The sequence below is a fragment of the Oryzias latipes genome, chromosome 10 (assembly GCF_002234675.1).
Source record: "Oryzias latipes chromosome 10, ASM223467v1".
Taxonomy (NCBI): Eukaryota; Metazoa; Chordata; class Actinopteri; order Beloniformes; family Adrianichthyidae; genus Oryzias; species Oryzias latipes.
Genome location: NC_019868.2, coordinates 16,224,998 through 16,336,350, shown reverse-complemented (window position 1 = coordinate 16,336,350; position 111,353 = coordinate 16,224,998). Strand labels below are relative to the sequence as shown.

Below are 111,353 nucleotides of genomic sequence, written 5' to 3'. Positions count from 1 at the left end.
AGGTAAGAACATGCAGTGACTGGACCATCTACAATAACTGAATCAGTTGGTGATGCCTGTCCTGGGGACCATGTTGACCTCTGCGTATCATTCACCTCGCCTTCTCCAGCAACACTGATGACCTGTGCAAGGTGAGCTGATGCTCATCAGAGAACAACATCTGACTGCCTTATACCAACCCGAAGGCACGCTTTGGCCAGGTGGCGCTGCTTGTCTGTTAAGCGACGTCATGTATTTATGGCTGTTTGAATGATGAACTTGAATGACTTACTGGCAAAATCTTTTTGTTTTTTTATTGATGCAACATTAAAAAGGATTTAATAAGTAATAAATAGTAAGTAAGGCATGCTGTACACGGTGAGAAAACCACAAAGTGAGGTGTGTCTATCAACACAAAACCATTACCTCCCTATCCCAAAATTGAATAAAGTGAAACAAAACATTTGTGTACATGGCATCCATTGCATTTATCACAATTTCCCTAACTTGTTGCTAGTGTACTTCTCCCCACATATCAACTGCTGGGCGCTTCCTTTATTTATCCTATTAGGGAAACTAAACTGTCATCAGTTGGTGTCAACCTATTATTGTGTGTTTTAGTGCAACTTTCTCCAAACAGGACAGAAGTTTTGAACATTTTCTTTGTTTTGTATTGAGCTAATTTTAACCATAAACCTTCTCATTGCACTTTATTTTGACAGATGAACTCATGGTGTACTCATTTTAACACACTTAAACCAAATTTAGTCCTCAAAAAATACTTTTGAAATCAGTTTCACAGATGGGTGGGAGTAATTTGGATGATCTGACTTTAATCTGTTGTAAATCCAGCCAAATGAGAACTGCTGTGTTGGAAGTAGCTATGTCATTTCTTAAGGTTTCAATTGAGAGTTAACTCTCTGCCCTTTTTACACTCTTGTGTAATATTCAAAAAATATGTGTCTGTGTAAGTGTAAGTGCACCAGCAGTGTCAGTGAACCAGCAGTAGCACTTTGTCAGTGCAGATTTCTAGAACCTTCCTCTAGTCTGACAAAAAAAGTGCTTTCACTTCACACAGTAACTTTCCATCTTAAAAAAAGGGAAAGTATGTTAAGAGATTGTAAGAAAAAAAAAATATTTTGGGCTAAATAATATTATTTCTTTATATATTTTGTATTATTGTTTTATGGTCACTCTGAGAAGCACTTTTAGTTAACCCTCCTGTTGTGCTCTGGGTAAACTGACCCGCTCTATAAATCTTTAAAAAAATAAAATAAAACTTGACAAAAATACTTTCTACTCTAAAATCTTGTACCTATTTAGTGTAATCAACATACATAATTGCTTAACTTCTGTTCTTGTATTCAAGCAGAGACAATCAGGATGGTTAAACTTATCCAGGGCCAAACAATAGAAAGTGCAAATAATTATTCACTAAAATAAAATAAATTATAATTTAAAAAATAAATAAATATAAGAAGCAAACCAAAAACACTGAACATTTCATCCCTCTGGTTGTCTGCCTCTATCAACAGATGACAACATCGACGCACCAATCAGAGCTCTCCTCGCTGCCTTCAGGAAATCCTTTTTGTTTTTTTAAGAGGTACTTTTTTCTGTCCTCTACAACCTGATTGGTTCTTGATTCTCATTCTGAAGAGAATTTATGTAAGAGAGCTTCATAGTTCTCCCAGATTTATAGTTAGAAGAAGAAGAAGCAGAGAGGCGCTGAAGATGGCCAACACTGCAGAAGATGCTTCCCTGGCAGCAGAGGATGTGTCCGGCAGCGAGGAGAACCTCATCCACCGTGTGGTGCACAGAGGGTGAGGAGAACAACTGAAAACATACACTTGAAGTGAAGTACTTAAGCTAAGAAGGCGAAAAAAAAACTGCTAGTGTACGATGCTTATCTCATTATATACTTATTTACATTAGAAATAGAACTAACTTGTACGAATAATTTTTGTCCTAAGTTTAAGTTGCATCCTTTTTTCTTTATTATAAAAAAATTCTAAGAAACTTTTTTTCTAAATTGTAACGTTTTGGAAAGTAAAGTTATTATTTCATTATTTTTTTACAATGTTATAATGTTAATATTTATGTTTTATTGTTTCATGTGTGTCTCAAATGGACTTTAAGTTGGTACTTCCCTGTTTCTGGAAGAAGACGTCTGCCTAGCAACTAGTGACGCTCCCTTGCTATTGGCTGTAACGCTTGGTTTTGTTTTGTAGACACACATTGAACTAATGTGATTAAAATTCGAAGTAGTAATGGTTTTAGTTATACATAATTTAGTCACATGATTATTTTAGGGGTCAATTGTGACACAACAGGAAAATAATATTTAAATCAGTGGATTTAAATCAACTGGAAACTGTGTTATGGTCTAGGAAAAGTTAAAAAAAAAGACTTCTGCATGACAGTTTTAATAAAAAAAAATGATCTAATTTTTTTAAATTCAATTTTGTTGCTTTTGTTTTGTTTTTATTTATTTTCAAATTTTTAGTACACATGTATTTTTGGAGATCTCAAAACAGAAATTTGTGGTTTATACCAGTGCAGTGGAAAAGAAAACACTTACTAAACGACCTTGAGAGAAAAAAATTCCTACAGAATTGCTTTAAAAATGAGACATATCTGCCTTATTTCAACTTTCTATTGCATCATTCTTTATAATTATCTCTGAAAGTCACTTCAGTTAAAGAAATGAGTGAAAAGGCAATATCCTTGGTTTTATAATGAAGCGGTTTCCTTATTCCTGTTGCTGCGTCTACGTTTTTGGTTAGAATTACAGTCTCTTTTCTGTTATTTGATGCTTTGTAAGTGACTTTTCTTTTGTTTTCCTGCAGGGGCTCCAACAGCCGTGCCTTCAAGATTGCCGGCCTGACCACATTGGCATGTCTGCTGCTGGCCAGCCAGGTTTTCACTGCCTACATGGTGTTCAACCAGAAGCAGCAGATCCACACCCTTCAGAAGAGCTCTGAGAGAATGGGGAAACAACTCACACGAGCATCCCAGGGTAAAAAAGGGGGCTGCTTTCTATAGAACTATATGTTGCATTTTTAATAAGAATGTGTCCTTGTTATCATTTGTCGTAAAAGTGAAACATGTAGAGGGAAGTGAAAGCTAGTTCTAAAGAAATGTTCCTTGTGGTCAGACCAAGAAATGAAAAGTCCTCTTTTGGTTTATCAAGAAATTCCCGTTTATTGTTTTTTTTATTTTTGATATTGAAATGAAAACAGGATACATTTTTTTTTATAACTTTGCAGATTGAACACTTACAAGGACAGCCAAGTATCAAATAAACTCAATGTATTGCTTTTTTTAAATAAATTATTTCAATTAACTATATAGCAACCATTATATATAGATTTCTTATAAAAAACAGTTTTTATTTAAGTTTTATTTTGATATCTAAAAAAACAAGCTGAACCACTTCCTATACCTGGATAGAAAAAACACATTTTTGTTCAACAAGACTAGAAGAATAAAAAAGCAAAGATCAAATAAAAAAATTGTTCATGTTTTTTATTTTTTGGTTTAGATTAAAAAAAGAAAATCTCGAAATCTCAAGCTTTTACACCTGGAATATTACAAACATATGGAAGAACGTCCCACACTCAATGCTGTTTGCTGGCATTAATCAAACTAGATGCAGCAAGAGAATTATTTTTCACTCAGATCCTTGTCAAATATAATGTAAAAATGCAATATTCATTAGACTTCTAAAGCCCTCGTTTTTTTTTTTTTTTGCTACTTTGTCATACTTTTAATGCAACAACGGATTAAAACATCTGTTGACTTTTGTGAAATTATCAAGTATTTTGCGTGTTATTAAATGTTTTAACTGCTGTTTTTAATTTTTTTCTGTTGCCTTTTTCGGATTGCTTTGTTGCTTTGCAGCCGTTGCTCCAGCGAGGATGGCCATGCCAATGAACAGCCTGCCTCTGGTGTCAGACTTCAGTGAAGACGCCAAGACTCCTTTGACTGTGAGCTTATTCCCAAACCTCTGACTGTGTCGTTATGTACAAATATTGATTTATCGAATGACTAAAAATAATGATTTTCCTCGTCCTCCAGAAATTGCAGAACACAGCTGTGGTCAGCGTGGAGAAGCAGCTGATGGATCTCATGCAGGTGAGTGTCACTTAACCACTTCTTGATGTGTTGCTTTGAGTTGTTCTTGGAGCTAAAGCCTTGCTATTCACCTGGCAGGATTTCAGTCTGCCAAAGTTCAATGAGACCTTCCAGGCCAACCTGGAGACCCTGAGGCAGCAGGTCAATGAGAGCGAGTGGCAGGTAAAGCTTCCTAATCCTTCATAGGCAGACAAAAAACTATGTAGGAGTCAAAAATGAAACATTGTTATGTTGTTTTTTTTTGCGTTTTCCCCCCGCAGACTTTTGAGACTTGGATGCGCTATTGGCTGATCTTCCAGATGGCCCAGAAGCAGCCTCCTGCTCCAACTCCTCAGCCAGGTTACTCCAGGATTTACCTCCTTTTGTTATCCATCTGGTTCTCTTGTACTGTGAGAATGTAACAATATGCAGACATCAAGATTTGAACCAGCTGATTGCATGTCCCAAACGTCCTGAATTATGTACTATGGAGCAGATTTCAGCATTAACACACTGACAGGAAGCTCCAATGTTTTAACAGCATCTATGATCAAGACCAAATGCCAGCTGGAGGCAGCACCGGACACCATCAGCAAGATCGGCACATACAAGCCTCAGTGTGATGAGCAGGGCAAATACAAGGCCATGCAGTGCTGGCACGCCACTGGATACTGCTGGTGTGTGGACGAGTCTGGCAACCCCATCGAGGGAACCACCATGCGCGGACGCCCTGACTGTCGCCGAGGTAATAAGAAGGGCTTCAACTGTTGAGATAGGCTGACAGGAAGTCAAATCAATGACTCAATATTTTTATCTTTTATATGATTCTAGGCTTGGCTCCTTATCGCATGATGGTTCAACCCAGACTGATGCAGAGGACCTTTCTTGATGATGAGAAAAAGGGTATTTGTTTGTGTGTATGGATTATCTTGCATTTGCAAAAACCCATAATTGTAATTCATGACGTTTTGTCTTTTTGCAGATAAGTAAATGAAGCAGAGCCGAGCCGAAGTGAGGAGTTTCTTCTTCTTCTTATCCAGTCTTTGCAGAACTTTATACTCTGTTATTGTAAATCTGATGCAGATCTGACAACTTTGCAGTTCAAATCACCTGTAAGCCACCTGTCCATCTTATCACCTGATTTTAAAGTTTGCTGTCTGCTTCGAATCAAATCATTGCAAGCCTGAAACGCCTCGGTTCTTTTTACGTCTTCTGTCACTTTTAAAAGGCTTTTTCCTGGTGTGTCCATTTAATTTACATTAAAAAAAAAGAAAAAGGCTTTTGAGTGTAATTGATTTCTTTTAAAACATATTAAAATTGGGTTTTTGTGCTTAAAATGGCTTTCAGGACTTTAACTAGTCCCACTCAAACATAAGAGAAGAGGAAGTGTGATGAACTTGATCTAAAAGCCCCACATTCAAAGTACAGACTTAATAATTTGATTAACTTTTCTTTAAAGGTGTTAAAATAAAGATGGTCATAGTGTGATTGTTTATGATAAAAAAGCTCCCGTAAAGGTTTTATTTCAAGTTATTTAGCAAAAATAAAAGAAATGTACATGCTAATCATGACATAGTATACAAAGAAAACAAAACATAAAATTAGACATGCGTTTACTTAAATAACAAGCTGATGTGCAGGGAAGTGGAAGAAGCCTAAAGGCTTTTAAGAAGACTGTCAGAAGTCTGAGCTGTGTCCCCCTCTGGTCACCATCGGTACCCATCTTCCGTGTTCTTAATACACTACATCTCCCAGCAACCCCAGCGCACACTTCCTGGATGCAGCACATCTTTGTTTTTTTTCCAATAAACTTTATTGTACATTTTTCAATTTACAGAAATTCACAGTCACTTGCACAATAAACAATTATTAATATCAAACACACATACAAGACCGAAAAAACAAAAAACAGTAATACTTTTAATAATGTGTGTGCCTCTTTTTTTATTATTATTTTTTTTATTTATTCTTTTTATAAAAGCTCACATACAAACCAAGTTAGGGTGAACAAACGTTATAAATGCAGCACACCTGACCTTCAATCTGATTCATTCAATCAACCACAGCATGCTTAACCCTTGTGCTATTTTAGATGACCCCACCCCTACATTGACATGTTCTCCCTACCATGACAAAGGTGGATAAAGGTGGAAAGATTTCATGTAATCCATGGACACCAGTGAAGATCACAAATCATTGACAAAAAAAGGTTCAGCGCACTGTCTAGTGGGTCTAGATGACCCAATGTTACTCTCCTGAAAGGAGAAAGAAGGAAAACGAGACGAGCTGTTTCCTCATTGAGAGCATTTACTCGAATGAATTATATTTTCAAGCACTTTAAAATATTAAACATAGCTTACAAGTAAACATGGCTAAACATTTTAACTTCTGTGTCGCTGCATTCAAAATGGCAGGTGCACGCTATTCAGCCGCGTGCTTGAAAACTGAGCAAGCAAACGTATCTTTCTCCACTCAAACATCAACTAACCAAAAAAGCATGTTAAGCATTTCTGTGACGCTTTCAAAAACAAACTGACAGTTTATATTCAAGACATATTCTAAACAAATTAATAATTACCTGAAAGGAGAAAGAAGGAAAACGAGACGAGCTGTTTCCTCATTGAGAGCATTTACTCGAATGAGTGAAACAAGCCGCGTTCGCCCCCTACTGGTCGTTCTATGCATAAACAATCAATAACTGAATAGTAAGAGGATTAAAGACAGAAAACATTCATAGGCAAGTGGAGTGATTCTTCCCGTGATATTAACCTAATAGGTACCACACACTCCCACACAAAGAAAATGTTGTCCTCAACATTAATTCAATGTACACAAAACAGTTTCTTAAAAACCATTCAAATCTACTTAGAAAAAAAACACAGTCAAAAACACTTCTCATTGAGAACTATTTTTCATGTAATAGCCATTTTAGTATTCTCAATCAAGAAAACCATACAGTAATAGTACCCAATGCCGAGACATTGTCTATTGCTCAACAACAGTGTAAAATACAGTCATAGTAACGTAACATGGAACTCTTTTTTTTTTTTTTTTTTTTTTTTTTTTTTTTTACTTGCAGTTTTTAACATTTAGTTTAATGTGCATAGTCCTTCTTGACTCTTTAGTATCCATAGGGAGTAAGCTGATAATATGTGGGAACAGTGTTCAATTGAGGCATATTCCAGCTCATCCAGGAACATGAATGTGTCCCTATTTTGTGGCATGCTGGAGTACCAAGAGTGTCATACGTGAAAACTTTCGGCCGTCTGTGAGATCGCTGAGGTCTTTGATGTCTTTCCTCACCACAATCAATCAAAGCAGGGGGTGAAGAAATACTATCTTCTGTGTCTGAGCAGTGTTGGGTTCCACCAGCCCTTTCCGGTTCCTCCTCAAGTACAGGCAGTGTGTTCCCCGTTTGGTGTATGTGTTCTGAGTTCTCAGGTGTAGGATCACAAACTTCAGGTGTGAGCTCAGATTGATCACAGTAAGTTTCACCTGGCTCAAGAGGTGCTGGGTAGTAGTTCTCCTCATCCTCAGAATCATCCTCACTTGACGCCTTGTTGTCCTCACGTTTCTGCACATTTCTTCTCTTTGGGTGTGATAGAACAGGAAAATCTGCTGGTAAAGAGTCACAAGGCAAAAGAAGGTTTCTGTGTAAGATTCTTGACTTCTTTGGACCTTTTTCAGGTTTGAGTTCATATACAGGAACATCCTCATTTATTTGCCGGACAACTGTATGGACAATGTCTTCCCAATAATTTCTCAACTTGCCTGGACCACCACGAGGTGTTAGGTTTCTGATCAAAACTCGATCACCTGGTCGAAGTGTTGGGATCTTAATGTTACTCTTGTAGTTGCGCTTACTTTTTGAGGCAGCTTTCTGGGCACTGTCTCTGGCAATCTCACATGCCTCTTCCATACCTTGTTTCCATTTTTTCACATAGCAATGGCGGTCACTGTCACCTTGTTTGGGATTCAAACCAAAGAGTGCATCTATGGGGAGGCGCGGAGAGCGTCCATACAACAAGTAAAAGGGGGAGAAACCCGTCACCTCGCTTCGAGTACAGTTGTAAGCAAAGATCAATTTGTTCAGAGACTCTTTCCAATTACTTTTTTGCTTGTCTGTGAGTGTTCTCAACATCTGAAGTAAAGTTCGATTAAACCTCTCAACCTGGCCATTCCCCTGAGGGTGGTAGGGAGTAGTTCGTGAACCTGTAACACCACAGTACTTGTTTAGTTGTGAGAATAGCTGATTCTCAAATTCACCACCTTGGTCATGGTGAATTCTGGTGGGAAATCCAAATCGCAGTGCATAATCATTGAACAATTTATCTGCAGCTGTTTTGCCTGATTTTGAAGTTGTGGCATAAGCCTGGGCAAAGCGAGTAAAATGATCAATAATTATGAGAATGTACTCATAACCACCTGAGCATTTATCAAGGTGCAAGAAATCAAGTGAGACCAACTCAAAAGGGTGAGTGGTTACAATGTTTGTGATTGGTGCTTTTGTCTCATGTTGGGGTTTCTTCTGTTTAAGGCACACACATTTCCTCATGACATAGTCTTCAATGTCCTTTTGCATGTGAGGCCAGTAGAATCTGTCTCTGACTAGAGAAGTGGTCCTGTCCACACCCTGATGACCCATTTCATTATGAAGTTCCTGTAAAACTTTGTTTTTGTGTTTTTCTGGTAACACCAGCTGTTTCCTGTTCAGTGTTTTCCGATACAAAACTCCAGTCTCATCAATGTGAAGTTTATCCCATTCTCTCAGGAGGCACGTAACTTTTGGGCTGAGTCCTTTTAACTGTGAACTTGTTGGTTTTTGTCCTGCCAGTTTATGGTGAATTATGACTCCAATGATTTGATCTTTTCTCTGATCTGCGTTAATTTGATCAATGGTCAGTTGGGTGATAGACTTGTCCGTAGGTGTTGTTGTTGTGGAGCTAAGTCCCATAGACCATACTGCACTGCAAATGTCCTGATTTTCCACTGCTTCAGTAGTAGCTCCAATAACATCGTAAAGCATTTCTTGTGAGCATTCTTCCATGAAGACTTCCATGTCCAAGGGCATTCGGGATAAACTGTCAGCGTCTATGTTTTCTTTTCCAGGACGGTATTTAACTGTAAAATGGAAATCTGCAAGTTCTGCGACCCATCTGCATCCTGTTGCATTTAGTTTGGCAGTGGACAGAACATAAGTAAGGGGATTGTTGTCACTGTAGACTGTGAAGCTTGGAGCGTAATACAAATAGTCTCTAAATTTTTCAGTGACTGCCCATTTTAATGCTAAAAATTCTAATTTCCCTGAATGTAGATGGTAATTCTTTTCTGCTGCAGTCAAGGTGCGTGAGCCATATGCAATCACGCGTAGCTTTCCATCCTGTCTTTGATACAGGACAGCCCCCAGTCCTTTATTTGATGCATCTGTATGTAAGATGAAAGGCTGAGAAAAGTCTGGGAAGCCTAGAACAGGGGGTGTTGTCAAACAGTCTATCAGTTGTTCGAGGACTGACTGATGTGCTGAAGTCCAGTCAATGGGTGTGTTAGATGGGATTGTCTTGTTTTGTTTTGTTCGCCATTTGTCTTTGTTCCTCGGCTGCACAGCCGTTTCTGTAGGTGCTTTTAGCAGGTCATACAAAGAGCTGGCAATTCGTGAGAAGTTTTTGATGTATTGCCTGTAATAGCTCAGTAGTCCTAACATAGCTCTTAACTCACCAACATTATGGGGTTTCTTGTGTTTTAATGCTCTTACTGCAGCTGTGTCAGCAGGGTCCATTTTGTTTCCTTCAGCTGATACAATCCGTCCCAAGTAGCGCACCTCAGCTTTGAACAAGTCACACTTCTTGGGTTTCAGTTTTATCCCATGTTCTCTCAGTCTCTGCAGGACCTGCCTGACATGATCAACGTGATCCTCAAATGTCCTGCTGAATACAAGAATGTCATCAAGATAGGGCACACATATTTCATCCCTGAGGCCTTCTAAACATTCTTCCATGCAGCGTTGAAATGCAGCAGGGGCGTTCATTAGTCCAAATGGAATCCGTACCCATTCATAAAGGCCCCAAGGTGTTACAAAAGCTGTTAGGTGCCGACTATCCCGTTCAACAAAGCCTTGGTGGTAAGCTTTACCTTGATCAAGTAGTGAGAACAGTCTATTGCCTCCTAAATTGTCCATCATGTCCTGTACTCTTGGTATAGGGTGGCGATCTGGGTGAGTTTTCCTATTGAGCTCCCTATAATCAATGCACAGGCGTAGTGTGCCATCCTTTTTCCTCACACACACAACTGGGGAAGAATAAGGAGATGAGGACTTTTCAACCCAGCCTTGTGCAATTAAGTCCTCCAGGTAGTCTTTCATTTCTTTGTACAAGGGTTTTGGAACTGAGAGATACATTTTTGACACTGGCTCTGCATCCTTAAGGGAAATTTTCATTTGAAGACTAGGTATACATCCAATGTCATCATCTGTTTTAGAAAATGACTCTGACTCCTCTCTCAACATTTGACAAACAACCTGCCTCTGTTGATCATTCAAGTGAGTTAGATTAACTGGTGGGTCCCATTGTTCTTGTGAAGGGGTGGCTTTCTCAGATATTTCAGTTTGAATATGATGAACAGTGACTGCGGGTGTGTGCTGCTGATTAAATATGTCAACTGGGTAAACTGACTGTACTGACTGTACTACCCCGACGGAAGTTTTGCCAGGCAATATAATGTCATGACCTGTGGGGTTTTGTACACTGATGACAATTTTTGGAGTAGACCCGGCCTTCAACAAAACCACTGTATCACAAAACTCTAACCCTTCTGGCCACTGCGGGTTGTCATGGGGCTCAAAAACCAAAATGTGTTCTTCCCTAACCGGGGGAATCCGTACTCTACACTCAACTTCCACTGAGCTGCATTTTGGGACAGTAATCCTCTCTTTTACTGTCCTCACAGAATATTCACATGTCTGTCCTACTTTTACTGCATCAATAAATGCTTGTGCCTTTTTGTTTCTGAGGTGAGGAAATGCAAATCTAACTGACTTAACCAGCTTTTCCTTCTCATTAGAAAGGGCATCCTCTGCTTGACTGTGCTGCACAAAGTGTTCAATGACATTAAAACCAATAATAGGATGCTGTTGTTGTCTACCCCTCAATACCAATATAGGAATCAACAGCTCACTATCGTCTGCAGTAAGCTTAAAAGATACTTCCACCCAGCCAATAAATGGCATATCTGTTCCATTAGCTGCTTCAAGATGCAAAGATTGAAGCGGATCAAGTAACTCTAATACATCCCTCAAATCTAGGTCAGGTAAGTGATTTTCCTTCCATCCTTCATCTATGGCACAAACCTGTGAGCCTGTGTCCCAAAGAGCCTGGGTCATCTGATCATTTAAGAAACACCTAATAAGACATTTCTTGCCAACCAGTTCCTTCACTGACTTTGTGTTTTTTACCTCTGTTTTTCCTTTGCATTCAAGCTTCTCACAGAACCTGGTTGCAGTTTTCTTAACATCTGGACACATGTAGGGCTTACAGTTTTTCTTGTGTGTGTCCCAATGAGCTGTCTGACATGTTTTTGAACAATAAACAACAGACCGACACACTGAACGACATTTAAATAAGTTTCTGTCTTTAGCTTCACAACTGGCACAAATCTGGGACATATTTAAGATGGTGGTCGCTCGGTGTCCCACAGGAGCAACCTTCCTCAGTTTAAAGAACCCTGATTAGGTGGTTTTGACATCATTCTTGCTTTACAACCTGCCCTGAAATGTTCAGCACTTCCACATCGAAAACAGTGTTGACAAAATTCCTCTCCTGTCTGTTCACAACCATAACATTTGCGTCTGGCTCGAGATGTTGAATAAAACTGTTGTGGGGCAAACCGTTGCTGAAACTGAGCTGTGCCTCGCATCCTCCCAGAGCTAAAGGTGGGTCTGTAGTTCTGTATAGTTGCAGGTGTCTGCAATTGGTGAAATTGAGTGGGATTTGCTTCTGTCCCATATTGTGGAGTCTGCATCACTGAGCATGAGAGTGGTGTGTTAGAACTTTCTGTGTTTTGGGTTGGGTGCAGTGGGGCTACATTCTTTTGAATGGTTTCCATAATTTTAGAAACCTCTGCCTTTAGATCTTTCAGCAGGACCATTTCAGAGCGTATTTCTTTTATTTCAGAAGCTAAACTTGGTGGAATGGTGTTGAAATTCTGGGGGATTTGTTTCCTTTCCAAAGAAGTTTCACAGGACTGCACAGTACTGACACTTGCTGCTCGTGGGGAAAAGTGCTTCTTTTTTTCCTGCCTTTCTTTTTCATTGGCACATGCTAAGTTAAGTTTCTCTAGCAGAGTCTCATCTGATGTATCAGTGTTTGAGAGGTACGGCTGTAGGTCACTTTTGATGTTATCACTTAAGAGTCCAGTTAACACGGTGTGCATGAACAAACTCTGGACGAGGACTGGGTCATACTTTAAGCCTGATTCAGCCTCTTGAGAAGCAAACAGTATCTTTTGCCTCAAGTCCATTGCTCTGATCAAGAAGTTCTGTGGAGTTTCCTTGCTGTTCTGCGACTCTGATGTTAATTGTTTGTACAGATCTGTAGCTCCTCTCTCTTGGTAGTGGGATCTAAGGATCCTGCGAAGGGCTGGGAGGCTTAGGTTTTCTTTACCCTCTAAATAGCTTCTTAATTGCATGCCTGGAGAGATGGCACGAATGACAGCATCAATAATATCTGTTTCCGAGTACCCTTTAGTAAGCCCGTTTTCAATCTGTCTTGCCAGACTAGAGAATGTCAGTCGATCTTTTTGCCCTGGCTCGCCAATTTGGCCTGATATTTTAAAGTCTTTACGCCATGTGAGGCCATCAGCTGATATTTGCATGGTGGATTTCATGGGAGGTTTAGTATAGGCTGGGGAAGTGGTGTTGGTACTTAAACTCTGGATTGCTTTTTCCTTTTCTTTTAATGTCAACTTGAGTGCCTCTAGCTCTCTTTGGAGTTTCTCCCGCTCAGCATTGTTAAGGGAGTCATCCTCTTTGGTTTCTTGACCCATTTGTACTGTTTCTATGATGTCTTTTACATGGAGTAAATCTGACATGCCCTCATCTTCCAGTTTGGACAACTCAATAATATCAAGGTGTTTTATAACATGGTAGATTAGTTGAGTACGAGTTCTGTCAGCAACATGTTCCTTTGTAGGCCCAGAAATCTGAAGTTCTTCACATACTTTGACCAACTGCTCCACACTCAATTGATATAGTGCCCCTATGATTTCCAAATGCAGTTTTTCCAGTTCAGATTCCATCTTATTTCTGATCTTTTTGTAGTAAAGGACTTAACTGGCATCTGTTACTCCAAGTGGTTGCTGTCTGACGTCCTTTAAGCCTTCGACTGGGTAGTTTTTCGGGATGATTAGCAAAAGAGCTCCACACACGGTCGGGGGAAAACCCTCGCGCTGCACATCCCAGCGGTGCCTCCAAAATGTTACTCTCCTGAAAGGAGAAAGAAGGAAAACGAGACGAGCTGTTTCCTCATTGAGAGCATTTACTCGAATGAATTATATTTTCAAGCACTTTAAAATATTAAACATAGCTTACAAGTAAACATGGCTAAACATTTTAACTTCTGTGTCGCTGCATTCAAAATGGCAGGTGCACGCTATTCAGCCGCGTGCTTGAAAACTGAGCAAGCAAACGTATCTTTCTCCACTCAAACATCAACTAACCAAAAAAGCATGTTAAGCATTTCTGTGACGCTTTCAAAAACAAACTGACAGTTTATATTCAAGACATATTCTAAACAAATTAATAATTACCTGAAAGGAGAAAGAAGGAAAACGAGACGAGCTGTTTCCTCATTGAGAGCATTTACTCGAATGAGTGAAACAAGCCGCGTTCGCCCCCTACTGGTCGTTCTATGCATAAACAATCAATAACTGAATAGTAAGAGGATTAAAGACAGAAAACATTCATAGGCAAGTGGAGTGATTCTTCCCGTGATATTAACCTAATAGGTACCACACCAACTCCCAATGTTAAAGTGCCTAGGATGGCACAAGGGTTAAGCACTACACTTAGTGAGGCTTAGTGTGAAGTATTGTTTGTGTCACTCCACTGGCATTACATTAGTGGTGCATTTGGACCTTATCTTCTGTTTCCTGACTTCCCTGATTTAGCTTTGTGGACTTTTAGCTGAGCTAATGAACCTGCTGCAATTGGAACCAGCCGCCTGTTCTTGTGACAAAGACCACCTCCACATAAACATAAAGAATAATAAAAAAAAGAGATGTAATACGATCAAAACAATAGAGCAGCAATTTAAAATATTTTTTATTTATTTATTCTGCCTGTTACATAGGTCCATGTGACATATACTTTGTTCTGCAAACAACAAGTGTTGGTAACAGAAGTAAGACTGCATAAACTCCAACTTGATCATCAACAATGATAATCAAAATCTAAAATTGGGGTGTTTGTTTAATGAGCAAGCTTTTCATGACTTGAAATGTCATATTTTATAAAACCAGTACTTTAAATTCAACAACTGTATTAATAGTAAATAGATTTAGAGGAGTTCATACCATGAAACTGATAATTGAAAACACATATTTTATTTGTTGTAATGTTGGAATTAAAGAAACATCTCTTGCAGTGTACCCAAAACAAAACCAGCATAACATTTAAGCAAATCCTGTTGGATCAGTTTACCTCTGTTTAACGTTTTCTGCAGAAAAAAGGGGCATTAAGCATGTATTACCCGTGAATTTTTGATCATTTTAAAGATGTAATTTGATCCACTGTAGCAGTGAAAGTAGATTCCAGCTCATTAATATTTGACCGGAAAGAAATCCAGCAGTGGCAGGAATTACACAGATGACAGCCGCCATGAACACAAACGCTGCAGTGAGTATGTGTTTTCTAAGAGTATTGTTTGGAGCTTCTTGTGCAAACAGTGGGAATATGGAGTCATGGCAGGTTTGTGTGAGAATGTGATAATGACCTCCTCTGTCTAACAGATAGACGAGGGAGCTCAGAGCGTGAAAGTGGAAGTTGTACTCACTGCAAGTTCAGGTAAAATGAATGTAAAAATATACAAATTCACTGGTTTTGTTGTAAATTAAATGTGGTAATTTTTTTAGAGAGTTTAATTATAAGTGAGGACGGCTGTGGAGTTGAGTACAAGCCAACTAAAGCTGAGGTAAAACACAGAAACTTCCTGCAGATGAGTTTCTTTTTCTTTTTGTCAAGCTCCTAAACATTTCGGTTTCCCATCAGGACAGAAAGTCCTTCACGTTTGATAAGGCGGTAACTGCTGAGAACATTGAGGTAAAAGCAGTTTCTGTCTGCCCTCTGATGAAAACATTCACTTGGAGTTCAAAGCTTGCACATTTTTTGGAAAGTGACAACATTTTGTTGGGCTTCAAAAGTTCAAATGTGACCCCTGATCTGCAGCTCCTCCACTCTGCACTCCTGCAGACTCTAAGTGAGTCCATGCTGAGTGGGTTTAATGCGTCGCTGCTGGCATGTGGAGCTTCCACAGAGATGGTCCAGGCTCTAAACAACAACAGTCTTCTGAGAAAGGTGAAACTAAAAACCAGCTTGTACTGTTCTTTAAAAACATGTCCATTTCCTTGTAATTTTCTTTCCAATCCTGATTGTTTCAGATTCTGACAAACCTGTTTAGCTGTATGACATCACACATGACAGATGACTTTTTTGTGTCTGTGTCATTTCTTCAGGTAAATCATTCTGTAATTGCACGGCCACAAATAGTCTCAGTAGTCTTTATAACATAGGAGACTTTTTTTTCCCCAATTCCAGTTTTTTCCAGATGGCAGTACAGTTGATCTCTTCAACCACAACAACCAGACTTTGCAGCCTCTGACACACCCGGTCCTTGGAAGGTTAAGAAAGCTAATGTTTAGGATCATACAGTAAATTAAATGATGCATGTTTCTCCTTTTCCCTAGTTTTGTGGGAGGTTTAAGTGAGGTGAGCGTGTGTTCTGCAGAAGAGGCATATGCTCTGTATGAAACATGCATGGAGGCAATGAAAACCAACTCTGGTGCTGTTTCCAACCGGTAGGTTAAAAAAAAATGGTTGTGATCATGTTAAGTAACCACAAGGGGGTACAATCCAACATTTCTGTGTGCTGTTCTGAATCCAGGTTTGTCAGGAAGAGCCTTCAGCACAAAAAAAAAAAGCAAGGGCTATGTATTGAGACCAGGGCTCAAGATGTTCTAATGATGGAAAGAAGACAATGTTGTGGAGGTGAAGAGGGTGTCAGAGAGGTGCTCCTCAGGACACACTCTTGTCTGTTTACAATGCTATCCTGCTTAAACACATCTGCTTCTGCTCATCATTTCTTTTTGCAAAGACCCTACTATGGCATTCATTAAAGCCAGGTGGGTTTAGGCAGCGTAGAATTAAAAACAGAGATGGTGACGAGTCTGAAGTTAAACGTTCAAAGTGTAATGCTGAATGTTGGGAGGGGTTATGCTCCCCAAGTGGGATGTGAGGTAGATGGATGAAGAGATCCAGGATCCGTTGTGGAGCAGGTAGTAGCAAAGACCAGAAAGGGTGAGGCGAAGAAGATATTGAAGAGGACGAAGAGTGGAAAAGCCCTTGGTCCTGACAACATACCTGGGAAAAAGGGGTAGCACAGTTTCTGACTGAGTGTTTAACAAGAATATGAAGAGTGAGACGATGCCTGAGGAATAGACATGTGTTCTGGTGCCCCTTTTTAAGAACAAGAGTTGTGGAAACTACAAAGCCGATGAATCAAATGAAGAAGTTATGGGAAATAGTCCGAGCTATGGTAGGGTTTCATTCCAAGGTAAAATAACAGATACAACATTTGATTTGAGGATTGCCGCTGGGGGAGAACAGAGAAGATGGGTGCTACACCGTGTCCTGTGGATCTAGAGATACAGAGATACAGAGAGAGGAGCTGTGGTTTGTATGATAATGTCTGGAGTATCAGCGAGGTATGCTAGAGCTGCTCAGGACATGAATGAGAGCTGGAAGACAGTGGTGAGATTTGCTGCAGGGGTGACAGAGAAGTTCATGATGAAGTTAGGATTGCACCAGGGATCAGCTTTAAGCTTCTTTTTGTTTACTGTTGTGATGGGCATAATGACAGGTGAGGTTAGACAGGAATCTCTGTGGATCAGGATGTTTGCAGATGACATTGTAATATGTAGTGAGAACAGGAGGAGAAACATCTAGACAGATGCAAGTTTGCTCCAGGAAGGAGAGGAATGAAGGTCAAGAGCAGCAAGAGGGAGCTTTTATGTGTAAATGAAAGGAACTCGAGTTGAATGGTGAGGTTACAGGGTACAAAGGTGAAGAAGATGAAGAACTTAAGGTACTTGGGGTCAACAGTCCAGAAATATAAAGTATGTGGGAAAGAATTGAAGAGGCATGTAGAAGCATTGAAACAGGTGGAGGAAGGTAGGGAAACTTTTGGTAAAAGGAGGATGAGCTTGGAGGTACTAGGAAGGAGGACTTAAGGAAGACCAACAATGGGGTTCATGGACGTAATGGAGGAGGACACGAAGGTAGTTGTATTGCGTGAGGAGGATGCAGAGGATATAGTTAGTTAGAGGGAGTCATTAGTAGTTGAGACCCTTGATTAAAGGGAGCAGCCGAAAGAAGAAGAAGCCGGGGCCAGATTTTGAGGAAGTCTGTTTTTCAAACTTTCAATTAAATTGTCACGTCAGCTTTTTTTGCTTCATTTCTCTTTGTCCTTTGTCAGCTGCAGCGCCCTGTTCTCAGTGCTCCTGGAACGGAAACTCCATCCGGAGCAGGAGGAGTCAGAGGAGTCGGATGTCTGCCGCAGCCGGCTGCAGCTGTTCCACCTGGCAGGAGGAGCCAGCAGGACTGACCTCAGAGGGTCAGTGACAGGAGCCAAAGGACCTCAGAATGACAAACGCCACCAGTGTCCGCCAAATCATCAGTTGTTTTCCTCTGCTCAGAGCGCAGTTGACCTTTTAACATTTCCTAATGCATTCATTGCATTCAAGCACAGTTATATATCAGGATTGTGTTAAAGGAGCGCAAGGTATCAATTTGGAGTCAGATATATCTTATTAGAAGCTGATTGAACTACAGACAAGTCATTAAAGTCTTTTTAGGACAGGTCACAGGTTTGAACAGGATATGTGAGCTGGGTCTCTCCCTTTCCCCTTAAGTAGAATTTCAATTAATTTCTGAATAAGAGAATCAAAGTGGGACCTGATAAAAATCAGCTTACGAAACGGGTCAGAGGACAGAGAGGGCAGCAAGAATCCTTCAGTGAAATGAGTTTGCACCAGAAGAGACCCTCAGGAATGAGGCAGCTACATCAGCAGGAATTACTCATGCAGATTTCCTCTGAAATAGATTTTTTTGATTGTTCCAAAAAAAACAACCACAGTTTGAAGAAGAAAAAAAAAAGATTTTCAATTATACAGTAAGAAAGTTTTGAATTAAGGGTGAGTAATTATTTGTTTATATATTGAAAGCAAAATGGAGTTCTTCTGGGAGGGAGAGGTCTGCTCAACATTTGCTTTCTGGAATGTGAGTGTTTGATCACTGGGCCACTGTCTGTGGAAAACATATGGGCTATTGTGCTGACAAATGATGACAAAGTAAGCGTCATAAATCAAGATAATGTTCATGCAGCATGACTTTAATGGTGAATGAACCACCAGGCCTGTCTCCCACAAAGACCCACCATACTCTTCCTCAGATTTTCAGGAAGGCATGGACTGCGGATGCTTATGAAAATTACACAGCTATTGGCGGACATGGAGGGGAAGCAAATCACTGTTTTATCGAATGTGATATAAATATACATATTTGCGTAACTCTCAGGGAATTTTCTTCTCACAAGCATAAATATTTGGAAAATGAAACATCAATCAAGTCTCCCCCAGCCCTGGTTTCAAATATTCTCCAAAGGATTTTTGTTTCTACCAAAAATCAGTTGTATTTTCTAAGTGAAGGATTAGGTTATTGCAAATATTGATTAGTTTTGAATAGATTAAATGTCAATCTCTGTTTTTCCAGGTTAAACCCACTAGTGAAGACTATGGACCAAATCCATTCTGCAGATGCAGTCAACGATAACCTCCTACTTTTCCTCCTCAAAGAGGCTTTAACGGGAAATAACCGAACGTTTCTAATTTACTGCATTAATCCAGCAGGTAAATTCTCCAAAGAAATGAATGAAGGTGTTGAATATAGGGTAAATATGACATCAGATGTTTTCCTGGTAGGTCTTCTGGATGATGAAACCCCCGCTGCTTTGGATTTGGCGCAGAAAACCAGCAGACTGGTAACTAAAAGCTCCACAGGATGCTGGAGTCCTAAAGCAGCTGAGCGGGAGATCCGTGAGCAGATCCTTGATCTTCAAAACACCATTTTGTCACGGAGAGAGGGAGAAGTTTCCAACATTTACAAGCTGGCTGAGCTGACCCAAATCCTACAGGTCCCTCATTTTGATGAGCTAAAAGGCAGATTAGCGTAACATGAAGTCTTTCTTAAATTAAAACCTGAAAACGGCTTTGTGATCTTTGCAACAGGCTGTTAAAAATCAATCCTGGGGAAAAAGGAAAGAGGAATCTGAGAGGATAAAAATCCAATTCAAGGTTTTGATTGTTCAAGGGTTCTCCCTCATTTTGATATTTCAAATCTGAAGGGCATTTTTTTCCCCAGATTGTTTGTGTTCATTATTTCAGCAGTGCTACAACCCCTCAAAAATGAATCAGCTGTTGTCTAGAGGTCATCCCACTGACCACACAGAGATCACACAAACAGTGAAACGCCTTCAGGACCAACTGAGACAGGAAATGGAGGAACATATTAAAGGTAAAAACCCAGATGTTCACAAGTTTAGATTTGCCCTAAAAGCTTACCCAGAAAGCTGTATGTTTCTGATGCTCTCAGATGGGAAAGGAAGTATAGAGAAAATCCAGGAGAGAGTGATGAGAATGAAGCAGCTGAAGGAGATTCTCAGAGAAGAGACGCTGAGGAAGGAAGCCGTAGGAGCACAAAATCAGCTTCCTCCACAAGTAAAGAACATCATCTGGAAATTCACTTTTGCTTTTTGGAGTTAAGATTCATCTGAAAACATTATAATCCATTGTTTTACAGACTATATTGTAGATTTTGACCAACATGTGTCTCCTTTCCCCCTCAAAAACACCATCATTAAAATTAAATTGAATTTTTTCTTTTTAGTTTTCTTTCTTATAAGCTTGTCTAACTTGACTTTTTTAAATCTTCTTTCTCTTTCGGCTTTTCCCATCAGGGGTCGCCACAGCGAATCATCCTTTTCCACCTCACTCTATCATGAACATCTTCTACCCTAACATTAGCCAACTTCATGTCCTCTGTTAAGACATCCAAATATCTCCTCTTTGGTCGTCCTCTTGCCCTCCGGCCAGGCAGCTCCATCTCCAACATCCTTCTACCAATATATCCACTATCCCTCCTCTGAACATGTCCAAACCATCTCAGTCTGGCTTCTCTGACTTTGTCGCTAACACAGGCAACATGAGCCGTCCCTCTGATGTACTCGTTCCTTATCCTGTCTAACCTGGTCACTCCTAAGGAGAACCTCAACATCTTCATCTCCGCTACCTCCATATCAGCCTTTTGTCTCTGTCTCACTGCTACCGTCTCTAACCCATAGAGCAGAGCTGGTCTCACCACTGTCTTGTACACCTTTCCTTTGAGTCTTGCTGGCACTCTTCTGTCACACAACACTCCTGACACTTTCCTCCAACCGCTCCAACCTGCCTGCACTCGCCTCTTCACCTCTTTTCCACAATCCCCATCACACTGAACTGTTGACCCCAAGTACTTCAACTCCTGCACCTTCTTCACCTCAGTCCCCTGTAACCTAACGCTTCTACCTTGATCCCTCTCGTTCAGACACATGTATTCTGTCTTACTACGACTGACCTTCATACCTCTTCTTTCCAGAGCAAACCTCCACCTCTCTAGCTGTTCCTCCACCTGCTCTCTACTCTCACTGCAAATTACAATGTCATCCGCAAACATCATTGTCCAGGGAGATTCCTGTCTTACCTCGTCTGTCAGCCTGTCCATCAGCATAGCAAACAAAAAAGGACTCAAAGCTGATCCTTGGTGTAGTCCCACCTCCACCTTGAACTCCTCTGTCTGACCTACAGCACATCTCACCACCGTCATACTTCTCTCATACATGTCCTGAACTACTCTGACATACTTCTCTGCCACTCCAGACGACCTCATACAGTACCACAGCTCCTCCCTCGGCACCCTGTCATACGCCTTCTCTAAATCTACGAACACACAATGCAGCTCCTTCTGACCATCTCTGTACTTTTCCATCAACATTCTCAAAGCAAAAATGGCATCAGTGGTGCTCTTACGGGGCATGAAACCATACTTGACTTTTTTAAATAAACCTCCAAAATGCCAAAGTCATTTTACTTTATAATATTAGCTGTGGAGCAAATGATATTAAATGCCATACATCTAAGTGTTGTGACAAATAGATGAGAGGATCAAGTTATTTTCTCTTCTGAAAGTCCTTTTGAAATATTCTTGAGGGTCTGGTGCTGTGCGATCATGATCTTCAACAATTCTATTTCCCGCACTTCAATTATCTGAAAATGCTACAATTTCTGCTCCTGGAGCAACTTTTTTGTAGGCAGCATAACGTGTGGGTTGGGGTTTGATGAACTCAAAAAGCTGACTCGACACTCATTTCAGTATCAAAATAGGATTTCGGAATGGAAGAGTGGGCAACGCGCACTAAGACGTTTATTCTGCCAATTTAATGATTAGTCTCAGTTGGAACACAACGAAGCGCAGCAGCGGAGGAGGCAACTTAAGGAGGATCATGGAAGATTAATTCAGGAGGAGGTGGAGAAGATGGAAAGAGACTTGGCACTAGAGCAACTACCGGTGAGAGTGAGATGCACCACTGTTCAACAATCTGCTTGATCTCTGTCTCAGCTGAGGATGCTGAGTTCGTTTAAACTAGCCCGAGGCTTGGTTTAGAGTGACAAGTGAAAGCCATGTTATTTTCCATCACAAATCTTCTTTTTTTTTTGTATTTTATGGCTTAATTGTGGCAGCAGGAGAGTCCTATGAGAGAGCTGCAGGTTCTGAGCAGGGAGAGGCAGGTTCTGGTGCTGCAGATAGAGGCCCTGCGTGCTGAGGCCCAGCAGGCTGAGAGAGACCTGGAGGATCAACATGACCGACACCAAACAGAGCTGCAGTGTCTGAAGGAGGAGAGCCTGCAGGTGGGGGCTTTTGGTGCTGTGAGGAAATATTGTTGCACATTTAATATGTTTCCACAGGATATTGGGATATTTTTCATTCTTGCTGACCAACTCACACAGCAGCTTTTAACCCCCCCCAAAAAAGACTGGTAAATCTAGAGTAGAAACACCCCAAATGGGTTTTTTGTCACTTTGTTTTCAATAATTATGAAGAAAATCAACTGCCATGTGTGAATAAACCTTAAAGATTTTGTATAGATTGTGAAATTTTTCAAACGTATGTTATCCTCATCCCTTTAAAGTCCCACTCCAATCGAATGTTGGTCTATTGCAAAAGTGTTCCCAGTGGTCTTTATATTATGATTATGCCGTTTTTAGCCAAAATCCAAAAACTTGTGTCGTTTTTTGTAGGACTTAGTTTCTGCAGACCGGCAGGATTTCATCAGAAATTCTTCTCTGAATTGTGGGTGGGACTGTTGGCCAGGTGTAAGACCTGCCACTACTTTCCGAAATCCATCTAAATGCTCTCCAGCTAGCTCACAGCCCCTCACAACTCCGACCTAACATTACGGGTGTGTAACATAAACGGTGAGCAATATTGGAGCTATCCAGCCGTACAGGTTTGAGTCAGATCTAGTATTCTAGAAGTGGATGCATCAGAACCGGGAGGAGCAGAGAGTTTGTGGCTCGTTGTAGTAGTTTCTACGTAACAACTAGAAGCTTTTTCCAACTACATTTTTTTGTCTGCTCCGGATTCAAAACAATTTGAATAAAGAAATACCCTGAAATGCAATTTTCAGGTTAATTTTCTATATACCGCTATACATATCCTCAAAAACGCAATTTTCATTGGAGATGTTCATTAAGTTTTATTTCAGTGTCATTTACATTGAATACTCAAGTTTAATATGTATTTGTCGCATGCAAAAGGCTCAGATAAACAGGCCAAAATATATTTCTAAAGTTTTCCCACATAACAAATTGCATGAAAGACACTGATAGAAATTTAGAACCTTCAATTTTCAATAAAGATTTAAAATCTTAAAGAGATTTTGTTTCTAAACGATGTCATGCAAAACAAGAATATTTTGCTGGTTGGATGCAGTTTAGGTGGTCAGAAAGTCTAAAAATAGAAACAAATAAGTGAAATAAAGAAGTTATTCTTCACTTTGATGACATTTTACAACATTTTTCAGGATGTAAGAATGAATGTCTTAAGTTGATTTTGTGCTCTCTAGGTGTTTCGGATGTTTCGTCAGGTGTGTGAGGAGCAGAGGAAGCTTTCAGAGAGCAGGTACAGAGGCGTGCTGCTGGAAGCTGTGCACGATGCTGTTTATTTGTCTGCTCAAAACCAGCAGCTGCAAGCTGACAACCAACACCTTCGTAAAGGTCAGCGTGTGCTTCTTATGGACATGTGGCTCTAACAGAAGAGAACGTTTACCCCCTTTTTTTATTGTTCTTTTCCCAGCACTAGGAGAGATAAAAGATGCTCTAGCAGCAAGAGGGGATCCTATAATTCATGTAACTTCCCAGCAGCAATGACTAATCTGCTGTTTGATGTTGCTGAATAAATACACTGTTGACAATTTATTGGTCAAGTATTTTTATTTTATGACACATGGCCTTGCAGAGTTTTTAATTACAAAAAGAATAAACACTCTGAACATCTGTAACTCACAGAATATTCATTTATATCACACATTTGTTGCAATATTATCATAAAGTTTTTAATACTTGAATCAAAACATGATCAGTCATCAACTAAAAGACAAAACATCCTTTGATAGATTCAAAAAGTTCAACACTTGATAAAAAAAAAAAAAGGCAGAAACTTTATTTTGAAAGTCTGTCAAAAACAATGAAGCAGGTCAGAAATGTTCTGAGTGGGTGGAGCCTTATCCTTGAACTTTCACATGCTATCTGTAGTATAGATAAGCTGCCAATCCAATCAGAGAGACAGGCAGCAGGAAAGATGTGGAAAGCTGCAAACCTAACACGGCCCACGACAGCAGAGCGTTCACGAGCATGGAGGAGGCGATGACGAACAGCCTGGTGATCCCGCTGCCGTGCTTGAGTACCACAGACATCAGGAGCCCGTTAGCTGCTTGCCCCGCTACGATGACCCAAACCTTCCCCGAGAAACCCTCCAGGAAGCTTTTGTCGCTTGTTGAAGACGAGAAAGACGACAGCCCGTTGATGCTCACCCCGAACACATAGAGGTAGAAATTCTGCAGGCTAAGGGGCAACCTTTGGCTCTTCAGGACCCTTTCGGTGTAAACAGCTGCCAATCCTGACACACAGCAGTAAACAAACACAAGAAAAAGGCCCCAAGCTGTGATATGAAGCCTGGAACTCTCCTCAGCCTCGGCCCCTTCAGGGTCCACCAGATCCAGGGTGTTGTAACTGTGAGATACCCCTGCAGCCACAAGGAGCCCCAGGCCTAACCACTGAACAGGCCGCAGTCGCTTTCTCAGACAGAGGGAGTACAGCAGCGCTGTTGAGGCTATTTTAAGGTTGGAGAGTATCTGGAATGAGCTGGGATCCATGTAGGCCTGCATTAAAACAACCAAATTGTTGTTTAGGGCATAAAGTGCAGCTGGGACGGCATAGGGAGCCACAGTGAGAAGATCCGGAGGTCCAAGCAGGGCAGATGTACCTCCAGCCAGCAAAAGACTAAGCAGAGAGATGAAGAGCTTCACCAACTCAATCATGAGGACGCAGGAGGAGGCACTGAAGGGGACGCGACCGTCTACCTTGGTGAGGGTGATGAGTGGTGCGTGGGAGCCATAAATAAGGACCATGAGCCCCAAGAGGACCCCCCACTTTATCCTGTTCAACCGCGGCGCTTTAATACGTGCTGGGGAACTGACCCCCACGTTCTGGATCACAATCATCCTCAACACAGCAGCACATCAGTGTTAAACATGAACTTTTTGTGTTTTTAATCCTTGAAAATATTATTAAACCCAACTTTAACTAAGAGAGAAATACACATATGATGGCACAGAACTCTGACTTCAAATAGCTGCTCTGGTAAAGTCTAAAAAACCTAGAGAAATGTTGTAGGCACAATGCTTTGAACAGTGTGTTGATAATGGAAATGTCAAAAAAAAGGTAACAACATTCAACTGAAACCAAGTACAAAAAAGTAAATTTGAGTCCTAAGAGAAATTCCAGTAAAAGTTTGTAACTATAATCCAACCAAAGATCAAAATCTTGAATGGAGTCTTGTCTCAAGCCAGCAGGAACGACAACATGTCCTCGTGTCAGATTAAGGCCAGTCAAAAATTTTTTAAAAAAAATGAATAAAACATACGTCAATCCCAATTATTTGGGTCCTTTTTTCAGGCTGTTCATGTACTCTCTGATGGTCATTTCAATGTTGGGCACCTGATAGTTCTGAGCTGCATAAACGCCGGTGAGCGTTCCCAGCAGTAGTCCTAGGATGGCAGAGGAGCGCAGCTTGGCCACCACATAGCCAGCGACGAAGCCCTTCAGCAGAGGAGATCCAACCACAGAGCCTCCCTTCAAGAGTCAGAGAATACACCTTCAGTTACCATAGCAACGCACTGCCTGACAGCTGCAGAAAGTGTTTTAAAAGAACAAGCTTTGATGGAGGACCTGCATGAACTTACCTGGGGTATTCCAGCAGAGACCTCCTGCTCTACTCGCTTCTGGATTTCCTCCAACTGACTCTTGAGCTGTGTTAGATCTTTTAACTGTTTCAGAGGATCCTACAATGAAAGCACTTTGTTAAATGGACAACAAACTAAGGGGCGGAGAAGATGGTGGTACTAACATGAAGAGCATCTGATGTATAAAAACCCATCCGGCTCAGCCTTTTGGATAATTACGACAGTTCCAAATGTTTTTGCGATAGTTACCGAAATTAATTATAAGTCAGGCCGGACAGAATCTAGAAAGAAACCCTTTAGATTCTTCTTCTGGAGCTAATCTATGCTAACTCTATACCGTTGTGTTTTTTTTTCTTTTTTACCACTTCTAGCTACTTTTGCTAGCGGAGGAAACAGATCCGATACGCCCAATAAACCCCATGGCTGTGAAAAAGAACTTTAAACAGACAGAATAGCCGACACTCACCTTGTCATTCGCCATGTTTGCCAGAGTTCTCTGATCGGTATTCGATTAACAAGGCTGTTCGGTTGTTCAGCGCGATTAGTTTGGTCTGATTTAAAAAAAAAAAGAAAGAAAAAAATTAGAATAAACACAATTTTAATAATTGATTGTATTTTAGGGCTGATAGACAGGAAACTACACAAAAAATGTATATGTGTTTGTCATTTTCGGAGAACCCAAGAACTATTTTATTTTGGGCTTTAAAGGTAATTTGACTTTTTGTTTTTGTTTACAAACAAAAAATGTACAAGTACATTTTGGGAGGCAGTATTTATAGAGGCCAAATAAATGAATTGATAAATAAATTAAATGTAAAAAATAACTACATAAAAAGAAAAATAGAAAAACAATTTAAAAATTTAATTTACAAAAAACAGTGCCCTAATTTGACCCCGTGGGTTTTTCAGGGTTAAAACAAAACGTGTTATTTTATTTAGTGTTTTAAAGTGTTTTATCCACCTCTCTCCTTTTTCCTCTAAAATTACCACAAACGGGATGGATAGTCAACAAACACATAGAAACATATATTATTCATGAGAAAATATTAAAAATATAAATTTTCAGGTATGGCCTATAATCATGCCAGGAATATGAAATGAAGACAGCAAAAGCTGATTAAGTAATGGAGAGTGAAACTCAGCAGGGAAGCTGCAGCTTTAACAGTGCATTGGACAAATGACAGTATACATTCATACCTTTGTGAGACTGCAGTGTCTGTCTTTAAAATATAGTAATAATGAAGTAACCTAAGAAAAAACAAACTGATCACAAATGTACAAATACCTTTTGCAGTCTTTTTTTTTTACAGCTATTAGTGTGTCACGACAGTGTGACTTAGTTGAACCTGCAGGAGCAGTTACCGGTAGTTACAAAGTATTGGTAAGGCAGACACATTAAACATTTCCTGTGGAAATCATAAACAATTTATTGTTGCAGTTGTAACAGACTCATAACTTAGCCTATGCATTGTTATATTTTCAATAGATACTATTTAGATGTTTTATTTATCATTTTAGCTTCATGTAATGTAATTTTTTTTAACTCAGGGAAAAATCAAATGTAACAAAGGGGTGATGTTCATGAGATTGTTTTCTTCATTCTGCTCTTTTTTTCTATTGATTTATCTCTCTTTACCTTTTAACACAAAAACCTTTTAAGTTAAAAGAAACAAAAACCAGAAAATATGCTTGTTGGATTTTTTTTTAAGGTTCTTGAATTTACTTCTACTTCATTGAAATTCTGGATATCTTTTTTTATTTGCTTTAATAATTTAAAGCACGTTTAATTAATAATTTGTCATCAGTTGTTGTAAAAAAAAGTTCAAAGGATAACACTTGAGTCTAGTCTGTTTCTAGCTGCTCTTGTGATTCAAAATCCACATTTTCTGTCCAAGTTTTCATTTTTACAAAAACCAAAAGAGGATTTGAAAAAGGGGAAACTACGCCACCATGTGGCCAGAAATAGACGAGCACACGAACAGCACTCACGAGACACCATAGCGGCTTCACGTGGCAAAAACGTCGTCCGTGATTCGTCAGTTCTCATCCATCACGACATGTGATTGGTTGAAGAACATGACAACAATCCGCCATATTCTGATTGGCACTTGACGGAAAGAAAGGGTTCAGTTTCCGCTAAATACATTGATACAGACGAGTTTTTACGTTTTTCAATAGAAACAAAGACAATATAAGGCGTTATTTACATTGGACTGAATATCCGATCTTTTCGTCGTGTTTCAGTGTTTGTTACGAGCCGTTTCTCGAGCCTCGGGCCATGGTAGGTAAGTCGCCAATAAGAAAGAATTTCATTGGATACCTGTCGGTCGTAAGCAGTATAAAAACACGCCATTAAACGTTTAGGTATAACCTCGAAGTAGACGAAAACATTAAGAGGCAGTCCGTTTGGTGTAATTTCCCCTCTAAGCCCTAGACTAAACAAGATGGCAGCTGCATTTTCTGTCATATTATTTCCAACTTTTTTCTGTTCAAGGTTCAGATCGTCCAGTTTTAATTTAAATATTTGGTTTTATTTGTGTCTTCTAACTTAAGATATCTGGCTGCTCTACTTACATTGCACTATTTCTAATAACAATCTTTTTAATATATTTACTATACATACTATACATCATTTAGTGATTCTTGCACACCATGAAGTAATATCCTATAATTTTAATAAACTGCTGTTATTATTAGGCTTTTCTTTATAGGGTGATGGAGTTTTTTGTGAGACAAGTTAGTTTGTGGAAGTTCTGTATTACATCTCATTTTATGCTGATTCAGGAAGCCATGGACAAAATGGAAGTGTCAGAAGTTGTGGAAGTGACTGAGGAAGTCACTTCCACTCAAACAAAGGGGACCACTCCAAAGAAGAGGACTAGCACACACCAAGAAGTCAATGTTGAGAAACCAAAGAAACCAAGGTCAGTTATGGACAATTACTGTTTGAAGCTAAAATACAGCTATTATAAAGGAAAAATACATGTTTCTTGTGGTAATAGTCGATGTTAAATGTGTTATCTGGTCCAGGTCTGCCTACCTGCTCTACTACTTTGACATTCATCAAATTATGCAGCTTGAATCTCCAAACCTGCCACAATCGGAGGTCAACAAGCGGATTAGCGAAGGCTGGAAAAGACTCAGTGTGTCGGAGAGAAGTTATTATCTTGAGAAAGCCAAGATGGAGAAGGACGGCGTTGAATCGGTGCGCTGCATCCACACCCTTTTACATGAATCCATCAGTGTCATTTCAGTGAAAATTGAATAGAAATATTTCTTGACCCTTCAGTGGTCTAGGAAGTCACCAACACATTGGCTGTTAACAATGATGTAGTAATGACACCGACTCCCCCATTGAAAGTTTTCATTCCAAATGGACGTGGAGGTTTCAAAAAGTCTTTAGCATTGACATTTTTGGTTTAAAACAAACAATATAAGAGTTATAACACATAATTGTGATACTCGTTAGAATAAATCCCTGGAACGTTTTTTCTGGTTTTTAGACATTTTTTACATTGTCTTTGCTTTGTTTGTGGTTCTATCCATTTTTTTATATTTCTCTGCATGGTTGATCTTGTGTTATCAAACATTAGATCAAAGGTGTTTGATCTAATTTTTACAGTATAAAACGACCAAATCTACCACTCAGATGTGAGATGTTATGACAGTTTCAGGTTCATTGTGGAATTGTTGTGTACTCTAATGAAAAATATCTGTAAAAAAAAGAAGCTTGGATTGTACTAAAAAGATTTCTATCAAGCATTGCCTCAAAAAACCGTTTTAAAGATAATTTCACAGAGCAAATTATAAAAGAGAACTACACAAGATTAAAAGTACTACTCATGACTAAAAGTATATTATGCAACATGAAAGTTAAAATAATTGCAAAACCTTTGTCTTTTCCATTCAGTTTAGATTTAAAGCCAATAATGGTGTTATTTTTCTGACTCAAGTGGACAACAAATGAACATAAATCAATTTCCTTTTTAATTTTTAAATCGTCTTTTAAGCACACACATGTTCAAAGCGTAAACTAATAGTTTCAGACAAATCTGCCCATTGAAATGTCGTCATCTTGGTATTTGGCAAACATAATAAAAAGAGAGCTCAGAGAGAGAAGCAGGGCTGCATTCCAAAAATGTCAGCGTGAGATGCAGAAAGATGACTCCAAGGAAAAACCTTTGGTATTATTCATGTAAATGTTACTAAGTACATTAACTTGTTGTTTTCCAACCCTGAAAACAAACATTGAACTTGTGTCTTCATGTCATTTTCTAAAAATACAAGTTTAATTGTGTATGATTTGAAGCACTGTAGGGACAAATTCTTTTATTTCTTTAAATAGTTTAGATTTTTATGAGACTGCTCAGATTAAACAATATTGATTCTAGTAACCCTTAGATTAATTCAAATACATGAATCCACTCTTCTGATGTTAGCATATGTAAGAAAAGCTCATCTTTAGCCAAAGTCATTTTGTCCTCAGTTGTTCTGAGAGTTCTTTGATACAGTTTGCTGTTTATTTCAGAGACCTTGTTGAAATAATGCTTTGCTGACTAGTTTATCTGAAAAAAGGGCAATATTGTTTCAGTGACACTGGTTGAACATAGTCGCTACATGTAGGTTGAAATATTTTAGTTAGGCTTATAAATGATCAAATCTTCACATTTAGAATCTCAAAAAGTTCAAATATCCCACTGGATCAATAAAAACATGTTTCTCAGCATTAGCGTCAGACTTCTAAAAACCCATTTCTATGCTCTCAACACTTCCTTTTGCTGGATTCATGCATCAATGTGCCTTAGGAGATCAGCTTGTGCCACTTTTTTATGTTGGAGTCATCAGTTTCATGAATATAGGAGGAAGCCATGGACAGTTTGAACATTTTTTTTGTTTTTATTCCCTACAGTTATCTCAGAGTTCCTGTAAACATCTACCAGGCTTTCGCAAAATCCTACCCAGAGCCACTTGCTTTCTGTTACCCAACGGCAATTCCTTAACTCATCAGCCAGGAGGCGGTCTGTCAGTTAAATCGGAGAATGTTCCTGAAGCCTGCTCGCCCTCCACCTCTGTCACCTCAGAGGTCCAGTTTCTATCTCCGGAGGTGGAACTAACTGAGCATCACATTGTCACTGAAGAGGCTACAGAGGAAACCGCTGCAGTACCTTACTTCACCTTCCTTTTACGAGATTCTTCTTCTTTTCAATCCGAACTACTTCACCGACAGACATCTATGTCTCATAGGGCTTTGCTGACTTCACAGTGGGTGGAGTGGCCCTCAAAGGAAATGAGGCCCAGCTTATGGACAGCTGCTACAACCAGGGGGAAGCTACACAGGTGGTCACAGTCCTACCCACACAGGTAAGGCCTTTCTGCCAGATGGGATCAAATGTTTTTAGGTGGTAAATCTGGGCTTACAGTCAACTAATTTCTTCCTTTTTTTATTCTTTTTTTTAAGAAACTCCTGGAGCCCAAGTGTTTAGAAGATGCTGGTTCTGTGCATCCAGTGATGATGATCTCAGTAGGAACCAAATCAGAGCAGACAGTCAAGCCAATAGAGTCGATGGTAGACACTTTTTGAGAAAAAGAAAATTATGTACTTTTGTCCCGATAGAAGCTGAATCTGTATTTGTTTTTTTCTGTTCTGCAGTCTGTGAAGACATACACCAGGAGAGGTCGAGGGAGGTGTCCAAACCCGGGCTGCTCGTTCGTGTACGTCACCCGTCACAAGCCTTCCGCGTGTCCTGAATGTGGGAGCTTTTTAGGTGGAAAGTGGACGCCTGCTGTAAGTGTCCAATGATTATCTATTTAAGTGCATTTGTGTGTCTCATTGTTCTTTCTGACAAAGAGGACAGGAAACAAAGAGGCTGCTGTGCTGCAGGTGGGTCGTGCAGGTGAACATCAGCCCGAGAAGAGCAGCAAAGGAGCGGATCAGGAAGGGAGCGCTTATGCCGGCAGAACCAAAACCAGCGGGAACAGTGAGGAAAGCAAAAGTCAGCGGAGCTCCAAAAAACAACCCTCAACCGAATCGCCACCAGGGGGCAGCAGCACTGAGCTCCAGACTCAAATGCAGTAAATCTTTCAGCTTTTTCATTAGTGTAGAGATTCATTTATGATCAAGCTGACTGTGCATTTGGAAATTTGTCAGATCATTACTCAATATAAAAGTATAGAAAAAACTTCAGCTACCTTTTTCATTTCTTCTTTTAAAAGTCCAAATGATAATACGTTGCTTCTTGTTGTTCTACAGAAAAGTGAAAGCCAGGCCCAAAGTCCCGATTCCTCCCAGACAGAACAGGAGCTCCTCTATTGTGCAGAAGCGACCAGTCAGACCCATCCTCCCCGCTCCTTATAACACAGGTGAAACTATACAAAAAGAGTCCAGAAAACATTTGTTTCAGTTAACCCCTAACAAGAATGAGCTGTAAATTGCTTTGTGTTTTAGGTGGGACTCTGATTCAGATCTTTACTGTTCCCGCAGACAAAGGAAAGTTTCACGATAAATCGTCACTTGGTACCACTGACTTTTGACTCTATCTTTTCTTTTTTTGCCATCTTTTTAGCAGTAAAGCATGTTTGTTGGGTTACTGATAGGCCACATGCAGAATGCTTTAAAAAAATTAAAAAGATGAGATGTTTCTGAGGTTTTGGTCCTCTGGTGTGATGTGGTTCACCTTTTTAGCAACAGCTCCTCAAGATAACCTCTCGGGCCTCAAACCCAGCACTCTGAAGCAGCTCGGCCAGCCAGTTCCACCAACCACAGCTAACCAGGTTAACCTTTGCCCACTCACAGATAAAAACATAGAAGTTGACGTTTAATCTCACTTTTTACTTACTTGGACGTCTGTCCTTTAGAACTCAGCAGGCAAAAGGCAGCTTGTGTCTTCGCTGAAGGACGGAGGACTGAACATCTTGTCCGTCGTGCCTTTGGAACCACGCACAGTTTCAAGCTTCGTTAGTAAACCTTCCACTTATTCTGCTTTCTCTTTACCATCACATCGTTCTGACTTTAATGTTCTTCCCCTCCTGTCTTTTCACTCAGGACCTGGGTCTGTCCACAGCTCGAGGCAGAGGTCGCTGTAGGAATCCAGCGTGTGATTATATGTATAAGAACAGACACAAACCTGCAAAGTGTCCAAAGTGTGACTGTGAGCTGACACAGAAGAAAAGCAAAGCGAAAAAGGTGAAGGACACCTTTAAGCACACGGCCTCACAAATTCAGAGAGTTTGGGATTTTTTTTTTTTTTTTCAAAGCTCCACCCCAAATGTCTATATGTTACGATTTTCAGATTTTTTTTCCAAGCCAGAATAATCTGCTGTTCTGCTGTTATTTTGTATTTTTCTTTCTCTCACCACATTAAAGAGTTTTTGTGGTCAGAATTTGGCTAATTTCTTTTACTAAAAGTCCCAATTGTTGTATATTTTTATTTGGGTGATGATCAGTTGATTGTAAGACATTTGTGTGATTTTTTTTTTTTGGTCTAAATTTCACTTATTAATTCTTCTTCTTTTTTTTTTGCCTCCTCTCAGTCTGAGACTTTGCTGGACCCATATAAGCCCCTGACCCCTGGCCAGATAGAAATCCAGCGACAAAATACCGTGCAGCTCCTGCGTACCTCCCTTCAAATTCCTGAGAGTGACTCTGACCTTCAGGAAACACTTTCCCTCATTGAGGAGCTGAATGATCTGAAGGTTATCTTGCTAGAAAGGGGTAACGGGGAGGATGGTACAGACACTAAAACCCTGCTGGAGTCCGGCTGGCCTCAAATGTATGAGTCAGCAGCGACTCACTGTGGTCTGTGTAACTACCCCCTTTTCAAAGGAGGAAAGAGGTGAGCTTCCCTTGCTCCTGCATTCTGTTTCGCCCGTTCTTGGTGTCATTCTGTTTATTTTTTCTTAAACTCCCTCTCTGATCATCTTTTGATCTATTTTATAAGTGTTCCTATGTTTTTTTATTTTGTTATTATTATGATTATGCTGCTTTTTGCCCAGGATGTAGTTTCTACTGGGTGGCAGTAGTTCATTAGAAATTTGCCTCTAAGTTGTGGGCAGGACTGTTGGTATGGAGCAACCCCGCCCCCCCTTCCCCTCCCAGTTGTGGAGCAGGGATCTTGTGGTCTGTCCGGCATATTTTCTGCCTCACAAATAATCTTTTTCCATCAACGGTTTTTCGTCTGCTCCTGATTCACCATGATTTGGATAAAAAGAAATACTCAGAAATGCAAATTTGTTCTCAATGTTCTTTCTATATGCCCTCCTTCATCAGAGAAATGCCACAAGAACATGTAAAAAACACAGTTTTCATGGTGGTGGGTCTTTAACGTGTGCTGTTGTTATGGGCGGTCTGTGTGGGTTTCAGAACCATCGCAGAGTCGGAGGACTGCTGGCTGCTCACGGATAAACTGCTGCAGGCCGTCACTCTGCACGTCAAAGTGTGTCTCAACCCGCAGTGTTTGGCCCTGCACAGCTTCACAGACCTGCATCCCGGTAAAAACTCTCAGAGGTTTGCTGACATTCAGCAATCATGTTAGCTCAGCATCTTCTCCTTACATTAAAATATCAGGGGGGGGTTTACTTTATTTCGTTGAATCATTTGCAGGTTTTAAATGAAGAATCAACCGTTTCTTTACAATTTTAACAAATCAATGTGTTGTTGCTGTATGACAGGTTTATTTAACGTTGGAAACAGACTACTTGTAAGTATAAACCTGTTCCTGAAGATTAGGAATAGCCTGAAGCAGGGCCAGTCCCCCTCTCAGGCGGCTGCAACAGCATTGGACCACAACCCAAATCATACCAGTAAGAACTGACTCACACTCTGTAAAAACATCTTTTTTATTACATTTGTTTTAGTCTGCAGCTCTTTTGCTGGCTTAGTTTTATTTTCTTCCTACTGTCTTGTTTCTTTGTCTCAGTTCACAACTTGTGCCTGGAAGACTCTTCTCAAATTCAAGAGCTTCTCCTGAGTGGATACTGGGCCTTTGAGAGTCTCACAGTACGAGATTACAACGACATGATCTGCGGCGTTTGTGGAGTCGCTCCGAAGATTGAGATTTCTCAGAGGGATACGAGCAACGTCCTGGAGCTCAAGAGTGTGGAGGTGATGGATCTTTGGTGGAACTAAACAATCCCACTGAGGTGAAATCGTCAGTGTAGGGCTAAAAACATGAATGAAAAATATTTCTACTTTGTAAACTATTCTTTAAACATTCTCTCATCTGACTGCTTGCAGTGTGGTTTTGTTCTGAAGACCGTGCTTTTGTGTCTGCTCAGTTTACGTGGCCCACGTTTTTAGCTCCAGATGAGGTTCTTGTGGATGATTTCTGGCTGACCATGGAGAGTGAGGCCATAGAGCAGGCAGCTTTCCCCGCTGACATCCCGATCACACGCGTGGATGCTTCCATCATCGCTCCCTTCATCCCACCGCTGATGAGGAACCTAACAGTCATCAACACAGAGAAGGACAAGCTTCTGTCCCAAACGGAGCAGCCGTCAGGTACGAGTGGCTGCTGTGACCCATCTGCTCTATTTGGAACCAGTGAGTTTTAGAGAAAGCATGGAAATGGCCTCGAGTGACCCCCCCCCCATAGTTTGGTTTCAGATGTCGGATTCGGATGCATTCATGTGGACTCTAACGAAACCTTTCTCATCGTGTTTCAGGAGATCCGTCAGTGTTGGTCCGTCTCATTCATGATGGTCTACTGAGACTAGACAAGATTGAGGATCATAATGAAGACGAGCTGAGAGGGATTCTGGAGCGCTGTGGGATCAGCGTCTCACCGGGCTGCACCAAGGTGTGTGGATGAAGACGAGTCTTTAAGTCAGTCCTGCTTCATTGGTCTGTAACTGTGCATTCAAACCACATTTGTCACATCAGATAATATCTACCAAGTCTTTACTCCAACATTAAAATATTGAATGCATGCACACATTTCAAACCAATGCAAACCTTTAGGTTTGCATTGGTTTGAAATGTGTGCATGCATTCATAACTGATCCTTTTAGCTCTTTTCGCTCTGTTTGCACACAGAGAGACGTTTTCCTCCCCCGACTGAAAGTCCCTTCAGATTAATGTAACATGTCACTATCTTTGCTAACTTTTTAGAGGCGGGACCTGCTTCTTCTCTGTTCACAGAAACCTAAACTCATGACAGATTGTTTGGGACTTTAGTGAAATCATTTCATTTGTTTCACAAATGTTTCAGGTTAATCCTAATTCCAAATGAAACATAAACGAAGAACACATTTCCCCCTCAAACTATAAAACTGTGACAACACTATTTATTACAAATAAGATGGCTCACTCTGAACATTTATTGCAGACTTCCCATCATTTAAAAAAAAACATTCCTTCATGTAAGAAGACTGTCTTTGGCAAATTAAAAAAAACAAAAATCACTGCCTTGTCTTATGTCTAATAAAGCAAACTGCATTCACTGCCCCTTGTAGTAAACATCATGTTTGGAGTAAGAAACATTTCTGTTGTTTTATAGCTAAGAAAAACTCTTCCATATAAATGTGCAAAATCAAAATGATGTTATTTCAGTGGAGTAGTGAGGGGTAGAAAAGCTTTATTAAAATTAGAATTTTTACCTCTACCAACAATCAGAACCATAAAATCTGGCTTATTGTTTCTTCCCACGTTCGTGTTTTTGTTGATGCTTTCTGTCTCTGTTCAGAAAGAGCTGCTGGCTTCTCTCGTCAACTTCTACACGCGTGTGTATTCTGGCCTCCCCTCGGCTGCACAGCCGTCCTCCCATCTCACTGCTGGCAAACTGTCCAAGGTCTGCCCTCACAAGGTAAAAAGAGCCGCCTTGTCTCTTCTCAGGTGGATACTAAACATGTCTTTGCTTCTTTAAGAGTCTTCATTTGCTAAATAGTTTAGACCTGTTGTGATTTTCCTGCAAATCCCCATCAAGGTCAATATAAACTATGGGAAGACTTTATCTTATTGCTGGAGAGTACCAGTACATTCTTTTCTCCAGTGTGCCTCCAATGACCTTTACAATGAAAACACATGATCATATTTATATTAGCTAATAGATTAAAAAAAAAAGTCACTGAGATTTTCAATTTCACCTGTTCTCCTCTTTCTCTGTCGCCAGGTGGTATCTTCCTCCAAGTATTTAGTGCGAGGAGAAACGGCCCGTGACCACGTTGACCTGCTGCTGTCGTCCCGGTTCTGGCCTCCAGTCTACGTCTGTGACTGTGCTCATGAGGTAGCTCTCTGCACCGACTTACAGTACCCAAATATGGCAACCCAGATGTGGGGCAGGAACCAGGGGAGCTTCTGTGACCCGTTTGAAAAGCCAGAGGTGAGGATTTAGTTTCACACTGACAATATTTTCCAACTCCTCCTTTTACTTGTTTACAAATAATTTAATGTCATTTTTTATGCTTTAAATAAACTTATAATAAATAAAAATAAGTCCTGGTAACTTGGGGAGCAGGAACTGTGCTTCATAATGAAAAAAGTCGTTGTTCTTCAGTTTATGAAATGTATTTTCTTGCACTTAGTTAAACAGTGAAAAGTGCAAAGTACAAACCCCAAAAATACATTTCAAAGGCAAAAACACTTCCTTAACATGACAATAACACGGTCTGAGGTTAATGTGCTGCCGTGCCTCCCAAGTTCTAAATCCAAAAAGAAAGTGCCAATAAAAAGACACGGCAGCTCCCATGATGCATCTGACCAATAGGGGGCCATACCAGCCGCATGACCAAAGACTGACTGACATTCATGAAAAATAATAAACAATCAAATTTCAGCCAAATAGATCCAACATAAACCTTAAAATAAAAGCTGATGTGCTGTGAAACACAACATAGTGAAATTAGTGTGGTACCAAAAATTTAAGTGAAGAACTTTAATTCCTTTTTTGTAAATCTATTTTGGTAAGAAAATGAAACATCTCCACTCTTTATTTTCCTTTAGTGTGGGTCAGTGTCGTTTATTGTGAAACCTCTTCTCTTCAGTGTGTATCATGTGAGGAGCTGCAGGAGCAGACATACCATACTGACCTCTCATTGTCGTTGGAGAGTCAGCAGACGCACCCCATCACCAAATCTTCCTCATGTTGGACGGTTCATCCCCCTCCCGGAGCAAACCAGAAGCTTCCTCCTGCAGAGCACCACTCCATGGCCCTGTGCAGACAGCTGGAGCCGTACATCCATGCAGTGTCTGAGGCTGTGACAGCAAAAGTGGAGGAAAATGCGACGGCTGAAAAAGACAAGCCAAACCAAATCCTTTTCAACAACCCGGCGTATTACTATCTTTACAACCGGCTGGTGGACTACCTCAGCAGTAAAGATATTGTCAGCCAGCAAATTACCCATGTACTGAAAGCCTGCCAGCCTGGAGAGGTGGTGATCAGAGACTCTTTGTACCGACTGGGCGTGGCACAGATCAACACAAAGGAAGAAGTAAAGGGGATGGAGGGGCAGACTGAGGAGGAAGGCTCCGAGACTCATGAAGGTTGTTCTGGATGAGTGAAAATAGCTGAATGTTTCTATGGCGCTGTAAAAATTGCATGAAGAGTAGTATAATAAAGACAAAAAAAGAGCTGATGCAAGAAGTTTAAAAGCAGATACATGAAACTTTCACAATGGTGAGCAAATGGAAGCAGCTTTCTGCGAAACGATTACAGCGAGGTCAGAAACTCTTAATTGTAAAGATTCTGATGGGAAAATCGTGCTTTTTAGGATATTATGCCAAGACTTCTATCAAGGATTTACTACAGGAGTCTGCAACCAGAGCCTCTGGAACCACATTTGGCTCTTTTACCGCTCCATTGTGGCTCTCTGGTTAAAGAAAACGAAAACGTTTTTTTAAATTTTATTTTAAAAAGTAATGTAGTTTTAAGACTAAGCAAAACAAAAGATTCAGATAAGTCAAACTTTATTCAGCTCATTTGCAAACCGTTGAAGCACAGTATGTTACCCCGCCGGGCTCCTGACTACAGTGCCCACAAAGCTCCCATAATCCATCAAGTGGTGCGGCTTCTTGTTTTATCAAAGTTATACTGAAACATTTCTACAGATTTTTCCATGGCGTGTACCCCAGAAAATCAATTGGAAGTCAGAATTACAAGGCAGATGTTCTATTTTCAAACAAAATTCTAGGATTTCACATACGCCATGGTCCTACAAATCTGGTAAGGGTCAATTAACTAGCTCTGATTTAATTACAGTTAAATTTACACTTTTCAGGCTTAAATGCATCACAAACAGTAAAATAAGCAGTTTTTAGTTTTTTAAATTCACTGCTGACAAAACATGGCCTTCTACTACATTTTCTGCTAGAAGATGGTACTATGGGAACGGGGGGCTTTTATTTTGAAAGGAAGTCATGCAAATCTGTCAAAAGTTATAAACCATAACAAAATTAAAAAAAAGGCTGTTTACTCGTTATGTTTATGTCTTATTTATGCCACAAAAACACAATTTCATTCATATTTATCATTGTAGTAACATAAATAAAAAACAGTGTTTTATTTTTCTAAAGGGCAAAGAAAGACAATTATTGGGTTGTACTTGGTGAAAAAATGGACCCGAATGCCTCTTTAACCCTTGTGCTATCCTAGGCACTTTAACATTGGGAGTTGGGTCATCTAGACCCACTAGACAGTGCTCTGAACCTTTTTTCTTCAATGATTTGTGATCCTCACTGGTGTCCATGGATTACATGAAATCTTTCCACCTTTATCCACCTTTGTCATGGTAGGGAGAACACGTCAATGTAAGGGTAGGGTCATGCAGACCCCTGATTTAGGCCTTTAAGTCAAAATGAATTGTAAATTTAAAAACTAAAATAAAATGATTGCTATAAGTTAATAAGATAGTGTGGTTATTTTCTCTGCGACTGTAGGAAAGATTTTTTACTAACTATAAAATAGCTTTTTTACTGAGCTGGATTTTTTTGGCTATACATTTTTTAGTGATATCTAACTGTAGTAATAAATGTTGATTTTACTGAACAATGTGGGAAAGAATGTTTTTATTTCATCTATAATGCCTTTTTGGAATAAACTAGCTGTTGTATTTAATGTGGATTAATTAGCCTTTAATGAAAAAAAAAGATATTATTGCAATATGAAGTTAAAACATTGTTAATGGAAACCAAAAAGAAGTTTAATCATATTTTAGATGTGATAAAAGAAACCTATTTATTTGTGAAATATTGAACTAAGTTTTCTTTTTCCTTTGAAAAGTTGTCTCGTCAGACTTCCTGGAATGTGATTCTCAATGGTTTGGAGAATTCCATCTTATCAAGATCACATTAGAACCTTCTGATAAGTTGATTGGAGGCACACCGTCCAACACAAGGGCAGCTTTTCATTAGATCCAGAAGAAACAAAAGTGTGGAGTTTCTGCATGGGTTTACAAAAATATGCAAATATCAAATATACTCAAATATGCTTTGTTGTGAAATGTAAACATATTTTAAAAATGGTGGATGTGAGTAGGGTTGATTTTTGGGTTAAAGTGTCTTAAACTGTATTCCATGGATCCTTAATCTCACAGGTCATATCACATCAATCTTTTGCCGGGCTAACTCAATCTCGTTGAAAACTATCAAAGCAAATCCCCGATAATGGGCCTTACAAGCATCTTGAACTCGCATTGAACTTTTGTTGATTTCGTTTCAATGTGTCAGACGGCATGAAAAATGTGAGAAAACCCAAACCCTGAAGACCAAAACAACAATCTGCCATTCTGGGGCTGTCGCTGTTGTGCAACATTTACACAGCCTTCGTGTTGGCACAGGGCTAATTTTGGACCAGATTTGTTGGGAGTCGGTGCAACATTCCTTCAACACCAATTCAGTCTGATTTATTTATTTTCTCGCAAATATGAATCACTCAAAAACTGTCACAGCTCGGTGAGGAGAAACGGGCCTTTGTGCGCTAATGTGAGCTGAAATGACTGTAAAATGTCTTTTTCAGGTACTTATACGGACAAAAAAGTACTTCTTTGTTGAGACTGGGTGTTTAAAGACGTAGAAAAATCAGCCTGAAGGCTGCATCTACATGCAGCAAGATGGGAATCTTGTAAAGTTGAATGTTTAGACATTCATTCCAAATATTTAGAAAGTTTTAAAACTCTGAACATTAAAAAAAACACTAAAAGTATAATGAAAACAGCTCTTACCAAGACTCTTCTCTCTTAGACAGCAGCATTATATTAATGTCAAATTAGCCTTATAGTAAAACTGAGGTAAAAACAAACCTGTTTAATTGTTTTCACAATATTATACTCTGTCCTTTTTAATCTCTCTGTACCCTTAACCCCTTGTGCTATCTTATGGGGTCAAGATGACCATTGACATGTTCTCCCTACCATGACAAAGGTGGATAAAGGTGAATATGATTTCATGTAATCCATGGACACCAGTGAAGATCAAGAAACATTGAAGAAAAAGGTTCAGCGCACTGTCTAGTGGGTCCAGATGACCCAACTCCCAATGTTAAAGTGCCTAGGATAGCACAAGGGATAAATGAACGACCTTGGGAGTCTTTCAGGCAGGCAGCTCGAGCAGTGCGTTTTTCCTGGTTACTCCTCACTGCGGACGGTTCAGTCTAATCAACTCACCTGTTCAACATCCTACTTAGGTTCAAGGTGTGTGTTCCAACCCCTTTTCATCCATTTCCCTGAGCTCTGCGTTCGCCGCCCCACCCTCCTCCCCAGCTTCCACCTGTGAGCTCCGTTAGGGGTAGTTTAATACCCAAAGTTTTCTATGGAGATCTTTGTTTTATGAATCTGAACGGCGCTTATTGCCAAACTAAAAGAATTATGGAAATAAATCTTCTTTACTGCATGAGTTGTCTGACTGAAATATAGATTAAAAGCAGAAGTTTTACTTAAGAATGTCGTACTTTAATCCAAACTATTAAAAGTGTTTTTTTTTTGTCTAAGTGGTCTTGTGTCAATATAATCAACACAAAAAGGGTTAAAATCTTCAGTTTGTACAATGGGAACTTGATTAACCCTTGTGCTATCTTGGATGACCCCACCCTTACATTGACGTGTTCTCCCTACCATGACAAAGGTGGATAAAGGTGGAAAGATTTCATGTAATCCATGGACACCAGTGAGGATCACAAATCATTGAAGAAAAAAGGTTCAGAGCACTGTCTAGTGGGTCTAGATGACCCAACTCCCAATGTCAAAGTGCCTAGGATAGCACAAGGGTTAACAAAATATGATATAATTTGATCAAATGAGAAATTGTGACAGCACCATAAAGTGTCTCCATGCATTTTAGAATTGAGTACATTTATTTTGTTTAAGCAACCGTTTAAAAATCATTAACTGGAAATTTTTCAAAGTAATTTCAGCCAAAAATTCTCCCATTTTCGTTTAAGACTTCTGAAGAAACTGTAAATATCAGTGAGACAAATGATGGGGACAATAGGACATGAAAGCTGAAATAAGGAAGCTACAGTGTTCCCCATGACATGTTGTTTAAGCTGACAGTCTGTAATTAAATCTTCATCCCTTCATAAATTACAAAGTTCAACCGCCTGGTTTCTGATGATTCTAGTTTCTATTCTCTCTTGTTTTCTTGCAGCAACGGTTAAAGATAACAGAAAAATCCAAGCTTAACCGCCAGGATGTCATCAATTATGTTGATTTATTTGCTTTATTTTATCTCCTAAGTTGCATTATGTTTAGGAATTTCAAGAAAATTGGTTGATTTTAAGTCAGAGTGAATCTCTTTCATGACATTTTATCAAACCTTTTGATTGTATTTGATTATTTTGGAAGGCAGCACATCTTTGAAGAACTTTGCCTATTTTTAGCTTCTAGAAAATATGTCCCTTGCACGAGGTGAACAATAAACATCACCAACAAGAATGTTGGTGTGAGCTTTACTAATGAGATCACCAACACTTCATGTGACCCGTTTTGGCACAACAAATTCAGCAAAAGAATTCAGTCCGAACCTGCGTTTTTAGCAGCTCTGCAAAGAAAAAGTAGATGGACTTAAACCTTCACTGAACCTGGGGAAAACTGTTTTTTTTTTTTTTACTTCTAATTAAGTTTTGCACCTAATTATTTTTAGATAATCCTGAAAAGAAAACTATGATCTAGTTTTGAAAGAAGACAGATGAGGAAAAAGATCGAGACAGTGTTTAAATTACACTTCCCTAAAAGAGAAGTTGGGCAATATTTTCAGAGACTGTGGGAAATCTGAGAGGAAATGCAATTTAGAAGATGACCATCAAAAAAACAGGAAGAATGGAATAAAAAGAACACAAAAGCTTAATAGCCTTTTGTGTAATCTGTTTTTTTTATTCAGTACCTTAACATTGATTTCATTATTTGGATAGACTTACACAAACACAAAATAAGGTGAAAGGACTAACATTAAAAATGGATGTACTATAAATTCCAAAGTTTTAGTGAAAATAAACAGCACGCCTATTTATGTGAAAGCCTTTTTACAGTATTCGACACATCAGTCTCGCTTTATTTGGATCTAAGCGCCAACAAAATGCCTGAAATCATTTCTTATCTGAGTCTCACATGTAGCTTATATCATTCCAAGATTCATTCAATTGGCAGTGTAGGCTGACTGCTACATACAGACAATGGAAAAGCTTACATCTGAACACCACATTCCTAAAATTAACTAATGCTACAAAAATATATGAGGATTAAACTTTGCCTCCCAATAAAGAGTAAAAACATTCACATTGTCAAACATGACATATAGTTCATCTGGTCCAGCATGACTCCACAGACCTCCCTGTTTAGTTCAGTAGCATTCCCGGCTCTGAAACCACACTGCACACCATAAATTGATTAGATTGAAGCAGAACAATCACATGTTGCTTTCCGCTGACAGCCACTGCTGTTGTGTTGCTACAAGAAAGCAATGAAAGGCGTCCATAGAGAAAAAAAGACAACAACGCTATTGTTAAAGTCACAGTTTTGGTTTTCTCTATGCTGGCTTAAGCATGTTTAAATCTGGGGAGGTGGGGCCATTTGTACTTTACATGGTAAATACAAGAAACAAAGAAACAAAACTAGCTTAGAAACCAGTTTTTTGTGTGTGCACTGAACGCCTTCCTGTGGGAAACTGCATGTGAAAAGAAGGGATGAGAAGGAAGTGAACCTGCTGACACTTATATCACCACAAAAACAAGACTCTATGATTAAAGTTTGTCATGATCCGTTGGTAATTTGATAGTGAAAATGAAAAGAGGGGATGCAAAAGACAGAGATGTGGAAAAGCTATTTGAAACATATGATTTTTAGGGCAGAATTTTAAATGTTTTGGGCTTGTTTGCAAGTTTCCTCCTTATGTGTCTGCAGCTGACGTTTGACACGGCAAGCTCTCGTCAATGAGTCACATGCTTTGCCGCTTGTCTGTCTGCAGAGCAGGCACAGCAGGGAAAGAAAGGGGAAAAACAGCTGTGATGATGAAGGCCTGCTGCTCTGCAAAGCTGCAAACTAATCTAATCCCACTTTACTGATTGATCAGCGATCGATGGACTTGCTATCTTATTGTTGCTTGCCTCAGCAAAACTGATAGTTGTTAGTCTTCATTAAAAGCTGCTCCTCTTCCTCATTGTCACAAGACTGGTCACAGGGGATGTTGTAGCACTTGAGCTCATCACACTCCTCACCCTCAGTGACCTGCTGCTGCATATTCTGGTACATTACCTGTAGAGAAGAAGAATTAATCTGGTGGAATTGCGATAGTAGAAGACATAGATATTTTTATGTTTTTTTTTTTTGCTAGGGAGCAAAAAAGTTAAATTATTGAATTTATTCAACCAAAAATATTTTAGAGCGTGTTTGGAAGGATCTCACAAATTAACCCTTGTGCTATCTTAGATGACCCCACCCTTACATTGACGTGTTCTCCCTACCATGACAAAGGTGGATAAAGGTGGAAAGATTTCATGTAATCCATGGACACCAGTGAGGTTCACCAATCATTGAAGAAAAAAGGTTCAGAGCACTGTCTAGTGGGTCTAGATGACCCAACTCCCAATGGTAAAGTGCCTAGGATAGCACAAGGGGTTACATGCAGCTTTCTTTAATTAGGAAGTTGCTGTTTTGTTTCTTGGATACTGGATGAATGAGACACCATGACATGCAAAACTGAACCTGGGTGCTAAAATAATTTAGGGGGCAAAAAATTCAAAGGAATTTGTTCAACCCAAAATTTTTTTATAGTCTTCTGAGTATAAAACCAGTTTTCTTGCAAAATAGAATTATTGTTTTGTTAATCGGGATTTTTGATGAGCTCAGACCAGGAATAAAAAAATAAACTTAAAAAAACGACTTTAGGGGGCGAAAAAGTAAAATGAATTGGTTCAAACAAATTATTTTATAGTGTTCTGGGTATAAAAGCAGTTTTCTTGCAAAGGAGAACCACTGATTTTTTATTGTGATTTTTCCCCCGCAGTTCTGACCAGGAATTAAAAACATAAAAAATTGGGTGTAACAATTCACCTGACCCGGCTCAAGCTGGCCACCAAGCTGCTGCTCAATCATCTGACTGATTTTGCTAAAAGTCGGGCGCTCCGTAGGTTCCAGGTTCCAGCACATCCTCATGATCTCATACCTGGAAAAAAGTGAACCACACTCAGCTAATCTCTCAGATAAAATCAGAGCACAACAAACAAATCACATAGTGGGAGTTCATGTCTAAGGCGCTGGATCTACTTTCAACTGGTCTAAGAGTGAAAAATCAAAAAAATAAAAATGAAGTAAATAATGAGAGACTTATGGAGGCTGTGACGCAGATTGATGGGGGAGATCATAAGAAGCGCTGCCCCTGCAGTCCCATTTTGTTGGCGTGAAATAGCAGTTACATGGCATCCCAGCCTCGAGATCATGTGGCTAACAGGCAGAACCGAGGCCTGACTCACAGCAGGACAACGAATGATTAGACCCTGACTCAGATTCAGTCCCTTCCATTTCCACAGCAGAGTTATTCTGGGCGGTGTGACAGCCACAGTAAATTAGAGCACACACTGAAGATTTAGTGCCTTAAGAGTTTTTTTTTCTCTTTTAAAACAAAACATTTGTTTAGTCAATACATGTGTTCTTTTTTAAACTTTTCGTTTGGAATCAGTTCACCCAATACGATCGGTTTAAAATCGGCAACAATGGGAGCGCATCCTGAGGTTTTTCATGAGTTAGGAAATTGAGATGTCAGATAGCTGCAGATGAAGGAGTCTTTGTTTGGGCTGATTCATTATCTGATGTCGGAATCAAGTCAGAACCGACAATCACCTTAACCTTTTCAATGAAAGCCAAACGTTTTCATCAGTACTTGAAATCCCAATACCGTAAAATGTCAAGTAATTTAGGTGCCAGAAAGTAACTGTCTCTCTAAAAAAAAACCTGCTGAGAGTCACCTGATGACCACAGTGAAACCCATTTAAGGTGGAAATGAAGAGGATAAGATGATCTGGACCTAAAACTGCTGAAAGCTCACATTTCAGGTGGAGCAAAGTCTGGCTGAGGCATCTGGTAGCCACACTTTACCATCTTGTAGAACCTGGAGTCCACCGCCATGCTTGGATAAGGGCTTTTGCCTACAATAAAAACCATTGTATTAACATCTTCATATGCAGGCATGAATAAAAGAGTGCACAAATGGCAAGTTCATACTTTGATACCTAAAGAGAAGATCTCCCACAGGAGGATGCCGTAAGACCAGACGTCACTCTGGACAGTGTAGATGCAGTCAAAGATGCTTTCTGGAGCCATCCACTTCACAGGCAGACGGGCCTTTCACATAAAAAATATGCTTTTTAAAATTTAATTGCATCTCAAAAAAGATGGCTTTCATATTCTTTATGGCTTACGTTGCCTTTCACCACATAGTTGGAGTCATTCATGATGTCCCTCGCCAGGCCAAAGTCACAAATCTTTGCCTCTCTGTGGCTGGTAAGGAGGACATTTCTTGCTGCTACATCTCTGTGAATGCACTGGACATAAAAGCAAACCAAATACAATTAAAATTAGAAATACACTTATAAGAGGTTCATGAATTCTCCACAACAGAAGGAAGGTAGAAGTAAAGGCCCTTACATTTTTTTCGGCCAAAAACTGAAGGCCTTGAGCAACTTGATATGAGAATCTCAGCAGGTCATCCATGTCCAGCGGCCACTCGCCACTTTCCTCACATTCTGACTCTGGACAAACTTCTGGTAAGAAAAAGTTTCAGGGTAAGAGGCAGAAAAGGGCTCTCAGCAGCTGCATCATTTCAGCCCTGATGCTGAGCGTACCTTGTGACAAGTCTGTGTTCGGCAGCAGGCAGGGCCTCATCTCCAGGTAACTGCTGGAGGCTGAACTGGAAATCCCGCTGTCACTGTTGGGCAAATTCAACTGTGTAATCGAGTCGACATGAACATCACACAGAAGATATTTCTCAGCACATTTGAAAATGTACCTTCTAATAAACTGTTTCTGACTGCAGACATTCTTGTAGTCGATTGAGCTCTCCTCCACATCGGGGACATTCAAAACAAAATTTGCAAATGTCTCTGCCTTCAGGCGAAGAAAGTTCAGGAGGTCGCCAAGGCTGCAGTACTCAGTTATCACAAGAACAGGTCCTGAGGAGGAATCACGCTGTGTTACGCGCGGTTAAACGTGGAAATCGCTTAGTATGACTTGATTTTGTACAGACTGGACACATTTTCTGAACCATGTCCTTGCTGTCTGACCTCCGTAGGTGCAAGCTCCGAGTAGATTGACTATATTCTTGTGATGCCCAAGGTGGCTGAGGATCTTGAGCTCAGACATTAGAGCCTCCCTTTCATCTGAGTGCGCACTGGCTGCAGAATCACAGTAAAAACAGTGTAACTGTTGTCAGGTAGGACTTCATGTTGCAGTTCTCTATTTAGAAACATTCATTTTCTAATTGAACAAATAAAAAAACATACTTTTTAACATTTTCACAGCTACACGCATCGCGTTGTCATCCTTTCCCAGACCATAAGCTGTGGCCTCAACAACCTTCCCAAACGCTCCAGCACCCAGGATCTTCCCTGTCACAGAAAAGGGTATATTTACTACTAGAAAGAATCAATTTATATAAGCATAAAGAACTATGCAGTGAATGTCGTTAGCATGTTTCAAACCTAGTTTGAGCTTGTCTCTTGGAAACTCCCACTTGTCATTGTAGGGCATTTGTGTCGGGTCAATGAAGGTGTAGTTGTTGCCATCTCTAGCCTCTATAATCCTCCAACGAATCTCATACCTGGGTTTCTGAAGCACAAACTCAAATAATAAGCCAGTGAAGTGAAACAAAATGTCCTCATTTTGTCTTTGAGTTCATATCTAATATTCATATCACTCAGAACAGAGCTCACCTGCTTGTACTTGTAAAGCAATACAACCAGCAGAATGAGAAAGATTGCCAGAACACCTGCTGCTCCGGTCAGGGTGGAAGTAAACAGTTTGTCTGTCCAATCAGAGACAGATTTGTGTAAAAATTCCTCATACATTATCTCGATTAACCTGAAAATTTGAAGAAGAAATACAAGATGCAATGCTCACCAGAGACCTCCATAGCAAAGGTGTCCCTGCTCACGCCAACAACGTTAAAAGCCACGCATTCAACTGTCATCCTCTGGCTGGACGGCCCCACAGTGAGGATGCTCTCCACTTCCACAGCCCCATACTCTTCCCTCTGAACCTCAACAGTGGGAGCCTGGAGGGGGATCGCCAACTGCAAGCCTGTGGTGTTTTCATTGCACCTGTCTCACCACACCACACAGTCAGGAGACAAAAAAAAAGGAACATGGGTGCCTAATATTACCTCACTGTTGAACATGAAGAAGGCTGTTGGATTGCAGGGTGGGGGTTGTGCTTACGTGGGTCTTATTCCCAAACACTGATACCAGATGATTCTCGGAGCCGGGTACCCGAAAGAAGTGCAAGTCAGCGTGGTTACATTTTCCCATCGCACCACAGCAACAGGTCTCTCTGCAAATCATATATATCTTTTAATGAAACTTACTTTTACAAAAAGCTGTGATCTGTGCAACTTACGGTACATCTGAACTTGAAATGTGATAGACGCGTTGGCCAACTTGCTGCGGGCGTTAAAGGTGTACTCTCCTTGCTCATGTATGTTCATTCTCTTCAGCTGCAAGGTAGCTTGGTATCTAAAATAAGTAATGAAAAGGGATTTATATTACTGGAAAAACAGAACCATCTGTAGAAACAGAGCAGACTAATTCTAGGGTTTCAATACAGACAGCGATGTATCATCGCAGCGTCAACAGTTAAAAACAGAACAGAGCTCTTCCCTCTTGCTGTTCTGACCTCAGCGGAGATACGCTGACCTTCTTGTCCCTGGTCAAATTTACTCAAAATACCCTAACATTACTTCTCCAATCTAGAGCTGCTTCCCTTTACAGAATACACTTGATTGGCTCCATTTTTGAACTTCTGAAAGCACTAGCCTGTCTTTGAGCCTTGTGTCTGTACCTGTTGTTGTATCGGATGAACTTGTGTTCCTGTGTGTGTGTGTTGGGGGATGTAGGGGTGTGCCATTGGTGCTCTGTAATACGAGGATAGGCTTCAATGAGCACGCCCAGCTCGAGATCTTCTCCTTCATTCACCTCCACTGATAGACCCTGGTGAGCCAGTTTGGGTGACAGCTGGGGTGACAGCCTGATGTAGGGTTTGTCTGTTCGAGACAAGAACAGTGCTCACTGTAAGGGATGTTCTGGATGTATCAGCACTTGATAGATTACTTAATTCATGCCAAGAGGAGCATAACTTACCCACAACTAACAGGTATGTGGTTGAACTGTTCACTCCAGCTTCATTAGTACCAACACAGGAGATGTTTCCTGTGTCTGCAAGGTCCACTGCAGTAATGCTCAGTATGCTCTCTATGTCCAGGCGATTCTCCCCATTGGAGCGAACCTTCTCTTCTATTTTTGGGTTCTGGAAGTATATAAGAAATGAAATCTGACTAAGAAACTGGGAAATAAATGCATTGAAGCCTAATAAATGTTTTGCACTTACTGATTTGGTAGTGTACTTCCAAGTGACATTGTAGTAGAAGTTGGGATTGTGTGTCGTGCAGGGAATCCTAATTTCTTCCCCGACAATTCGTATATATTCTTCTTGTTCCAGGAAGACGTACGGAGGGATTCGAAGCCCTAAAATAGGGCAAAGACATGTGAGTGTTGGAATAGAGGCACATATAATTAAAATGTTTGTTCAGTTTGCTGTAAATCAAAGCCAAAAAAGGTCTCACTCTGAATAACATTGATGGAAAAGGCCTTCGAGGTCTTCTCCACTCCATTGAGCCTGGCTGTGCAGACGTAGTCCGCGTTAAAGTTGGGGTGGAGGCTGTGGATGAGGATGCCTTGGTACCTGTTGATGGTAAAGTTCATTCCTGGCGGGACGCTGGTGCCGTTGTCCATCCTGAGGCCCAGCTCTGTAGCTGAGGGGTCAGTGAGCAGGCAGGGCAGCAGATAATCTTCCCCCTCCTTCTTCACCACTCTTAGAGATGTGCTGCTGGTCCAGAACACCCGGTTTGGATCTGAACGAATCAGGAAACACGACAATGTAATCATGTGAGATGGACAACAGAAATTGACTGCAGTCTTTTGACCTCACTCACCTTTCACATAGACGTGTACCCAGGAGGTCAGGTTGGAGTATTGGGATTTGGCAGCATAGAAGCATTTGTACGTTCCAGTGAATTCTGCAGTGGCGCGATCCACCTTGAAGGTGCGGACATTCCCACTGCCCCGGGACACGTAGCGTTTGTGTTTGGCAAGTCTGGGTTGCCAGTTCACCGGTTCATTACCTTCACATCTCAAATCTAGAATGTTCCCAGTTTTTATCACCACTTCAGTGCTCCCCACCAACCGAGAATTCAGTTTGATCACAGGACGCCTCCGTTCCACTGAGGGGAAAAAACAACAACAAATAAACACACTTGATGTTTTCTAATTTTAACAATTAAATCCCTTTTCTGATTCTTCTTTTTTTCATTGTTATTACTTAAATGAAACCAGAAAATAGGATGTACCTGCTTCAAGCCAGGGAAAAAAGTTAATGGTGGATTATTTTCTAAAACCTATTCCCCAAATTAAAACAATACACGATTCACAGATTTGAGGTGGAAGAGAAAGATAGTATACATTTTCTAGGAAGGCATTGTTGAAAAGGAGGAAGTCCCTCAGGAAATTCAAGGTTTTCTGCTAAAAAAGAAAACAGTACTGTTCTTTTTGGCTTTAAAATGATTAATCAAGAGTGCTGTACACTAAGAGTGTGCATTAGCCTTTTAGTTGTACTGATAGTAAAGGGACTTTGCTTCGTTAACATGCACAAATCAAACTTTCCATAAAAACTTTGCAGCAGAAGTTCAAAAACTTTCCATGAAGGCCTTTTGGACTGTGTTTGAAGCAGAACTGAGATTCCACATTCAGCATGTTTTTCTCCTCACCGCAATACACCTCAGTGAAACTGGGAATTAAACAACATTTTGTGCTAATCAGCAATGTGGTGTTTGAGCTTTTAACTTATTCAACCTCATAATAACTCATACTATTTTTTCAAAACTTCCAATTCTTTGTTTCTTTATTTTTTCTGCAAATTAACAAAAGCAAAAGATCTTGCACAAGTTATAATGCTATGCTATGATGGAAACCACTATATATATATATGGCTGGATTTTTGCAAAATACCATATAGGTATGTTTGTGGTTTCCATCTATGTATTTTGTTTAGGATGACACTGGCTTTTTTTTGTCCTATTTTGAAGTTATTTTTTAAGGTGAAACTCATCCCATGGGCTGCAAAAGGGTTTTCACTCTATTTCGAACATCAGCACCAGATTTTACATGCTCTAATGGAAATAAGATAAACCAGTATGTTTGCTGATCAGCAGACAGTTCATAATTGATGAAATTAGACAGGAAAAAGAAAAAACACATCTCAGGAAGGACCCTCCAAGCAAGTCATGACGATGTTAGTTATTGGAGGTGTTTGTCACGGCTGTAAAGTGAGCCACTCAAGAAGTCGCAATTAAAACATCAGTGGAGTGTTACATAACTAATTGGTTTGGTGTGGTGTGAAGGAAATCATCCACAACAACAATAGAATCCAAGGTTTACAGGTTTGTTTTTAGTCCTGCTAGTCGTACTGATTTTGTCATTCTGGTAAGTTCTCATTCACTGATTTGAGACTGTGGAAGCACAATTGGATTTAGAAGAATTGCGCCCAAAAAAGAAAGGATGGAAGAAAAGCAGGGGAAATCTTGCTTACCTGAAGTAGCAGGCACCACCATCAACAACAACAGCGTGAGGTAGGGCCGCATCCTGGATCAGCTTCAGTTCTGCAGATCCAAAGTCAAACAGGGCTGAAACTTTTCTGTCTGATTCCTTTTTTTTTTTTTTTACCATTTAGACCAGCATTGTCATGTTTTCTCACAGAAAACACCAAGTTCTCATTTGGCACAATAAAAACGAAATCAGTTGAACTATTCTCACCAACAGATGCTTATAGCTTGACAGCGAGATGCAGTTTGAAAGCTCCCAGCATCCAGAGCGGAGGCCTTCTTCCACGTCTCTGTTCCTATTCTTCCTCCTGCTTGTTTTCAGTCTCCTGAATGCAGAAGTCACACTGCAAACATCATAGAGCAAGTGGTGGAGAGAGGAGGAAGGAGGGGGCTCTGTGTAATGGGGAGGCGGGGCTAGCAAATCACGCTCAGCAAATAAATAAACTAGTGTCAATTTTGCATAGTGACATGGCTGCCAGGACAAGGTGAGAACAGTCTGACTGTAAGCAGGTTGTTGAGAGTTGTTGGGAGTTCTTAAAAACCAGATACTTTAAAATGAATTTTTATGTCAGTATTTATTAAGTGTAAGGAGTTTTTGTCCTATATTTTAACATGTTCAAAATAAATGAAGACAAACAGATCCTTGTACACTGCATAACCAAACTTTAAAAAAAAGATTCTAATTGGATTCAGACAGAATTTGTGGACAAGACCTTAACTGTGTTAGAGAGTGAATATCATTAAGAAATATTTAGCTTCATGAGTTTTTAGAGCCGGGAGACATGGTGTTGCTGCAGAAAAAGTTAATTTAGGAGTCATGAAGAATTCAATTTTCCACAAGGAATTGTTGATAGTACGCATTTATTGACACATTTATAAAACGACAAATACAAAAATACATTTGTAAACGTTAAAAAGAGCTTTGGTACCGTAGCTTGTGACGATGACATCGTGCGGTGAATTTTGAAGGTTCAGCAGAAATGAAAAGGTGTAGTTTCAGGTGATGAAAGCACTAATGTGTATGTTACCCAAGGCAAAGGACGACTACGAGCATAACATGTGCACAGCTGTCTGGTAGCCCTTCATACTTTGTGTAGCTGCAAGTCAAAAGTCAATACAAAGGCACTCTTGTGTGCCATCTTGTGCTAAGGCAGTGATATGCTGCATTGATTGAGAGTCACCTTTTCTCACAAAGGATATCCTGGACATGGTAACAGTCACAGTCATGCTGTAGTGGCTCTATATTTCAGAGTGGAACTTATATTTCTTTAACATACCGTGTGTCCATTTTTTTTTTCTATATAAAGTGCAACTGGCACACAACTAGGAATTATTTCTACACAAAAGACAACCCCATTGCAAGATGCTATACAAAGTTCACATATGGAAACACTGTAGTTTGTGGAGCTACATAAAAAGTACATCTCACTTTAAAACAGTGCACAGGGAAATAAATCTGTACTTCAAGTCCTATGCATGATATTTTACAAACATTCGACACAGAGAGTAAATTTGCTGATAGTACCCAGGAGAGAAAACCCAAAAACTGACCCTAAACAATGATTTAAAAATGCAATCTGTGGTAATTAAATTTAGAAAAAAAAGTGTTTTGAATGTTTTGTTCTGTTCCTGTTAAAAAAATACAAAATAAAATAATTGCTCACCTAAAAAGTTATTTGCATCATTTGGAAGCTAAATTTCATCTTAAAATATAAAAAGAATAGGCTTTTTTTTAATAATGTGGCAAAGGTTTAAAATTAAATGTACACTGAAAAATCTCTATTCTGTTTAGGCTAACATTATAGGTAGGTGAGAGTGCCATGTTTATTCAGTATTGAGCTGTCAGCAAGGTGCCACCGTACTAAGTAACTGTACCTAACTTGAAGAGATGCCTCTTTTAGTGCTACACAGATCTACAGACATTTCCTTCTTCCTCTCAGTTCTGCTACATTTGAGGTTTTTTTTCCTCCCGTGAAGAAAAAGGGAAAAATAAAGGCGCTGTGTTGTCTCTGGGTTTGAACGCACGGCTACAGGAAGCTGTCTTCTACCTCGGGGGTCGCCGAGGAGCCCAGCAAAGCATCCCTTTCGCTGGTGTCCTCCAGGCGCTCATCCTCTGGAAGAGTCTCAGCTGTGTCCTGCGACATGGAGTCAGTCTCCTCTTCCTCTGCAGCCAGAGAGCTGACGGCAAAAAGACAGATTAGGATGTGATGAAGCACATAGATTTACTGCAACATTGCTTTGATGCCTTTTCTTTTTTTTCTATTTACCAACATAAAAACTGTCTTTTCTTAGCAGGCAGAGCAGGCCTTACTTAACATCTGAAAGCAATCAGATCAGCTGACCAGCACTGTTGCAAACAATCTTGTCACAAGTAAACTAATTATTAAGATTCCGGCTCTTGGACATGGCTGTCCTCTTTGTCAGTATCCAAATAATTTATTTTAGCTCTTCTTTTAACTTAAACCATTTTCAAAGAACATTTTGTTACATAAACATGTTTTCTCAATGACTTTTGTGTAAAATTGTTGATGCAAATTTAGAATTATTATGATCAATGTGGGAGGTCTTATTGTAGTGATTTACTAAAGTGCAGTTCTGAGGCGTCACAGTGGCCATTCATCAGAAAACGAACCAATTGAGCTCAAAACATGAGTTTTGGCTTCAAATCCCACCCGACCTCAAACAAGGAAGCAAGGTTTGGGGTTAGAAAGGCTTAGTGAACAAAACAAACACAAAAATGAAGTTTGGTCTACTGTGTTTAAAAAAAAGCAGTTTTTGTAGATTTAAGTCCCTGCCTGGTCCTGTGTTTATTTAAGTTATAAAAATACATCTCTATGAAGCTTTTATAATAAACTACTGTGTCAGTTCAACATCTGGATGAGTGGGTGTGTGGCAGACAAAAGCAAACACATTTTCATCGCCCCTGCAGCCCCATGTTTTTGACACACATCTGCAGAGTGTTTGCAGCGGTCCGGTACCTTTCAGGGCTTTCTGACGGCATGCTGCCGAAAGCTTCCTCTGGTTTGGGGTCCGGGATGGGAATGATGTACTCATTATATGAAGTTACGACTTCCTGCCCGTCTGCTTCGTGCCTGCGCTCTCCAGGCCTCTGGCTCTGGTTGTTGGCTGTGGGACCGGGAGAGGAGGAGAAGGCAACAGGAGACAGGGAGCCAAATGTGGGGTCAGCGACGGGAAAGGGCGAGGTCCGGCGGGGTTTGGTGCGGGCCACTGCCGGGTGGTCACTCTTCAGGAAGTTCTCGTTCACTTGGCTGTATCTCTGTTTTTGGAAGAAATGCTTGCTAAGCAGAATAATGTGGCAAAAGCTGCTGAGTCCTTCTAAAGTTTACTCTATTTTTACTTATAGCAGTTTACTACTAGTAATTACTTAACTAATAGTAGTTAAGTAATAGTCTACTTATAGTTTGGATATTGTATTTTAAATAAATGAGTGGACCAACAAACAAGAGGCTGTCCCAGAATTGGATTGCAGAAGTGGATTATTAAATTCTAAAAAAAGTATATAATTGGGTCAAAACAAGAACAATTCTGTATATTTTTAGATCTGATAGGATGAAGATGCGGAGATTTTAAAATGACAGCATCATGTTAAGTTTCCATCAGCCTGATGAAAGCGGTGAACATGGAAGGAGCTTTAGGCACTGATCTCATAAAAGCAGCTCCTCAAATGTCTTCGTTCCAGCTTTGCCAAATGGGTCGCAACAGTAATTAAGAACCTCAAATGCAGCATTCATTTTGGGGATATCAGCTCTGGAAGGCATTTGCAGCAGATGTGCACTGACACAAAAACTTTATTTGTTGTATTTCTATAACATCTCCAGGTACATCAGGAACTCTCCAGACTGTTACAAAAAAAGCACTCAAACTGACAAAAGCAGTTTTCTCCTCACTGCTTTAAAAAAAGGTTCTAAATTTTGGCATGGATAAGGCCTACCTTCTACCCATCATCTATCTTTTTATACTCTCTCCTGCTAGCTAACAGCCCCTCACAACCCCAATCTAACATTACCAGCGGGGAAAAAAATGGCGAGCAAAATCAGAGTTAAGTCGCTGTACATTTAAGCCATATTCCAGCTGAAAACAAACATGTACATGGATCTAGTTGTCTACGACTGGATGCATCAGAAAGGAGCAGAGCAGGGAGCTTAAGTCTTGCCAAAGTTATTTGTGTGCCCCTCTTACAAGCTTTTTCAGTGGCATTTTGCGTCTGCTTTTAATTCACAACACACTGATTCACAACAAGTGGAATACATAAATACTCAGAAATGCAATTTTAAGCTTAATTTACTTTATATACAGCATGTAATCCATTATCAGAAAAATGCCACAAGTGGGTCTTTAACTGAGCACTTTTTTATGTTTAAAGCATTTTAACGAGAAGCAAAGTAAAGCAACAGAGTTAGAGATTCAGAAGTGAATATTAGAGCAATAACTGATGTTAAGTGGATTAGCATGGATTCAATACCTTCTTATAGCTGTCTGTCAGCATGTTTCCCACGTTGTGAACCAACAAGGAGAACTCAGGCCTCTTCTCAAACTTTTCATCCCAGCACTTCTTCATGATTTCATACCTGCGTCACAAACGTAATTTTTTTTGGTATAATTTGTAGGCATAAAAAGTTCTACGTTTAACAACTGACAAAAACTCACACTTCATCTGAAGCATGGGGAGGTTTGGCCATGCGGTATCCTCTTTTCAGTGCGTTGTAGAACAGTTCGTTCATGGGCAAATCTGGGTAGGGGGTTCCTCCTAAGGAAGAACAAGAATGGTTTTAAGCTATGCCAGAACTTAGGAACCCTTTTTTGAAACTACAAAGTCTGACTTCTGTCAAATATAATCAATCCCAAATGTGTAGTTTAAAGAAATGACCACTTTTCCCAGTATGTTTTAAAAGTACTTGGATTTTCATTATATAAAAAAAAATGTATTCAAAATTTAAAATAATTAGTTATTAAAGGTGAACATTTGGACACATGCAACAAGACATTTTATACACATGTAAATCTATAGGAAAAATATGATAAAAGTCCAAATGAAAGCTGACTTCCAACAAGCAAACAGAGACTCTTTGTCACTTACAGAGGCTGGATTGTAAGTTTGTTTTTTTATGACTGGAGTTAATGGTTGAAATGCACTAAACTGTCTCCTTTGTTTCATGGTAGCTTCCTTAGATCTATTGTGGATTAAAAGAAAAAAAATACATTTCCTAGAGCAAGAGAAATGTAAAAGCTTGACTGTAGCTAACAGGATTTTGGGTCTTTAAACTAACTGGTATGTTCTTGGTCAGACATGGACTTGGAACATTTGGAGCACTGTTTTTTGTTATTATTTGAGTTCAACACTTAAAAATTGATCAAATGGGAAGTTTATTTAAAAGCTATGTGTAAATCCCCTGCATGCATGAAAACTTTGTTTGAGGGTACAAATAGTGTGCGCTTTATGAACGTGTGGTCGGACTCACCCAGAGTGAAAATTTCCCAAAGGAGTATGCCGTATGACCACACATCACTCAGGGTGGTGTACAAATTATGAAAAATGCTTTCTGGTGCCATCCACTTCAGGGGCAGGAAGGTCTAAAAGAAAGAGAAATACACTGCAGCTTAGATGATAAAGAACCTCATTTTTTCACAGTCAGGAGGGTTAAAAGATTCCACTTTGCTTCTTTCTGACTGTTGTGTAATAACCATTTATATCTTATTTGTTAAAATGCTGTTTTGCTGGAGAACCATTTCATTTTGGCAGAGTAGCACACATTACATTACGACTTACGCTTCCTTTGGAGATGTAATTGGAATCATGCATTATGTCTCTGGCCAGGCCAAAGTCGCAAATCTTCACCAGCTTGCCTTCACAGATCAACACGTTCCTGGCAGCCAGGTCACGATGGACGCACTGCATTGGAAAAAAAGTAAATTGAGTTATTCTTCCTCTTTCCTCGAATAAATACAAGTCATGTTTGAAACTAACTTTTTCAAAATAATGGTTTAAAACAAAATAAAGGGATACGTTGGTGGCGGAAGCGGAAAGATGATTGTTTGATAGCTTACATTTTTGGAGGCGAGAAACTCCATCCCCTTTGCCACCTGATAGCTGAAACCTAGAAGGTCTTCATAGGTGAGGCTGGCACAATCACTGATCACTAAGTCCAGGCTGGTGCTTCCTGGAGAAAATGAGGTGAAAAGACACACAGGTGAGGAAGGAATACGTTTTTCATCCAAAAAACTTGCAACATTCTAGGAAAAATTCTGTATTTTTCTGCTAAAGCATAATAAAACACACATATCCGTGTTTAATCCATAAAAACAGCTGAGTTTAGAACTTCTAGTTCTGAAAGCAGCAGTACGTGGCCTCACATCCTATTTTTCACACATATCTCTCTGATTTTCTTTGTTTCCTGTGTTTGTCATGCTTTGTTTGTCATCCTCATTCACTCCTACATAAATGGAAAATTGATTCTTACCAACATTCAACAGTTGTCTTAACTTAGCAGACATAAATCTAACAGCAGCCGGGGCAAACCTTGATCTTGGTAGAGGTCCTGCTGGTAGGGGGACTCGTATGGAGAAGGCTGGATGTCAGCATATTTGATGGTGTCTATCTGCTCCTGCATGGGCACGTAGATTGACGGCTCATCTTTGCTCATGTCCATGTAGCCTCCATCGCTCTCACTGCCGAAGGACACATAGCTGAAGACGAGAGAAAAGCAAGGAAAAAAAGTCTTAACTGACCTATATCTAAATATGCATTGTAGTGCCTCCTCATGTGAAACATCTGTACATCTGTAACAGGCTCCATTTGTCTACTTCATAAATCCATCTGCAGCAGTTTCTTGGAATGAGACAGGATTCCAAGGAAAAAGTCTGTTTTATAAAACATCTCATATGTTTTTCTGCCCCCCTTACCCTTTTCTCTGACTGAGAGGGGTGCTTCCTCTAGAAATGAGGCAGTCGTCGTACTGGTTCTTCTCGGCGTAGTACTGCAGGAAGGTGTGTTTGTTCCTGTGCAGGTAATCCACCAAATCACCATAGCGACAGTACTCGGTCACCAGATAGAGAGGGCCTGCATGTGGTGACAAAGAACATACACAGATTTATGAAAAAGAGCAGAAAATTGCCTATTAGCAATGCTATTTATAATGAGGACATAATATGAAACTGCATGGAAAATTCTGGGCATGTCACTTTTTGTTCAAATAAAAATAAAGCTGAGATTCTTCTCTGCAGTTAATTGTATTATAACTTTTTGTCATTTCCAATTAAAATGGGTAAATTAACAGCAACCATTAACTGTTAATTAACGGTAAAAATAAATAATCTTTTGCCAGAAGTATAAATATTTTTATTTATTGATTAGCTTTTATTTTACCCACAAATCTTCAGCCTGTTGATGGACCATGTAGCACTTGGAGCAAACAGCAAACAGAACGGAGGTCAAATTAGACTTTTATTTTGGTGAATATTTTGTAGCTTATCAAATACATTTGTTATGATCAAATAGTATGTTTGTGGAATCCCTATTAGAAAGCAGTTATACTATATGTTACAAAATAAACATTTGTTCTAAACAAAAACAAAATTTCCACCATTTTATGAGATACAAGAGCTCTTATTGAATTACAATTTATTATTGACGGGTTTTTCGAATTATTTTCTGCCGCCAAAAGTTTTAAAACTTAAAAATTCAACAGTAAAAGATTGAGGCAATACTATATTAAAGTATTTGGACAAAGGAGAGGCTGTCCAAACCTCTCAAAGAATGAGGAACCCAAACTTAAACATGAACAGAAAAAATGGGAAGGGGTGTCTATTTACTTAAAAATAAAATGGAGCCCGAGGAAAGTAATGCGGCTGATAAATGCGAAAAGCACAGCGTGTACAACCTCAGCATGACAGTTTTTAGTTACTAAAACATTATTAATTTTATCTTCCACAAGAACCCATAACTGTTGGTTATGATATTATCCAGCTCTAGCAAACAAGATTCAAGCTCCTTATCATGAATATAATCCTCCCCAGTGTAGCCTCTGTACAGATCAAATGATAGCCTTATCTTAAAGAACTAACTCAGAAACACACTTTTCTATGATTAAACTCTTCTAGAAATCTCTAAATGGCTGTGATTTCATTGCAAAAATAGGGCTTGCTATGATTCTTACCATGTTTGGTACAAGCTCCGAGCAAGTTGACAATGTTGAGATGAGGACCAAGGTGGCTCATGATCTTCAGTTCTGACATGAGAGCCTGAGTCTCACTCCTCCTAGCAGTGGCTGCACAAAGAAGGGTATAGTAGATGAAATGAGAACAGTAGAAGTGAGAGCAGGACACACTGTTATTGCCAAATTGCTCAATGATCTGTGGTCAGCAGCTTGAATTGGCCTGGCAGTCAAACTAAAGCTCAGCGGGCCGCAGCTCTGCCTGAGGTTGCAGGGATACGACCCCGCTGTCAAGATTTTTTTGACAGCCATGCAGGGGTCTCTGGTTGTTCACGTAAATCACGCACATGGACTTGTCTTGCGTTTTTATGCTTACATTTCAGCATTTTCACTGCCACCTTTGTGCTGGACTGGGAGTGCGTGAGACCGTATGCGGTTGCCTCGACCACCCTGCCAAACGCTCCTGATCCAAGAGTGCGACCTGAGAGACAAAGAAAAGCTCAGAGAGGTGGAGCCAGAGCGAAGAGCACATTAGTGGCAAAACAAGAAAGCCGCTTCTTTTGCTTATCTGTGTCATTTCTGCCGTTGACCAAAGCAAAGTGAGGCTTGAAGCTTATTTCCAGCCAACGATAAAGGCAGACATTATTAATGAGGACATGAATTAAATGTCATCTGGTTAGAGAGGAAAACAGTGAGACAACTTTAAACTTTTGGTTTTTTTGTTGTTGTCACCAATGGCACCAAAACGACCCAGAAAACAACACTTTAATTGTGACTGATTCTGTTTGTTCACCTCTGAGGAACAACAAGCAAAGGCCTGGGCACACAGCTGTAGAATGAAGCTTTAACCAATTCTTTTTACTCCACTTGTAGTTCATCTTTTGAGAAGCGTAGTCTGATGATGCACTGACCTTACAGCTAACTTTTGAGGTTAGCTTGAAGTGAACATGGAATTTTATTTTGAAGGTGAATATTCTGTAGTTTGCCATTAAAGACCCATTTTTATTAACTTTTGATCTTTTGTAAAAGCGTTCCCAGTGGTCTTTTCATTATGATTATGTTGTTTTTGACCAAAATAAAAAAATCTGTGTCATTTTCTACACATCTGTGTCATTTTCTGCAGAGCACAACAGTTCCTTCGAAGTTGTAGACAGGACTGTTGGCACAAAGCAACCCCAACCCCCCTTCCCCTCAACATGGCGAAGCAGGGAGCTTGTGGCCCGCCAAGTGTATTTTCAACATCACAAATAAGCTTTTTTACCAACTGCGTATTTGCGTCTGCTCCGGCTTCATGATTTAACTACAGAAATACCTCAGAAATGTAATTTTAAGCTTAATTTTCTTTATTTGTGACCGCCATCATGAGAAAAAAAGCCACAAGAACGTGTTAAAACATCAAAAACAGATTTTAAACAGAGTGGGACTTTAAAGACTTCCTGTCTGTTCATTTTTTTTCATGTACATTCAGGTTGACCTGAACCTGTATTTTGTACAACAACAAGAGTGGAGCTGTTTCTGATGTAGAAGACCTCTTAAATGGACTCTTTCATTGTTTATACTGAATAACTGCACTCAGGCTGGATAAAAAAATAATTTAACTAGTAGATAAAAGGTTTTGACAAAGACTAAAGAAACCTACATTTTGTCATAAATCCAACTTCCTCCCAATATCCACACCTGTCTTATTCTGACTTACCCAGAACCAGGTTGTCTCTGCGCATTTCCCAGGCCAGGTCATAGGGCAGGTGGATGGGATCCACATAGATGTACTCGTGGCCATCCTGACTCACAGATTCAATGACTTTCCATCTGATTTCATAGCGAGGTTTCTGAGGAACATCAAGGAAAAGAATATCATCAAGTTCAATGTTTTTTCTAGTATTGTCTTTAAATTCACTTTTATTTCCACAAAGGTGTTTTCTTACCTTCCTCCATACAGCAATGAGGATGATGATGGACATAATAATGATGACCACTAATGCCAAAACAGCAGCTAATACAGTCACCTGGGAGAAGAGTGCTGCAAAGGACATGGACATGGCATTTTAGGAGAAAACAATAAACCAATATGATTCAAACTCTGCAGACATGAGGCTAAACATTTGTTTTAATACTACTTTACTGAGTTAAAGAAAATAGTAGTAAATAAATGTTTGTGATAGTACACGGTAGTTTGTACCAAATTCTACAAACAATAACTTAATATTAGCATGTCTTCTATTTAACATCAAATGACGCAATAAATTATTTAGCTTTTTTTTTGTAAAGACAACTACAGAATAACATTTTATGGACAACATTTTAACAATAACAGACTATCAAAATTGCGTTGAGGTCTCACTGTAATGAAAAATACACCATTCTGAGTGGTTGTCAGAACACCTACTGCTAGACACCAGTTTGATGTCTCTCCGGTCGGTGAGTCCGGCTTGGTTGGTGGTCTCACAGCGAACTGTGACCTGCTGGGGCTTGAGGAAGGTCACTTGGCTGCGCACTCGACTCAGTTTTCGTGCCTGGCTGTAGCTCACATTGGTCTGGATGCTCAGCTCCTCTGAATGTGGGACCAGCGGCTGCCATGCTGATGTTTGGTTACTACACCTGCAGCAGAACACTGGATCAGCACTCAAATCACAACATCTGCAGCAGAGGAGAGCAAAGCTAAAGCTGATGCTCTGAATGTTGAATAAATGTGTGTGTTTAGTCAGCCCTCTAGTGTTGACACTGCAGCATCTCAGGAAGGAGGGGTGGCACTCACTTCAGCATGCTGTCACAGCTGTACCACTGTATGGTCGGAGTTGGGACCCCCTCTGCGGTGCAGGTCACCAAGTGTCTGTTCGCTGGCAGGTGGTGATCAGACAGATCTTTAATCTGAGAGGGAACTAAGACACACCAAGAAAAGTAGAATTAGATAAGCATTGCAGTAGTCAATAAAGGATAGTGAAGTAGACTAGACCCAGGAAATACATTTATACAAATTGTTTTTGCCAACTTTAAATCAGTTCATTTGTAAAGTGACAATTATCAATGGCGGCCTAAAGGGGCCAAATTACAATATATAAAAAAAGGGAAAAGAAAATATCTTGAGTTATCTTTGCTTGTTATAGTCCTAACATGTTTGAATCAGCCCAAATCAGACAAAATTGTTACAACTGGACTTTAGTTTTTATGTTTTAATCTAATATTTCACAACTGAAAAAATTACTAAAAAAAAAAAAAACAAGACAGATGGTTTTTGGACAAGTCTACCTACCATGTACTTCCAGGTCAAAGGCCACTTCCTTTGAGTCATCCCCATTTCTAATGAGGACAGTGTAGAGTCCTTTCTGCTCCATCCTCACCCTCACCAACGTGAGAATGGTGACGTACCTGATGCACAAGAGAATGAAACAGAATCTTAATTATTTTTACCTCCTTCTGATTACATGTAATTGAGCAACAAACATCTTAATAACATGAATTCTCTTTTTCTTAATCTTGTGTTGAAAATCTTGTCTTTTTAACTTTAAAAAAGTCAAATGAAGTTCTGATGGTGTAAATATGTGGTTAATAATTGAAAAGAATGCCAGATCTGTTACTCTGACAAAATCCAATAAGGTTCACTATGATGTTGGGCCATTTACTTGCTGTTTTGAATCTGTCTACTGAGGCCTGTGTTTGATGTTTCAGTTAGATCATTAGTTTTTTAACCTTTATTTTAAAAGTCTTTTCTTGTTTGGCATTTGTCTAGAAGTCCTTTGAGAGTTGTGACAGGCGTTTTGTGTTTATGGTTCATGTGCGTTGAAAGATGGAGTCCGGCCCTATGGAGGGAATTGTGTTTCTCTCTGTGGAGGCTTTGCATGGTGCTGACTGACATAAGCTGCACGCATCTACTGACTGAAAGACTCACAGGTCCTGTGCTAATTGCTTAAACAGAAACAACTCAAAGTGTTGGTCTGTGGATTTGTGGTGAATTTTTGAAACAGCTGATCATTCAAGCTGGACGATCTACCTGATCTCATTCACTTGTCTAATGGTGATGCTTTTGTCTCCTTTGATGGTGGCGCCATCTTTGGCCCACAGAATCTGAGGAGGCGGGTAGGCAGTGATTTCCACTCGCAGTTCGACATTCTCCTGTACTTTGGTGGAAATGTTTTTTGACTGAGCTGGCTTCACATCCACAAAACCTTTTTCTGGTAAGAGAAAAAAAATCTCATCAGCAACACAGCATATTTAGTGCAATCACACGTTAAAACTCACAATAAGAGTATGCATGAGACTTTCTTTGGCTTCTTAGGAGACAATGAATCCACTCTACTCGACCTGAAGTAACAAAAATATATTCATTTAAATTCTTTTGTCTGACCGAATTATGCATATTAAAGGAACTAGCAAAACATTTAGGCCCAGTTGTTTTAACCAGACAAATATTTGAGTTTGGTCTAATGTTTCTGAAGGCGTATATTTTTGAAACTTCATAAACAGACAGAGAAACTACAACATGTTTTGAAATAGTTCAATAAAGTTCATAACGTCTGTATCGATAACTAACATCTTAGGTTCTTCTTTTATCAGACACGGTTGTGTTTTTTTCACAAACCTCTAAGATGTCATATTTGGAAATAATTCAACAGCTTGGCAAATTTAGGGGACCTTCACACATCAATTTGCCATACATTTCTATTTGCTTTCATTTGTCAAACCAAAACTTGCAAGTCAAACAAAAAGTTTTCATCCTGGACAATTTTTATTGTTTGAAAAGTATTTTTGTGGCACTTTTTGTCCAGACAGCTTCCCCACTAAAAACGATTCTCTTCTGCTGTTGATATTGAACCTGCCAGGTTGGGTTAAAGGTTTCCTAAACATGACACACCTAACTGCAGACAGAGTAAGCATTCATGGTCCCAGTGAGGGTCAAGAGCCAGACCATGGAAGAGAAAAGCTCAAGCACAAGCAATTCTGCTTTTATTGGCTCCAAACGGGCTGTTTTTAAAATCGCTGACTTGCTGTGCGATTGTGTTTGAAGTTGAATCTCTTTTACACAAACACTCTTTCACTTGGGGGGGAAATAAATATATAGCTGCTGAGTTAAAGCTCTGTTTTTCAAAGTATCACCGTGTCGAAGGTTTATCCCACACTTTCTACGAAAATAAAGAACCTGACTTTAAGTTCCTTTAAATAGCTGTTCTCCCACCTCAACCTGCTATGGCTGATATAATAAACTGTCTCCTCTCAGCCACCATAATAATGTGCACATCATTGGTTTGTTTTAGTAGTGTGTGTGTCCTAACCAAAGACTGTGATGTCGATGCTGGCGCTGGCCTCCTGGTCTTGAACGAGTTCGTGAGCATGGCATACATAGGTTCCACTGTGCGCCACCGTGGTGCCAGGGAACATCAGGTAGGAGCGCATGGTTATGGATGACAGAAATTCAGTCAGGGGATCAACTTCCTCGAGCTAAAAGAGAAAAAAAAATCCATGTTTGCGCAGAGAATTGGCCTTATTAGATGGCAAATCTTTATGGAGTCATATCTTCATTTAGGAGTACCCCAAAAATCTAACAGAAGGCAGGTAACTTCTACTTTTCACCTAGCCTGAAGCATGATAATAGCAGGATCAATCTGCAAAATTTAGAAGACACTTGTACCTCTCTAATGAACACAATCACAAACAGATGTGGATGGCGCTAAAAATGTCTCAAAAAGTCAAACTGGAACTGAGCTGTGAGCTCAGTTTCACAAGACAATTGAATCTGGGGCGCGTCTCCACATCTTGATATAATTCTGGCTCAGCCATGAAGAATCACCAGGGGAGAAGCTGAACAAAACATGCTTGTTCTGCACCACTCCTACTCACCTCACCGCTGGGAGTATCCCAGGAAAAATTCACCAGTTCAACCCCGTGCACGGTGCAGTTTACAGTCAGAGGCTCTCCCTGCTTCAGGACCGTCTTTGAAGCGTTGACATAGGTTTCAAAGGTCTCTTGGACTGAGGAAAGTGCATTCAGTTATTCAGCTATGATAAGCCTTAAAAATAATGAACTACTTAGATTCCATGTCTGTGTAGGAGCTCAGGTGACCTTTACACTTACCAAAAATGCTGAAGACATGGAAGTCTTGAGAGTCTTTCACCTTGCCGTTCAGCTTGCCACGACAGAAATATGTCCTTGCCTCCAGGGGTGCTTTGAACCCCTCAGTGGGAACATACAGCCCGTTGATGGGCGAGTGAGAGCTTTTCTCATGCAGCGTGACGCTGATGTTTGGGTTGGTGACCATGCATGGGATGATGGTTTCCTCACTTTTGGGTACCATGCCGTGGTCACTCCTCACAAACCACACCTCAGGGTCTGAAGCATAAACACAAGCATGTTTATTAAATGTCCTACAACATGTTAATAGTGACTCAAAATCAGTTCATTCAAAGTTAAACAAGCCAAGCCCCACCTGCAACAAACACAGCCACCTCCTTGGTTTCCTTAGTGTGCCGATTAATGCACTGATACACCCCAGTGTGCTGCCAGCTCACTTTTAGCAGGGTGAGAACACTGGAGAACACGCCGCTATTTACACTCTGATAGCTTTGATGACTTTCTTGATCTTTCTCAACCTGAAAGTAGGGTACGTCGTCCTTCTTATACTCCCAGGTTGTCTCCATTAAGCCGGAGCACGTGAGCGTTAGCTCAGAGCCTTTAGCCAGGACGATCTCTTTTTCATCAGGTGTGACCTCCAGACAGCGCGCTCCAGAGCAGAAATACAGCCAGGCTGCAGTTTGCACAACAAAAGATGAAGAGGTCAAGGAGATGACAGCAGGAGGTCAGAGGTTAAATCAACAATGTGAGTCGAATCTTCTTCCATCTTAGAGCACGAGTTGTCTGCAGCAGATGAGTGGGAGGATAAGGATGCAGTGTTGCTGATGGATGTGTTCAGAATGACATAGGTCAGTTTGAAGTTGGTCCTTACTTCAAAGAAGTGCCCAATCTTCAAGTTAACAAAAAAAATATGATTTTGTTTCAGAAGGGTTTAAATTATTTCTTCTACTCTAAATAAAATGTTAATTCAAATTTTTTAGTTCTACAAACCTTTTAGTTGAAGGTTTGCACATTTAATGAAAACATAAATTGTGAGCAATTGTATGGTCCAGATTATAATACAAATAGGTTATACATGTGTCAGAGGTCAGAGCTCTGTCTCCCCCTCTGGTCACCGGCGGGAACCGTCTCCAGGGTTCTAATGTACTTCATCTCCCAGCAACACCACTACACAGTTTCTGGATGCCACACAGCTGACTTTTTCTTTTGCAAATCACTCACAGTATTCTTAAGCACTGTACTGAGCCTCATTCAGTGCGAAGTATTGTTGTCTTCATCACTGAGGGTTGTTTCCATATCTGACCCTGATTTAGCTTTGTGGACTTTTAGCTGAGCTAATAAAGCTGCTGCAATTGACAGCAGGTTTATTAGCTCAGCCATCTACCTGTTTTGTGACATGTGAACATACACATGAATTAAAGATTGCCTCACAAACGCCACACAAAAAGAGTCGATGTTAATGTTTATCTCACCTGTAAATATAACTGTCAGCTGGCGTGTGGTCAGCCGCCTCATAGTGAACGCCTTTGAACCCATGTGTCCTGTAAAAAAGGACAAAACCCAGTGTTTCCTTTTTAATTTACCCAACAAACACCAATTGCAAAATCTGAAACATACTTTATAAATTCCATCCATCTATTTTCTGAATCCCATCCGGGGTCACTGGGACCCAACCCAGCTGCTTTACAATAATTAATATTTTATTATTTAAAAAAAAAACCTTGTCAGATTTTGTATTGCACGTATGTTAAAACCAAAGCAACATGTTTGTAATCAAAAGGCGTGAAAGAAAATGACACTCTGCTGATGGAAATACCACCATAAAATCAGAACTGAAGCTGTTCTTTTCATGGCTCTTGGCTGGCAGACAGAATCAGAGGTGCAGTTCACTGTGAAGGTGTTTGACGCTTCACTGCACCAGCACAGAGCAACAATGTCTGTCTCTTTTTGTTTCTGGTTCGCCAACACTCTGCCCACAAACAAACGGGTCACTGTGTGCAGCTTTGCAGTGCGCTCACTGCTAACAATGCTGCGTCCAAGCTATTCTAGAGTCTTGCTGAGCCATTAATTGGTTTCGTGGTAAACAAAAGTGAAAATCGGGACATTCACCTAATCCTCTGCCAGCAAGAGTGCTTTTGCAACTCTGAATTGTTTCTTTTTAATACCTTTAGGATAACTTTTTCTCTGACGTCAAAGCCGCAACAGAGTTTGGCATCAATAGAGGTTAAAGTTGAGCAAAAATCCCCATTGTCTCATCAATACTTCAAACCTTTATGCTGCAGATTTGCTGGAAAAGCCAAAAAAAAAAAAGGCAAACAAGGGGAGTGGTGGTGGTGGGGTTGTTGTTATGTTTTAGATGGGGTTAAGGCCTTCAGCGCACAGACGTCTGGAAACAGTTAAGGATGGATCACAGGCCTGAACGCAAGAGGGTGGGAAATAAAAAGAGGGCGGAAGAGCATGTCTTGGGAAGCGCGAGGGTGGAGGAGGAAGAGAGGGAGTGAGTAGTGGAAAAATTGTGAAACGTGTTGAGAAATTTCACCTAGAATTTTTTGGGGGGAGATTGTATGTCAGTTTAACTGCCTCTATTTTGGGACATTTCGCTATTTTGAGGCGTTTTGTAAACATGTTCTGAAGTTTTGTTTCCCCCTTTCTGTGACAATAAATCTCTTCAAACTTTCTCCATCTGTTATAAATATCTGCTTGCAGATCTGATAAGATGAGTTTGGAAATTTTTCTAATGAACCCAAATCTTTATGTTGTTACACTAACTTAGCAGCCTTTGGTACTTCCGCTCCCACAACGAAAGCTCAAAGCTCTCAAGCTGCTCCAAAAACATGACTGGCTCATTTCCTTTTTTGACTCCTGGTTTCAATAAAGAGGTGAAGACACAGATAGATGGAGAACAAGAAAGTAAGCAGGAAAAGTTAACTCACACACACGTGCACTTAAATGCAAAGTGTGTAGAGACACATGTTACATTTACAGCCCTCGCTTCTTCAAACACACAAAAAGAAACAGAACGACCTCCTTTCCCCCCTTTCTGTCACTGGTGACTGTGTACAGTTCACGTTCCCACAGTTTTCCTCTGAAACTTTCCCAGGACCACGGATACACTTGGGAAACTGCTGGTGACGGAGGCAGAAGCGGTGGGGTTACTCCATCCCTGGGGGCCTGAGCAGCAAACGACAAGGGCCCGTCGACTCAGGAAGACATACATCAGCACACAGCTGAATCCGGTAAGAGTCAGCGATGAAGACTTGGAGCATCAGACGAAGTGACACCAAAGCATGTGTCGTCTTTCAGCTTGAAAGCCGACAAATCATGTTTTTACTGGCTGCTCTGAAAACAGGCCAAAGTGCGGCGGTAAGGGCTACTGCAGGATGTGTATCTAAGATTAGACAGCCTCAAACAGTAAAAAAAAAGCATATCATGGATGGGGGGAAAAATATTTTGTTACTGAAATATGATAAGGGTTCATGTTGACCAAGGAGGAGTAAGGGACTATGAATAGATTTCTTCTAAAAGGGCAATCTTGCACTAAAATTGTGCATGTTTTTAAAGTCAAACTCCAGTCATTGTTTGATCTATTCTAAAAGTGTCCCCAGTGGTATTTTAATTTTGATTATGTCATTTTCGGCCAAAATTGAAAAAAAATCTGTGTTGTTTACTAGGACATAGCTTCTGTGGAGCAGCAGGAGTTCATCAGCAATTCACCTCTGAAGTTGTACGCCCACCCCATTTCCCGTCATCCATCTGTTTTCAAGCTCTCCCCTTATCTTACAACCCCTGACAACCCAAATCTAACATTACTGGTGCTACAAAAATGGGGAGCAATATTGGAACTATCCAGCTGTAAAGATTTTAGCCAGATACCAGCTCAGACGTGGAAAATTAAGATATGCATGGATTTGGTTTTCTACAAGTAGCTTCTACGTCACCGCTGCTAGCTTTTTCCAAAAGACAAAAGTCTGCACCTAATTCACAAGAATTTGAATAAAGAAATAAGCAGAAATGGAAATTTGAGATTCATTTTCTTTATTTATGTCCTCCATCATGAAGAAAATGCTACAAGAATATGTTTAAAACTCCAAAAACTCTATTTTCTTTGGAGTGGATCTTTGGGCACAGAACAAAATTGTATAAGTTTCTAAACCAAATAGAAACCTTTACAAAAAAAAACCACTGAAACAACTATCTAAAATAGCCCTTTTCAATAAAAAAAGACTAAAATATTTGGTTAACTAGTAAAAATGATTTGGGACCCCTGTCAGATTTACTGTAAAAACCCATCCCACAGTTTGTATAAATGAAGTGACTCACCTCACAATTGCAAAGAGCCTTAACAAATCTCAAAAGCATTTCTCCAACCAAGATGTTTATTGTTTTCTTTTCTGTCTCTGAAACAGGGACCTGCATTGCCCCTGTAATCTCAGAGGTCTGAGAGAAACAAACAGCGTTTATGTCAGTGATGGCACAGTAATCGCACTGCCGGATAAACTGTTATCACTCCGCATGAGGTTTCCCGTAGATGCTGGGAATCTGGTGGCTGACTGACCCTTCCCGCTCTCCGTAAACATCCCTGCTACGCTCAAAGTGTCACCCGCTAATGAGGAAGAATGCTAAAGTCGACCTCGGCGGGGTGCACGCGGCCCACACTCTGCCTCAGGATGCAGCTCGAGTGTGTAATCCCACTCCTGGGATTATCTGCATATAGTCTGTCTGTTTTACCAACATCTGGCAGTGATAAAGCAGAACTCGATAAAGTGGGAACTGATTTATGAGTCACATTTCAAACTAATTGTTTTCTTGAGTGTACCGGGGCAAAGAGAAAAGAGAGAAGGAGTGGGAGGAGAAAAGAAATCTATTATAGAAAGAGAAAAGTCTCCAAGTGCAGCTGGAGAGGATTCACTTCCTGCATGGGGGAATTTTCTGGCCCTGTGTGAGTGTGATGCATCCCTGACACAACGGACCAAGACAACCACTAACCAAACCTTTATGCAAAAAGAAAAAAAGAAAAACTGCATAGAAACTCTTACAAAGACGGACAAAAACATCTCCAGATAACAAGCTGCACAGAAACGATGTAAACTTCGAGTCAGACGTGATGAAGAATAAGAACTCAGCATCAAAACAAAACCTGTAATTATATGGTAAAATAAAGGCCAATCAGAGCAATTCTCCAAAGAAGGGGGGGAAAACTAAACAGTGTAAAGCATGGAATATACTTTAATGGAAATACCACATCAAAGTGTGGTGTGAGACACGGGTCCAGAGTCAGTCTGACAGTTATGTTTACTCCATGAAAACATCAGGAAGCTGAGCTCTGCAAAACAAACATCTGTAATTCAGCGGTCACTTCTTTCCAAGCACTTAAAGGCCAACACAGGGCTGATTCTGACCTCGTCTCCTCTTCATCCGGCATTTTTAAAAAGATGGAATTTGTTGACAGGATCCCATCTCTTTGGATTTCAGTGTTTAGAGGAATGACAGGTCTTTATGATGTGTCTCAGAACAGCAGGAGCTTGGCGAGCTCTGTGGGAAAAAAATGACCCAGAGTGTCTCTGCTAAAACAAACCTCCTTTTTTATCACTCATTTTGAAGTCAGCATCCCCCCCAAGAGGAAAAAACCTTCTGGCTCCTCAGCAGCTGAGCGATCACGCACTGTTCCCACTCCAAAGCTACAGTGCCAACAAAGTCTACAAACAGGATAAAGTCATTTGCATCAGTGCTGCCCCAAAGAATGACTCTCCTAAGGTCCAAGAAAAACTACAACCACGTCCATGTCTCATGTAAAATAAGGGAATGTGTGCGAGTCTGCTGAAAAAACATTAGAAGTCTGTGGTGAGAAGTCTTTAAAAGCAGCCAAAGCAATTTTACAAAACTCTGTTTGATGAAAGTGGAAACATTAGAGAGTTCCAATAATAATTCTTTATATTATCTTTCTGAAAATTGGAGCAAAAATGCAGTAAATAAAAATTAATTTTATTTATCTCTTGCTAATTAGAAAGTGCAGAAATGTTTATGAATTCTTCTTTTAAGTTGTTCATTTATATTGGATCATCTGTATTTTATTATTGTGCTTCTTGCATTTTTAAGATTCCTTATGTCATGTGCTGGTTTTTCTTTGTTTTGTTTTTTTCTTACTCACAATTGCAATGTGCACCGCTGCTTTTAGAACCAGCCACAATTTAACTGCTGCTGGCAATTACGTTAAAGTATATTCTATTCTATTCTATTCTATTCTATTCTATTCTATTCTATTCTATTCTATTCTATTCTATTCTATTCTACTTTATTCTTGTCAGAACAATCAGAAATATTTCAATTTAAAACAGCTGTTCAGTTGTAATCTCATTAACCAGTTTACTGTTTGGAAAATATTTGATGTTGTCTTTTATCAATTTTATCTTTAGATTACCTGAGAGAGGGGAAAAACGCTCATATAATATGTTTTATCAGTTCTTGGGAGGTTTTTTCTTGTTATGTGACCTTTCTTATACCATGTTGCCCTGATATTTATAAGGGCAACATGGTACTAGAAAGGTCACATATGATGATATGATATTTACAAGGGAAACAAACTTTTTTTTTACTGCTCATTCTTCTATCAATTTGTGTTTTTTTACATGTCTATTAGTCCAAGGAAGTTTTCTTCTAATGTACTACTGGTTTACAGGAATAAAGCTGTGTATTTATTCCAGGGAGTGGTCCATTATAAAACTTAAACTGCTGTGTTAATATGGTCAGGACTGTAAAATCTTTTGACTGGTGAGTAATATTAAATGAAGTGTTTTTGCTTTTCAGTAAAAACATTTGCTCTTGATAAACTGGCACCAACTCGTGTTATATTTGATCTTTTAAAGCACATTTTATCTCTAAGTAAAACAACAGAAAAAAATAAAGAATTTCAGAGTCAGTAAAGTGAGATAACAGCCATATCAGACTGTGGAGTCAAAATAAGGAATTAAATCTTAAGGATCTCTTCCAGTAAATACATACAATAATACTGTTTTTATCTTGTGTTTGTGCAATAAACTTAAAATGGAATAATTTTTGAGTCCATTCAATGATTTAAAACACTTTTTCAAGTATTTTTTTAGACACATTGCAATCAAATGTATACACCAAAAGCCTTAATTTCCCACAAAAGCAGAAAGTCTTTGAGGGATCATTAAAGTAACATTTGTAGTCGTTTATACTAATTATTCTTCTCTAAATTACTAATTTTACTCACTTTGATATTGTTCTTTTAGAGTGAAATATACTTAATAGACTATATTGCATGACCCCCCCCCCAGCTGGATTTCACAGCGACCCAGCTGGACGCTGAACTCTCCGAGGTTCTGTGTCAAACAAAAATGCTTTCGATTGTAACTCAAGAGGCTGATGCTTCACTGAAGCCAACTCAAGTTTGCATTATCAGCACTAAAAGAGGATCTGCTGTCATTCCTGTCCATAAATTTAGTGTCTTTCTGTTCAACAAGTGGAAAAAAGCTTGTGTGAGGTCTGATCTTAGAAGCCAAAGTGACTCTATAGTCACGTTGAAGGAACACATGTTCAGGAAACAGAAGACTTTAGTTTGCTCCCTTTCAAACAGACTTGTAAATGCTGTTTGTAGTGGTGGTGGTGGTAGGGTGAGGGGTGGGGGTCTAAAGGGGCGTCTGTGGAGTGGCAGTCTTAGATGTGGCAACGTTTCGGTATCATTTCAATTATGTCATTTTGACTCTTTTGGAAACTTAAATTATAAAAAAAGTACTTTATACTCAGCCAGGTTGAATTGGCCTCTGTTGGGACACAAAAAATGTGCAGTTTGTGCAGAACTAAAAGCTAGTCTAAGCAATCCTGCATCCTGTCACTTTAGCCTTAAGAGAAATAAAGAAAAGACTCATTCACATGCAGTGCATCTGCATAGATGTATTCAATTCAATTTTATTTATATAGCTCAAAGTCACAACAACAGTTGTCTCAGCGGGCTTCGTATCGGTAATTGTAAGGTAAACATACAATCAAAAAGGATCATAAATGCATAGAATTCATAGAATTCCCTGCCTTTGGACCCTTAGACCCTTGGACAAACTTCCTACAGGAAAATTGTTTTGCGTCTTACGTTGTAAATTCAGAGGGACAATGAGGATCTCAATAAACATCATTTAAAAAAACAAAAAAAAAACAAAGAAAGAACAAAACACAAGCAACTAGCTTTTGTCAGGCTTTAAATTTTAGTCTTATACTAGTTTTTGACTGAAAAAACATCAAATTTCCAGACAATAATGGTGACAAAACAGTTAAAAACAGCCATGTGTCTGCTTTGTTTTGGTGACCTGTGTGGGGTGAATTACTCCTCGTCTCTGTTCGTTGACAGCTGGACCATTCCCCGGCACCCCCATGACCAGGAACAAGATGAGGTGGGGGTAAGAGCGGAAAAAACAACTTTGCAATCAAAGCATAAACATTACACATATACACTTAATACATGCCTGGTTTTAACATAAAAAGGCATCACTTGTTCTCTTTTGTTCCTGTGTTTTCCTGCACGTTTAAAAGCCTGCATGGGCTTTAACCAGCCAGATTCCAGAATATTCAGCCACAATGATGCCGAGCCTCTCTGAACAAAACAAGAGTGGTTTTGCTCCCGGCTGACCTCATCTCATGCCATAACCAGAGAACCACAACAGAAACCACCTTTAATGCTGTTGAAACGCTGGGCTTCTGCTGGGTTTCGCATCAACATTCAAAGGACTCTAATGTGTTTGGGAGGCAGTGAGGACAGGAACGTGAGGGAGGAGCAGGAGGCGCCCTGAACTTGACTTCCATCTAACTGTTGAAGATTTATGAAAACGACATATCAGAGAAGACTGATGTTTGGTGTTAACACATGTTTTAGAGCTTTTAAAAGCACAACCCTCAAGTTCAGTGACATGGCAAAAAGTACAAAAATCCAAACCTTATTTAGACCTCGTCAAGTAAATTACGCTTAGCTTTTCCTGGAGTACGGCACTAACAAGCTTGTTGAGCTGGACAAGCTATCGATCACAGAACAGCTTGTCTTACAAAAACACAGACAGACTTGCTGTGTTTCTTACCACATGATCAATCTGTAAAAGTAAACTAAACAATCTGGCTGTTTGTTTATTTACTATCACATCTACTTTCTGGACTCTGGAGAAGTTTTGGAGTCAGACCAAAATGAACCAATCCCAATAAAAAAGTTGTGCCTTTTTTCTACACCTATTTCTCATTTATTTGCTGAGCTGCTTTAAAGACCCCCTCCACTAAAAACTGTGTTTTTGGTCTTTTTAACATGTTCTTGCAACATTTTTCTCACGATGGAGGACATATATTAAGCTTAAAATTCGATTTTTGAGTATTTTTTCATTCAAATGGTTGTGAATCAGGAGCAGGTGTAGGTGTAACATAGAAGTTACAAGCTACCTCCTCCGCTCCATTCCGATGCATCCACTTATAGATGACTAAATCCATTATTTTCCTCGTCCGAGCTGACATCCAGTTAAAGAATGTACGACTGTATAGATCCAATATTGCTCACTTGTTCTGTTGCACCTGTAATGTTAGGTTGGGGTTGTGAGGGGCTGTAAACTAGCAGGAGAGCGGGCAAACAGGTGTATGACGGGGAGAAGGTGTGCGCTCATTCTGCAATAAGGGCCCCACCCACAAGTCAGAGGCAAATTTCAATGATCTACTACTGCTTTGCAGAAACTATGTCCTAGAAAAGAACACTTTTTAAAAAGAATTTTGGTTAAAAAGGGCATAATCAGACCACTGGGAACAATTTTACATTAGACCAAATGATGATAGGAGTCAGGCCTTAATCACAGCAATATTTAATGTGTACACCTGCCTTAGTTTAAAGGTATCTGTTTTTTGGAAACTGTTCTACCTTTACTAAAATTCCTCAAATCAATAAAAAGAATTTACACAAAAAACATTTCTGTGACATTTTTCACATGTAAAGAAGGTCAAAACCTGTTCATCAGAGCTTTGTTGACTTGAAAAGACTTTGTTTCATGGTTAGACGGCAACCAAATGTCCTAAAGCAAGAAGAAAAAAAATATGCAATAAAAGAAATGTTTCCTCAATGACTGGTCCAGCAGGAGTGACTGTGCTTCCTGACTGAAGACGAGATGCAGCTGCCTGTCAGCTCTGCTGTGTGGGTGAGAGGGAGCAACGGAATGAACCAGGAGGGGACCAGATGGAAAGGCAGCCAAACAAGATGCTTCACTGCAGCAACAATAAGTTGATGCACTTCTTAATTCAAGACCAGCGCTCGTCCCCTGACAGTGAAACAGCTCAGCTAAGAAATCAAATCACTAAACGTGAATCACCAGAGGAAATGAGACAGGGAAAGCGAACATTCGTTTCTAAAAGCTGAGGTGATGAGAAGTCCAACTCATTCAGCTCCCTCTGGTTGCAGGGCAGCCTGAGGAACAGGGCATAAATCACAACCAGTCCAGCTGATGTCCAAATCTGCCGCTGAGCTCAGAATGTTACATGTCGGCATTGCAGAGCACATGTGAGCCGACTGGGACTGCTGGCATGTTTTAATGCATGGTCATAATGTGAAACACATTTTCCCACAGCGGCTGGCATGCAGAGAGCCAGGAAACAGCTGATGACAAAGGATTAGGCCCAGGCTAGTAGGAAAGGAGCTGCATCAGGGCTGCTCTACATACCAGCAGCCTGACACACCGGGAGGAAAGCCCCGGCTGTTCAGAAAAAGGCTTTAAACTTTGTAAAGTCATGGAAAAAAAACAAATGTTGAAACTTGTTCCGGGAAAATGTTGGCAAGAGAGGATGAAATGAGAGCAGTATTTCAAGTTTCTGCTAAAAGCCTGTAGTTTTACTGCTGTTCATCGGTCAGAATAAAAACAGCAAAACACAAACTGCCACATCATGGGGAAGAGATGGAAAAACATCAATAATGTGATTACAACTGCTGCCAAATTAGATCTATTCATTCCATAACTGGACTTTCAGGTGCAAAACACATGCTGAACTCAGAGTCTGAGCCACAAAGCAGCTCACACTGCAACAGTGTAACTCAGTCCATGTCGTAAAAACTTCATCTGTGTCCCCTTCACAGAGCTGTTGGCCCACAAGTGACAGAAGCATCAAGATATGTTCAGTTTGAGCAAGATTGAATCCATGCAGTAAAAAAAGAGGAAGCGGGTGACAGTGACGGATGCCAGGTCTGATATCAACACTCAGCTTTTCTGTGTGGCTGTGCAGAGAAGATTGATTCTGTTAGGGCCATTCACAAGGGAGGACCATCAGTTCACTCGGGGTGACTGAAGAGGGCTGTATAAACAAGCTCTTTAGCAGTAATGGACAAAGTGGTGTGCATACAAACAAGCAGAGATGTAAAGCTGGATGTGTGTCGGTGTGGGTGCATCTGTCAGGAACCGTGGGACGCAGTGTCAAACCTTTTTTTCTTTTCTTTTCTCAGCGGGAAGATAAACATACTTCAGGTTGTAGGTTGTATAGAGTAGAAAGGTGTCTGTGTGCAGAGATGCAGACCAGCTCTTTGTTGATGTTTGAACAGTTTGCAAACACTCTGACACGTTGTAATGCTTGTGTGTACACATTTAAACATGCGGGCAGCAAACAGAACCAGCACAGAGGCTCAACAAATAACTAACGACCAAACTGTGGCATGAAACAGACTGCAAGTTTAGTTCTTATCAGCCTACTAAATGAAAGATAAGCAAATGGAGGTAAATTCAGGATGAAGTGCATGTTCTTTGTCACAGAATTCACAAAGTTTTCTCTTCCTCTGAGAATAAGTGTAAGTTCAACACTTTAGAGTGTTGGAGAAGTGATGTTTCTTACCTTCAGAGCTGTTCTGGAGGCACAGATGAGTTCCCCTCCCTGTTCAAGAAGGTTGCAGGAACAAATTTGAAGCTGCTTGTCTCCACAGGCGCTGCTGCTTCAAATGCTCAGATCCCTCAGATGTCCAGAGTCTGGGGGTAATCTCTGCTGTCCCAGGAGTCTGTTGAGAGGAGGCGCTGCTCTGAGCCTGGCTGTTTGTTTAGTCAAATCACAGCACCATGGGGGTGTCTCTCCTCTTTCACACAAAGCTTGCCCGCCACTCAGAAAGAGAAGAGTGGTGTAAGTTTTAAAAGAAATGTTCCCAATGAAGACATGCGGACACCAACCCCTTCCCTGAGCAGCGTCAGTGGTCCGGCCCAGCTGGAGCGGAGTGAGCAGAGAGAGGAGGGAGACGGAGGAGTCAACAAAGTGGGGAAAAAAAAAAAAAAAAAAAACTTAAAAAGGCAATAGAAGCAAGTTTAGGGAAAACGAGGGGACAAAGACGTGCAAAAGCTCCAAAACAATGAACGAGTTCTGCTTGTTGTTCTTAGGTAACAGCGCAGAGATCCCAAGCTAGAGCGATTTGTTTATGAATGGAGAGGCTGTAGGTGAACTGAGACCATCTCCATTGGCAACAGCAATCTGGACCGCGTCAAACCCTTCCATGAAACAACAAACACAGTGAAAACGAAGAGAAAGAGTGAGAGGTTTAGGCAGGAGAAAAAAAACGTTTTGGCAGAACTCAGAGCTTTGGAAGCAGACATTGAAGTTTCTCAGAAGTTGGAAAAGTAGCTAAAGACTCAGATTTTTTTTAATACTCCTTTATATGTCACTTTTATTTCCTTAGTTTGTTCACATGTGCCACATGAAATAAGTCAGCATCTCCCCCTGCCTTCACCCCTTCTGCCTGCTCTTTCATCCCATCTTCTTTCAAAGACATGCATGCGCACATTATGTCCTAAATGCTGGCTCGCTTCCTAATTTTTCTCTTTCCCAGGATATGAAGGGATGAACCCCATCGCTGACAAAGTCTCTTTCCTCTAACAAGCAACTGGGGGAAAGGCAGACGGAGGGGAGGGAACAGGGGCCAAACTGAACGGTAATGTGGTCTCCTCTAATTGTACCAGTAAATCTAAAAGCTGTGCAAGAAATAATTAGAGAGTCAGTGCAACCCCAGTTATTAGATAGGAGGGGAGCAACACACAGGAGAGTCTCTTTTTAATTTTTTTCTACATATAATTAACAGTTACTATAGATCAATTCAGATGAACGTAACACATGTTTAGTATTTACTTTGTAAGGAAAATGCAGGTAAAAAAAACAGAAACAAAAATTACCATAGAGTCACATTTAATGTTCTGTGATTTGTATAAACATCCTGAACCAAAGCGCAGCGCAAAACAGGAAACTGAATCTATGGACTTTTTAAAAAAATTTTTTTGCATTTACTGTCTTGTCCAATTTTAGCATGTTGTTGCCATGGAATGTTACAGCAAAGCCACAAAGAGGCTGTTTATTGCTCTATATGTGGCAGCCGTGCTTAGTGAACCTCTTCACCAAGTGGAGTCCAAAATATTCAGCCCCAACAATGCTGAGTCTATCTGAACTAGTGAAGAGTGGCTGAACTGCTCCGCTCACAGCCTGAGAAATGGGAAGCTACGCGGTGAAACGCTCAATAAATGCGCATTTTTGAACGCGTGTTTAGCCCATGTTTTTCACACTGGACTAGCAGGGAGGGGCTTCTTGTTTTCTTTTTTCTACGGTTTACTAGCACGTGTCCACCACCTACAGTTGGAAGAGGTGCGAAATGTTGAAGCGGTGCAAATCTGGGGAATCCAGGCTTTTCCTTTCACAGCTCTATTCCAACATTTGAAAACCTGGTGTCATAGAATTCCAGCCAGACACAAACCACAATTAATCATTTCTCCTCTGTGATCACTTTTCAAATGGTTGGCACTCCTGTGAGTTAAAAGGGATGCCATCCAAAAATCCCTATCAAAACCTAGTCCCTGACTGGTCAAAGTTCAACCTGCTTTGACCTTTGACCCATGTTTGATGGCTACACGTTTTGTAAGTAGATCTGGAAGTCTTAAAAATATGTCTTAAAAAGTCTTAAAAATAAAAGTCTTAAAAATATGCGTAGCTACACGTGAATGCCTGAGTTTTGAATGTAGAGGCCCGAATCGCGCATTAACACACATTTAGAAAGTGTTTTCATTGGAAGTGGCCGCTAGAACACACGTTACCATGGGCGTGTGAATGTAGCTTTAAAACATGTCACTCTGGAGTAAGAACACAGGCATGGAACACAGGAAAACATCAAACTTCTATTTGTTCTTCCTATAATAAGCAGAAAGTTGCCAACTGTTTTATTCCAATGCCTGTAATGATGCTAAAATCATTGACTGTTGAAGAGTACATGTGCGTTTACACTAAGTAAACTACACCAGGGTTCACTTGTGAGAAAGGCTAAGCACTCGTGCAGGCCAGAGTTTCCTTGTCCAGACTACCTCAGACTTTTCAGGGTAGCTGTCACTCATGCTAAACAAAGCCAGTTAATAGAAGGAAGGAATTCTGGTGTGTACCAAACAGCTCAGTGTGAACATTCTCTTTTGGTCCCCAATGAAAATAAGTCAATGAAGCAAAACTTACTTTGAGAAAATTCATATGATGAAATTTTAATTTACACTTAAACTTTCACTGTGAAAAAGCAGTCTTTGCGGTTAAAGTTTGTGTAGTTTTCCATTTGTTGCAGCAACATTTAGAACATTTTGCAAGTGCACAAACCAGTGCGTAGTGTGGCTGTTCTTATTTAGTTGTTGATTTAATTCTTCTGTAATAGTGAGGGGAACATGAGTTTGTTTTTTTTTGGTTTGTGCTTTATTTTTCTGTAAAAACAAAAACATTACAGAATGCTTTCTCCCATCTTCAGCTAATTTCTCAAAATGAAGGAAAATTGTCTATGTGGAAAATATTTAATCTGTTTGTTTTTGTAAAGGCACAAGTGCTATCGCTCTAAAACAAATGGAAACTCCAAAAAAGGAAGCAAAACAAAGCAAAAGGAAATGAAAAACCCATCAAGAGGCTAAACTGTCTAGGATAGTTCAGTTTAAAGATAAGGATTCAGAAGCTTTGATGATTTTACTTTGCCATTTTACTGAACAGATAAAGATTTCATCACCGGCAGCAACATGCAAAGTCTACTGTATGCAACGTAATTTCTAAATTTAGAAACTAGAACGTTAGATATCAGATTAAGTTTCTTAAAATGAGTCTGCATAAGGCAACATTAAAGTAAAAAAAAAATGTTTTCTTTGCTGTGCGTGAAAAAACATTGATTATTTAAAATGCTTTTGAATGAATCTGACACATTTAGACTGAAGGAACAATAAAAACAGGAGAGAGAGTTATTTGTTCTGTTCTAGTAAACTTTAATGCAAGTTACTTTGTGCATCCTGCTTTGTCATGAAATAATGTGGACTTTTATCACCCAGCTCAGATTTGTTGTTGTTGCTTTTGGTCACAGCCAACAAAAACAACAAACGGACGAAAGACTCTTGAAGCCAAATCTGCCCGGTCACAGTCCAGACCTCAAACCTGCTGGAGCATCAGGACAGATCTGAGAGCTCAGATCAGTTGTAACAAATCACTCCAATCCACAGATGGAACAGCTCAGGAGTTTCTTCTCTGCCTGCATCCACTGCAGCAAAACACTGCTGACTCAAGAAAAGACAGCAACATTAGTATTCAACTATCCTTTTCAGTTTCAGTTGTGGTTCATTTGCAGTTTTAAAATAAAGAAATTGTCTCACATGTAAGATTTAGACTTGAAGAACTGTTTACCTTCATTTCCTGTAGTATTGTCCTTTTTGGCATAATTCATAATAGCTACGACAACTCAGCTTAGGTATATATATTGATTTTATTATTTTCTGAACTTTTCCTTCAATGCACCTAATTTAGAAGCCTAATTTTAATTTTTTACTTCTTACCATTTTGATGTTTGTTGTTAAAAGATTTGCTGCAGAAAATCTTTTATTTCCCTGAAAAATATTTTAAAAAGATACGAGTCCGTTTTTGTAACCTAACTTTATTTTCATTATAAATGAAAACATTTTACATTTGTAGTTTTTAACGTTTTTTTATTTTACTTTTCTAAATAATACAGTTCAGAGTTTGTGCTCCTGTTGCTAAATATTTGTCCATATTTTTTTATCTTTACATTCAGTAGTTAAGCCTACACTTTTAACCAAAGCGACAAACAAATGAAGTACATAACAAACAAAAGCTGAGACAGAGTCTACACAAACAATGTTAAACTGCCTTAGCTGTAAAAGACAACGAGTGGATTGAGTTTTCTTTTTTAATCTTAATATACAAAAACTTGAAGTCAGTCTTTATTTTTTTAAATACAGTACGTGTATAGAGACGGTATCTGTGGGATCACAGAGCTAAACTCACTTGCCTGTCATCCTTTGCAGCATGGTACAGGGAATGTCTTTGAGGTTTAATCAGCTCTAATGAACATTTTTGGCAGATAGAAACCTGTGCATAGATGTGAACAGAAGTGAAACGTTTAGTTTTAGCGACTGATAATTCAAAACTACGGATGCTGCAGCATTTTGGATCATCTGAGAAGACCTGATTCTATTTGAAGAGCATTGCACTAATAATGGCAAGAGCTGAGAAGTACCTGCTTCGAGGGTGGTGGGGTGTATTCTACTGATATTGAAGAGGTATTAATGTTGGGGGCGAGGAAGAAAAATGTTTTTTGTAAAGTTTATCAATCAAAATCTTTTATTTTTTGTTAAAATCATTCTCAGTGGTCTTTTAATGTTTAGTATGCCCTTTTAAGCTACAATTAAAAAAATCTGCGATGGACATAATTTCTGCAGAGCCACAGGATTTCCTCACAAATTTGCTTTCTGTATCACTACTAGCGTTTTCCAACAATGTTTTTTGTCTGCTCCTGATTCACAACAATCTGAATAAAGAAATACTCAGAAATGCAATTTTAAGCTTGATTTTCTTTTTTTACTGTATGTCCTCCATGGTGAAAAAAACGCTTCAACACCAAGTTAAAAACACCAAAAACAGGATTTTCATTTGAGGGAATATTGCAGGACTTCTTGCAAAATATGAAATGAAAATTCCATGTTAAACATGAAGTTTTGCTGTTTGGAAGATCATGACTTCTGCTTTTAATGAGGCTGTTTAACTGTTTTTCTTCAAGCATAGATGTCTGCGAAACAAGAAAATATGCATAATGACGTGACGTAATAAAAGATGAGAACTGTGTGTCATCAGCAAAAAATAGTTAAAAAAAACACCAGGAGAGAGAATGATGGAGCTGAAAGATGTGGTATATTTTCTACCCATTGGTTTTTCTGAGTGGCCATTACCTATGTCCATCCAGCTTTAGATGATGGATAATATCAGTGATGTTAAGCTGCACTTTATTCAGTGTTCAGGCCACTACCACTTTCATGCCCATTACTTATTGCTAACGGCTAATGCTGTTGTGATGGTCCGATATAGCGTTGAATATTTCATGAGTATTTCTTTGCTTCAGACGTACATTAACTTATACACAGGCTTAGTGACCTGAACATAAACATCATCAGCAGTATGGACATTAGGCTATGTAACTAAAAACACAAAGCTGTGTTTTAATGACAGGAAAAGAGCTCAATGAAGACATACTACTTCAACCTCACTTAAGAACCTCATTGGTGTTTTTTATCAGTTAGAGCGATAGCCAATAATAAGCCCAGGAAGTTATGTCATCCTTAAAAGACTCAAACCCTGTTAGAATGTATACATTTAAACATCTCACCTCTGAACTGAAGGCAGTTTTCAGCTCTCTACTGACCTTGTGTGGTAATATCAAGTATTGCAATATGTGATCTACTAAGCCTGCTTTTATTTTTCCATTAAACTCACTGGGAAAATTGAATTTATTTCTTAAATTAAAAGTGTTGTATCTACATAAAAATGTACAACATATTAGGCTAAATTTGTATTAGGAATAGTTTTTTATTTGCACAAAAATGAATAAACCTTATTATAGAGGAATTTAAAAAATAGCATTGCACTTTTGTAATTGTTTGAGACAAATGAAATATTGCTATTTTTGCACAAAAAAATTTGACTTAAATGTATAGAAATGCATTTTTATGGGGCATTAAATCAACTCAGGCTTCATTTTTTGTATTTTTGTTGGTAAAATGAGTCTTTCTGTAACATAAAACATAAAATTTTGAATGCAAACTGTATCTAGTTGTGAATTTTATAACACAAGACACATGTTTAGGCTGTCACAATTATAGATTTGTCCTAAAGAGCGGGAAACTTGAAGGAAAATTATTTTAAAACACCATCCAGACTGTTTTTTTTGTTTTGTTTTTAAAGATATTTGTATCTAATCTAGTATAAGTGCAAATGTGCTTGCATAAGTGGGTGTCAAGCCTTCAGTTTTATCAGAATGGTGCGTGAGGGCAGGTGAGGTGGGGTAAGGTCATTGACCTGCCGGCTCCAAGATGAGCCAGCAAATGGGACTCAGGTGAACCGTGACGTCACGATGATACTTTTGAACTCCTTGGCAGTAAATCCATAAAGGTGTGTTGTTAGTGAGCAGGTAGCCCGGCAGTCATAAGCCTCAACCTGAAACCGAAGGGGGACAACAGCGGGGCCAAACACAAGGCCACATCATCATGCTTCAGCGGCTCTGATTCTCCATCCCTCCCTGGAACGACACCGAGGACTCCAGCATGTACCCCAACTCCCAGTCGGTGAGACACCCGGCTCAGACGCTGTCGCTGAACAGTCAGTACCTTCCGCCCGCGTATGACTTCACCGGGTACCACCACCACCACCACCACGTCCCGGGAGTCATTGACCCGACCGCAGGCACCTGGAACCCCGCGTACGCGCACCGGGAGGAGTACCCCTACAGCTTCCCGGGGTCCAGCCCGAGCGCCCTGCAGGCCAGCTTCACCTCCCAGGAGCTGGGCGGCGCGCCCTCGCCCCCTGGAGGGGGCTCCCTCACCCCCTACAACTTCCTCTGTGCGCAGGAGCCCTTCAGCTCCAGGAGATCACCTGAGGCCATCAGGCAGAGCGCGTCAGGTACGACTCACCTGTAAACCTGACATTCTCCGATTCTACATTATTTCTACACAAGAATGTGTAGAAAAGTTAAAACAAAACGTAAGTAAAGGAATGTGGAAGAAGATAATGCTTATTAAACCCAACCCCTTCTCCTTTTTTATTAATGATTAGCACAAGATATCAAGGAATACTGCTTCTTATGCTTTAATAGCTGTATTATTATAAACTTAAAACTCCATAGAGGTGGAAATAACCCAAGTTTTTAATCCAAAGCAGAGGTTAACCTTTTTCTGGGTTATTTCAACACAGAAAAAAAACTCAGGGAAAAAAGAATCTGTTAAAATGAAACAAATAACCCCAAAAATAGTTTTAATGTATTTCAACATGAATAACTAAACAATGGGGTTAAGGATAAAACCTAAATGTTTTAAGAGAGTAACAAATACCAAGAAGAAAGACAAAAAATAAAAATAAAATGGAAGGACAATGAATGAATATGTGAGTGCATACTATATACATGGCTGATTCTTTCTCACATTTTTACCTTTTAAATAATTTTAGTGTTAAAAGGATTTCTGTCTGGACACTGTTTTGACTCCTGAACAATATTGTTTCACAATCATACTCTCTTTGAGAGTCAGTTTAAGAGCACGTCCTTCTATGCACGGGGCTTATCACTTCTGACGCATTCTTTAACATCAACACTTTGGTGTAGAACATGTTTTCAGTGCTCTAACAAGACTAAGTGCTGTTGGAAATGATGAGAGACATGCTAAAGCCCATTTTCCTAGACAGCAGCTGACCATAAACACTCCTAAAGCTGCTTTTTCCGGCAGCATGTTTAATATAAAAAAAAGCAAATCTAAATAGTGGAGGCCGCTGAGTCTGAGCTCTCCCCACCCTTTCTCTCTACTGGGTGGGTGCACAGCCATGACAAACCGGATAGATAACATGGCAGCACAGGGACTCTGGAGAAGGTAAACCAAATGTCTAAAGACAAGCCCTCATCTTTGTGTGTGCGCTTTGCCTTGATCGATGCAGTCACGTGGTTAAACCTTAAAATCGATGACTGTCACGGTGAGTGTGTGTACTTGAACATTTGTGTCAATGAATAGCTGCCTGTGTAAACACCTATGTCAACAGCACTCAACGTGATAAGGAGAAGCACTGTTGCAATGCACAGGGGAGTCTTTACATCAGTTAAATTTAGCGTGATTGATAGAGTTAATGAGGAATTAAGTGGCGCCTGAACTTGAACGTGGCACCAGACGTATTTTTTCAACTGCAGGTGACTCATGAGTGCCTGTTTGCACCACAGGAAGTTAGTCCAAAAAAAACGACATGATCATTCAAACTTAGATTTTCCTTTTCCTAATAATTGCATTTATTTGTCATTGTAATGCAGGAGGGAAAACTCGGACTAAAGACAAGTACAGGGTGGTGTACACGGACCACCAGCGACTAGAGCTGGAGAAGGAGTTTCAGTATAACCGCTACATCACCATGAGGAGGAAATCGGAACTGTCACTGGCCCTCAGCCTCTCTGAGAGACAGGTGAGAGGAGCCACATGAAGGAAGTAGAAGGACGAATGTTAAAAAAAGAATGGAGTAATGCATAAAACTAGATAAGATACACAAACCAACTGGAGTTGACTGTAAGTGAGTATGAAGATAAAGAAATGGTCAGAAATGTTGGTTTTCTGATCAAAGATGGTTTAGGGAAATGCATTTTTCATTATTGACATCTGATTTGTACGTTCTTTTTTAAGGTTCTTGAAAAATTCAACATACAAAGTGGCTTAACCCTTGTGCTATCTATCCTAGGCACCTTTACATTGGGAGTTGGGTCATCTAGACCCACTAGACAGTGCACTGACCCTTTTTTCTTCAATGATTTGTGATCTTCACTGGTGTCCATGGATTACATGAAATCTTTCCACCTTTATCCACCTTTGTCATGGTAGGGAGAACACGTCAAAGTACGGGTGGGGTCATATAACATAGCACAAGGGTTATAGTAACTTTAAGCCACAACTTATTGGCCCCCTGTCTAAAATTTGTTATGTGTTGTCAGGAAACCACATTGCGAACTGCATATGTACTTTAGCTGAAAATTCATCTGTTTTTTATAATCTCTGTCAAAAAAAAAATTCACATTTCCTTATTTTGAACATTTTTTCCGTTTACCATCTTCACACCACGTCTTTTCTTTGCAGTTTTGGTTCCGTTTTTTTTTTAACCTAAAATGAAACTAGTTCCTCTTTTTACATGACAAGCATTTCATTCACATACAGATATCCGTACAAAGTGAATTATTAAAGTGTGAAGTTGTTCAAAATTTTAGCCTTATTGGAAACATGTTTTTAGAAAAGTCCTTATAGAACAGTATGGCATGTCTTGCACAAGAAATGGCAAGAATGACTTGGTCAGATGTTATCTCCACACCGTTTAAGTAAGGGGAAGTTAAAAACTAATAGACGCACATCTTTCTCATTGCACAATTTCACAATTGCACAGTATGATGCATGTTACAGACTGTCAACCTGCACCCCATTTTCACCCAACAGTAGCTGGGTTGGCTCCAGCTACTGTAAGAAAGTAGCTGGTAGCAGCTAGAAAGATTGGGGGTATTTAAAAATACAAGACCAGAGGAAGAATGTAACTATTGATCTAACAAAATCATCCATCCACCTATCCATTCAATTTCTAAACCAATCCCTTTCGGGGGTCATAGGGATGCTGGAGCCTATCCCAGCTACTGTTGGCCAAAGAGGGTTCCTCCTGGACTGAAAATATTTTGTGAGCTCGTATCTAAAGCCTTTCTGAAATGTTTGTGTGATGTTGATAGAATATTGGGTGTTATAAAAAGTGTTGTGCAAATTACTTTCAAACTATTAGGCATTGTGAAGGGCTGGTTGTGGTTGTTCCAAATGACAAAGTACTCTCATCACTCTATTGCTCTACATGACTCCTGCATTACTTTCAAGTTATTTTCATCCTAATGCCTGCAGAAGTAAAACATAACTGCGTAAAGTGACTGTTGTGATGCTAAACATTTTATATTTAGATGAAAAGTAGTATTGTTGAATACTGATTATTAATAATATTGTTCATTTTTAGTAAAATGAAGCACAAGAAGCATGAGCAACCTTCAGCTTTAGTCATTTTTGTCAAAAAAAAAAAATAGACAATCTACATTAACAAAAGAGAGAAATGAGAGACCAAATAGAGAACCTGATGCCAGTTTTCCTTGGAAAGACTCAAAGTGCAACACTATTTTAAAAAAAAGCGGGTTTCACTGGCTGCAACTTGCCTCAAACAAATAGAGTAACAAACAAACAAAACAGCATTTAACCTGAGAAAGCTGGAGAGAAAATCAGACACTAAAATACACTAAAGATGATTGAGTTAACTGCAGACAATTTCAAACTTCAAATTTTATTGATTTGTACAGCGCCTTTTATTTTGGTTAAAACACCAAGCACTTAACATGAAAGCAGATAAAAAGTCATAAAACATGAAAATGTTTTTAACAGAAAACACAGGACAATCACACACAGATGGGACCCCTCCCTCACCAGATTCCTCCCTCTAGACACCCAGTTCCCCCAGTAGAACCCTGAACAAAAATGAAGAACTGCAGCTTAAAGAAAAGGTCTGGCTTGGTGCTGCTGTGAGGAAATGATATAACGGGGATCCATTTATTCCAAGGCCCAGCCCGACACCAGGGGTCATTAACACAGTGCCTGCCCAACACAAAGGAGCCTGAGGCCCACTCCATGGCTATAAGACCACAGAGCGGGACCCCAGCCGGCCCAATGAAAACAAGCACTGCTGCAGCAGCACCCCCTACAGGTGGAGCTGGTAGTGCCCCAGAACAATGGATCCCAGAGAGGAAACTCTGGATTATGAAACATCAGAATATAAATTATGATAAGTTAACATTAAAAAAATAACATAAGATGTAACAATAATAATAATTAAAAATAAACAAGTTAAATGATTAAAACATAACCGTAAATATCATAAATATAATAAAAATAAAAAGGGTAGTATATTAAAAACATAAAAATCATGATAATAGTCCTTATAAAATAAAAAAATAACTTAAAAAATGTATTAAGTAGAGCAAATAGATAAATCAATAAATCGATAATGACTAAAATAATGAAGCATTTACCAAAGTCATGTAAAATCCAGATTAAAAAGGTGGGTCTTGAACCTCTCCTTAAAAACTTCTATAGACCCTGCAGCCCTGAGGTCCTCACCGGCCTCACCGTGTGTTTTGGTCCTCACCTTAGGAACAAATAAGAGGCCCGTGCCAGAGGACCTCAGGGTCCGCGGGGGCTCATACTTTAAAATGACATTGTCTAAATAAGAAGGCCCAAGACAATTAAAACATTTATAAACTATTAAAAGAATCTTAAAATCAATCCTGAAATGCACAGGGAGCCAATGCGGTGATTTTAAAATGGGTGTAATGTGGTCCTGTCCCCTGGTCCTTGTCAAAACTCGTGTCGCTGAGTTCTGCAGAAGTTGTAAGTTTGAAAGTGACATTTTTGGTAAGCCAGAGAGCAGGGCATTGCAATAATCTAAACAACTGAAAATAAAAGCATGCACCTCTGTCATAGCACCTCTGTGCTGGCAAGAGAGAGGAACGGGCGGACTCTGGTTGGCTGTGGATAATCATAAAATGAAACCAGTTGAGAATGTGACACGGAGGAAAAGACAAAACCCAAAAGCAGAATATAAAACGCAAAAACATAACTGAAAACAGATTTAAGGGGAAATCCTCACAGACAAGCCAATCAAAGTTAACTTTGTGTTTTTTTTATTTGGTAACATTTCACAATCTCACTGCTTTAAAAAATTCCATTTAAAATGAGAGTTACTAAAGACGTATGAGTAAAATGTTACAAGAATATACACAATGCAATAGTTAGTGCAATACTTTTCTTTTGAAATAAGTTACTCCCAACAATTTATAAACATGCCTGTACCTTTTTATAGTGTAATGCAGTGTTTTTCAACCTTCTTTGAGCCACGGCACACTTAAACCCTGACAAAAATCCCGCGGGACACCAACATCCGAAAATTAAAAAAAACGTATAGTCTGTATTGATCTACAGCCCCTCCACAATCTCACGTGTATTTTTGTGATAATTGTGGCTGCAACTTGGCAGAAAAAGCTGGAAGCTGCAGCAGTTTTTTCCTAAAAGATGTAATAAAAGTTAAATTAGAAGATTAAAAAACTGTTTGATGTGTGTTTGTTGTGGTTTCAAGACATTTAACAAGGAAGACTCATTGTGCGCTGAGACGCTGTCATTTTAACCTAATGCATCATGTGAGATGTAGTGCGAAACAGCAGCCGGACCCAGACAGACTTAGTCTCATTGTTTTGTTCACTTATTCCACGGTCTGATACCGGATCCTGCATGACTGATGATCTTTAATTAAGCCTCCAAGAATGACTGGTGGAGATAGTTAAAGGGGCGGGACTTTTCCGAAAAAGGCTGTAGCTACGGCTAAAGCGCAGTACCGTCATTCTTATTAAAATGTCTTTAATAGAATCAAATAAACACAAAGAAAAAAGTATTTTACGATCTTTCATATTCCTAACTACTCAGTTTTATGGATGAACAAAGAGCTGATATCCTGGAGATGGGTAATGTTTTTAGATCAGTTAACACTGGTTGAAAAACACTGGTGTAATGCATGCAAGAGTTATTCATATTCTCTACCAGAACTTCTTCATCAGTACCTCCTTTGACTCCTTTTCAATTTTTAAATCCTGACTTATAACCTTTAATTAAGATGTCAATTTATTTATTGTGTTTTTAACATTTTTAAGTGATTTTAGTGTGTTTTACTTTTGAATTTGTATGATGTCCTTGAGTGTTATGAAAGGCGCCTTTAAATAAAATGCATTACTATTACGTATTATTAATATTATTATATTCAAGTTCAGTATTTATTCCCTACACAGTATTTTATTAAATATAAAAATAACAATTGAGAATTTGATTTGCTTGTGCAGAGAAGTATGACTGTATTGTGTTCTTTTAACAAAACCTTTGTAGCTCTATTCATCTTCCAAAAAGGTAAATGACTCAGTGTACGTTCCTGTTACAATGCACTCATTGTTGCTATTTTTTTGCCTCAGATAACCCAAACTGATGTTTGCGTGTAATACCTCCAACCCCCCATTATTTTCAGTCAGTTTAAGGTTATTTGAACAAAGTTACGACAAGTCAGTAAGTGAAAGTATTCACACACAAAAAACCTGACAGTTTCTTCTTTAAAATAACCAAAGAGGGACTCATAGAACAAACGTTATTGGGCAAATTTTAAATAATGACTTCATCAACACCTTCCCATCATCCCCCATCCCATTTGTGTGCTACAGGTGAAGATCTGGTTTCAGAACAGACGTGCCAAAGAGAGGAAGATGACCAGGAAAAAACTGCAGCATTCCCAGCAGGCCTCCACGACGACTCCGACTCCACCTGTGCTGGGTGGACACACCGATGCGCACGCTGCCCCCAGTCCCAGCAGCAACATGGTGTCAGATATCAAATCTGAGGAGTACTAGATGGATTGGCAAACCTGAACAGTTTCTGATTATGTAAATATTGTTTTGTTGTAAGTTCTCTAGAAAGCAAATCATTCGCAGCAACATGGTGCATTAATGCTGCACCGGCTGACTTTTCCAATGCAGAGCTCTACAAGTTGCACTGATCAGAGTTAAAGAGCATTCATGAACCATTTCAGTTTTTTGTTTCAATCTATGCAGATTCTTAACAGATATGACTTTTATTGTTTGTCTGGTTGAAAGTTTTTCCTGTTTTTCTATTTTTTTAATATAAAGGGGTTTAATATCTGGCTTTTTGATTAAAAAAATATTTTTTGTTGCATTTTTCTATTATTTTTACCAAACACAATCAAACCGGTGGCTCTTTCTGCAAACAATTCATGCAGAAATGATCCATTATTAATCCTGACGTCTTTAGAGTTCAAACTGAAATCTAAAGCTGAAACAAAATTAAAAAAGAGGCATGGTTCTCACCTTTTAAAGCTCTTTTTCTATTATTCTGATTTGTATTGTATAGATATATAATAAAAAAATGCAGTCCAGTACAGCCACTCAATGTCTAAATCAGTCCTGTCACGAGACTTTATGTGGGATTTTAGCTAAAAAGAGAAGATCCCTTGTCTTTGCAGTCTCCTTCTGCTCAGTCAGTGCTCACTCAAACATAAAAGAGAAACATTTGGCCAGCTGGTCTGTTTTTAATACATACATTAAAGACCAAATGTTTTGACAACTTCTCATTCAAAGAGTTTTCTTTATTTTTATAATTATGAAATTTGTAGATTCACACTGAAGGCATCAAAACTGTGAATTAACACATGTGGAATTATATCCATAACAGAAAACTGTGAAACAACTCAAAACCTAGAATATGACATATTTTCAGTTGTTTCACACTTATTTTGTTATGTATATAATTCCACATGTGTTAATTCATAGTTTTGATGCCTTCTGTGTGAATCTACAATTTTCATATTCATGAAAATAAAGAAAACTCTTTGAATGAGGTGTGTCCAAACTTTTGGTCTATACTGTACATAAAAAGGAAAAGAGGAAGAAGGAAATGCAGACAAAGCTGTCATGTCATGTTTGTGTGGCTCAGAGCTGCATTCTTTCATATTACCAAAAAAATGTGAACGTTTTTAAAAAACATTTTATTGAATTGATGCTTTACAGAGTAAAATAACCCAAATAAAATACATCACAGTATTTATTACTTTATTTCATCTTCTTGTTCATAAGTCGTTTTACCAGAAAACTGCTTCCACTTGAAAAGCAAACTCATGACCTCGTCTCTCACAGTTTACCAGCTTTGGCAGAGCAGAGCCACGTCACATGAAAGAGTCGCATCTGTGGTAAAATATCACCTGGCTTTAAGAGTCAAGAATGAAGGTTTGATTGCAACTCAGCCTTGTTGGGGTAAAACTGCTTCTTGGATTTTCAGCCTCTCACACAAAATGTAAAACACAATACGCACAAAAAAAATTCACTAAGCTGTTAAAAAGGTAAAGCATTGAATACTAGCGTGTGCCGGATCACCGAAAAACTAGTTATGTCAGGACAATCCTAGCAAGCCGCCGATCATAAATGCATTTTATGGCGCCTTGAATGCTCTCTATTGCTGTTAAAATTTAACCACAAACTATCACACCAACTGTCTTCAGTAACCTTTGTTTAGTCAATCCTGTAAAAATGCAATTCTGCATAGCAGAACGTAAAAAAGCAGAAAGAAAAATGTCTGATATATGTTAAGTAAAAATCACAGCATTATAAATATCTTTAAATATTCAAAAGTAATTACAGAAAGTACATTTTATATAAGTATCAGAACCCCAAAGTGTCGCAGAAACTGACTCGGAAGTGTTGGATAACCATTTTTTCATTTTCTTATTTTCATCTTTAACCCATCAAATTGAAATTCTAATGAATTATTTGCACAATGAACAGTTTTTCTGTTTAAACGGGTTCAAGCAAATTCCTAGAAGCTTTAAATTTATCAACAAGACAGGAAATCTGATGGGACTTCCTTTTACTCAGAACACACTACAAAAAGCATTACAGTGATCCCTTGCTATAACGCGGTTTACTTTTCACGGTTTCGCTACTTCACGGATTTGCATCGTGCATTGTGTTCTGCATTCTGATTGGCTAAAAAAGTCACTCCGCTTCTTCTCTACCTGTGCGTCAATAATGTTGCAGTTTAATATGCACACGTACGTAAATATGCTTTCCAAATTACGTACATGCAAATCATCTTGCAATTTCAAGTTTCTCTAAAACCCATAGAAAAAGAGCGACAACAACTGTCAATCACTATGTTCTTCTCCCGAACAAACACACACAGCTGCACCGCGGGCTTGAGAAGGAGAAAACACTGCAGCTTCTCAGACTGAAGAGCAGTGAAACCTGAGCCACTATTTGTCCGTTTGTACTTTGTATTTTTTTCATGATCATTTTACATTTTCTCCCGTTTAATTCAATTACTCTCGGGTCGCGGTGGGCGGGGCTAATCTCCGCGATTTGAAGCCTTCTGTTTACATCGATGATTCAAATTATTATTTGACAGTACAGTACAGAAGTTATTTGTTGGAAAAAAAAAACTTTTTTAAAGTACTTTGATTTGTGAAACAAATGCTTGAGCCTGTAAAATGGTTTGTTCTTTCTTTTCTATGTATAAGAGAGTATTTAATTGTATAATAATTGTTAAAAAAAATAGAGGTTTCTACTTCACGGTTTTTGACTATCACGGGCTCTTTCTGGAACGTAACCCCCGCGAAAAACAAGGGTTTACTGTAAACATATTTTGATTATTTTTGCTGGTGTCAGAGCCAGATCCAGGATTATGCTGTGGTTTTGTTATTCACTTCATGAGTTAAAATGTAATGGTTTATATGCCGTTTTACAAGATGCAGCAATCTTTAAGGTAGATCATTACAGGGAGGTGAAGTAAAGACTGAAAGAGCTTTTTTTCTAAAATCTGAATCTGGAGAGAACATTTTCTGACATATTTTAAATGATAAATGGCATATTTTAACACACTATTTTCTTATGCACCAACTAAAAATAGTTTGACCTTAAAACATGAGTCAATCAAAAACATTTAGTTTAAAAAAAGATCAAAGCTCTCTGTTTATTTGGCTTTTTACAAACTACAAATATAAAAATCTGCCATGTTTCACTCAAAAAACTGCAAACTGTACTTCATTTACTTTAAAAAATTCAAACCTGATTAGACTTGATCTAATCTCTATTATCAGCATACAAACACTTTCCAAAGGAAGCCGCACAGACTAAAATAGAAAACTTGACTTGATGATAGAAGATCACAAACACAGCACTCCCCCCATCATCAGTCAGACTGCTAATTGTTTTTTCAATTCAACATAAAGCTGCAGAATTGTAGACTAGCTTTGTTTTCTGCTTACAGGCTCCCATCTAATAAAAGAAGAGTTTGTGAGCAACACAGCGTCTTTTAAAAAAGTAATTCTCCTCCTCAGTCAATAGATTTCTGAGCTCACTGACATCAATATATTAGGGGTCAAAATAAATGAGCTTAATCCTTTTGGGGTTTTGTTTTTTTACTTAAGAATGAACTAATACTGTGGTTGCAACACTGAATATTTTGAGATCGGTTTAACAAGAAACAACGCAGAAGGTGTCAGAGGAACAAGCTAAATCCTCAACTTTAGAGGATTATTTCTCAAGAGACAAACCTTTCTAAAAATGAGGAGAACAAGGGCAAAAAGTTGAGTGTAATTTATGTGCAACCTATGCATCTATTTTTCTTCTAATGTATTAAAAATACTTTTAAAAATCTTTTAAATATACAGACAAGGTGAATATTTATTGTATAAAATAGTACTAAAAATGGATAAAAAATCCTTATAATTAAACAGAAAAGTGTCCCTGCTGCATACAAACATGCACTGAGAGCACAAAAATGTTAAAGAAATGAAAAAACTTCATAAAGCTACAAGCAACAAAAACAGGTTTTGTGGGTTTTTTTTTCTCTATATTAAATTCCTCTACACAAAAGCAAAATCTTCTCCTGCTGCTTTCCCTCCTTCTGCTGCAGTAATGCAGTTCTTTTTAGCCTCTCAGGTCCCCTGTCTTTTTTGGACCATTGCGTAAACATCTGCAGCAGTGTCCATGTGCTGAGGTCGCTCCCTGAACTTGACCTGGCCGTACTCCACATCCACGTCTTCACAAGGCTTTCGTGTCAGTTTTTTGCTCTGCTGTTTCACAATCCTGACATCAGTGTAGATGAGCTCTTGATCGCCTACCTCTGCTGAGGAGCACACACATATTTATATTTATGTGGAATCAGACATTCAAATAGAAATAACAGTGTTGATTTATACCTTTTACAATGGGTGTTTTCTTCCTGGTACAAATCATTGCGATTCCAACTAGTAAGAAGATTAATAGAGCAGACAGAACACCAACTAGAATGGAAAGATAATCGGTTGAAGTGAAAAATGGTTCAAACAAGCAGGTTAGAGTCAGAAAATAGGGAATATTTTGAAAAAAAAGAAGAAAGAAAAACAAAAGGAACTTCATGAATCACCTACAGCAGAGAAATATTTCACTTACAAATGTACCAAGGCTCCTCTGTGCCTGGACTCACAGTTCAATTGTAGGCTGTGTTAAAAGGAGAGGTTGTTAATGACCCTGACTCCTTACCCATAATGCTTTGTTTCTCTGTTGTTGGTTCAACACACAGAGTGTTATTTTCCTTAAACACCCACTTTGATATCTTCGTCCCATTAATGGTGCAGTCTATGTAAATGAAACCTGTGAGAAAACAAAGTATATGATGTACAGAGTAATCAAAACTTTTCAAAGTTTTTATTCCTCTAACTCACCACAGTTATTGATGTTTATCTCTTTAGAAGCAGAGCTGACGTGGTTCCAGGAGGAGCAGACCAGACGTCCTGAGACGTGTTGTTTCAAAGTGATGATGTTTGTCTGCTTGTTTCCAGAAAGCAGCTTAGCTTCTGTCAGTGACTTTCCATTCAGAGTCCACCTGTACTGAGGACTGTCCCCTCCCTCAGAGGAGCAGGACACCTTCATCTCTCCCTGAGACAAACACTCAGAGACCAGCGAGACGGAGGACACAGGAGCTGAGAAGAACACACACCTTTATTCACAATCTTTCTGATGAAGAGCTGAGATGTGGAAAAACTAAACACTAACTTTGACACTTATTGTGTAGATTGTCCACATACAGTCAGATATTTTGTATAAATATCACTTCAAATATCAGCTGATAAAAACATTTACCTTGAACTAATAACTGTAGGGTGCGGTTTTCTATCAGTTTTCCATTTGAATCATGTGTTGTAAGTCTATATTCACCACTGTCATTCCTGCTCAGGTTATGGATCCAAAATGTTCCATTAGAGGGAATAAATGAAGATCTGTCCTTTCTCATAATCACAGGTTGTTGTTTTTTTCCTCCTGATAGTACAGTCACGTTTTTAGCTTTCACCTGGTATCTATGTATTCCTGAGAAGTCGTCCATCAGCTGGAGAGAAACAGTTCCTCCCAAAGCTCCATAACACTGAGCTCCATTCTGTCTGCCATCACAGTGGGTCACCACACCTGGAAGATTTGAAAGTTAAGAAAGAAAAAACAAAATATTATATATTATAGAGTTTAAAGAAAGATCACAGCACAGTTATACATGAATCTAAATATAAATATAAACAAATAAAAAGTCTGTTAAAGAGTTACTTCTTTTCTAGTTACTCTTTGATTTTGTTGACTGAATCATTTAAATAAAGAGATCTGTAAAGCAAATATATAAGTTCATAAGGTAGTAATGCATGTTTATCTATTTTAGGGTTGATCAATTAACTTCAATTTTACAACTGTTAGTATTTGATCAAAAGAGGTTCTTAAGTAAGTATAACAAATAATACATCATGAAAAAATCTAAATGAAGGCAACAAGGGACAGAATTAGATGAGTAAAGAACACCAGAAAAGAATGAGATGATCAACTCACCATCAGTGACTGTGATCAGCATCAGCAACAGTCCGATCACAGATGTCATTTCTGCACAGTTCAGTCTGTCGACTCTCCTTAAGCTTTTCTCAGACTTTTACTGAAACCAAAAATATTTATATTTTACTCTGAACAATCTGCAGAGAGTCCTTTCAGTGATGCTGTTGGAGGTGACAGTGTGAAGACTTTGAACAGACGAAGGTTCACTCTACTCCTTTTTTTAGACTGACAGGAAGAAAGGAAGTGATCTGAGTTTTACTTCCCCTCGTGGTTGTCAGCAGAAAATGCCTGATGAGAGGGACAGATGGAAATATTCTACATTGAAAAACAGAATTTGAGACTTTAATTATTGAGTTTTAACTATTGAAACTATGAGGAAGCTTTCAGGTGACAGAAAAGAAAAAAGAAAAAATCAGAAAAAAAATGTGAAAAACAAAAAAGAATTTACATGCATGCTTTTTTAAACACTAAGTTAAATTTAAAGGAGATAATAAAGCTGACAACTTAAGATATGCAGAAACTTTGGTGAAAAAAAATCCAATTTCATAAATGAAAAAAAAAACCTTCAACCTTCAGATCAATACAGTGTCTCAAACTTTTATTTTAAATGTGTCAGAAAAACGACCAGAGAATATGATGAGATAATGAGATGTTTTCACAAAAAATAGATAAAGACTATTTATATAGTATGTGAGAGAGTTCTATTCATCTTTTGCATTTTATTAGTATTTTGGCCTCCTGCACATAACTTGCTAAACCTTTTTTGGGTTAAAGACAGTTTAAGGCTTAATAAGGTTATAGTAACGTTTAAGCATCACCGTTGGGTCACATCAAACTCTCCAAAATTAGTAGTAAATGTTTGTGACTGTGGAAAGTATTAATATGCTCATTAGGAGGGTGGATTTGTTCCATATGGCTCCTTGAGCACATGAATGCACTGAATTGTGCCCCCTTGTGGTTGCATTTTCAGCTTCTGAAAACATTTTGGCTTTAGAATCTTAGAATCGTAAATATAAAGACGTGTCTTATCTCACAAGTGTAATCCACAATGGTTGTAACTGTTGCAGTAGAAAAATTACACATTAAACTCAAAATGTCTGATTTTTAAAACTCTTTGCTTTAAAGCCAAGAAGATCCACAAGTATCATCAAGTCGTTGTTCCAAACAGGGTCAGGATTCATTTTGTTTTCTTTCTTCTAGTATCAAACCAGAAAAACTCCACATTTTAATAATTGTTTTATACTCTGGAACATTTTCAGAAAGACAGGGATGGGAAATATGTCAAGAGGGCAGGACGAGGGTTTGATCCTTTTCAGCAGAAAATGAACATCCTCCACTGTCACAGGAGAGAAATTAAACCAAGACTGCGAACTGTGAACTCTGAGAGAGCTGAACACTAAAGAAGGGATGTTTCCTCCAACATCCAAAAACTTAGCTAAGAAACTATGAAGAAATGAACGGCATTCAGGCTGAAAAAGCTTTGGAAATTTAGAGGCACGAAGTGCAACTAGAGCAGGGGTCTGCAACCTGCGGGTCTTTCATCTTTGTGCTGGGGCTCTCTGTGGTTTTGTAAAATAACTATCATGTTCCAAGGTCGTCGTGGTGCCTTTAACACTGTCTGGTAGTGCGAGCGGGCAGAAGAAAGAGAGCAGCGTGAGCTGTGAACGCCGACCAGAGTCTATTATGGGATGGAAGTTCTTCTAAAAAGACAGTCAGTGGCGATCTCGTAGGGGACACATGAGGGCCCCACAAACAAAGCCAGATTTTTCTTAAACTAAAACCACCCATTTCTGCGTAAAATTAATAGAATTTGCGTTAGGGCACCCCTACTATCCTGTCAACTTGCTGCTATGATGACTGTATGTTTCGCTGTCTGTGTAGAACACGGGTGGGGGGGGGGGGTGCACACGGGGAAAACAACTTTGAGCTGCAGAGCTGTGGACAGGTAGAGAGGAGGGGGTGGGGCTTAGACTCAACCCTTATGATTCCAGACCTGCAACAAACTAACAGCTGGATACCGAAAAAATGGTCTCTCCTATAATAGATAAAACCCTCCAAAAAACTGTCACCAATGGCTCCAAAGAGATCTATCTCTGAAAGGCAGAGTTCTGCTTACAAAAGCAGAAGGATCTCTCATTTGACCCATGCAGCTTAATCTTGACAGGTTAATAACAGTCTGCAATGCAATTAATAAAATATTATATAAACTTTTAGGGAAAATAAAACTTAGTATCTCAGAAAACCTGTTATTTTAAATACCTCTGGTAAAGGCGGTTTAAATTGTATTGATTTCACTGAGCTTAGTAAAAGAATTTCACAATTTTTTCTTGTTTAGACAAATAAAGTGTTTTATAATATTTACCGTTTACATAAATAGAACTAGAACAAAATGGTCAGATAATGTTTTAAACATAATAGTAAATAACCAAATAGAGACTTTCTTTGGAGTTTCAGCTTCATCTTGGTAGTGATGAAATATTTTTATGAAAGATAAACACAGACTATATATGTTGTGCATGTATGGGCATTTAAAAAGAGAAAAGGCTTGGACATGACACAGGAGAAATAGAAAAATTGTCTGATTTAAGCTAAAGGAAGTATGAGGCGGTGGAAGAGAATCTGCAGCCATAACTGTATTGACCTTACAATAGTCTGTACAAAACAGGGACTACCATCAGACTTATCAGTCTAGAGGCAGGGAGAGCTCCACGTGCTGCAACCTGGTTTTTTGCCAAACCACATTCAAGAAGGGACTCACCTTCCTTCTACATCTTTACGCAATTATGTTAATCAGGATGAAGATGTAATGGTGGGGGTTGAGGGAGTACCCAGATGCAGAGAAGAGGAGGCAGGAGGTTACAGTTAAACAAGGTCTTTAATAACTCAAAAAACTAAACCAAACACCACTGCAGCAGGCAGGCAAACTTGAAACTCAAAACTACAAGATACAGGAACTGGGGAACAATAAACTATGGACCAGCATAGGAGGAAGGGAAAGACAGGACTTAATATATATACAGACACACAAGACAGGTGACAACAATGAGGGCAGATAGGGACCAAAAGTAAAATTTGAATACAACACAAAAAAGGAAACCCTACAAAATAAAACAGAGACTTTCTGTGATTCTAGACAGGATAAAGCTCAGTGTTATGGAGCTGATGGTGGAACTGTGTTCATACAGCTGATCAACGAAGACACAGAGACAGACATTGGATTTGAATGGTGAAGGGATAACTTGATATTTCTCAAAGAGAAAAAATCTCCATAACATTTAATTTATTAGAGGACAGATCTTTATTGTTTTTACAAAAATGGAACATACATGATTAAAAACGTGAATAAAACTGAAAATATAAGCTCACACTGTTTGACTTCGATGGAAAGACTGAGTCTACTACTCGCATATGCAATCACTCTTTTTTGTCACCTTGCTGCTGATACAAAATGGCGCCAAGCCCCTGTCCACTTGCAGGATGAGTGAAATCTGTATAACTTAAAACTGGGGCTTTCACACGTTTTTTTCTTTGACACACATTTGACACATGCTAATGAGAGAAAAAAGAGAAAAAAACACCTTCTGGTTTCAACACTATCAAGAACATTTCAACATGTTTTGTTTCAGCTGCTGGCCTGAACTTCTGCTTTACAGATGATTTTGTTAGAAATGTTGAAAAAATGAACAGCTTTTTTTTTACTTTTTTACAAATCTACCAAACCTACATCAGTTTTTCTCTGTGTTAACCAGACGTGTTAAGAGCATGACAAAGAGGAACAGTAATGACTAAACTTAATGAAATTTGTAGAAAAATGAGTCTGTTGTAATCGTCTTTTTATTTCTAAATTGTTTGTGTTCTGAGTGAAGTTTGTGCGTTTTCTTTGTCTCATGTCAGAAGTGGCTGTTTGGTGAGCTTCCTTCTTTCTTCAAGAAGTCTGGTGGGTCATTCAGTTCCGTTTTCAGCTCTGATCGCTGCAGAAAAATGGAAGCCGTGGTCCGAGTGTTGTTGCTGTTAGTAGGAGTCGCACAATGTTTTGAAGTTTTATCTGACAGAATCTGTATTTCCTCATCTAAAGTTTAAAAACTGGAGAACTCTTGTATTTTGCTTTTTCCAGCTTAGAATTAGAATTTGCACATACTAACTAAAATATGTTATATTTAAAGTAATAGAAAAGAAACCCAGACCCCTACTCTCTAAACGTTTGCCAAAAAAAAGATCATGAGAATTTAATAAAAAATAAGGAGGAGCATCACTTCTTCTGTCTGCAAAGTTAGTAAAAGTTGTTCCAAACTGAAACTAAACTCAAACTCAGCTTGATCTCACTAAGAAAATCATCAAAACGGCACAATTCCAGTTCACAGCCTGACTGTGAATCAGCTGCAACAAATTGAATCGGTTAGTTCAAAAGGGGCCCAAGTCCAAGAGGTTTGTTTTTCCAGGAAATTATTTTAATTGCATATCTTAAAGGGAGGCTACACCAAATTATTAATATTTAGCACCAGTTAATAGCTTACAAATACTATAATATGAAGCATCTCACTTTTATAATTTTAGAGGACTAGCAAACTTAAGTGTCTGGACTTGGGCCCTTCTTGAATTAAACAGGGGCTCTGCCATATTGGATAACTTGATCTGCCATCTATGGGATAAAGCTAAACCCATGCGAAAGAGGCCTGAGTCCAGGAATTGGGCCTCTCATGCATTTTGAATGTCAAGCATAGTCAATACATTTCAATGGACATAATCAGATAGCCTTTCCCTTGAAGACCATAGAACACATAATATCTCTATTTTGATAAGTTGTGGACTTGGGCCCCTTTTGAACCAACCGATTCAATTAAAAAACAGATTCCTTAGTTTCATATTCTTTTGATTAAGGAAGTAGACAGAAAAGCACACTACAGATGTGAGACTGAAGAAAAAAAAACCAAACCCAAATCATCAACTGTTTTCTACTGTAAGTTATTTGTTTTTCATTTGCTTGTTGACTTTTTGTTTTTTGCACCTGGATGCTCAGCATGTTCTTTCCAGTTGTGACATGTACAAAGTCCCTGATCTATGAATTAGCATGTTGTTTAACCAAAATCAAGGATGGACACGTCAACAGCCTTTCAGAAGCAGTTTGTCTTTGTATTTTCTGTGCTGAAGGTTCAGTGCTGTGCAGCATTTGTGAGGATAACATTCGACTTTGTTTATGAAAATTCTGCCCTTTTTTAAAAATCTCTTGTGACCTTTGCAGATGCACAATTTAAAAAGTCAGAGAAGAAAAGAAAACGCGTCCTTGTCCATGTCATTTTTAATTTATGATGAAGCTGTTTGGATTAGTCTCTGCTAATCAACATAGACCACTTTTTTGGGTCAAACTAAACCTGGATGAATTGTGGTGTTAAAATGTGTCGGAAGATTCAATGAAAGAAAGTTAGGAGAAGAAAGAAAAGTTTATTTTGAAGAAGAGGCAGAAACTTGTTCAGAATCAGCAACATGTTATTTTAATTGGCCTTTAGAAAGGAAGCAGTTTATCTTTTTTCACCATCAAGTCATGATGTCATAACTTACTGTGCTGCACTTGTTAAGGAAATGTGTTCAAACAAACTAAAACACAAAGATCAGTGATCTGTACACTAAAATAATGATTAATATGTGGAGTTTTTCTGGTTTAATAATAGAAGAAAGAAAACTAAATGAATCCTGACCCTGTTTGGAACAAAGACTTGATGATACTTGTGGATCTTCTTGGCTTTAAACCAAAGAGTTTCAAAAATCAGATATGTTGGGATTAATGTGTACTTTTTCTACTGCAACAGTTACAGACATTGTGAATCACACTTGTTAGTTGGGACTTATCCTTTATCTTTATGATTCTAAGATTCTAAAGCCAAAATGTTTTCAGAAGCTGAAAATGCAACCACAGGGGGGCACAATTCAGTGCATTCATGTGCTCAAGCAGCCATATGGAACAAATCCACCCTCCTAATGAGCATATTAATGCTTTCTACAGGCACAAACATTTCCTGCTAATTTTGGAGAGTTTGATCCTAACGTGACCCACAGATGATGCTAAAACGTTACTCTAACCTTATTAAGCCTTAAACTCTCTTTAAGTAAGTTATGTGGCTGGGTAGCTCGGTTGGTAAGGTGGGAAGCTACCATGCAGGAAACCAGAGTTCAATTCCCAGAGGGGAATGAGCAATGGTCTTCAGGGCATTTACCATATCAATGGTGAGCAGTTATCATCACCCAGTGAGGGTCCTAAGGCAAGACCCTTAACACTACCGCCTCCCAAGCGTGGTTTGGCTGCAGCTCACCGCTCCCCAAGGGGATGGGTCAAATGCAGAGAAGAATTTCCCTTTGTGGGATAAATACAGTGAAGAAAAGAAATGTGCTTCTAAAATGCAACAGATGAGTAGAACTCTCTCACATACTATATAAATAGAGTTTTTACCTATTTTTTGTAAATAATCTCATTATCTCATCATATTCTCTGGTCGTTTTTCCGACACATTTAAAGTAAAAGTTTGAGACACTGTATTGATCTAAAGGTTGAATTTTTTTTTTTTTAATTCATGAAGTTGGATTTTCACTAAAGTTTCTGCATATCTTGAGTTGTGGGGTTCTCTCCTTTGAAATTTAACAACGTGTCTAAAAAAAGCATGCATGTAAATTCTTTATTTGTTTTACAGATTTCTTTTCAGATAAACATTTTTTTTATATATTTCTCTCGCCTGGAAGCTTCCCCATAGTTTCAGTTGTTAATGCTCAATTCTTAAAGTCTCAAATGCTGTTTTTAAACGTAGAATATTTCCATCTGTCCTTCTCATCAGGTATTTTCTGCTAGAAACCAAAAGGGGAAGTAAAACTTGGATCACTTCCTTTCTTCCTGTCAGTCTAAATAAAGGAGTAGAGTGAACCTTCGTCTGGTCAAAGTGTTCACACTGTCACCTCCAACAGCATCACTGAAAGGACTCTCTGCAGATTGTTCAGAGTAAAATCTAATCTAATTAATAAAACTGCATGAATCCCTGTAAAAAATTGCATGTCTCCAGTCATAAATTTTATCTTCTTTTATTACCAAACTTTGCGTGTTTAAAAAAACATGCCTGTTAGTTCCTTGTTCTCTCTATCTTTTTCAATAAGACGTCTAAAAGTGGAAGCTAAAACTCAGATCACTTCCTTTCTTCCTGTCAGTCTAAAAAAAGGAGTAGAGTGAACCTTCGTCTGGTCAAAGTGTTCACACCGTCACCTCCAACAGTATCACTGAAAGGACTCACTGCAGATTGTTCTGAGTAAAATCTAAATATTTCTGGTTTCAGTAAAAGTCTGAGAAATGCTTAAGGAGAGTCGACAGACTGAACTGTGCAGAAATGACATCTGTGATCGGACTGTTGCTGATGCTGATCACAGTCACTGATGGTGAGTTGATCATCTCATTCTTGTCTGCTGCTCTTTACTCATCTAATTCTGTCCTTTTACCTTCATTAAGATTTTTGAATTATTTATTACTGGTTATAATTAGTAAAAAAAAAACACATTTTTAAAAAGGAAACATTTCTTTTATTTTAAAAATCGTGGGAGTGCAGTTTCATCAAGAAACTCTTTAGACCAACAGTTGTAAAATTGAAGTTAATTTATCAGTCCTAAAATAGATAAACATGCATTTGTCAGGATCCGGTTGTGGACACAAAGGATGCAGGAATGCAGAAGCAAAGTCTTTAATTCAGCACTGAACTGACTGATGACCAAGGCTAGAATTCTCAGTAGACTCGAGAGGCAAAACAAAACAATCTCATAATGAGTGGAGGAAACACACAGACTTTATCCACAGGTGGACTGATGACATGAGTGAACACAGGGGTAGCCAATAAGATGACAGGTGGAAGAGAAAAGTAACTGCAAAGAAAAAACCCAGGAGACAAAAAGAGCTAGAAACAGGATAACAAACTGAACATAATTATACACCTCACCCTAAATACCCCACAGCATTACTATATTATGAATTTATATATTTGATGTACAGATCTTTTTATTTAAATGATTCAGTCAACAAAATCAAAGAGTCACTAGAAGTAACTCTTTAACAGACTTTTTATTTGTTTATATTTATATTTAGATTTATGTATAACTGTGCTGTGATATTTCTTTAAATAGCTATAATGTGCAATATTTGTTTCTTCTTTCTTAACTTTCAAATCTTCCAGGTGTGGTGACCCACTGTGATGGCAGACAGAATGGAGCTCAGTGTTATGGAGCTTTGGGAGGAACTGTTTCTCTCCAGCTGATGGACGACTTCTCAGGAATACATAGATACCAGGTGAAAGCTAAAAACGTGACTGTACTATCAGGAGGAAAAAAACAACAACCTGTGATTATGAGAAAGGACAGATCTTCATTTCTTCCCTCTAATGGAACATTTTGGATCCATAACCTGAGCAGGAATGACAGTGGTGAATATAGACTTCAAACATTTGATTCAAATGGAAAACTGACAGAAAACCGCACCCTACAGTTATTAGTTCAGGGTAAATGTTTTTATCAGGTGATATTTGAAGTGATATACAAAAATATCTGACTGTATGTGGACAATCTACACAAAAAGTGTCGAAGTTAGTGTTTATTTTTTCCACATCTCAGCTCTTCATCAGAAAGATTGTGACTAAAGGTGTGTGTTCTTCTCAGCTCCTGTGTCCTCCGTCTCGCTGGTCTCTGAGTGTTTGTCTCAGGGAGAGATGAAGGAGTCCTGCTCCTCTGAGGGAGGGGACAGTCCTCAGTACAGGTGGACTCTGAATGGAAAGTCACTGACAGAAGCTGAGCTGCTTTCTGGAAACAAGCAGACAAACATCATCACTTTGAAACAACACGTCTCAGGACGTCTGGTCTGCTCCTCCTGGAACCACGTCAGCTCTGCTTCTAATGCAACAAACATCTGTACCTGTGGTGAGTTAGAGGAATAAAAACTTTGAAAAGGTGTGATTACTCTGAACATCATACACTTTGTTATCTCACAGGTTTCATTTACATAAACTGCACCTTTAATGGGACAAAGATATCAAAGTGGGTGTTTCAGGAAAACAACACTTTGTGTGTTGAATCAACAACAGAGGCACAAAGCATTATGGGTAAGGAGTCAGAGTCACTGACAGCATTCATCCATCACCTTTTTATTTAACCAATCAGTAAATTCAAACACAGCAAAATCTGCAAATTATATTCTTATAAACTATTTGACAAAAGTCCAACATGAAGTTAAAACTGAAGATATTATGTCACATCTTAAAAGAGTAAACATTTTTTATACTTTGTTATGAATGGATCAGAAAAACAGACATTTATACAAAGTATTAAGAAAATTCACTTTGGTTTGTTTTTAGTTTATTGCACATTACAACCCAGTCCTCCTTAATTTACCAAACGCAGAATCTCTTAATTTTAAACAAAGATGCTTCTTTTACGTAAAGAGAGTTTCTGTTATTCTAGACAAGATAAAGTCCAGTGTTTTGGGAGCTGATGGTGGAACTGTGTTTTTTTCTTCAATAATGGAACATTTATGATTAAAAACCTAATTTCATTTTTTATGTTGGACACCAACATCACATTATGTGTACTTATAAAGTAGAATCTCATCATTTCAATCTTTTTTTTGGTCATGGATCTAACATTGTGTCGTCTTTGTGTCTCTAGTTCACACAGATCCGTCCGTGCTGAGATGCAGTCTGATGTTTCTGTTTTCTGTTGTTTCCTTTGTTGGAATCGGCGTCTATTTCAAGTGGAAGAAGATCAAATATGAGAAAGCTGAACAGTTTGCTGCAAGAAACAGAAGAAAGTTTTCAGAGGATTTCTCTGAAAATGAACAAACACTGTAAAGTGACGTTGAACCAAAACCATGGTAACATCCAAGAGGAAAAGCTGGATTTGCCTGTACAATATCAATAAAAACACATTTTAATGAATTTCCATACATTCAGAGAATTCTGATCTGTTTTTAAACTTTCATAACATCTATGAAAAACCATCAACTGTAAATATTATGCAAGCAAATACAGGAAGATCAGTCTTTAGGTTTATTGCTGTAAAATAAAAAGAATCTTTTTAGCATCATTGACTAATTACTACATTTTATGGAAATATATTTGTAATTTGTTTTATGTTTTACAACATGGTGACACTGTAAAGTTGAAGGTTTTTTTTTTTTTCAGGTTTTCTTAAAGTGTCTTTTATATCTAGATTCACCTCTTCTTAGACATATTCTGATTTTGTCCTTGCTTTTGATTCTTTTGTTTTTTTCTAAAATAAAATAATTTTGAGAGATCTGAAGAGTTTGCATAGAAGAAATTATTTTTTGTAATGAATGACTATGACCAGAGAAATGCTTGATTTATTAAGTCCTTTAAAATATAATAAAGAAACAGTTCACAAAGTGCACATTTTTTAATTTAGTCCCTGACATTTAAGGTAAAGGTGTGTGTCTGTGTTAGATTTTTCATGTGGAAACATGTTTCTATTTTATTTATTTATTTATTTTCCTAGTCAGTAAAATTTGTTTGTGCTAAATGTTTTTTTTATAAAAGCCACAAAATAAAATCTGTATTATTGTTTCTACAACAAAAGATCACAGGTTTCAACATGCTATGATTATGTCTGCATTAATCATTCTTTGTTTATATTTGTGGAGATATCCAGACAATATTATTACACATAAATACTCTTTCTTTGATGATGGTTAAATTGTTGGTATTCCTTCTTCTATGAAATGATCCAATAATGTTTATAACTTCTGTTTCTGTTATCTCTTTTACAATAAGTACTCTACCTCTGATCAATGGTAATATTTTCATAATTTGGGTGTTGAAACAACTCCCTTTTTTAGGCTCCAGTTTAAAATATTGGGCTAACCACACTCACTTTTCATGTTAGTGGTGTAAGGATCCTGTGGTTTTGTTCTTGGTCATGTTTTTGGTTTTCTCTTTGTCAGTCACTCCAATTTCAAGTTCATGATCCACAGCTGTCTTCAGTTCAGTTAATTACCTTCAGCCTATTTGGTTTCTGTTCATTGTTATCAGGTCATCTGCTCTGTTTTGTCACTGGTTTGTCTCCCCATAGTTTTGGCATGTTTTAGTTTGTTTATTAAATGTTTTATTTCCTGTCACCAAGCTTGGTCTCCTGCATTTTGGGTCCTCCATCACCAGTTCCTAACAAGTGGGACTTCTGGGTGTTTAATTGACAAATTTACCAAATGTGTTAGTGGCTTAATGAGAATCTCTTTGTTCTTACACAAAGTTGGTGTCAAGATTGTACTAATCCTTAGCTTTAAAATTATTTATTGAGCCAATTATGTTTTTAACGTCTGTTTCTGTTATCTCTTTTATAATTATAATTTATAATTAGGATGCTTTATTACGTGTGCGTGTTGTTGTTTGTTTGTGTGTGTGACTGCGATCCGTCCCGCCGCTCTCGGTTAGCGGCTGCCGGACTCAGGAGAACTGTGTGTGTCCGAGCAGAGCTTGGACTTCCAGCTCACACAGCGGCTTTGGGGAGTTATTTGAACTTTTCAAAGCATAAAAAGCCGCTCAGTCCTTAGAAACCGTTCAAACAATGACGTGGATTTGTGTTTCCAGTCGTGTCCCGACAAAATAAAGGCTGATGTTATTCCCACATATTTACGTTCAGCCAAGATGCAGATTGTGGCATATCCCGCATGAGTGTTCATCACACAAGGCTAATGTTGTTAGGGCATGTGTTGTTAGCCCCTCCTGTGAGCTCCGTTCTTCCACAAAAAAGCACTGACCACACGGATTAAAAATAAAATGATGAGCGAACAGGCGCTTCATAATATTCATAACATTAATAAAAGCATGTTTGGAAGATCGTCTCATATATTACCGAGCTGCTGCATAAAATGTATATGATGGCAAAGGTTTTTTTACGGCGGGACCTATTTTCTCTTCCGGGACTTTTTAAAACTATACTGCACATGCCCAAATGATTTCTTCCGACCGAAAGTGTGACCATGTGAACGTTTGTTCTAATCGGAAAAAGGTTTTCTGGGCCCATGTGCACGGTTGAATTTAAATCAGACCATTCATCCGATCAAGATATTTTGCTCATGTAACCGCGGCTAATGTCTAGTGAATAATTCCCATTTTGAAATGGGATGATATAGTAGGCTACATATGTAGCGTTTAGCCTACTAGCCTTCAGATGTAAATTGACTGGTAAAGAGTATGTTAATAAAAGACAAGTCCTCAATATCATTATTCCTATTTGACCCTTAACTACAATACCCGCTGGCTGTCTGTCTACCGGCCAGCCGGCTGCCCGAATGCCGGCATGACAAGTAAAAGAGCTCCACGGCGGGCCGGAGCTCGTAGGAGCTATGTCCGATGTGGCAAAGCAGCAAGCCTGGGCATCCTATATCTTATGATATTTTTCTTATTTTCATCGAGACAATATAAATTGATCATTCTTGTTTTTATTTTTCCCCTATTGAACAAATGTGGGCCACAGAGACACGGAGGGTGCGGCAGAAAGCGGCTTTTGCAGCAGGATGGAGTGCGTATGTGAATGAATCCAGACATGAAAACTTGATTACCGATGCTTCTGTGCTTTATAAAATAAATACATTTGATCTCTAAATATCTTCCATGAAATTTAATGAGACACACAGAAAGAAATGTGAAGGTATCTACTGGAAATCCAAATATTGCTCACATCCATGTTTATGAATGACTTATGTCGTGAATAATTATTTCGTTCGCACAAATTAATTGATGGGTGGGAACAGAATACTATTTTGTGAAAGCAAGATATTATTTTGTTCGCAAAAGTTAATTATTGCTTGGGAACGAGATATTATTTTGTGGGAGCAAGATATTAATTTGTGGGAACAAGATATTTATTATTTTATCCATGTCAGGTCACGGGCTCAGTATATTGCCTATCCTGTATATTTTTGTAGGGTAAAGAAATAAATGTTGCCAAATTTATAAATGTTACCAAATTTGTCACATACCCCAATATATTTTGGCATGTTATCTTTCATTATGTTATCATGTTATGCTCATGATGTAATGGGGGGTAAGGGAAGTACCCAGGTGCAGAGAAGGAGAGGAGGCAGGAGGTTGCAGGAGAACGGGGTTTTAATAACAAAACTAAAGACAAAACCAAAACCACTGCATACGGCAGGCTAGAAACTCGAAACACTCTAAAAATGCACTAAGCTCGAAACCGGGGAAAAATACAATATGGACCAGCACAGGAGGAAGGGAAAGACAGGACTTAAATACATACAAGGCAACAAGACACAGGTGGAAACACTCAGGACTGATGGGGCAAGGTAAAAC

The 111,353-nt window shown here is 39.1% G+C and overlaps 9 protein-coding genes across 22 annotated transcripts; 5 read left to right on the top strand and 4 right to left on the bottom strand.

Annotated features, from left to right (window-relative positions):
* Positions 1-1,611: 1,611 nt before the first annotated feature.
* Positions 1,612-5,374, top strand: cd74 (CD74 molecule). Its single transcript, XM_004073310.2, has 9 exons — positions 1,612-1,802; positions 2,829-2,998; positions 3,883-3,968; positions 4,060-4,116; positions 4,195-4,278; positions 4,377-4,455; positions 4,637-4,840; positions 4,927-4,998; positions 5,078-5,374. The coding sequence occupies exons 1-9, from the start codon at positions 1,714-1,716 to the stop codon at positions 5,083-5,085; spliced, it is 849 nt and encodes a 282-aa protein (XP_004073358.1). The 5' UTR covers positions 1,612-1,713; the 3' UTR covers positions 5,086-5,374.
* A 9,228-nt stretch (positions 5,375-14,602) lies between these two features.
* On the top strand, positions 14,603-23,928 carry LOC101158536 (trichohyalin-like). 2 transcript variants are annotated; one of them, XM_023959226.1, is made up of 17 exons: positions 14,603-14,980; positions 15,094-15,148; positions 15,217-15,275; positions 15,353-15,403; positions 15,530-15,658; positions 15,742-15,816; positions 15,899-16,158; positions 17,835-17,972; positions 19,130-19,266; positions 19,339-19,550; positions 19,645-19,710; positions 19,801-19,930; positions 20,009-20,133; positions 21,899-22,018; positions 22,195-22,359; positions 23,577-23,727; positions 23,807-23,928. In XM_023959226.1, exons 7-17 carry the CDS (start codon positions 16,028-16,030, stop codon positions 23,878-23,880), a joined length of 1,449 nt encoding a protein of 482 aa, XP_023814994.1. In that variant the 5' UTR covers positions 14,603-14,980; positions 15,094-15,148; positions 15,217-15,275; positions 15,353-15,403; positions 15,530-15,658; positions 15,742-15,816; positions 15,899-16,027; the 3' UTR covers positions 23,881-23,928. The 2 variants fall into 2 exon arrangements, with proteins under 2 accessions (XP_023814994.1, XP_023814993.1); XM_023959225.1 differs by having other exon boundaries at positions 22,192-22,359.
* Positions 23,925-26,543, bottom strand: slc35a4 (solute carrier family 35 member A4). 2 transcript variants are annotated; one of them, XM_004073308.4, is made up of 3 exons: positions 26,440-26,543; positions 25,974-26,072; positions 25,202-25,863 (listed from the first exon to the last, which is right to left on the bottom strand). In XM_004073308.4, the coding sequence occupies exons 1-3, from the start codon at positions 26,452-26,454 to the stop codon at positions 25,666-25,668; spliced, it is 312 nt and encodes a 103-aa protein (XP_004073356.1). In that variant the 5' UTR covers positions 26,455-26,543; the 3' UTR covers positions 25,202-25,665. The 2 variants fall into 2 exon arrangements, with proteins under 2 accessions (XP_023814995.1, XP_004073356.1); XM_023959227.1 differs by lacking the exon at positions 26,440-26,543 and having other exon boundaries at positions 23,925-25,863; positions 25,974-26,073.
* Positions 26,544-28,055: 1,512 nt separating this feature from the next.
* hmgxb3 (HMG-box containing 3) lies at positions 28,056-39,145 on the top strand. 6 transcript variants are annotated; one of them, XM_023959222.1, is made up of 22 exons: positions 28,056-28,254; positions 28,758-28,897; positions 29,004-29,178; positions 30,883-31,134; positions 31,218-31,334; positions 31,432-31,539; positions 31,624-31,758; positions 31,855-32,045; positions 32,224-32,333; positions 32,419-32,487; positions 32,656-32,744; positions 32,829-32,927; positions 33,016-33,156; positions 33,504-33,805; positions 34,333-34,460; positions 34,641-34,772; positions 34,889-35,073; positions 35,247-35,469; positions 35,634-35,767; positions 36,653-36,772; positions 37,079-37,288; positions 37,950-39,145. In XM_023959222.1, exons 1-22 carry the CDS (start codon positions 28,252-28,254, stop codon positions 38,460-38,462), a joined length of 3,576 nt encoding a protein of 1,191 aa, XP_023814990.1. In that variant the 5' UTR covers positions 28,056-28,251; the 3' UTR covers positions 38,463-39,145. The 6 variants fall into 6 exon arrangements, with proteins under 6 accessions (XP_023814990.1, XP_023814987.1, XP_023814988.1 ...); XM_023959219.1 differs by having other exon boundaries at positions 31,822-32,045; XM_023959220.1 differs by having other exon boundaries at positions 28,056-28,258; positions 31,822-32,045.
* Positions 39,146-43,244: 4,099 nt separating this feature from the next.
* Positions 43,245-52,736, bottom strand: LOC101157786 (macrophage colony-stimulating factor 1 receptor 1). 2 transcript variants are annotated; one of them, XM_020706614.2, is made up of 22 exons: positions 52,466-52,736; positions 52,242-52,311; positions 50,590-50,877; positions 50,221-50,508; positions 49,986-50,122; positions 49,739-49,904; positions 49,440-49,641; positions 48,999-49,114; positions 48,821-48,932; positions 48,504-48,703; positions 48,317-48,408; positions 48,086-48,212; positions 47,888-47,992; positions 47,669-47,779; positions 47,395-47,557; positions 47,231-47,313; positions 47,034-47,146; positions 46,808-46,930; positions 46,619-46,730; positions 46,435-46,534; positions 45,444-45,555; positions 43,245-44,645 (listed from the first exon to the last, which is right to left on the bottom strand). In XM_020706614.2, the coding sequence occupies exons 2-22, from the start codon at positions 52,291-52,293 to the stop codon at positions 44,499-44,501; spliced, it is 2,949 nt and encodes a 982-aa protein (XP_020562273.1). In that variant the 5' UTR covers positions 52,294-52,311; positions 52,466-52,736; the 3' UTR covers positions 43,245-44,498. The 2 variants fall into 2 exon arrangements, with proteins under 2 accessions (XP_020562273.1, XP_011478537.1); XM_011480235.3 differs by having other exon boundaries at positions 47,034-47,149; positions 52,466-52,735.
* Positions 52,737-53,098: 362 nt separating this feature from the next.
* pdgfrb (platelet derived growth factor receptor beta) lies at positions 53,099-78,713 on the bottom strand. 2 transcript variants are annotated; one of them, XM_020706613.1, is made up of 23 exons: positions 78,336-78,713; positions 67,961-68,029; positions 66,844-67,161; positions 66,492-66,746; positions 66,258-66,388; positions 65,693-65,858; positions 64,414-64,594; positions 63,676-63,791; positions 63,181-63,304; positions 62,812-63,023; positions 62,351-62,445; positions 62,122-62,254; positions 60,802-60,906; positions 60,429-60,539; positions 59,176-59,332; positions 58,793-58,941; positions 58,321-58,433; positions 58,043-58,165; positions 57,735-57,846; positions 56,923-57,022; positions 56,738-56,843; positions 55,233-55,531; positions 53,099-54,432 (listed from the first exon to the last, which is right to left on the bottom strand). In XM_020706613.1, the coding sequence occupies exons 2-23, from the start codon at positions 68,022-68,024 to the stop codon at positions 54,282-54,284; spliced, it is 3,321 nt and encodes a 1,106-aa protein (XP_020562272.1). In that variant the 5' UTR covers positions 68,025-68,029; positions 78,336-78,713; the 3' UTR covers positions 53,099-54,281. The 2 variants fall into 2 exon arrangements, with proteins under 2 accessions (XP_020562272.1, XP_011478536.1); XM_011480234.2 differs by having other exon boundaries at positions 58,793-58,959; positions 78,336-78,712.
* Positions 78,714-84,940: 6,227 nt separating this feature from the next.
* Positions 84,941-92,564, top strand: LOC101154788 (homeobox protein CDX-1). Its single transcript, XM_011480233.3, has 3 exons — positions 84,941-85,439; positions 86,827-86,975; positions 91,828-92,564. Exons 1-3 carry the CDS (start codon positions 85,085-85,087, stop codon positions 92,011-92,013), a joined length of 690 nt encoding a protein of 229 aa, XP_011478535.1. The 5' UTR covers positions 84,941-85,084; the 3' UTR covers positions 92,014-92,564.
* Positions 92,565-95,751: 3,187 nt separating this feature from the next.
* Positions 95,752-98,260, bottom strand: LOC110013318 (carcinoembryonic antigen-related cell adhesion molecule 2). 4 transcript variants are annotated; one of them, XM_020706611.2, is made up of 7 exons: positions 98,020-98,257; positions 97,294-97,614; positions 96,876-97,133; positions 96,759-96,804; positions 96,604-96,651; positions 96,372-96,455; positions 95,752-96,295 (listed from the first exon to the last, which is right to left on the bottom strand). In XM_020706611.2, the coding sequence occupies exons 1-7, from the start codon at positions 98,066-98,068 to the stop codon at positions 96,265-96,267; spliced, it is 837 nt and encodes a 278-aa protein (XP_020562270.1). In that variant the 5' UTR covers positions 98,069-98,257; the 3' UTR covers positions 95,752-96,264. The 4 variants fall into 4 exon arrangements, with proteins under 4 accessions (XP_020562270.1, XP_020562269.1, XP_020562268.1 ...); XM_020706610.2 differs by having other exon boundaries at positions 95,752-96,298; positions 98,020-98,256; XM_020706609.2 differs by lacking the exon at positions 96,604-96,651 and having other exon boundaries at positions 96,694-96,804; positions 98,020-98,260.
* A 6,939-nt stretch (positions 98,261-105,199) lies between these two features.
* LOC105354908 lies at positions 105,200-108,439 on the top strand. Of its 2 annotated transcripts, none has more exons than XM_020706607.2 (5): positions 105,200-105,429; positions 106,215-106,535; positions 106,693-106,950; positions 107,022-107,132; positions 107,695-108,439. In XM_020706607.2, the coding sequence occupies exons 1-5, from the start codon at positions 105,381-105,383 to the stop codon at positions 107,874-107,876; spliced, it is 921 nt and encodes a 306-aa protein (XP_020562266.1). In that variant the 5' UTR covers positions 105,200-105,380; the 3' UTR covers positions 107,877-108,439. The 2 variants fall into 2 exon arrangements, with proteins under 2 accessions (XP_020562266.1, XP_020562267.1); XM_020706608.2 differs by having other exon boundaries at positions 105,203-105,429; positions 106,215-106,460; positions 107,695-108,430.
* Positions 108,440-111,353: the final 2,914 nt, after the last annotated feature.

What these genes read in the sequence shown, in the direction of transcription:
- cd74 (XM_004073310.2), top strand. Translation starts at nt 1,714, where the DNA reads ATGGCCAACACTGCAGAAGATGCTTCCCTGGCAGCAGAGGATGTGTCC. An exon ending in AGCTGATGGATCTCATGCAG is followed by an intron (nt 4,117 to 4,194) that starts GTGAGTGTCACT and finishes TTCACCTGGCAG; the next exon opens with GATTTCAGTCTGCCAAAGTT. An exon ending in TGCTCCAACTCCTCAGCCAG is followed by an intron (nt 4,456 to 4,636) that starts GTTACTCCAGGA and finishes ATGTTTTAACAG; the next exon opens with CATCTATGATCAAGACCAAA.
- pdgfrb (XM_011480234.2), bottom strand. Translation starts at nt 68,024, where the DNA reads ATGGGTTCAAAGGCGTTCACTATGAGGCGGCTGACCACACGCCAGCTG. An exon ending in CGGAGCTTGTACCAAACATG is followed by an intron (nt 59,333 to 60,428) that starts GTAAGAATCATA and finishes CACCACATGCAG; the next exon opens with GCCCTCTCTATCTGGTGACC. An exon ending in CCGTCAGAAAGCCCTGAAAG is followed by an intron (nt 54,433 to 55,232) that starts GTACCGGACCGC and finishes TTTTGCCGTCAG; the next exon opens with CTCTCTGGCTGCAGAGGAAG.
- LOC101154788 (XM_011480233.3), top strand. Translation starts at nt 85,085, where the DNA reads ATGTACCCCAACTCCCAGTCGGTGAGACACCCGGCTCAGACGCTGTCG. An exon ending in CATCAGGCAGAGCGCGTCAG is followed by an intron (nt 85,440 to 86,826) that starts GTACGACTCACC and finishes ATTGTAATGCAG; the next exon opens with GAGGGAAAACTCGGACTAAA. An exon ending in TCAGCCTCTCTGAGAGACAG is followed by an intron (nt 86,976 to 91,827) that starts GTGAGAGGAGCC and finishes TGTGTGCTACAG; the next exon opens with GTGAAGATCTGGTTTCAGAA.
- LOC101158536 (XM_023959225.1), top strand. Translation starts at nt 16,028, where the DNA reads ATGTTTCTCCTTTTCCCTAGTTTTGTGGGAGGTTTAAGTGAGGTGAGC. An exon ending in TCTGGTGCTGTTTCCAACCG is followed by an intron (nt 16,159 to 17,834) that starts GTAGGTTAAAAA and finishes GTCCTTTGTCAG; the next exon opens with CTGCAGCGCCCTGTTCTCAG. An exon ending in CAACCAACACCTTCGTAAAG is followed by an intron (nt 23,728 to 23,806) that starts GTCAGCGTGTGC and finishes TTCTTTTCCCAG; the next exon opens with CACTAGGAGAGATAAAAGAT.
- slc35a4 (XM_023959227.1), bottom strand. Translation starts at nt 25,232, where the DNA reads ATGATTGTGATCCAGAACGTGGGGGTCAGTTCCCCAGCACGTATTAAA.
- LOC101157786 (XM_011480235.3), bottom strand. Translation starts at nt 52,293, where the DNA reads ATGCGGCCCTACCTCACGCTGTTGTTGTTGATGGTGGTGCCTGCTACT. An exon ending in GTGGGAGATCTTCTCTTTAG is followed by an intron (nt 46,535 to 46,618) that starts GTATCAAAGTAT and finishes TTTTTATTGTAG; the next exon opens with GCAAAAGCCCTTATCCAAGC. An exon ending in GCCAGCTTGAGCCGGGTCAG is followed by an intron (nt 44,646 to 45,443) that starts GTGAATTGTTAC and finishes TCTTCTCTACAG; the next exon opens with GTAATGTACCAGAATATGCA.
- LOC105354908 (XM_020706607.2), top strand. Translation starts at nt 105,381, where the DNA reads ATGACATCTGTGATCGGACTGTTGCTGATGCTGATCACAGTCACTGAT. An exon ending in CCTACAGTTATTAGTTCAGG is followed by an intron (nt 106,536 to 106,692) that starts GTAAATGTTTTT and finishes TGTTCTTCTCAG; the next exon opens with CTCCTGTGTCCTCCGTCTCG. An exon ending in AACAAACATCTGTACCTGTG is followed by an intron (nt 106,951 to 107,021) that starts GTGAGTTAGAGG and finishes GTTATCTCACAG; the next exon opens with GTTTCATTTACATAAACTGC.
- LOC110013318 (XM_011480232.3), bottom strand. Translation starts at nt 98,068, where the DNA reads ATGACATCTGTGATCGGACTGTTGCTGATGCTGATCACAGTCACTGAT. An exon ending in GCTGATCACAGTCACTGATG is followed by an intron (nt 97,615 to 98,019) that starts GTGAGTTGATCA and finishes CAAATCTTCCAG; the next exon opens with GTGTGGTGACCCACTGTGAT. An exon ending in AGAGAAACAAAGCATTATGG is followed by an intron (nt 96,456 to 96,693) that starts GTAAGGAGTCAG and finishes TTTCCATTCTAG; the next exon opens with TTGGTGTTCTGTCTGCTCTA.
- hmgxb3 (XM_023959219.1), top strand. An exon ending in GAGAAACCAAAGAAACCAAG is followed by an intron (nt 28,898 to 29,003) that starts GTCAGTTATGGA and finishes TATCTGGTCCAG; the next exon opens with GTCTGCCTACCTGCTCTACT. An exon ending in AGAAAAGCAAAGCGAAAAAG is followed by an intron (nt 33,157 to 33,503) that starts GTGAAGGACACC and finishes GCCTCCTCTCAG; the next exon opens with TCTGAGACTTTGCTGGACCC.